The sequence below is a fragment of the Tenrec ecaudatus genome, chromosome 1, assembly GCF_050624435.1.
Source record: "Tenrec ecaudatus isolate mTenEca1 chromosome 1, mTenEca1.hap1, whole genome shotgun sequence".
In the NCBI taxonomy this organism is placed as follows: domain Eukaryota; kingdom Metazoa; phylum Chordata; class Mammalia; order Afrosoricida; family Tenrecidae; genus Tenrec; species Tenrec ecaudatus.
In genome coordinates, this window is record NC_134530.1 from 177,111,468 (window position 1) to 177,255,646 (window position 144,179).

A 144,179-nucleotide genomic window follows, 5' to 3' on the forward strand; every position below is an offset into this window, starting at 1 on the left:
GATTCATTTGAGTGAACAGCAAGATAAAGTCTGTCCTTATAGCTACAGGTCCCTGTGGCCATGCTGGTCAACAATGCACCGTCCCTCTCCCACACCCTGGGCCTCAGCCTGGTGCCGCAGTCCATGAATAAGCAGTCACCCAGTCACTGTAATGAAAGGTTTTTTAATGCATCTACAATATGATTCCGTTTCCATACTTCTTAAACTGCAAATAATTTATCCTCAGCCCTGTTGGAGCCCTAATAAGAGGGGGGAGGAGGGGGTTGTCAGGAGGCTATTGAAGTTGAGGGCATTTCCGGTGGATGGTATGACTTCAGCATAGCACAGAGGGCAGAAAGCTGTGCTGAGCAGAAAGACACGGAGCAGACCAGGAGGCTTTGCATGCCAGACTTAACATTACTCCCTATGCCAGCAATTCTCAACCTGGGGGTCGCAACCCTTTTGGGCGTCAAATGAGCCTTTCACAGGGGGTCGCCCAATTCATAGCAGTAGCAACATGACAGTTATGAAGTAGCAACTAAAATAATGCTGTGGTTGGGGGTCACCACAACATGAAGAACTGTATTAAATGGTCGCTGCATTAAAGAGGTGGAGAACCACTGCTCTAAGCAGTTGGGAACCTTTGCAAGTTCTAGATCAAAGGAGTATGAATAAGTCAGGAGTGTAGTTCAAGCTGATCAAATCTGGCACTAGTACTGCTGATGAATTTAAATGAAGAAGAAAGGAGAGATAAAAAGATAGACATGATTGCTCTAGTATAAGTGAGAAATATAGGGCTGGGACCAGAGCAAAGATGAAGGAAATTAAAATGAGGATAAATGAGAGAGAGATCTCAAAGATTGAGTAAATAGGAATCAGTGCTGTGGACTGAATTATGTCTCTCCAAAGTATGTGTTAGTGGAGTCCTGGTGGTAGTGGCTTACTTGTTGGGCTGCTAACCACAAGGTCAGCAGAAAATCTAAACCAGCAGCTGCTCCAAGGGAGAAAGATGAGGCTTTCTGCTCCTGTAAAAATATACAACCTTGGAAACCCACAGGAGCAGTTCTACTCTGTCCTATAGGGGGACTATGAATCAGAATCGACTCCTTGGCAATGGGTGCAGGGTATAAAACATGTTATCAACCAGACCCTCTGTGCCTGTGGATACAATTCTATTGGGGAGTCGGCTGTCTTTGCTGTACTCATGAGGTAGGATTGATGTCGGGTTTCTCTTGAGTATATTTCTTTTGAGATATAAATGAGATTAAACAAGTGAGCAGAATGACGATTGCCCAGGAGCATAATTCAAACGAGGCAAGGACTTTCCTTTAGATCCACCAGGGAGAAAAGGTGCCCGTTGAATTGGGATGTCCAACCTCCTAGGCGGCGAGAAGATACGTTTGTTGGGTAAGTCCTCATGTGTAGGGTTTCTGTAATTGAGGCAGAGATTTTAAGGTGTCCCAGAGTAAATGTCTAGATTTCCTTGTAGAGGCTGCTGGTAGATTTAGGAGCGTATAAGGTGGTTCACTCCGAGGGAAGTGAGGACCGAGACAGAGAGTCTCTGTCACCGTAGAGAAACCCTGTGGTGCGGGCAGCAGATTGCTGCTGGACACGTGGGTGTAGGCTGGGCTCCTGGTGAGGCTTTGACGGGGAAAGAATGAACATAGGATTGATTGGCCATCAAAAGAGGGGCAGTGCTTTCTACACAGAGGGGAAAGTGACAAACTTGTCTTAACTTGGCGCAAATGCTTGGTATTAAGAAGGTGGATCTTGTAAGTAGTGAAGCTGGACGTCTAGCTGAGAAGCTTCTTACGCAAGATCATCAAGGGACTTCATGGTTTCACCCCGGGCTTTGAAGCAAACATGAATGGACTTTTTTTTTAAAAGTGGGTTGACCCAGAAAGCTAACCAGTTGGGAAATTTTGTGGGTGAAAGTTGTGCTGGAAACGGAACATCCCTCTCAGAAAACAAAGGCACAGCAAGCACATCTCTTGGCCGGCTGAGTGGAAACAGTGACACCTAGCCCAAAGATGGTGGCCAACCGCATCCCTTCCAATACATGTCGTTCTCCACAGGCCCGGCCATAACGCAGGGTTACACAAGTCAGGCTCCTGAAAGGCCTCGCTACACCTCTCTGCAATCTCCCATTCCAGAAGCTTTTCTGGCCCAGTTAAAATTCTGGATCACTCAACATGTGAAAATCAGGGTTTGGCTTCATCAGCTGTGACTGAACAAGCTCACAGGCCTGGCTTCTCCTTGGCCCTGAGAGCAAACACGCGAGAGGGAGGACACGAGCTCAAGACTGAACTGTGTAGCATGCAAACCGAATGGAAAGATCTGGCAACTTCCACTGCATCAAACAAAGCATCCTCACCTAGGATGTGCCTTCACAGCTTTGGTTCAAGGGATCAGGCCTGTAACGAATGGATCTAACTCACTCCCACAGCAGGAAAACTCATCCACATAGGCTGAAGGAGACAGAGAAAACATGAAAAGAGAGAAGACGGCCTGCCTCTTGGAATTCTACAGGCAGGAAATGGGCCAATGCAGCTCTTTCTTCCAGTTGTCTTCCAGGAAAATAAGGACTCCTGGAGCTACTTGGACATCCACAGCACTGTTGGAAGGAACATGAGAGGCAGACCCCACCCTGTTTCAAACCACGTGGCCTTGGCCTTTGGGGTGTTTAGGGGAGGGACACAGGCTCCCAGGTTTCAAAGAGTTGGGACTTTGACATCCCCGCTTCTGAGTCTGGGTGGGGCACTCACGGTGTGCTAGGGATGGATGGCGTGGACACCCAAAGCTGAACAGGCTTGGCTGCCATGCCCAAGGTGCAGAATGACACCTGTTGGTGCTGAGGGGATGGGATTGCCATTCAGATGGACAAAGTGAATGGGGCCACCCAAAGCCCAGGGGGTGGAGTTGGCATCCCACGGGGCCTGGAAGGCAGAGCTGAGGGCTCTCTTCCCATATTCTAGGGGCCGTGGTCAAAATCCAGAGTATAGACAGCAGGGCACCATTGCCCTGATGGCCTCAAAGAACAGAGGATTATTTTTAAACCTCAAGAGCTCATGTAATTTGTTCTACAGGGTTTGGGGCTTGTTTGGTCCGTGATATCCCTTTGTCTTCTCTAATTTCTCCCATTGGAAATGAAATGGCCTACCTCAGTTTCTGTTCCACCACTGTATTTTGGAAGCAGATAACGTATAGTCTGTTGCTCACAGGTTCACAGATGAACGTGGATGGAATGTGCGTAAAATCTCACCCATATTTGATTTAGATTATTCAGAAGATGAGGTTTTGGGACTGAGTTGATTCAAGACATTTCAGACGATGTAGTTGGGGTGACTGTGTTTTGCGTCTGAGAAGGACATGAATTTGGGGATCCATCCTTGGACTCTTCAGGGTCGAATTGTTTCCCCTAAATGTGAGCTATAAATCCTCACCTTCATGCTACCATCTGAGAGGACAATCCCATTTGGGGATGAGTTATCTTTGTTATGTGAATGAGGGTCTGTCTCCAGTCAACCTCTTTTTTAATGTATGAGAGATTCAACATGGGAGCAGAAGTAGAGGTGAGAGAAGGAAGAAGCCAAGACACCTCCAGGTCACCCAGGAGCAGAAGCTAAGAGCTGAGGACCTTCTGTCAGATGTGGGAGAGCACAAGTCTCGAGCTAGCAGCCTCAGTTTGGACTTCTGGTCTCCTACACTGTGGGAGAAGGCATTTATGTCTGGAAACGCCCGCCCCTCGGGGTAGTTGGGTTACGGCAGCACTGATCCCTGTCCAGTTAGTTGGAAGCTGAGGAGAAAGGGGAACAGTGGGTCAGGAGCAGAAATCCCAAGGACGCACATGGGGATGAGGTGCCGTGAGAAGGGTAGGGCCATTTCATAATGCTTTCACATCCATTAGCTCATGGACTTCATATGCAAGTGAAGCAAGATCCGCCCTTGAACGTCTGCCTGCAGAGTGCTAGGCCCCTGCTGAGAGCAGCCAACTCCCAGCGGCCAAGGCCACACCTCTGCCTCTGGTCCTGGCAGCACCTGCAGGTAGGTGCCTGACCCAAGCCACCCTCCAGGCAGCCGGAAGGCCTTGCAAGGGCCACGCCGGGCAGCCCTGGTTCTGGGCCAGCAGCGGTGAAGAGCCCGGCAGTGCAAACCCTGGGGACTGCCATGCTCGCCAGAAACCCAGATGGGCGTGCTCCAGAGTTCAGCCAGAGTCTCCCAGAACATCTGGGCAGGGCGGGGAGGGAGGAGCCCAGCCTCGGAGCCTCTCTGGCACCTCCAGCTCCTTCCCTCTGGCCGCCGCTGGGTAGCCTTTGCCTCACTCCCAGGCACAGGCCAGGGGCTGCACCCCAGGTCTCCCCAGCTCCACCCCACCCCCATCCCGCAGCCCGGGGGCTGACAGTATTTCTCACCTCCGGACAGACAGAAGGGCGGGGAGGGGCCAGCTCAGCGCAGCCTGGCTGGACTTCTGCGGGACTGGACAGGCTGCACAGATGAGAACTGTGGGATTGGCCCCAGAGGGGGCCTCGCACAGAAACTCGAGTCGCCCTAAGCGAAATAGGGCAAGTGCGTGGCTTTGACAACTAGAGGTAAGGAGGCTGTAGAAGCCCACGTGCAGGGGAAGGCGTTCTCACCATGGGCCCCGGTCTCTGTAGCTTGTTTCCTGGGTCCTTGGAAAGAGACCCCTGGCACATCTCCTGGGACTTGCTCCGCTGCCTGTTTCTACAACTGCGATTGTTTTCAGAGGTGCCCACACTAATCCTGCCTCATTAACACAACAGAGAAAATCCATTCCCAAATGGGATCCAGCACAGGTATTTTAAAAAAGCAAACTCATGGCTACTCTGGGTCCATTCTGACTCCTGGAGACCCTCTGGGACAGGGTAAGATTAGAGCATAGAGTGGCCCCTGTGAGTTTCTCAGACTAACTCCTCAGGAGATGAAGCCTCCCCAAGCAAGCACAGGGATGGGGCCATGGCGCACCACACACATTGTTGGAGGGGCTGGGGCTAAACAGCTTCTACCTGGCTCCCTGCCTCACCTGCTCCCTTCACACCTACATGTTGGGTCTTCTGGACCCACATTCCAGGGAGCGGCCTCTTTCTCTTCATAAATCTCCTGTTCTAGCTTGGTCTCTCTGACCTCTCTTCTCCCTCCTTCCTTCTCCCACTCCGCGACATGCACACTCTCTCTACAAAAGGCCCAAGCTGTTCCAGGGAAGTTTCTGAGACATGCTGTGCTTTCAAGCAAGCTTTGTTCTGGGCCAGAGTCCCTGGGTGGTGTAGGGAGTTAGCAAACTTAGCTGCCTACCTTTCGGCTAGAGCAGCGGTTCTCAACCTGTGGGTCTTCACAGGTGTCACCTAAGACCATCACAAAACACATTTCCGGTGGTCTTAGGAACCAAGACATCACTCTATCCATCTCCAGGCTGGTCCTCCCACATGCAGATACACCCACATATGAGTACTCGACATGAAGACTTTTACCCGTGCTACACCGTGCTTCAAGACAAAATTTCATTTATTTGTCATTAGAAATAAATATTCCACAATATATAATTGCATATTGCTTTTGTGATTAATCACTATGCTTTAATGATGTTCAATTTGTAACAATTAAAATACATCTTGCATATCAGATATTTACATTATGATTCATAACAGCAAATGACAGTTATGAGGCAGCAAGGAAAATAATTTTATGGTTGGGAGTCACCACAACACAAGGAACCATATAAAAGGGTTACAGCATTAGGAAGGCTGAGAACCACTGGGTTAAAAGGTCTAGTCCATGGAGAGGTCCCTCAGAAGAAAGGCCTGGCTATCAACTTCCATAAAAAACCTCCAAAGTTCTACTCTGACATACATAGGGTCACCATGAGTCGGCATCCACTCACTAACTGTGTGTGTGTTTGTGTCTTGGTTTCCTGCCATGGGGTTCTCATCTCCTTCTCGATCCATCCATCTCTGCTGTCAGACCAGATATTCATGAGTGCTCCCACGCCCTGCACAGGCTGCTCAGTGTCTGCACCAAGGCCACTACAAGCTGGTCTTTAGATGTCTGTCCCCTTCACTAGGAAACAAACTCAGGTAAGTGTCTTGCAGAGGCTTCAGGAGGGAGGCCCTGGGACAGAGGTGGGGAAAGAAGATGAGAAAAGGCTGGCATTGATGGGGTCCCAAAGGACACAGGGAAATCTTCCCCACACCCCCCCCCCAACACCTGTCTGGCTTTAGGTTGTCACCTGAACTTCCAGAGTTCCTTGTGGATGTTGGGGGTGGGGTGGGGTGGGGGGGAGGGGGGAATAGTAACCTGGACCCTTCAGCTCCTCCTTTATAATCTTTGTAATGCACTAAAGCCGGGATTGCTTCCCACCAAGTCACTTTCCACCCCTCCATGCTCTGCAGACTCATTCTCTCTCCGTGTACATCTCCGGTGTGTGTGTTTCCATGTGCAGGGAACAAAGGAAGCCGCCACTTCATGTAAGTGACAGTGCAGGCAGCTGCCTCTGCAGAATGATTGATTTTCCTGGAAAACCAAACAAAACTTGTATTTTTGGGAAACCCAGTGCTAGTTTCCATGCGGTGAGAGAGTGGGTTGTTTAAGATCTCCAGGCAGGATCCTTCTTGTATATGTGGAGAGGCCTGCTCGGCTCCCATCAAATACTTACTCCGTTCACATGCGAACGCCTCATTCCCGTAGAGACAGCCCCACACAGCTCCAGGGGAACAGGAGAGCCGAGGGCCAGAGCTTCGCTGGCAGGGCGGCACGTGCCCTTGAGTGCAGTCCGGCCCTTTGCATCGGTGAGAGGCAGAGTCGAGCTGCCCATCGGTTTCCTGGGCTGTGGTCTTCATGGAGCAGGGCACCGGTTTCCGCCTGGGCCTGGGCTGCGGGGTTCCAACCTCTGCTCTCTCAGGGTGAAGCCAGCCAAGCACTTAGCCAAGGGACCACCAGGGCTTAGCTGCTAATGGAGCTGGGAACTGAGATGGGTTGCTCAGAGGCTCCGAATATTTGCTCCCATACTGCTTCAAACTCCCTGCCATTGGGTCTGTGCTGGCTCATAGACACCTTCTAGGACAGGGCAGAGCTGCCCGCTGTGTGTTTCTGAAACTGCACGTCTTTATGAGAGTAGACAGCCCATCTTTTTCCCCCAATGAAGCGACAGCCTAGCAAATTCTAGGGGCGGGTGGGCACTGTCCTATAGGGTTGGGATGAGTTGGCATCGCTTGAAGGACCACAGCAACAGTGTCTTTGCATAAACTGCCAACCAGGGACCCGAGAGCTCAGCAGACCCATTCCCTGCTGGGTCTGTGGGTAACAATGTGACTTCCTCATGACTAGCAGGTAGTCAGAGCCCTGGTGGCATAATGGTTACACATAGGGCTGCTAACAGCAAGATAAGCAGTTCAAGGCCACTGGCCTGCCCCACAGGGGCAGTTCTGTCCTGTGCTAGAGGGTCACGATGCGTCAGCATCCACTTACCGGCAGCGAGTTTTGAGAGAGCAAAGTAGTGTAGTGGTTGCTTCAGTCACATCAGTTCACCAGGACTTCAATTAATTCCTGGACATTCTAGCTCAGGAATCCCCAACCTACTGCCCCCTGGCCAAAGCCAGCAGTGTAGCCAACTACAGGCCCAGGAGTGGGCCGTTCAAGCTCACCCGGAAGCCTCGGAAGAAAAGTCTGGCAACCTAGTTTCATGAAGATTACAGCCCAGGACGCCCTGTGGAACACCCAGCTCGTTGCCATCGAGTTGATTCCAAGTCAGAGTGACCCTACAGGATAAGGCAGAACTGCCTCTGTAAGCCTCGTCCTTCTCATGCAGAGTGGATGGTGGTTTTGAACTGTTGAGCTTGTGGTTAGCAGCCCGATGCTAACCCACTGCGCCACCAAGGCTGTTTGTTTGCAAGCTAAGAAGGGATTTTACGTGTTTATGTGAGTAAAATGTAGATGAAAAGGGAACATTTCATGACATGTAAAACTTTTTGACATTTAAAATCCAGGGGACCATCAATAAAGTTTTATTGGCTCCCAGGCAGCCTCTGCCCCTCGCTCCATCTCTGGTTTGGTTTGGTCCGATCGTGGCGTTTGCACTGCGACAGCAGCGGGGAGTAGCCATGGTCAGAGACTGCGTGGCTCTAAGCATCAAATATGAGGGGGGTTATAAAAGTTCATGGAGAACTCTCTTATCTCCTTCTGTTTTCTACCCACTCTTCTGCAGCTCTGTCGTATTTGCTGTCTGACCATCCGTGGGGAACGTTTGTCAATCCCTGTTTCAGGGAGGTCTCCAGACCCAGTGGAAATGTCTGCGTGAGCCCATCCCTTTCAGCTACTGGCTGGCTTGTACCTGGCTGTGGGTACTGAATGACTTACCATTCGTTGCTTAGGGGGTGAATCCGGATCTCAGCCAGAAGACGTTGAGGACCCTCGAGCACCCTCACCATGAACCCGAGCAGAGGACTCCTGCAGTTGCTTCAAAGGGTCAAACTGAGCCTTCTCAGCAGGGCATTCCCGGGGCTGTGCAGAAGAAGGGAGATGAAGTCAAGACAGAGCTGTGGGATCCCCTTGCCCTCCTGTAGAACCACGTATGTCCGCAAGAGGGCGGCAGCTCTCTGATTTGCGGTAGTCCAGCTTTGGAAGGTCTGATCTGAGAAGCTTCTCGTATTTTACCAACATCCAGAAATTTCTCTCATCTGATGATCAAGAGGGGGCCCCTTTACTGTGCTCAAACCCCCATAGGCCTTATGGTTTCAGGCATCAGTCTGACATTTTAGAAGTTCCCCATCAAACCTTCATTAGTCTTGGTGTATCAGCAATAAAAATGGCAAGGAAAACAAAGATAGTGGTGATGTCCCTCTCATTTCTCCTTGCCCGCCTCCGAAACCAGTTCTGTTGTTCATGTCAAGCACACTGTGCTGGTCTTCTCTCGACTTCAAGCTGCCCTCCTATGCTCTGCCTCGGGAGCTGGGCCGGAACTCAGCAAACCGCACTGTGGCTGGGCCAGCAAGCAGCCTCACGTTGGGCTCTGTGGATGGGAAGGAACACGTTGGGCTTACCTCTTCTTGGAAGCTCATTTCTGTGGGCTCCCTTACTTCTTCCTGTTGCGCTAAGCAACGCCCACGCAATCCTTCTTCACCCCGATCGCAGGAATTCCTTCTCATCACAGCATCTGGTCCAGCTGGAGTCTTTCCCAACTCTTGTCGAACTATCTTTGTTGTGCATAGTTTAAACACTAGTGGTGGTTTAATGGTCTGCGTTGGGCTGCTACCCACAAGGTTAGCAGTTCAAAACCACCAGCCACTCTGGTAGAGAGAAAGATGAGGTTTTTCTACTCCTATAAAGAGTCACTGTCTTGGAAACCCACAAGGACATTTCTATCCTGTGCTATGGGGTCGCTGTCAGTGGGAATCGGCTCAAGGGCAGGGAGGTTGAGTGCCAACTGGCTGGTGCCCCTCCCTCAGAAGTCCACTGGGACCACCCTCTGAGCATCTAATCTGTAGACATCGCCTTGTTCCTCCAGCATACCTGGTAGTGTGGTGGTAACATGTGGCACTGCAAACAGAAAGGTCGGCAGTTCAAAACCACTGGTCACTCCACGGAAGAAAGACAGGACTTTCTATACCACTAAAGAGTGACTGTCTCAGAAACCTGCAGGGACCATGGGACCTTGTCCTGCAGGGTGGCTGTGAGTCAGTATTGACTGGAGGGCGGTGAGTTCAGTGTTCTGGTTTCCTCTCTCCCTCCCATCTCAGTGGGGAGTAGGGCTTTCTAAATGTGCTTCTTTTATAATGGAGTGTTCTCCTCTGACCATTTCCGTGATTTGATTAGCAATGTTCTGCTTCGTCCCCCACCCTTTCTAGTAAAGCCTCTCTGTTCAGGTTATCGGTGGTTTTCATCTCCTTGCTGGGCTCTGGCTGATGGATTCAGGACATTGCTCGGGTGTGCCACGGATGGGAGGCTGCAGGGTGGTCAGAGCGCCACAGAAGCCGGTCTGCAGGCCCTGCTGTGGAAGGCTCTGGCCTGGGAGATAAGCAGCAGGCACCATCGGTTGTCTCAGGCCTGTACTCACTCCTGGGGTCTCTGATCCCACCCTCAACCCTGCCTCTCTCGGGCCTGGCCCAGCCAAGCAGCTGAGGGTAAGGCTCGCAGCAGTGTGAGGAATGCAGGCTGGACTGGCCATCACCCAAGAGGGACACAAACACCCTCTGCCCCCCTTCTCAGCTCTCACCTAACCTAGCCAATCCCACCATCCAGACAAGCCAAAACCAAACTCACTGCCATGACACTGACGGGGCTCACAGCGACCCTAGAGGACAGGGTGGACCATTCCTAAGGGTCTCTGAGGCTACAACTTTTACAAGGGCAGAAAGTTCCTTCTTTCTCTTGCAGAAGCAGCTGGTGGTCTTGAACTGCTGACCTCACGGTTAGCAACTCAATGTGTAACCAGAGATCCTCATCCAGACAAAAGGACCCAGAAAAACAGAAGCGCCCAGTGGCCCATGTTGGCTTGGTGAGAGAGTCAAATTCTCACAGATCCTTCCGAAAGGGTTTCTGGGCTGTCAGACAGCCCTTAAATTTTCACACATAGTTCCTTCTGAACTGCACACGAGGGACGTGGTGTGTGTGTGTGTGTGTGTGTGTGTGTGTGTGTGTGTGTGTGTGTGAGAGAGAGAAAGAGAGAGAGAGAGAGAGAGAGAGAGAGAGAGAGAGAGAGAGACTCCTTAGGCAGAGAAAGAGGCACGATGCATACCTCCTGTTCAGCTTAAACTGGTGGTCAGGGTTGGGTGCAAGGCATCAGGGGGTCATTGCATGGAGGGCCGCTGGAGACAGACAGAGGGTGGCAGAGATGGGGCGGGGGTGGGGTGTTTAACGTAAGCTAGCCTGTTTGTAGACCTGAACGTCCAGTGCAGTCAAAATCCTCCTTCAGGAGCCACGGAAGCGACAGTAGTGCTGGCGACGGTGTTTAGAAAGCAGCATCTCCTTCCTTGCCATCACCCGGGAAGCACAGACCCAACCCAATTCCCATACTGGGATAAGGATGTCTCTTCCTTCTTCCCAGGCATGTCGCCCACCTAGGCTACCAGGGACTGGCGTTGCTGAGCTTGACCGCCCCCTCGTGGCCAGCGTTTGGAAAGGCCTGAGGTCACCTTCCCAGCCTCATGCCCACTCATGTGCACACAGCATTGGGGTCGGTTAACCTGGCCGCAACTTTTTGTTCCCTTTCCCACGCCTCTGAGGCTAAACAAAAGCCAGCATCCTTTCTGCCCTTCTGATTTTGCTAACCAGTTCTTGGTCAGGTGGCCCTTGCTCAGCCTGGCCCCATCTCACCCTCCAGTCTATGTAAGGCTGCAGACTTCCCCCAGCCAAGTCTGACTCCTGAAACACAGGCTGGGCTCTGGGCTCATTAGCGGCCATGATTCTATTTATCGGTCGAGTGAGGCGTAGAGATTGTCTCCCAGTCCTCTGATTCTGGGTTTTGGAGGCCTGGAAGCAGAGCAGCTCTGAGCTGTTCCCAGGCTACAAGGTCCCTGCACCTGAGGAGCTAACTAGTCTACCATGCACACCTCTTCTCAGGCCTGTGGCTCTGAGGAGGTGTGTGCTGGGTCAACACGCACTGTCCCCTGCAGACAGAATTCCCGAGGTCTTATCAACTCACAGTGGTGGCTTCAGGCCTCTCTAAGGCAAGTTAGAGGAGCTGCACAGCGGGCCAGTGCCTCTCTCCGTCCTCCCTCGGCCTCTCTCCTGCCTCTTTACACTGGCTCTCAGAGTAAGGTGGATGGGCTCCAGGCTTGTAGTCCCAATTCTTGTTCCAGGATCCTCCCCATGAGAAGGTCTTTTGGGAACCTGAACGTAAGCTCAAATGCCACCTTCTGAGATGACTGCTTTCCAGGAAGTGGTCCTCTCCCTTCCCCCCACCACACACACAACCTCCGAGGAAGATCTGAAGTCGCTGACTGCAGTGAGCAGATGACACGTGGGGTTCTGCTCCAGAGGAGACTCCCAAGAGCCACTGCACATCCATTGATTTCGACAAGCAAAATAAACCTTACTTACTAGCCCTGGTCTAGTTAAAGCTCTCTGCCATGGGGTCAATTCCTGGAATTCACAGTGACCCTACAGGGCAGGGTGGAACTGCCCCTGTGGATTTCTCAGCCTGTAAACATTAACCAGACTAGAGAGCCTCCCCTCTCTCCCAGGGAGCGGCCTGTGGCTTTGAACTGCTGATCTCGAGCTTAGCAGCCCAGCCCATAGCCACTATGTGACCAGGGCTTCATTGTTTTTTGTTTGTTTTAAGTTAGGATCCTCAAAACATCAATATGTGATTTAATGTCATTTGGAAAATTCACTATTGAGGCTTTCAAATTCTACCCAAGCCTCTAAATATCTTAAACTCCTCTCCCTTTTCCTTTCTTTTCCTTGAAGACCCATTAACAACCTGCGATGTGTAGGTGACACACCCTTATCTGCTGAGAGTGACAAGACGAGAACTGGAAACACTCGTTGCTGAAGATCAAAGACAACAGCCTTCAATATGGATGTAAACCTCTACATAAAGAAAACAAAAATCCTCAGCACTAGACCAATAAGCAACATCATGATCCAAGGAGAAAAGATTGAAGGGTCAAGGATTTCTCTTTACCTGGATCCACAGTCAGCCCTTAGGGAAGCGGCGCTGCCCGCTCTTACTGCCAGAACTCGCATCTCCATCCTTCATCTCCAGCTCGGTCTTCCCACCCAGAGTCTCCTTCACAGAATCTTCCACCATCTGCTCGGAGATTTAACTACTTCTGAGACACTTTCCTGGTTCCCTCTCTAATAGCGAAGGTCCAGGAGAGCAGGACCCGGCTTGCTTATCGCTGTCTACCCAATGCCATGGCCGTCTTAGCCATTGTGCTAGGCTGGGTTGTCTAGAGAAACAAATCCAGTGACAACCATAGCATAAGAAAGAATTTTATATCAAGAAATACTTATATATCACAAAGGCTGCCCAGTCTAGTCCAACACAAGTTCATAAGTGTGATGCTAGCCCCTAAGTCCCTCTTCAGAATCACGTGGCTGGAGCTGATGGTGTGGAGAGGTGATGTGGAATACAGGAAGGTTGTATGCTGGTGGGTGCAGAGTCTCATGGATCCCATGTTGGTGGGAGTACGGCAGGGCACCAACAGCCCGCGGGGGTGGGCAGCCCCCATGGGGCCACCCCTGGAGACAGACACAGAGGCCGAGTAAACTCCCAGTGAGAAGAAAGGCAACGTGGCAGAGAGAGAGAGAGGCAGTTTCCAGAGTCCCTCACTCTCATACAAAAGGCCACACCCCCAGGGAGGTGTCATCAAGCTGCCACTTGATTGACAGATGTGACTCCACCCCGCGCCAGGAGTGTCTTGTGGACATGAAGTCATCCAACACCACAGTCATCCACAGACACATGCCGGATGACTGAATAAGTGAATGGGGGGACTTTGAAAGCGGGAACGCCTTTGCCAGCTCTGAAAGGGAAGCAGCATCTTTCTAGAGAATGTAACCCATCATCCAAGCAAGATGGAGAAAGCAGACAACCTTTGGGACGAGCCTTCCCTGGACAACCGCATCGCTGATTCTGAGCAAGGTGTGTAGTCATAGTTCACTGTAAATATCAATATTTCTAGGTTCTTTCACTAACATCGGAGTCCTGGTGGCACGGTGGGTTAAGCATTGCGCTGTGAACCATACAGTCAATGGTTTGAACCCCCCAGCTGCTCCTTGGGAAAAGGATGAGGCTCAGAAACCCAGTGGAGCAGTTCTATCTGTCCAATAGGGTCGCTTTGAGTCAGAATTGACTCAATGGCAGCGCTTTTTTGTTTGGCTTTGTTTTATTTTAATTTGGGTTCTATGAAACTAAGCATCAAGATGGGCAGTGCATACCAACACAGAACATGCAAAGCTTTTAATAGAACATGCCCCCATGAACTCAGACAAAAGCCGATGACTGGGAAGTCTGGGCTATTAAAATGATTAGTTATATTTTTGCTACTTCAAATCCGGGAGCATTCCTTCTCCAGCACACAGACACCTAATCTCTCAATTCAATGTGATTCCAGGTAACTGCCAAGAAAAGCCACAACCCCAGAAATAATCAAAGAGGCCTTCAAGTAGCAGCAGCAATGAAAATAGCCAAAAATAGCCAATAGCAGGAAATTTGCTGAGGTTGGGTTGTCTTGCTCACTAAGGACACGGGAACTCTCATGGAACATCAGCGCCAATGAAGGGGCACCTCGGCCATCACCCAAGTCAAGACCAGGAGGAAACATCATACCGCAGCAGTGTCACAACTCTCACAACTGTACTACGCGGCAGGCCCACTTCCAACTGCTGCCATGCGTTGCTTCTGAAATCCACACGGCAATGAGAGATAGCAGGCTCAGACTGTTACGACCGCCAGTGTGCAGGTGACGGCACGGGGGCATGGAGTCCCCAAGAAAGAAGAACACACACCAACAACAAAACTCAACCGGGAAGCGCGGAACAGCATGGCAGACAGCTTGGAAGTTAGGATAGCAGAAGTGGAAAGGGCAGCTTAGATGGAATTAAACTGTCAATCGGAGGAAATGATGGTGGGGAACCGAAATGACCAAGAGAGAAGAGAAATCCAATTCGCCCAACATAGGAAGCTCAGGGCAGAGGCCTTCGGGGCCGGCTCACGGGGACTTCTGAGGTACGCTGTGGCCTTGATGGACAACAGTTCAGTAACGCCAGGCCTCTCTATAAAAGTGCAGAAGGGATTCCTAGGGCTAGCTCCTGTGGGTTTCCTTAAACCAATTACCCAGACATATCACATGTCTGGCCTTCTTGCTCCAGAGCTGTTCACAGCTCAAGTTATCTATCGCAGGAGCTGCTTTGAGTTTGTTGAACTGTTTGTAACACACGCACGCAGACGCATGGTACACCCGCTACCATTCAGGGTGACGCCTCATCCTGCGGTGATAGCTGATATCCAACCCACGGCGGCAACTACACACACACGTGGGTTTGCCAGTGTGCTGGGAGTGGCCATTTGGAGGTTTGGGGTGTGAAAAGTGGCCCTTTTCCACTCATACATAAAAGCTGTCAGCGCTCAGCCTGGACTTGGGAACGAGCTGAGGGAAGCTCGAGGTCGCCACGGTTCCGTCCAAGCTTTCCTCCGGAGCAGGCTCGCCCTGAACAGGCCAGCTCCTGGAGGTGTGCTGAAGAAGCCCCGCGCACCCACTTGCCCTGCCATCTGGTCTGTGGCCTGGGGAACAATTCTGCCCCAAGAAGAGATTCCTTCCTGTAGGTTTCATTGAGCAACTTCGGTGTCAGCTCCCAGTAATTATTTCAGTTTGTAAATTGGCCTCATTCCTCCCTCTCCTTGGCAGTTTGATCCCTAAATACCCTACTTAAGCCAAGCCTCTCACCTAGGACACTAGTCTCAGCAGCACTTCCAAGCTGGGGCAGACCCCAAGCCGAGTATCTCCGTGGTAAGGCCTGTCTCTACCCGCCGCTGCAGCAGCCACGCTCGGCTGCCGCTGCCTCGTGGGGAGGACCCTGTCCACCTCCTTAGGGGTTGTCCTTGCATGTTCGTGTCCAACAGAGCTAACACCATTCACTGGCATCCACAGCCTTGGCCAGCTCATCACCAGATCCAAGCTCACGGATGGCCTCTTGAGCCTCCCGTTTCCTTTTCAAGCCCCAGACCCCCCAACAAGCAGAACCTGTGGTGTTTCCACTGTCAGTGATTCCTTGCCCTGAACCCTGCTTTTCCTCTGCAGATGACCTCGCAGAGGCAGGACGACCCCTCTCACTCTCCTCTTCGGATACCCAAATGTAGCCCAAGACGAGCCCCCAAAGAGCAGCCCGGGGCTTCCTTTTGAGTCCTTACCAAGCCCCATCTCGGCTGACCTCAGCGGGGTGCTCCGCAGGCAGGGGCCTCTGCGGCCATTCTCGAGCTAGAGGGAAAGAAGGAAGGGGGATCATTCAGGTCAAAACACTCACTCCACCCACCCCGGACCCCCAACCCCTCCTTGTAACCGTCAACCTCGCCAGGCCAGCCAGCCTGTAGTCTAATGGTCACCCCAAACCTTCTGTGGTCCCAATTGTGCTGCTGTCTCCTTGCAAGGTTGCCTGGTGCCAGCCTGCCCTCAGCATCCCACAGACTTCGGGAGAGAGAAGGAAAGCTGAGCTTCTGGTCCATGCAGTGGGTGCTTTGATCCCAGGTGCAGCCAGCAGGAGCACACAGCAGGACCACTAAGTCAGGCCTACGCATGAGGCCTCGGGCCTGCGATGAGGCCTCCTTCTCAGGGGCGTGTACCTTCTAATCGTTTGCACTCTGCTCTTTTCTCAGTATCATTTGCTCGTTCTTCAATGGTCCTGGGTGTCTATTGAGTTTAGATTTACAGGCTTTGCCTAACGCAAAGAGTTCTAACTTGAGTCCTTGTGTCAACAGGCTGTGTGAGCCACTGCCACTGCTTTGCAGAGCCCCAAGTATTGCTTTAGTTTTCTGAGTGAGTGATATTTCATGGTCAATGGACAGAACATCTTAGACAGTTTAAGACACGGGAACATGCAAGACCAATATCAGACAAGCCAGCACAACACCCCACAGTCTGATGAAAAGGAAGCCACCGGTTGCCCCCCCCCCCCACATTCTCTTTGAAAACGGTGCCTGATCACACAAATGCCCAACTCCCCGCCAACGAGCAGAGTCCAACACGTCAAAACAAAACAAAAGCACAAAAAGCAAGCTCACTGTCATTGCAACTCTTCATGGGAGTAGAAAGCCCTGTCTTCCACCCCTGCTCCCCATGCTCCCCACCCCCACTGGGAGTGGCTAGTGGTGTTGAACAGCAGACCTTATGGTTAGCAGCCCAGTGCGTAACCACCACGCCAATACTACTAATCAATCGTCAATAACATTTGGCAGTCGTACTTATTCAGAGCTCTTCTGCAAGTGTTTCTGCCTTAGAGTTTCTCCAACAAGCCATTGTGTAGGATGGCTCTGTTTGCTTTGCGTTGTCTAGACGTGGTCCCCTCAGCCCACGGTGGATTGTGGCGGCTTGTTTGCTGACGGCCATCCCATCCAGGCAGCCCAGCTCTGAGAGGCTCCCGCTGAGCTCGGGGAGCCCCGGGGAGGCCCAGCCTGGCCTCTCTCAGAGGGGCTTGCTGCTCCCAGGGCGCAGCCAGCTCTTCGCACAGCCCCGCAGGAGGCCTTAGATAATCTCAGGGCCAGCCAAGACGCTTTCTCTGCCAAACCACAGGGAGGGACAGGCCGGCGTAGGGAGGGAGTCTGGGAACTGTTTATTGTTGCTTTTTCTGAATTAAAAGAAAACAGAGGACCAGAGCAAGGAAGGGAGCAAAGTTCAAGGAAGAATCTGGCAAGTCACCTTGGGCAGGCCCCTGGACCGCTTCCAGAACTCTCTCTTGGACGGGCTAAGCCTGCCTAGTGGGCGATGAGTGCTTGGTGAGTATTCATTGTTGATGATGGATGACTGGCTTGGAATCCTTCCACACCACAAATTTGTTCCTCTGTGGCAAAAAAAAGTCTGTGTGTGTGTGTGTGTGTGTGTGTGTGTAGTGGGGGGGCAGGGAACACAGCCTTAACTTCAGTTTCCGCTCAGCCCCTGGCACCCCGAACCTCCAGAGTGTTTCATCCCACCCCCATCTGATTGTCTCCATCTCTATTTCCTCTTTTGCTCCCTTGGCCTCTGGCCACTGCTGACTTGGAAGGCCAGTTCAAGTACTCTCTCCTCTCCTGTGTCCAGCTGCAGCTCCAGCCCAGCGCCACCTCCCCAAAGTAGGAATGAGCGCAGCCCTCAGCCCTCGTGCCTGTAACCCATCAGGGCAGCCTCCCTGCCTCCCTGTCTTCAGCCCCTTCCGCTCAGCTCCCGGACCCCTCGCCCTCCACCAGCAAGAGCTGCCAGAATCCCGTTTCCGGTCCGTGGTTTTGATCATGTAGCATCCTGCTTGGAAGACCCCAGTGCGTCCCACAGGCCTCATATGTCAAAGCTCCATCTCAAACCACGAGCAGGAAGACCCTCCCCACGGCCCCCCATCTTGCCTGCCCCGGTTCAGTGGCTTTTCCTCCAAAATATCCCAGCACAGACCTTCCCAGGTTTCTCCAGCCCCTCCCGTAACAGAGCGCTGTCCTGCAGTGCTGTGGGCTGCAGAGAAACTAAGGAACAAGGGACAGCCTCCTTCCAGACCTCACGGACTGAACCCTACAAAGCAAGGCGGACAGGTATAGGGAAAAGGTCGTTTTTCTTGCTCTTGTTTATAAGTGAAACATGACAGTGTGTATTTTGATTTGAGCACAACTAGAAAACAAACTGAGAAGCAGACCATGTCCAGATACATGTCGGAAAGGAGATTATGAAAATAGTTGTTATGGTGTCTGCGTGATGAATTTAAAGCAAACAGAAACACTGTCATCAGGTTTCAGTTCTGACTCATGGCTGCCCTCCAGTGCAGGACAGAACTGACCCTGTGGGTTTGTGTGACTATAACGCTTTGCGGGAGTAGAAAGCCTCATTTTCCTCCTGTGTCGTCAGGAGAAAGCCTCGTCTTTCCCCTGAGAGGTGGCTGATGGTCTTGAACTGTGGACCTCGCGATTAGCATCCCACCTCCTAACCAATCCTTTTAGGTTTAGAAGAAATAAAATTTGAATGTTCCCTTACACTCGAAGATGAGAAACTTTGTCTTGCTAAGTCTTTTATTGTGTCTAAAGAAACAGGAAAAATAATTTAAGCAAGATGCAGATGACTCAATTTTGCTTGTAGAAAAGCAAAGAGAACTTGAAACACTTACTATTGAAGCACTAAGCCTTCAGGTTGGATTGCCCTCAACATAAAGCAAAGAAGAAAATCTCACACAACTGGACCAATGAGCAACACCATGATGGATGGAGAAAAAAGACTGAAGTTGTCAAGGACTTGATTTTTTTTTTAGATCTACAATGAACACTCACGATAGCAGAGGCCCAGATATGAAATGATGGAGAAATACAGAATATCTCTTTCTTTCTTTCCCTCCCTAAACGTTTTATTGTAAATTAGACGCAGGCGCAGGGCAGATCGCAGGTTTCCAGTCACCTGTTCATACGCGTTCTCATTCACCTCACCCACTGCAACCCTTCAATGGACCGCTGCCTTCCAGCTGCCCGCTGTCGGCTTCCGTGCCTGCTTCTCTCCTCCTCTCCTGAATGTTGCCCTCGGGTCAGGGCTTCCCTTTTGATCCTAAATGGTTGGTTCTTTCAACGAAAAGGTAAGTAGAGGTTTAGACTTGAAGGGTGAGGGCCATCACTGTGGGGGGCCCATTAAGCTCTATCTAACCAATAAACCCGCTTCCTCTATGATGTTTGAGTTCTGCCCCACAGTTTTCTCCCACTCAGTCCAGGAACCTCCGACGTGATCCTCTTTAGCGCTGTTGGTGAGGGTAATAGACACGGTCTCGTTCTCTGGCCGCAGGGTCGGAGAGACTGATGTTTGTGTGACCCATGAGTCCATTGGACTCCTTGTTTCCTGATGACTTTTGCTTGTCACCATTCTTCTTTCCTCTGGATGGAAGACACGAATGGACAGCTGGGCCTTAGATGGCTTTTAACTCCAACCACCCACCCCTAGACGCCACTCACCCAAGTAGGACATCTAATATTATCTTTGTGAATTATGTTATGGGAACAGACATTGTCCGACTCTGGTCTTGCTCCCTCAGGTCCAGTGACTCATTCCTTCAAGGTATGTGGTTCTGTCTAAGAGCAGGGTCCCCCAGCAGGAAGGGGGAAGTCAGAGAGAGAAGGGAGGCTGGCAGGACCTTTCTCGCGAGAAGGCCGCACCCATAAGGAGGCACCATCAGGCCATGGCCTGACTGACAGGTTGAATCCCACCCCTACACTTTTGTCTGTCTTCAAGTAGACACGAAATGATGTAACTCCCACCACTTCTAAAGACAAAGGGATCACCGAGGTAGGGGGTGGGCTTTTGAGTTACTCGGGCCAGTATTGAAATCCTGGCTAAGTCACTAGCTTGCTGTAACTTTAGGCTAATTTACTAAAATGTTAGAACCTACAGTCTGGTGACTGCAATTTCTTCTGCATCCAGTTATTGTAAGAACACAACATTATATACAGCTTGCTTTGGTCATTTTGGAGCAGAGGGAACACAATTAATAGCAATTATTAACCCCAATTATTATTTTTGAATGAATTCCTTGAAGTAGCAATTTTAGTGCAAAAGGGATGGGCCATTTGGAAGTTTTTTGAGGCATACTGCCAGCCTGCTCTATAAACAGAGTCTATAAATGTAATTTCAGAGAAGGAGAAGGAGGAAGCAGACGTTTATAAAAAGAAAACTTTTATTGAGCCCAAACTTGTATATAAGCCTAGGTGGAGTCCCGGGTAGCATACTCTGTCAAGTGCTCAGCTATCAACTGAAAGATTGGTAGTTCAAATCCATCGAGAGGTCGCTTGGAAGAAAGCCTTGGGGCTGTGCTGCAGAAAGACCACAGCCCTTAAAAAGGCTGCAGGGCCAAGTTCTGCTCTGAAGCACCGGGGTTGCTGTGCCCGGGTCAGAGCTGCCTCTACCGCAACCGGCTTGCTTTTATTTGTTCTGGATAAGTAAACCAGACAGAGTCTGAGAGGAAGAGTTCTGAAAGCAAGCCCCCTTCACCCTCTTCCAAAAGGTTCCAATATGTTCACCTGCCTTCTTTCCACCAACGCTGGTCCTTAGCTCCCCTAACAACTACCAGCCCTCCGGACTAGTCTCAGGTGGGTCCTCTAGGGCTCAGGCCAGCAGGGAACGCCTCTTGACCACCTGCACACACTGGGAGCCTGGTAAGAACAAATCCTTCTTCCATGCCTTTCACTAATCCATTGACTTCTGAAGACCAGGGGCCAAGCTGAATTATAAAAATGAAACTCTTTTAGCCTTTAAGCTAACCCATTGCTGCTTGGGAGAATGAATGGTGGTCCCAATACAAAAGCCATGACACGTAACCGGTGAGAACACCTGGCCTCCGGTGGGCCCGGCCTTTCCCATCATGGCCCGGGAAGCTGTGAGTGCCCGGGGCCCAGAGGCCGCCGCCAGGTGCACGCTTTATTGCTCGTCTGGGCCCGGTGTTATCCACCCGCTATCTCCACGTGAAAAATCTTGCCCTCGACTCTTGCTTTCATGCAGCAGCGCTCAGCCCGCTATCTGTCCGGATCATTTCTGCATTCAGACGTCGCACTCCCACCCAGCACCACCCTCCTTGTGCTGGGGAGATGCTGTAACTGGAGCTGGCCGGCATTCTTGCACACACCCCCCAACCCACCCCCACCCCAGACATGAAAGCAGCGGGAAGCATGTGGGATGCTCCCTGAGTTTTCTTTTCACCTTACATCCCGTTCACTTTGATGTCAGTGGAATACTTGAGGCGGGCTGCTGAGTGGAGGGGAGGGAAAGGGGGCGAAAGCATCTAACCTGACCTAGCACCCCAGAAGGCCAAGCAAAACAAGCCTGGGGTGAGGGAGCATGGCGAGCAGATGGTGGGCAGGGCTGAGGTGGGCCAAGGGGCTTGTTTTCAGCTCTCCTGTCTCACAGCAGACTGATGGTCAGGTCCTTCGGCTAGAAGCTGCTCAGAGGGTCCCAGGAGGGGAGTCCCCCAGCTCTCGTAGCTTATTTCAAAGAAGGAGAGGGCACTGTCTGCTCGTCAGACCCGTCAGCTCTGTGAGCATTGTGGGCGCTGCCTGTGGAGTCACAGCCATTTTGGGGGACCCCACACATGACCCACACAACACTGCTCGACGCTGTGGCTTCCCCAGGGTTGCCTGTAGGCGGGACCACGGGGCTGACTCTCAGGGCTCGATGGTGAGGCTATCTTCCTGGTCCTTCTTGGGTCTGAAGCTCGGCTAAAAGCTGTTCACCATGCACTCTACCATCCGTGATTCGGGGACACAAGCTTCACTTTCCTTACGCTCGGAGCAGGGTTCAGTAAGCATCCCAGAAACTTCTAGAAGTGACGGGGACTCAAAGGCTCTCAGAATGGAAAGGACGGGTGTCGGGGGAGAGTAGGGTGACAGGACACTCTGCCCTCTTTCCAGACCAGCCTCAGGGGGAGGCAGTCACCTCAGGGAGGGGCTGAGGGGCATCACAGAGCTCAGTTCTGTCATGCCCACGCCCCAGAGCCTGTGAGGACCAGCTATAGCTACGGCAGAACTGCCCCTTTGCAGAGCAGAGTGAGGCTATGGCTGATGGAGGCTCCTGCGCGCTTTGAAAAGAACACGATTGTGCCATGTCAGAGTTTGATTCTTCCTTTCTGTGGTGGTAAGACCCCTCCGATGTGTCCCTTCATCCCCTCTCTCTCCTCCTCTTACCTACCAGACACTACTCACTTACCTTTTTCTGCTCCTCAAACAAGCCAAGTCATTTCCTGCTTCAAGGCCTGTGTAATTGCTAGACCTCTGTCTCAGGGGTGCTGGACTCAGCTCCCCTCACACAACGTGACGGGCCTAGGACCAGGCCTGCCTGAGGGCTAATTCACGCACAAGCAGAGGTATACGCACAAACACACATACACATGCAGCACACACACACTCATACACAGACACACAAACTCACATGCTCAGATACAGGAGGGATTTTTTTTTAAATCATGAAAATAAGGAATTCAAAGATAATGAAATTTCCCCGTAATTTGTGGAGTGTCCACATACACACACGCACACACTCACACGCATACATAAACCCAACACCAAACTCCTTGCCATCGAGTCGATGCAGACTCGTGGTTGCCCTAGAAGACAGGGTTGAGCTGTCGCCGTGGCTTCCTGAGACTGTAACTCTTTATGGGAGGAAAAGACCCCTCTTCCTCCCACGGAGAGGCTAGTTGTTTAAACTGCCGACCCTGTGGTTTGCAGCCCAACAAGCAACCTCTATGCCATTTGGGCTCCCACACACATGTACATGCATCTATGTGCACAAGAGCACACATGTACACCCTCTCACACACACACATTCACACATATACACGCACATGTCCACAGGAGCACACATGCATACTCTCTTATACGCACATTCACACCTACATGCACATATATACATATGTATGCATACACATATGTCCACAGGAGCACACATGTATACCCTCTTATACACACATACACATTCATACACATACACATATGTCCACAGGAGCACACAGGTATACTCTCTTATATACATATTCACATATGCATGCACATGTATACATATGTATGCATACACATATATCCACAAAAGCACACATGTATATCCTCTTACACACCTATTTGCATATACATGCACATATATACATACATACATTTACACACAGCACACATGCATACACACATTCACAAAACTTGCACACGTATACATATATGTATACATACACAAATATCTATGCGCATATGTGAACCCTGGAGATGCAGTGGTTGAGCATTCTGCTGCTAACAATAAAAGGTCGATCGATTGAACCTACCTGTCAGCCCCGGGAGAACATGCAGTGTGCTTCCATGGAAACCCACAGGGCGGTTCTTCCCTGCCCTGTAGGGTCACTGTGAGTCGAAATGGACTAGACAACAACAGGTATATGCATATACACGCACAAGCATGTGCACATATATACACCCACTCTAACATACATACACACACCCCATTCACATTGTGTATGATTTTGTTCTGGGTCTTAGATGCCTGATACCTGATCCCATCAGCACCTCATGATCACACAGGCTGGTATGCTTCTTCCATGTGGGCTTTATTGCTTCTGAGTTAGATGGCCCCTTGTTTATCTTCAAGCTTTTAAGACCCCAGATGCTATATCTTTTGATAGCCAGGCACCATGAGCTTTCTTCACCACATGTGCTTATGCACACATTTTGTCTTCAGTGATCGTGTCAGGAAGGTGTGCATCTCAGAAGGGGAGGAAATTCGTTTCCTCCTAGCTGGACCTCAAAGCCTAGCATGAGGCCTGGCTCACGATACGAACCAGCTATAACACATGTATAACCAGTCACTGAAAGGACTTCTAGGTATATTTTCTGCTCAAGGGGAAGCGTTTGTATGATGGGACGTCCATCAAAACGTTCCTGGGAAAAGTGAAATGAAAAGATAATGGAATTGCTCCATGAACTTTTTGCAGCCCCTTCATTTCAGCCTGGAGAGGCGGCTGCAGGTCAGCTGTGTCCTCTCTCCCTGAGTTCTTTGAAGTGAAGGAGCCAGCATTTCCGTGGGCCTGCTGCCCCAGCAGCGGCAGAGCTGGGGTTTCCTCAGAAGCCAGGGCTCACTCCTGCAAGCATCGTGAAGATACTCGGGGGAGGCTGGCCAAAGGATGAACCCTTTGCAAAGGATTCCTCAGGGACCTGGAATGTGAACACACACACACACACACACACACACACACACACACACCAATCAAAAGCATGTTGGGAAGAGTGATATATCTTTGCTGAGTCATTCTTCAAATTCCTTCTTTATGGAGGAAGTACACTTGCTGACAAGCATAAGCCATTGAGAAATATGGCAAGAGCTGTGAACCCTGAAAGAACAGTCCCTGCACAGAGGGGTGTCATTCGCTTGCTCGGATGTGTTTGCGATCCATGAGAATCTTCTTTTCTGGGTCTGACTCACAGAGGTGAATGGCTCAGAAGAGAGGAGTACGCACACAACAGGAAGCTGACCTCCAGCAGCTGCACAGTGTGGAGGCATGAGATCCTGGCCTGTGACGGGGTGTGAAGACCTGCCTGTAGGGTGCAGGCATTGACAGTGCTCCCCAAGAGTGCAGATTCTCTTCTCCTCCTGAAAACACCCTTGTGCTTTTCTTCGGTCAAAAAAAATGTGACTGAAACAACAATAATATATCATTGATCAAGAGTTCACAAGGGTGGGAAGGGGGAGGGAGGGGACAAAGTGGAGCTGATACCAAGGGCTCAAGTAGAAATAAAATGTTTTGAAAGTGTTGATGGGAACATATGTACAAGTGTGCTTAATACAATGGAATGATGGATTGTTCTGAGAATAATGATTAATTAAAGACAGAAAAGAAACTGTGACCGGAATGACAGGGGCTGTATCTGGGGAAGAACGGGTTGGAGCTGTAGTGCAGTTCTCCAAGGTTCCTTCTCTGCCCCTGGGAACCCCTCAAGCCTGAGTTTGGGATGTGTGTTAGCCCGGGTGGGCTAGAGAAACAAATCCAGAGAGACCCACACATGTGTAGGAAGGAGCTTTATATCAAGGAGTAATTATATATTAAGAAAACATCCCAGCCCAGTCCAGATCAAGTCCATAAATTTGATGTTAGCCCATAAGTCCAATAATATAGGTCCATAATTTCGATATTAGCCCATAAGTCCATGAATCCCTCTTCAGATTTATGCAGCACGTGCAATGATGCCAAATGCAGGAAGATCACAGGCCGTTGGGTGGAATGTCCTGTGGGCCCAATAGTGGTGGACACATCTCCAGGGCTCCAGTTGCCATCAGTGTGGCTCCATGTGGCTTGTCAACAGGAAGGGGGACTACAGGAAGCGTGTGTCCCACCTCCAGAGAGGAAGAGAGGAAGTCCCAGATCCTTATGAGAAGGCCAGGACCACAAGGAGAGATTACCAGTCTGTGACCTGATTGACAGGCTAGACTCCACCCCTTCATTCTTATTTGTCAAGTTGACTCAGAAGTGTGTAACTACCACAGAACACTAGGGGAGCCTTTCTCATCTTGAGTTTTGGTGTGACAATGATCAGCAAAGCCTCCCTCCCACCCCATTGAGCATGCGGTGTGGGGAGAATGCAAGTCTTGTTCTCATGCACTGAGCCCCTGGGCTTGTTTCTTACAGCAGCAAACCCAACCCATCCTGACTCAGGACACACGCGTAAGACAGCTATTCTTTCCCAAGTGTTGGTCACCACCACAGCTCTGAGTCCTGTTCTACAGCTGAGGAAACGGAAGCTCAGAAAGACCGGGATGCAGAGTGATTCCAAAGCAAATTTCCCAAGATGACTGTCTATCCTGCTCTCTCCTCCCAGGGAAGAGACCCCCTTTTACATGTCTTCAAACCCTGTGGGACTCACCACCTTTATAACTACAGCTTAGAGTTTGATTTGTTGAGGTCTACAATCTCAGAGGGATTATGATTTCATGAGAGATAGAGTCAGAAGCGTTCTTCTCAAAAGCAGGATAAGAAGTAGACACACCATGAACATGTGACCAGATAGAACATATGTGACTGAGAGAGGTCATAAGGGGCCTGGTGGATCCAGGGTATCGAGCAGGGCAGAACGGAGCCCAGGACAGCATGACAGCCGTGGGATGCGCTGGAAGATTCTACTGCAAGCCAGAAGATCAGCCAGCTGTGCTGTCATCTCTCCGAGTCAACTCTCAAATATGAACTAGGTCTCTTGGGTCTTGTGGTAGTTATATAATGGTTTGTCAATTTGAGAAATAAGAGTGTAGGGGTAGAGTCTAACCTGCCAATCCAATCATAGCCAATGAGGCCTCTGTGTAGGCGGGGCCTTCTGAGGATTCTGGGAACTCCTGGATTTCCTCCTTGGAGATGGGAGACACACTCTCTGGGTTCACTCCCTGAGAGATGCTCTACTGACAAGTCACATGACACCACACTGATATAATCTGTCACCTCTGGAGCTAGAGAAGCCACGTGGAGATCCCTGCCAGCACTGAGATGCTTAAAAAGTCCCTGGATCCACAAGACTTCCCCCACTGGTCTGTGATTGTCCTGCATTCAGCGTCATTGCATGTGTTTCGTGAATCTGAAGGGGACTGTATAGATTGGTATCGGACATATGGGCTAATATCTGATTTATGGACTTGATCTGGACTGTGCTGGGATATTTTCTCAATATTCAACTGCTCTTGTATATAAAGCTCTTTCTTATGCACATGAGTGTGTCTATGAATTGTTTCTCTAGTCTTCCCAGACTAACACAGGTCTCAAACCATCACCGCAGAGTGCTAGCCAGACAAGCATCCCCACCCTACCTCCACCCCCAACCCCCTGCTCAGGGATTCTAATTCAGCCAGAGGTCTCCATGAATTTGTATGGCTTTTGAAAAAATCATGATGCCAGATTCTGGCATCCCTGGATGAGGTCACTCCAGAGCACCTTTCTGCCCAGTAGTGCTGTGTATACCTTCAGTGTGGGTTTGGTTCTGTCCGGGAGGTGTTAACCATTTCCAGAGTCCACGTCAGACCTCATAGCCACTGGATGTCGGTGGTCCAGATGGATAGCAGGATTTCTAGGGGTGCACTCCTCGAGTGAGGCCATTATGAAGAAGGCCCATCTTTCTGAATGCGGAGAGATAGCGGGGCTGGAGAGAAGGTCCACTTTTAGCATCCAGACCAGCAAGGCTTCACAATGAAGGGGCTTATGCCTCCTCACCAAATAGGAATACTCCCTCTACCTGTGGATGCAATCTAATGTAACATAATCAATCACCTTCTATCTAGAATGCACTATAACGTAATCAGCCTCCATAATCTAATCTAAACCATCAGCCAGGATCATACCAGAGTGGGGTGGATCCTAAACCTAATCATTTCCGAGTTACACAGAGGGCACCATAGACACAGATTTACACACAGAGACAAGGAGAAAGACAGACACTATCTTATGATGACAGGGGCAGATGACTCCATAAACCTGGAATGTTAAGGATCATCGGCTGTTAGAGAATGAAATAAACATGGAAGGACTTTCTCCTTGGAGCCACACCCTGAAGCTGACGTCTTGCCTGTGGAACTGAGAGCGAGTAAATGTCTGATGTTGAGGACCCCACCGTGCGGTATTTCTGTTACAGCAGTGTTAGGGAACTGGAACAGGGTCCTGGGGCTTGTGCCTTGCACGTGACTCTGACCCTCTAATCTCACCCGCCGGTCAATGCTTTCCTGGCCTACACAGGACCAGCAGGCCTCCCCCAAGTGTCCTCAGAGCTCTCTCTAGACAGCCCCGCCACACCTTGTTTACACTGGTCCTCCTGACTCCAGGAGCTTTATTGGAGGAGAAATGCCAGCAACACCAGCTCCCCACAGCCTGTTGGCAGAAATCAGGGCAGCCCCGGCTGGTGTGCTGTGGCCAGGCTGCTGGGCACTAGCCCAGCCCGAGTGCCAGACTCCACAGCAGAGCACAAGGCATGTGCCTCCTTTGGTTGATGAACACATTCTGAATCCTCGGAGTCTAAGACAGCCCGCTGCAAATTAGCCATTCAATTAAGGCAATTGGGTGCTAGCCTCCTCGTGGTCATGAACAGATGTGGGGCTGCTAAATCGAACAGGGAAAAGGCCTCACCTGGCCCCCACAGTCTGCTCTGTTGGTCCTGAGCCACCAGGAGAATGCTGGATGGTGGCTGGAGCAGAGCTCCTCTCTCCAAGGCCTGCAGGCTCTTAGGAACCTCATTAACTGCATTTGTTCCTCCTGTTGGCATAGAACTTTCATGCAGCCTCCAGTGGCAGGGATGGCCAGATTTTACGCGTAATCCAGGCCCCACAGCCATTCCTGCATCTTGGCCTCTGCCCCTGAAGAGTGAGTTGAGGAGGATTGAGGAATCCCATGCCCATCAAGCAACCACTGTCACCTCATCTATTAGTTTCTACATCTTACCAACTCCTCCTCCTCCTCCTCAACTTTAAAGATTTGCCATAAGTGGCTGTGGTAGTTACATTATTTTATGTCAACTTGATAAATAGGTGTCAGGGTGGAGTCTAGCCTGTCAATCAAGTCACAGCCTGATGCCTCTTTTGGGCGTGGCTTTCTCATGGGGATTCTGGGAACTTCCTCTCTTTCTCCCTGGAGGCAGAACACACACTCTCTCTCTCTGCTTCACCTTCCTGTTAACAAGCCATGTGGAGCCACCCTGAGACCTGCACGAGCCATGAAGCATAGACCTGCACCAGCTCTGCGATGCTTCCACAACCACTGGATCCCAAAGACTTTCCACCCACCGACCTGTGATCTTCCTGCATTCTGTATCATTGCATATGGCTGTGGGAGTCTGAAGAGACATTTATGGACTGATATTGAGCTTATAGGCTAACATTGGACTTATGGACTTGATCTGGACTGGGCTGGGATGTTTTCTTTACTATGCAATTCCTCTTTAGTATAAAGCTGTTTCTTATCTAACGTGTCACTTGATTTGTTTCTCTAGTCAACCCCAGCCGAACACAGCACCATAATTACCCATCCAACCATCAAGAGACAAAAAGAAGGCCAAGAAGTCGCTATTGGCCAAGGGAAGATGTAAAGTTCAGGAACGAGATGAATGACTGTACCAGCAACCAAATATAAGGAGTCCCTTCAACCTAATGAAGATCCTGACTCTACATCCTGAGAGACCTTACACAGGTGAAGCTAGGAAGCAGTGCTAGCACAGAGTCCACACACACACACACACACACACACTGCCTTGGAACCCCCACGTGGCAGTTCTGTGTCTCACGGGACTGCTGCGAGAGGGAAGGGACGGGTGGGCCCGATCCACAACAGCGAGTTGTCTAGAAAAGGCAACGCATCAGGTGGCATGGGAAAGTAGACTCCCTCCATCTGGAACAATGAGAACGTTTTCTTTTAAACGTGAACGTCACCAGATGACAACATATATAGCGATACCAACCGCGATTTTACTAAAATGGCCTTGTCTGATGATGAGTCTTAAAGGAATAACAATGATATTAAACTGTCACTCTGTGGAGATATTTCTACAGGAAGCTGGAGTCATATATTTCAAGATGATAGCTTATAGCGATCTGGCTGGATGTTTATTTTATGGATACATATTTGTGGTTTCTATGGGGCCTTAGATGGTTTTTATGGGGTCCAACCAAAGATGGTCATCCGGGTTTCAGATTGTCCTAATCCCCAGGGGCTGAGGGGTTGCTAATATATAGGCACATACCTACACACACACACACACACACACACACACACACCTGCCTGATTCTCCCTGCAGCATCTGACACTCGTGCCCAGCTCCCCCTTGGGCTTCCCTGGCTGGCTAGGCCCCTCCTCCACGTCCTTCAGTGACCAACCAGTTACACTCACTCCTGTTCATGGAAATTCTGTTTGTGTCAGAGAAGAACAGGTGTTTCAATGGCTGGTTTTATATACTAACCATATATAGTTATTTTTTTAAGTAGGCCTATCATTTATGCCCTCATGACTTGAAACAGAATTTCACATCGACCAAACATCTGTGTTACATATAAAAAATACTTGCTGAGTAATAACATTGACCAGCTGGGCCAGGTCCAAAGTTCCCCTGTTTTTGTTGTTGTTGGCCATCAGGTCAAATTTCAACCCCTCCGGACTAGATGGGACCGAGTGGAGCTGTCCCACTAGGTGTCCAAGGCCATCACGTGTCTGAGCGCAGCTGGCTGCCCTTTCTCCCAGAGAGCAGGCGGAGTGGTGTGAGTCTCTCCGTCAGCAGCCACCACACCACCAGGGTTTCTCTGGGTCCCTTGCTTCCTCCAGTCATCGGTGTGTGTTTCAATACACTCCTCGATTTTTCTGTCACCAACCTGGTCTCCCTAAATTGGTACTGCCTGGAGAAGGAGAAGGCCTTTCATTAATGAAGAGATCATGATGAAGCTTTGTAAAAGCCTGCGTCTTGGGCCTGAGTGGTACAATTCATCCCCTCAAGAGAACGTTTACAGAGCTCACACCCACTTCCAGTATAACCCCAGGGATGGCAGTGGTGCCTGCCTCACAGAGATGACCTCATTTCTTCTGCCCTGGGGTGGGGCGGGGTTAAGGTGTTGGGCTGCTAACGGCAAGGTCAGTGGTTCAAAGCCACCAGTCACTCTGAGGGAGAAAGATGAGGCCGTCTGCTCTCTGAAAGATCTACAGTCACAGCAGGTTTACAAAGGGTCACTGTGGACAGTCCCAGGGCAGTGAGGGTGGGGCAGGCCTGGGCAGGAATAGAGGGGGCCATGATGTCTGAAGTTGCGGGGTTGTACTTGTGTTGTTATTGTTCGGCGCCAGCAAGTCGATTCCAACACATATGACCCTGTAGGATGGGTAGCTCTTACGGAAGCAAACCACCAGGTCTTTCCCCTGCCACGCTGCTCATGGGTTCAAACCTCTTACCTTTCTGTTAGCAGCCAAGCCCTGAACCAGAGCCATGAGGCCTCCGTGTCGTGGTCATGGAGGAGAGGAAACTTTTCCACGCCTCTACCAAGTCCAGGCCTGTGCCCTCCTGCGTGAAGCGGCCCTGTTCTCTGACACCCGCAGGTAGCCTCGCTGTGAAGCTCTCCCTCGCCCTCTGTGGCGTGTGCATGCGTGTGCTTCTCATGTGCGCCATATTACCGCACGGATTGTGCAATGGAAAGACGAAGGCACTGAGAAACCACTGAGTAAGATGCGACATGCCAAAGCAAGGAGAAGGTTTCCCTGTCTCCACAAAGCCTGTGTGTAAGTCACGCACAGAGCTGGGTCTTTTCCAGCTTTGAAAGCTCTGTGGGGGAAATGGAAATGCGTCTGATCCCATCCTGGACCAAATTTCAAACTACGCTTTTGCAGACAAACCGAACATCCTCCTGGTGCCACCTGACTCGCTGCTGACCCACACGGCCTCCTTTCAGGGACTGCAGCGGCCCAGTCCGAGGTGCGCTTTCTTGTCAGCGCTGAAAATGCTCAAGGCTCTTTCCAGCTCCCTCCTGCTGGAGGACGGAGTCATATGGGACATTTTAACAAGGAGCGCGAGCCACTCTTTCAGACGCAGGACCTTATTTATTGGTTTTCTCTCAATTTTTTAAAAAGAATATGTCTCCAACCTTATTATCTTTCCCCCTATTTTCCCCCCTCCTCTAACATGAAGTGGGTGAAGTGGTGCTTTGAGGCCCAGTGGCGGGGCTCCTGAGTCCGCATCGCTGTTTCTAATTATCGAATATCTAGAAGCGGCTCCAGACAACTGCTCAGCATTATGTTCGCGCCACCCAAACCTGAGAGACTGGACTCTTGGTTACATAATGCTGGAGTTAAGGTTAAAAGACAACTTTCATTATAACCTCCTGTTTTCACTCACTCGTAATTGTCCAAAAATTGTGCTTCTGCTCCAAAACATTCCATGCTCCGTTTCCACCCCCGGGATGAAATTGCTTGGAAACTTTGAACAAAAGTGGTTTAGCCATTTGGAATCAGGCGGGTTGAGGGGGAGAATATTCCTCTTCAGCTGAAGAACAAATAAAGTGAATCTCTGGCTGTGGACAACCGCCCCGCCCCCCCAAACCTCCCCCCCAACCCTCCCCCCCCCTTCCAGCTGTCCCTTTCCAACACCAGCCTCTCGTGTGGGTGGGCAGCTCTATTCCAAGGGAGGAAGTGTCTGTGAACAAAGTGGAAATCCAGACTTTCAAGAAAGAAGTCAGAGGCAATGGAAGTATGGATTTGTGCTTTCTGTTCTAGAGCCAAGAAAATTCTCCGGGCCGTTGTACTCCATCACCTGGAGTCACCCTGAGTCTGAGTCTACCCAAGAGCCCCGACAGCAGCAGCGTGGGAGGCCTTTCGTCCGTGAAGGAGAATTTAGCCACAGGTCCCTGGGAGCAGTGCCCGTCCGGGCAATGTCTAGTGTCTGTAATCTTCCGGGTCAGGGAGACTCCCTGTGCAGTGGCGCGTCGGGATCTGCTGCTGTTAGGTGCTGCCAAGTTAGCTCCAACTCATAACAACCTTCCAGATAACAGAATCCAATACTGCCTGGCTCTGTGCCGTCTCAGAACCCTGCTGGTGTAGTGGTAACCCATTGGGCTGCTAGTTGCAGGGTCAGTAGTTCTAACCCACCAGCCACTCCCAGGGAGAAGTCAAAGGCAGAGACCCTCGATGCCCATAAAGAGTGACAGTCTTGGGAACCCGCAGGGCTGCTAGAATGGACGGGACGGCAGCAAGCTTGAGTGATGTCAACTTGAAATCATGGGTATGTTTGAACCCCTGCTCGTGGCTCTTGTGCTGACCCTCCCATTGAGGGTGCCTTGTGTTTCCCGTCCTCTACACCCTTGACCATCCATGATGTCCCTTTCCAGAGACTGGCTTCACGTGTGTGAGTTACATTTGTGTCTTCCTCAATGTGAAGCTGGGTTCTGCTCTCTGTTAGCTATGTGACCTTGAATTAGTTACTTTTCAACTGATCTAGAGTTTCAGTTTCCTTGTCTTGAAATGGAGATAACAATAGCCATTACCCACCCCCTAAAATATATTGAGTGTAACATGAGACATATATGTGTGTGTGTAAATGTATATGTATATATATAAAACGTTTGTTACCCGGTTTTACATTTTACATAGCATGTGTGCAGTATAGGCTGGCTGATAAGAGATTTGTGGTCATCATGGAGAAAGGCAATAGGTGCTGCATGCTGAGTTGGCCAATTGTGCAGACATGATGGAAAAAACCTATTATGAACAATATTTACTGTAATATTTAATTCTTCAACATTCATCATGTTGTGTGACCATCATCACTATCAAGTTCCAGAAGTTTGTTATTGCTCCGAACAGACACACCCTTAAACTCCCCATTCACCTCTGCCGCAGACCCTGGTGACAGTTCACGAGCCTTCGTCTTTCTTCATGTGCCTGTTCTACATACTTCATCTGGGTGTCCCTTTGTGTCTGAGCGATCTCCCTTAGCACAAGGTTTCCAAGGTTCCTCTATGCCGCAGTGTGTGTGCCAGCTTCAGTTCTCCGTATGGCTGACTCATATGTCATTGGACTTGTATACCACACTGCACTTCACCTTGCATCTGCTCGGAGACACTTGGTTTGTTTCCATCTTTTGGCTACCGGGACTGGCGCTTCAATAAACATTGACGTTATTTTGTTTTTGCCTTCCTGCGTCCATCCCTACCCCGTTGGGGAACTATGTAAGTAAGCTTTCCTTTAAGGAAACGATGCCTCTGATTCACAGCTCGTGAGATTGAGACCCTGTTGTTTCTCTCCTCATCTCCGAGAATGTGTCTGGGCCCCAACTCTAGTGAATTGAGCGCAAGACCGCTCTTCAGGACTTCTGCAGAAACCCTGGTAGGAAGAAGCTCTGTCTTTCTTGTTTAGGCTTCCCAGACAAGAATGTGAGCTTAGAGTTTTGGTCATTGTCTTTGCTTGAGACCACCCACCATGGCTGTAGCAGACTGAAGAGAAGACCTCCTTGATGGCCAGAGGAGCATCCGAGAGGCATCACCCTGGGGTGCCTGGACGCTGCTGTCTTTGGAGCTTCCCCGTCCACAGGCCTTTCGGCTTGGTGGGGCGATGCATCCCCTTTCCATACACCAGTTTGAGTCGGGTCTCTGCCATTCACATTCTTGGTCTTCTTCAGAGCAGGAGCTCAAGACTAGCAGAGCCCTCATCTCCAGCATTTCAGATCATCCCAAAATGCCACACGGGTTGGAAAAATGCATACTGGCTGTCTCCAACTTGATGGAAACTTGGAAGTCCCTGTGTTCTGTTCCTGTAGCCTCAACAGTACGATAGGATGGGCTTTGGGTCTCCACTCCGCCCTTCCCCTCATTCACATTGATCAGATTTTTTGTTTTGTTTTGGGTCTTTGATGCCTGATACCTGGTCCCTTTGACACCTCAAGATCACACAGGCTGGTGTGCTGCTTCCCTGTGGGCTTTGCTGCTTCTCAGCTAGCTGGTGTCCCAATATTTTAACTAAAACTTCTCATAGGAGCTAAACCAGCATTGTACATTCTATTCATCACTAAGACTTAAGACTTAGCTTCTTGGAGAACATTGCACATAAAGTTTGAAAAATATTTAAATAAAGAGATGACAGTAATAAAGTATTAAGCTTATTGCTTTTCTACAAGAAGGCAAAATAATAATTAATTTGGGGGATATTAGGGCGTCTTTAGTACACATTAATGGCTTGAATTCCACCCCACCCCCCACCATCCCCAAATCGGTTGTAATTTCTAAACCCTATGTTGTGACTTTAATTCCTTTGGGAATGAGCTATCTTTATTATATTGTACCAGAATGGCATAGAATGTATCTTTTTATTTATTAATTTACTTTCTGTGGTGAATTGAGTACAGGTTTACAGAGCAAATCCGTTTCCCATTCAATAATTCATTCACTTTTTTATGTAACTGCAATATTCACTATGTGAAATCCCCAATCCAACCTTCTACCAGTTTTTCCTGGTCCCACTTATGCTTCTTCCCTAACCCTTCCTGCCTTCTGAACTTTGTCCTGGGGAAATACTGTCCTTTTGGCTTCAAATAGCTAATCGTTCTAAAGAGTGTGTACTTTTTGAATGTTTTCATTTATCTTATAGACCTGTCTATTGTTTGGCTGAAAATTGAGTCCTAGGCATGAGTTTAATTTCAAGATTTAAGGGTGACTAAGAGCCATAGGAATAAGGAAGACCAGAGAAGAATCAATGGATTTGAATCATGGTGCTGGAGAAGAATATTGAAAGTTACCATGGACTGCTAAAAGAACAAACCCATCGAAGGTCAGAGGGCTCCTTCGAGACAAAGATGGCAAGACTTCATCTTCCATACTTTGGGCATGTTATCCGGAGAGACCAGTCCCTGGAGGAGAACATCCGGCTTGGGAAAGTCAAGGGCAGAGAAAGAGAGGAAGATCCTCCATGAGGTGGACACAGTGGCTGCAACTCTGGGCTCAAGTACAGGGACACTTGTGAGGACAGCCCAGGACAGGGTAGTGTTTCCTTCTGTTATGCATAGCATCACTATGGGCCGTACTGACTTGTTGGCACCTAACAGTAACAACAACAAGGGCCGTACACTGGAGGTCCCACCCCCACCCCCAGTCTCTATCTGATCAGTAGGTCTGGTCTTTCACTAAGATTTGGAGTTGTATGGTGTGTCCTCAGTCCTCGTTTGAGATATAAAAAAAATTAAATATGCAGAGTTGAGGGAAGGCAGATATCATGCCACAAGAAGATTGTCCCAGAGCCATAGGGGTAGGGAGAGGCAGCCCCCTTAATTTGAATTTTTAATTTCCTGAACTCTGAGAAAATAGATTTGTTTGCTCAAACCACTCCTTCAAGATACGTGTGTTACAGCAGCAGCCGGTAAGAAAGGCAGTCCTCTAAGGAGAATCTGGAGAATGTAATCGTGGGTGCTTTAGCGCAATCTACAGAGGTCATTTGTAGGGCAAGAAGTCTGAGTGACTAATCAGAATGGGAGTGGGGACCCCACCTTTCCGGATAACTTGAGAAAGACATCACTTTACAGAATCAATCGATTTTGAATGGACAAGCAGTCAAAAGCAGAACTAAACCAGCCCAGTGGATCAGAAGCGTGTGTAGAAATGGACTCCTCATCTGCCGCAGAGCAGTGCAGAAGAATGAGTGACGGGAGCAGGTGACCAGCCCACAGTTAGGCGACTCCTATTCCTTGGCAGAGGCCCCAGGGAAAGGCCCATCCAAGGAAACAAGGAGGCTCCTGCAAGAATGCTTGCCACGACAGACCAGATGTACTGGACTGACAGGGACTCCGACACAGTCACCCTGAGACACCCTTTAAACGTGGAGCTGAACCCACACCTGGAGGCCTCCTGTCAGCTCAATGATAGCTTGCCTTATAAAATAAAACATATGACCCATGAGGGATGTACTCCCTAATCAACTATTTGAGATCAAACGTCAACATTCACCCCAAAGCAAAGTCAAGGAGGGATGGAAGGGCTAGATAAATGGAGGCAGGACGGAAATGAGCATGCGGACACCTCATGAAAATTGTCGTCAATGTCATCGAACAATTTGTGCAAAAAATGTTGGCCCCCTAGGTGTGAACAGACTATCACACCACGATCAACGGAATGAGAAATAAGACATGAAGGTAACAAATACGGGACCCTGGTGACGTAGTGGTCATGCACTAGGCTGCTAACTGTACAGTGGGTCGGCAGTTCAAAACCACCAGCCAGTCCAGAGGAGAAAGATGAGCTGTCTACTCTGGTAAAGAGTTACCATCTGGGAACCCACAGTTCTACTCTGTCCTGCAGGGTTGCCCTCAGTCAGCATCCACTCAAAGGCAGTGAGTGTGTTTTTACATTGAGCTCATGGAAGAGTCTTGCCTAGTGCAAACGGCTTCCACGCTCAACTGCCAACCGAGAAGTTAGAGGTGGAGTCCGTAAGGCAGCACCCAGGAAAAAAGACCTGCTGATCGATATCTGATAACCCCACTGAGTGCTTCTCCTGGGACACACACTGGGGGGTCTGTGGCAGCTGGAGGCAACTGCCTTGGTGTCGTTTTAAGTTCATCACAGACCTTCAATAATTTCATACATTTAAAGCAGTATATTTTTTCATCTATTCCAGCGTGTTTACTGACCATGATCCTTCCTTCCCCTCACCATTTTCTCTGGACCTTGTACAGAGAACACAGGTAGATCCCCTGCTTCCATGCGTTCACGGCAGAGATTGGGTTCTCCAGACACAGCAGGTTCACTTAGAGATCAACTACTCTGTGTCTTTGCTTCACCCAAGAGGCATCACCGGCCCTGAGAGGTGTGGCGCCTGCCCTAAGTCACACCAGTCTGCTTCTGACTGGGAGGGAACGCAGGCCTCTGACTTTCCCCCAGGGAACCTCCAGGTAGCCTTGCTACTTGGCCTTGCTTCAAAGAGTACTGAGACGTCAGCTTGCTCAGAATGCCCATTTTTGGTTCTAAAAATTGAGGACGGTCCAGCACCTTCACGCTACACTTGCTGACTGTCTCCAATTGTCCTTAATGGTTGTTCTCTCCGTTCCGTCTTTGCAGAAAAAGAACCCAGGCCCATTGAAAACGCAGATGCAGCCACTTGCAAACGTCGCCAGCTCAGCCGCTGGAATCAGGCTAGCAGTCTCGGTGGCCATGGAAAATCGATCCTTACCCGGGGTGGGAACAACTTTAAGTAGCAGTTTGTAGGGACTTTTCGTGGTTTCGCAGTCACCGGTCCGCGCCTGTTGTAGAGGCGGGCTGGCAGGTGAGAGGGAGATGTCTTCTCTCCAGCCCAGACCCTCCTTGGGTGGCGCTTTCTAAATACTCTTCATGAGTAATCCGTTCCCCCCCCGAAATTCCTCTTCCAAGCTCCTTTGCCCAGATTCTGAAGCAAACCCTCCTCTCAGTGATATGTTTCAAAAGTAATGATCTCCCCAGGCGTGCAATAAAGCCACTTATCCGCGTAGGCAGCTGCGATGCCCGGAGTTGGCAGCAGAGGGCGCCCATGACTGGCAATCTAGTAAGAGGTGGACTTCTGGGCAAGGGTTAAATGCAAGCGCCCTCCTCGCCCCACGCCCCTTCCAGCCCCCCCCCGCCCCCCACGCGCTCGCCCCGTCACCTCCCACTTCCAGCCCCACTCCCCCCCCCCACCCCGCCCCCCTACTCACAGACACACAGCTGCACAACCGCAGGGAGCCTCCCTTGGGGCGCTTGGGCTTGAGCCAGTTCCTCTGTGGTCAGAGATGGCTCTGTGCTCCAACGTGGTCACGGGGGAGACATGTCCGCGGAGTTTTCCACGAAGAGGTGAATGCTGTTCTTTCCGGTCCAGCGAGAGTCTGGGCCTGCAACTCTCCTCTTGACAGGCCAGCCAAGGCTCTTTGCCCAGACCCTCCTACCCTGCCTGCCTTAGGGGATTTTTGTGCTTTGCAGCCCGTCCCAGTTATGCCCTAAATTAACCCGGTACTAGTGGCCCAGTGCTCCCCGCGCCCCCTGTGGGGCGGCATACTTGGTGTATTGCCTGCGGCCCTGAGCTCATTTGGGGGTGGGTCCTCCAGAGTCCGAGCCTTCCCCTATGGGATTACATCAGTGGTGGCAATGGCTGTCCTGAGGGGGTACGTTGGATTTTTGGGAAACAACCAAAAGTCATCGAGAGCCAAATGTATGAAATAACGCAGGGACTATTCTATGAAAGCCCAGATTCCGGAGCCTGCGATCTCACAGGGTCTGGGTAGGGGAGAGGGATAGGCCAGTCTGGGACGTGGTTATTGTCGTCATTGTCATCTACTCCATTTTCAATCGAAGATAGGGAGCCAGTGTTTCCTCAACCCAACATCAACACATGGTGCGGGGAAGTGGGCAGATTCCAGCTCACATGCACCTCGGAGTTGGCCGGCTCACAAGATCTTCTTGGCTGTAATCCTTGTGTTTTTTGGGGTTTTTTGCTGTAATCTTTGTGGAAACAGGCTATCAGGGCTTCCTTCTCTGACATTTCTGGGTGGCTTCAATCATCCACCAACCACTAGAAAATTATTTGGTATCCCCCCCCTCACACACACACCCACACCAGCTCTAACAACAAAAATAAACCCCCAAGTCACTGCCATCTGGTCCATTCCAACTCACCGTAATGGCTCCTGTGGGTTTCCAAGGCTGTCACTCCTCACGGGAGTCAAGAGGCTCCTCTTTCTCCCTCGGAGCAGCTGGTGGCTCCCAACTGCTGACCTTGCAGTTAGCAGCCAACACTAACCCACTCCGCTGCCAGGGCTCCAGACCGACTCTAACAACACGTGTAAAAGAAATCTTCAAAGACCAGGTCATTGCACAGAAATTCCTGAAGGAACTATCAAAGCTCAGCCTAATATGTTTGTCCTACTCCTGCCTTTGCTTGGTAAAAACATCCATCCTTGCTATTTCATGCTTGTCCCTGGTGCACCCGTATGCCTCCGCCCGCAGACACTACCTGTGGCAGAATGGAAGGAGTTACCTGAGGACACTGCTTGGAGGTCTTGGGATGTAGTGAGACTTACTGTGCACCTGTAATCAGACCACTCAGGGTCCTCAGCGCCACCACTTCTCAGCCATGCGTGTCTTGGGAAAGTAATCTAATCTCCAGAATCTTAGTTCCTTTGTCCTTCCAGTGGAACTGTCTGTTTCTCTGAGGCCGGATTTGTAAACTCCAGAGTGCAAGACTGTCGTCGTTGTTCATTGAAGTCTCGTGGTAACTCCGTGTGTGAGTGGTCGAGCTGTTCCATTGGCTTCTCCAGGCCCGGGACTTCCAGAGGCTTGACTTCTGGAAAATTGACTCTCCGTGGGTTTGAACTGCCAATCTTTTGATATGCTGTGACGGTTCAGACTGTGGGTCACCTGGGCTGGGTCATGATTCTCAATGATTTTTGACAGTTACAGATATGATGTAGTCATTCCCCATCATGAAAGCTGATCTAAGGCGATCATTTTCTTGATGAACTCGGCCTCTGGGTAGACAATAGGGATGTGTGGCCTCTTTCCAATACACAAAGGGTCTTTGAAAGTCTCGCAGGAGAATCCTTTTATCTCTTCATTCCACTTTAAAATTTTGTATCTTTTAATGACATTTTGTTTGATGCTCTCCTCTATATGGACATTCCAGGGAAGCTTTCTTGCTACTTGGTTGATGTGGATCCTGCATTGGACTCGTCATGTGACCTCTAGTTCTTAGGACTTAGGCAGCACTCTTGCTTAACTGCAAGCCAGTCTAGGATTCGTGAGCCTCTGCAGCCTGACAACCCACCATCTTACCTGTTGATCTTTTATTTGTCGGGCTCCATAGCCCGTGAGGAATACAGAAGTTGGAAACAAAGAGGAAGAAACAGTAGTTGATAAATATGGCCTTGGTGATAAACAATCGGGGGTGGGGGGGGGAGAGAAAACAATGGGACTGATGGTTCTGGGAGGATACGGGAGAGGGGAAGTGGAGGAAAGGAAATGGGTGTTAACAAACCCAAGGACAAGGGAAATCGATAATCTAAAATTGATGGTGAGTTGGGCATAGAATGCCTGGTGGGGCTTGATCGAGGGTCATGTAACCAAGAGGAATTACTGAAACTTGAAGGAAGGCCGAACATGATAGTGGGACAAGAGGAAAGTAAAAGGAAATAGAGGAAAGAACTAGGAGGCAAAGGGCACTTATAGTGGTCTAAATACAGGCATGTCCATATGTAAATATACTTATATGTAACAGATATATATCTATGTCCATATACTTATATGTTAAGTATTAAGGTAGCAGACAGGCCTTGGTTCTCCACTCAAGTACTCCCTCAATGCAAGAACACTTTGTTCTACTCACCCGGCATTTCATGACGCTTAGTTTCCTGACATGATCACTGTAAATAAAATGGGTGCATAAGGAAATGTGGTGAAGAAAGCTGATGGTGCCTGGCTATCAAAAGATATAGCTGATTACAGGGATCCACATGCAACCTCCTCCCTGGGAGAGGGACGGCAGAGAAGGGGGGCAAGGGAGACTCCGGATAGAGCAAGATATGACAAAATAACGATGTATAAATTACAAAGGGCACATGAGAGAGGGGGGAGCGGGGAGGGAGGGAAAAAAAAAAGAGGACCTGATGCAAAGGGCTTAGGTGGAGAGCAAATGCTTTCAGAATGATTGGGGTGGGGAATGTATGGATGTGCTTTATACAATTGATGTATGTATATGTATGGATTGTGATAAGAGTTGTATGAGTCCCTAATAAAATGTAAAAAAAGAAAAGGGAAAAGAAAGAAAGAAAAGAAAATGATTAGGGCAAAGAATGTACAGATGTGCTTTATACAATTGATGTATGTATATATATGGACTGTGATAAGAGTTGTATGAGCCCCTAATAAAACGTTTTTAAAAATCCTAAAAAAAAAAAAAAGATATAGCATCTGGGGTCTTAAAGATTTTAAGATAAACAAAGTGGTCATCTAGCTGAGAAGAAACAAAGGCCACATAGAAGAAGCACACCAGCCTGTGTGACCATGGGGTGTCAATGGGATCAGGTATCAGGCATCAAAGACCCAAAAGAAAAAAATGTTTTAATGTGAATGAGGGGGAGGGCAGAGTGGAGACCCAATCCCAACTGTAGACAATTGAACATCCCCTTATAGAAGGGTCACAAGGAAGAAACGAGCCAGTCAGAATGCATTATAGCACCAATTAAACATATACCTTTCCCCCAGTTCTTTAAAGCTTCCGCCTCATCCACCCCCACTATTATGACCCCAATTCTACCTTACAAATCCGACTAGATGAGAGTATGTACACAGGTACATATTAGCACCGGAAACACAGGGAATCCAAGACAGATATACCCTCCAGGACCAATAATGAGAGTAGCAATACCAGGAGGGGAAGGGGAAGGTGGGGGGAGAAAGGGAGAACCAATCACAATGATCTGCATATGATCCCTTCCCAGGGAGATGCACAACAGAAAAGTGGGTAAGGGGAGACATTAATCAGTATAAGATGTGAAAACAATTTTTAAATAAATTATCAAGGGTTCATGTGGGAGGGAGGGTGGGAGAGGGAGTGGGGGGGGCGGGTGAGGAGCAGATACCAAGGGCTCAAGCAGAAAGTAAATGTTTTGAGAATGAAGATGGCAACAAATGTACAAATGTGCTTGACACAATGGATGGATGCATAAATTGTGATGAGAGCTGTATGAGCCCCCAATAAAATGATTTTTGTTAAATATATGGCTTCTGTGCTAGAGATGAAGTTGGAGATCATATGATATAATTTTGCAAGACCAACGACTTCTTCATTGCAAATACCTTTTTTTCAACAACAACAACAATAGCACACGTGCACTGGGCCATCCTCACAGGGTTGTTATATTTGAGCTCATTGTGACGACTACTGTGTCAGTCCATTTTGCTGAAGGTCTTTCTGTTTGAACTGGCTCCTACCTACTTTACCAAGCACGATGTCCTTCTCCAGTGCCTCCTGATCACAGGCCCAAAGCACATGGGGCAAGATCCCGATCCCCTTGCCTCTAAGGAGCATTCTGGCTGTGTTGTTAGGGTTCAGTGAGTCAGTGCTGAGCATTGGCGACCGCTGTTCTGTGCCATCCTCAGTGTGCTTGTGTTTGAGTCCATTGTGGGAACCACGGTATGAACCCATCTTGTCAAGGGCCTTCCTCTTTTTTGCCATCCCTCCACTTTACCAATCATGATGTCCTTCTCCAGGGACTGGTCTCTCCTGACATCATGTCCGGAGTATGTAAGATGAAGTCTTGCCATCCTTGCCTCTAACTAAAGAGCACTCTGGCCAGACTTCTTCCACGACAGGTTTGTCTCTTTAGCAGTCATGGTGCTTTCAATATTCTTCTCCAGCCCCACCGTTCAAATACATCGTTTGGTCTGTAGTCTTCCATCTTCAATGTCCACTTTCACATGCATAGGAGGCATGGAGACTACCATAGCTGGGGCGAGGTGCACTCTGAAGGACAGTTCTACTCTGCAAACATGGAGACCACATGACTCAGCACTGACCCACGGCAATGAAGCACCACAGTGTCGAATTCCTGAAAGAGGGAAGAGAGAAGTCCTCTCCCAGCATCTAGCCCAGGATCTCAGGCTTCTCCCAGTGCTCTTGGAAGGCCGCTCTTCCCTGCCATCAGCAAAAACAGGTGATAGCAGAGAAATCTATGCTATTTTGGCATGGGTACACTTCTTCCAAAATTTTTTGGTTCTTCTTCACCAACACCATCTTTCAAATGCATCCACTCTTCTGCAGTCTTTCTCTTAATTATCCCGTTTTATCCAGCATATGAGGTGATTGAAATATCCTGGTCTGTGGGTGGGTGGGGTAGAAAGTGGGAATCAATGACAAGCATCTCCATATAACCTCCTCCCTGGGGGTTGGACAGCAGAAAGGTGGGTAGAGGGAGATGCCAGGCAGTGTAAGATATGACAAAAATAATAATTTATAAATTATCAAGGGTTCATGAGGGAGAGGGGAGCAGGGAGGGCGGGGGGAAAATGAGGAGCTGATATCAAGGGCTCAAGCAGAAAGCAAACATTTTGAGAATGATGATGGCAACAAATGTACAAATGTGCTTGACACAATGGATGGATGGATGGATTGTGATAAGAGTTGTACAAGCCCCTAATAAAATGGTTTTAAAAAGAAAAGAAAATATCATGGTCTGGGCCAGGTGCACTTTAGTTCTCAAAGTGACACCTTTACTTTTGAGCACTTTAAAGATCTCTTTTGCAGCAGATTCGTGAGATGCAATTTTTGGGGAATTTTTTTTTTACATTTTATTAGGGACTCATACAACTCTTATCACAATTCATACATATACATACATCAATTACATAAAGCACATCTGTACATTCTTTGCCCTAATCATTTCCAAAGCATTTGTTCTCCACTTAAGCCCTTTGCATCAGGTCCTCTTTTTTCCCCTCCCTCCCCACTTACCCCTCCCTCATGAGCCCTTCATAATTTATAGATTGCTATTTTGTCATGTCTTTCCCTATCCGGAGTCTCCTCTCCCCCCGCCCCCCCTTCTCTGCCATCCATCTCCCAGGGAGGAGGTCACATGTGGATCCTTGCAATCAGTTCCCCCTTTCCAATCCACTCACCCTCTACTCTCCCAGTATCGCCCCTCACACCCCTGGTCCTAAAGGTATCATCCACCCTGGATTCCCTGTGCCTCGAGCTCCCATATGCACCAGTGTACAGCCTCTGCCCTATCCAGTCCTGCAAGGTAGAATTCGGATCATGGTAGTTGGGGTGGGGCAGAGGAAAGCATCCAGGCTCTGGGGGAAAGCTGTGTTCTTCATCGGTACTACATCGCACCCTGCCTGACCCATCTCCTCTCCTAAATCCCTCTGTGAGGGGATCTACAGTGGCGGAAAAATGGGCTTTGGGTCTCCATTCTGCACTTCCCCCTTCATTCACTATGGTATATATATATATATATATATATATATATATATATATATATATATATATATATATATATATATATATGTGCATGATGCCTTGTACCTGGTCCCTTTGGCACCTCGTGATCGCACAGGCTGGTGTGCTTCTTCCATGTGGACTTTATTGCTTCTGAGCTAGATGGTCGCTTGTTCACCTTCAAGCCTTTAAGACCCCAGACACTATCTCTTTTGATAGCCGGGCACCATCAGCTTTCTTTGCCACATTTGCTTATGCACCCATTTGTCTTTGGCGATCGTATCATGGAGGTGTGCAGCCAATGATATGATTTTTTGTTCTTTGATGCCTGATAACCGATCCCTTCGGGACCACGCGATCACACAGACTGGTGTGTTCTTCCATGTGGGTTTTGTTGCTTCTGAGTAAGATGGCCGATTGTTTATCTTCAAGCCTTTAAGACCCCAGACACTATCTCTTTTGATAGCCAGGCACCATCAGCTTTCTTCACCACATTTACTTGTTCACCCGCTTTGACTTCAGCAGTTGTGTCGGGAGGGTGAGCATCTTAGAGTGCCAATTTAATAGAAGAAAGTATTCATGCATTGAGGGAGTGTTTGAGTAGAGGCCCAAGGTCCTCCCGCCACCTTAATACTAAACCTATACATATAGGCACATAGATCTGCTTCCCCATCCTCATATATATATTTTGATGAGTTTTATTTTCTTTATGTTGAGGTGGAACCCATACTGGAGGCTGTAGTCTTTGATCTTTATCAGTAAAGGCTGACAGGGCCTTTCACTTCCAGCAAGCAGGGTGTATCGTCTGCGTATCTGAGGCGGTTAATGAGCCTTCATCAATCCTAATGCCACATATTATTCATGTAGTCCAGCTTCCCAGTTTATTTGCTTACTATACAGGTTAAATAAGTATGGGGCAGAGACACACGCCTAATGTGTACATTTCCTGATGTTGAACTAGCAGTAACCCCCTGCTCTGCTTCAATAACTGCTTCTTGGTCTATGTAGAGGTTCCATATGAGCCCAATTAAGTGTTCTGAAATTCCCTTTCTTTGTAATGTCATCCATAATTTGTTCTGATCCACATAGTCAAATAATTTTGCATAGTCAATAAAACACAGGTAAACATTTTTCTACAAATCTTTGCTTTCAGTCAACGGTCATTTGACATCAACAATGATATCACTCCCTCCATCTGCCCTTCTGAACACAGCTTGAATTTCTGGCAGTTCCTTGTTGATGTACTACATAGGCTTTGCTGAATGATCTTCAGTTGATTGGTCAGATAATGATCTTCCAAATTTCTTAGCACAGACAAAAGAGTTCTGCCAGAACTGCATCCATATATTGAAATTTACAAATTGGTATTTGGACAATACTCAGGGCATTGTTTTTTTGGTTTTTTTACTTATTTCTTTTTATTTTAACCATTTTATTGGGGGCTCATACAGTTCTTATCACAATCCATACATGCATCCATTGTGTCAAGCACATTTGCACATTTGTTGCCATCATCATTCTCAAAACATTTGCTTTCTACTTGAGTCTTTGGACTTTTTACTTATTTCTTATAAACTTGATGTTAGATTCTTATTTGAGTTTATTCCCTGAAATTATTTTTCACTAGCTTCTCTGTTGTTGTTTTTTTTACATTTTATTAGGGGCTCATACAACTTTTATCATAATCAATACATATACATACATCAATTGTATAAAGCACATCCGTACATTCTTTGCCCTAATCATTTTCAAAGTATTTTCTCTCCACTTAAGCCCTTTGCATCAGGTCCTCTTTTTTCCCCCTCCCTCCCCTCTTACCCCTCCCTCATGAGCCCTTCATAATTTATGGATTGCTATTTTGTCATGTCTTTCCCTATCTGGAGTCTCCCTTCACCCCCTTCTATGCCGTCCGTCTCCCAGGTAGGAGGTCACATGCGGATCCTTGTAATCAATTCCCCCTTTCTAACCCACTCACCCTCTACTCTCCCAGTATCGCCCCTCACACCCCTGGTCCGGAAGGCATCATCCACTCTGGATTCCCCGTGCCACCAGCTCCCATATGCACCAGTGCACAACCTCTGCCCCATCCAGTCCTGCAAGGTAGAATTCAGATCATGGTAGTTGGGGGGAGGAAGCATCCAGGATCTGAGGGAAAGCTGTGTTCTTCATCGGTACTAAATCGCACCCTGACTGACCCATCTCCTCTCCTAAACCCCTCTATGAGGGGATCTCCAGTGGCCGACAAATGGACTTTGGTTCTCCATTCTGCACTTCCCCCTTCATTCACTATGGAATATATATATATATTGCATGATGCCTTGTACCTGGTCCCTTTGGCACCCCGTGATCGCACAGGCTGGTGAGCTTCTTCCATGTGGACTTTATTGCTTCTGAGCTAGATGGTCGCTTGTTCACCTTCAAACCTTTAAGACCCCAGACACTACCTCTTTTGATAGCCGGGCACCATCAGCTTTCTTTGCCACATTTGCTTATGCACCCATTTGTCTTTGGCGATCGTATCATGGAGGTGTGCAGCCAATGATATGATTTTTTGTTCTTTGACAGGGCATTGTTTTTTATCGATGCCTTTAGTGTAGCTTGGATTTCTTCCTCCAGGACCAACCATCGTATACTACCTCCTGACCTTGCTGAATGCCCATCAGTTCTCTATAGTACAGTTACTCAGTGTAATCCTTCCATCTTTTTTGGATTCTTCCTGTCTTTTACAATATATTGCCCATCGGATCCTTCATTATGACAACTTGAGGCTTGACTTTTTTCTTCTGTTCTTTCAGTTTGAGAAATGCCACCTGTGTTCTTCCCTTTTGATTATCTAACTCCATATCACGTACATTTCATTACAATACTTTGTTTTCTTGAGTCGCGCTTTCAAGCCTTCTGTTCAACTCTTTTACTTCATCATGTCTTCCACTTGCTTTAGGCACACCATGTTTAAGAGCACATTTCAGAGTCTCTGACACCCACTTTGGTCTTTTCTTTCCTTCCTGTCTTTTTAATGACTGTTTTCTCTCTTCATGTATGATGTGTCTCACAACTTAGCTGGTCTTTGATCATTAGTGTTCATGTATCTAATCTGTTTTTGAAATGTTCTCTAAATTCAAGTACTCCTCTTTAAATGTGTTTAAGTGGAAGGACTAAAAGGGTAAAATTATAAAGATGGGTGAGACAGGAAAATATCATTGACACGAAGCTCGCCTATCTTAATAAGTTTCGTGTGTATGCCCCCAGCAATTCCTCTTTCACATATCAGGAGACCTCCTAGCCTCAGTGGGGTTTTTAACCAAAATCTAAAACAATAGAGGATTTCACTCAATATTCTCTTCCACTAGTTATACCAGAACTTTACACATCAGCTATATATCACTTTATTAGTCAGCCTCAGTACTATCGGAAAGGGCGCTATCTTATGCATTAGAAGTCTAGCCGTCTCCCTGCCCTCACTCTTGTGGACTTCTCCAATTACGGCAGTGGAAAGTGTCTTCAAACATTGCCAAATATTCCTTGGGTGACAAAATTGTTCCTTGATAGGAGCCACTGCTCTGCAGATAAAAGGATTCTACGAAACATTCTTCAATGAGGAAATAGCATAAAAATATTATCAAGTAGCACTTGGTTGACTTCACTGACTCATATGAGCAGGCGTGGTGAAAATCATAAGTGCATACTGTGCAAATAACCCCATATTAATAATCCTTTGTAGTGTATGAAGGATTAAAATTATAAAACATTATTATTTACTTTTATATAAGCATAAAATTATCTTACTTGACTTTCATATCAACCCTCTGAGGAAAGAAAGAATGAAAATCACACTTATACATGTCAAGTTGATTCTTAGCCATGTGGACTCTACAAGGTGAGTAGAACTGTTACATAGCTGTAAGAATCTTTATGTTACAGAGCTGTAAGAATCTTTATTGAAGAAGGCTGGCTGTGAGTTTGAGTCACTGAATTTTAAGTCAGCTGACTAGCAGCTATCCATGGTGCCACCGGATCCTCTGAGGAAGATAAAGCCAAAACAAGACCCACTGCCACCGAGAGCAATTGGAGTCATGAACCCTACAGGACAGGGTAGAACTAGGCTGTGGGTGTTTCAGACTATACAACTTCCCCAGAGTAGTTAGCCTTGTATGTGTGTGCAGGGGTGGGGTTATATCTCACTGATGATTTGTAGGTGTGGAATGTGGAGGCTATCAGGAGAGAAATTCTCAGGCTTCAGAATAAATGGAGTGAACAGGAGATGTTAGGCTTCGGGAAGGGGCTTTCCATAGGGCCTAAGGACATTCTTTTCAGAACAGAAATCCTGTGGTAAATAATTGGGATCAATTCTAGTGGGTGTGGCAGTTAAACCAAATCGTTGTTAAGAGCTCATCATATGGCAGACACAGTCCCATGTGTCTTTCATAAATCATTTCATGTAATTTCCTCAACAAGCCCTGGCAATAGGTACTATCACTATCCCAAGTTTACCAAGTAGAAACTAAGTTAAGTAATAGTTATCAGAGATGGGTTTTAATTGAGGCTGGCTGAGCTGATGGCACTTTTAATACCTGCTAAACTAGTTTCTCATCAACTAACTCCAAATACAGGCTCTGCAGCTTCAAAACTAGTCACACTTGCAAGGTCTTCACAGTTTGCACAAGGCTTTCCCATATCATGCCCACCGTCAACTCAGTTAGGTCGATGAGGGGGTTTTAAATGTCCATTTTATTAATGAAGATAGAGAATGTGGGACTTTCTGATTCCTTGTTTGTTGCTTACATCGGGTGGCCCAGACCAAGCTTCAAAATAGAATGTTCCAGACATCTGAAAAACAAAACCACAAGATTAAGTGTTAACAACCAACTAGTTCATCAGAAGAAAAGAAATCAGTTTTTTTTTCATTTTCTGTGCCAGTCAAGCCACTGTGTTAAAAAGCCCTAGGTACATTATCTCATAGAAGGGATCTTCAAACAGTTCATGGAAAATGTGAAAGAACCTATTGTGAAAGTTACTATGCATAGATTCATTTTTAACTTTCTGCTAATTAAAATCCATGCTAACTTGATATAATAAGGAGCCTGCCTTAGTGGCATTGGGCTGCGATCCACAGGGTCAGCAGTTCAAAACCATCAGCTTCTCTGCAGGAGAAAGATGAGGCTTTCTGCTCCTGTAAAGAGTTATAGTCTTATAAACCCGCAGGGGCAATTCTCACCTGTCCTACATGCTTGCTATGAATCAGCATCGGCTCGATGACAGTGAGTTTGTTCTTTTTGGTTTGTAAGAATGTGTCTGCATGGGATCTAGTGTGAAACACGAGAAGCATAAGACACCCATTTACAATGAACCCCTATCAAAGCAACATGGATTCCGCTAAAATTCAAGATGTGTGGTGAAGTTTGGGTGGAAGAGTGGTGCTTTATGGAAAGTTTATGGCTAGAAGGCCCCAAAGAAAAGCGTAGTTTACCAATGGATACTTGGCTTTGAGAAGGGAAGAGATGATGTCAAAGGCGCAGCTCACAGCAGCAGGCCCCCCATCAATTTTCAAGGACAAAGTTAATCTTGTTCACGCCTTAAGTCACAGGTTCCCAAACTTATTTGACCTCCTTCCCTCTTTTCTGAAAAAAAGAAAAGATTGCTCAGCACCCCCGGGCTATGAAAGCTTTTGTACTGTAGCCCGTAACCCAGATGAAGTGAAAGCAGCTGTTTGTGCAGCCCCCCTGGATTGTTCCATCTCCGTTCAGGGATGGATGGTGGCACCCACTTTGTGAAACACCACCCTCATCGAAGAAGATCAACTATTGACAGTCAAAACAACAGCCAATTTATAGACATCTAAGTTGGTTCCACTTACAAAGTCCTGACTGAAAAATTAAAGTTGAGCAAAATATCTGCTCAAGAGGAGCCCGCGACTGCTGCACCAAGGTCTGTTTCAGACAAGAATAGAGTTCCAATGGAATAGAGTTCCAAGATCGTCAAGTATTTCATGGAAGAATTATAACAGGAGGTGAAACATGGCTTTACCAGAATACCCCTGAAGACAAAGCACAATCAACGCCATGGCCGCCAAGAGGTGGAAGTGGCCCAGTCAAAGCAGAAGCAGGCTCCTTGAGACCTTGATGCGCCTTAGATTGAGAAATAATGTGAATATTGTTATCCTCTAATTCCATTTCCACGAACATTTTCAAGCGTCCTCGTGTCATCCTTAGAAGAATCCTGTGGGGTGAACAGTATTCTCATCCTATTTTACAGATCAAGGAACTGAGCCATAGTAAGGCTTAAGTCCATTATCAATGGTAGAGCCATCATGTACACACAGCCCCGGGCCACGCCATCTTTTTTAGCCTTATAAGGGCTCCATGAGGCCTACATTTTTATGTTTGGCAGACAAGAGAAGGAACTGAGAGTCAGTCAGAGAAGTTAAGTTACTTTCTCCCAAGTAATACTACGGAGACTCTGGCTGTGTGCCGGGTCTGTTCTGTTTTCACAGAGGAGTGGTGGGACCAAGGCAGAAGCCTCCATTTCCCCTGTGTAAGCCAGGCAAGCGGAAGAGGGGTGTGAAGCTGAGAAAATATCAGTCGGCCTTGATGGATCATCTGTCCTCTCCACAGAGAGGTTTCCCCATGAGGCGGTGCTGGGTGAGAAAGGGTCTTTTCTCAGAGATGTGGGCCTTAAAAGTGTACTGACGTGGCTCTGGAGGAGGCAAGCTCTTAGAAGGCTGGATTCTGTGTCCGTGGGGGTGGAACAGCCACTCAATCGCCTGAAGAGGAAGGGGTGAGGGGTCAGGAAGGAGGTGGCCTTTGGAACCCACTGAGTGTTGTGGGACCATTGGTGAAGAGAGGCCTACGGGCTCCTGCTGGGCTTCTTTTCAGATCAATGAAGTTCTGTAAAGCAATTACAGGCTGCACCCTGTGAAGATGGCCTGCTGGGCTTTCATTGGCCTCCAATTTTGCTCCAGGCAAGAGCCAGGGTTCAGTGTGGGAAGAAGCAAAGCCTGGGATGGGAGGTGAGGCCACTGCCAGCTTGGGAGCTAGAGATTTTCCTGAAACTCCTATCCACAGGACCCCCGGGACTTTGCCGGAGAAGGGAGCAGAGACAGGGACCCTACAGTTAACATTCCGCTGCCCCCACACCATCTTCATGACAATTCAAAATAATGTACATTAAAATCAGAAGGCGAAAAACAAACAAAACCATCCTCTTTCAGAAGGAAGGGTTTAATTCCAATGTTTAATAATCACAGCTAAGAGATCCGCCGCCGCATGTTTCCCATTGATTTTACTGGGAGCCTTGAAAGTTTGAGGGTTCAACTTCATCAGCCACTCTCCAGGGCTGCTGTGGCAGTCTGCTTCTGTGAAGATGGCTGCGGCTAAGGGCCATCCACCTGGTTCCGGCTCATAGCGACCCCCACGGGCAACAACACGAAGGGCTGCCGGGCCCTCTGCCATCCTCACAACTATCCTTCCTCTTGGTGCTGATCCACCATCAATATACAACCTTCCAAGCCCTGCGGGGGCAGGGCTACTTTGTTCTACAACTTCACTCTCACGCAGAGGCAATGGAGCTGACCTTGTTTTAAAAATGATTTTGGCTTCTTCAGAACAGTCTGAACACTGGTGCGTTTATTTGGACTTGAGTGTTATCTATGGGAAAGACACGTTGTTTGCTCATGGGGAATGAGGCACTAATCATCCAAATTCGGCTTTAGAGAATTATGTCCCGTTTGGGGACCCAATTCCACAGCACATATTACTGTGTGCCAGGCACCGTATCAGGGTCTGGTGGGGTGATGAGGGGTAAGCAGGACTCCCCTGTATAGTCGTTCAGGTTTTATACTCTATCACCCTAGGAGAAACTGGGCACACACAGCCAGCAAAGATTTGTCGGTTAAATTCTGTGTCTGCTGATGGTAGCAAAGAGTGATGTTCCCAGAGCTCTAGGTAAAGCTTGAGATCTTGTGGGGCTTTTCTCCTGAGGGACCTCTGGGTGGGCTGGAACCGACAACCTTTGGGTTAGTTGCCAAGTGCCTACTCATTGGCAACACCCATGGGGGACTCCACAGCGGTAGATAATCAAAGAGAACAAATTTGGTGTGTGCTGATCTTTTTGCTCATTAACGGTTAATCTAAAAGTCATTTATATATTGCCACCTTTCATCGATGTCCAGGGCCCATGAACGTTCTCATATCCAGAAGCCATCTTCTTGGAGTAGGGGCTTGGCTAGTGCACCTGCCACCCCTCAGGAAGGCTTTTGGAAGACTGCTGCCCAGGGGAAAAGATGCTTGGTTTGCACAAGCCAAAGAAATACCAAAGAAAAGAAGGCTGCTGTCTTTGCATAGCGGAGACCACCGGTTCCGGAGTCACTGCTACCTAAAAGACTTTCAGAGCCATCTGGGGCCGCATGCGGTGAGTTCAGGAGACTGGTGCAATGCCTACGCCCTGCTCGTGAAAAGACGGCAGAAGTTGCCAGCAGGCTTTAAAACAAGAAAGAAAAATGAAATCACGTGGTAGATACCAAGGCGGGGCTCGGTCTAAAGACTACCTTGAGACTAAAGAAAGTGAAAACTGGATAAGAAGCTACCAGGTTAGTAGTAAACGGCAGAAGGAATTTAAACCCCATGATCCTGATGCCCTCGGTGTCACCTCAGGTGCCTCCCAGCCCAGTGTCCTCACTAGTCACCAGTCAGATGATGGCTCAGACACAGAGACGGCTTCTGGCGCTCACAGAACACCAGTGCCCTCCTTCTCCGACCTCCGGGACTGGAGCAGTCAGAAAACATGGTGTGGGGCTGTAGAAAGACTGTTAGGGGCCAGCCTACTGCAGCAGTGGGAAAGCAGAGCCTCTGCCTGTCTCCACTTAGGAGCATGACTGAGGTTCTCGGAGAAGGGCAACAAAACAACAGAGTCCTCTTTCTGTTTTTAACTCAGATGTTTGCCATTCTGCCCAAAGGCAATATGTACAATGGTTTTGAATGGATATTCCCCCCACCTCACCCCCACCCCCCAGTTCCACAAACTTTCAAGCCAGTAGCTACTGAGCATGCTCTTGAAATCACGGTGTGTGTGTTTGTTTTTGTAATTCCTCCGGATGGATGACAGGGGCCAGAGATGGGATTCAGTTGCATGACCAACCATATGTAGTGTTAGTTTTTCTATCGAGGAGCAGAATTCAATTGTCTCAAGGAGCAGTGGGAAATGTTTAGGAGAAGTAATCTTACATTGGTTTCAAAGTATCACTACATGTAAGCAAGCACACTGTATTGTAAACATTAAACTCTCTGGGAAGTGAAATGTACAAGTCATCAAGGGCCATAAAATGAAGGCCAGTACTTTGGGAAGCTCGTTTCTGAGTGTGTTTTCCGGGTGTGTCCCCAGCTGACTATTGTTTGTGTTGGGTGACTGTTGGGTAACTTCCTTGAAAATCGGCATCTTTCTGCTTTAGCTCTGGATTACTCCAGTTGTGATAAAAACCTTAAGGTCTTATCTGCGTGGAACGGGTGATTGATTTGTTGCAAACTATTAGGCTTTGGTTCGGGTTCCCCTTCACTCTATATTCAAGATAAAATTCTACGAAAAGAAAAGAGGGGTAAGGTCAATGAGAGGGTTGAATTTTGGCTGCTTTTAGACAGGCTTTCTGAACGTCGGGCTTTCATCAATGCTGCATGTGGATCTTTTTATTCTAAAATTCTCATGGACAGCCTCTCACTTGAACTTCCCTCCAAAGAGATCTGTTGATCTTATACTAGAAACCAAAACACCAAACTGACCAGCAAGAACAGCCCTGGTTCCCAGTCTCTGGAGCTGCTGCTCCGTGCAGCCATGGCCAGTGGGGCTGAGGGATCTGGACTCCAGCTCTGTCCTCCACCTCCAGTATCTGAGATCACCCCCTTGCAGCACAAGAACACACCCTCTGCTCCAAGCAACGCTAGTGTCATACGTCTCACTTTATTATTTCTTTGTTTACTTTCCATAGCAAGTGAAAAAATAATTTAAACCAGTTATATGTACAGACGTGGGTTAGTTTCCCAAGAACTTCCAGAAAGACCCTCCCTATGCCCCAGGTCCCTCATATAGCAAAGAAGGGCTGCAATTCACATCTGTACAAAACTCCGTCTATAAAAGTCTCAAGTATACAAAGGTTTCCTTTATTATAAGCATCACATTTTGGGAACCGGAAGGGGGTCAGAGTGGGAGCTGGAGGGCAGAGTACACAGGAAGTGTGCAGGGTGGGGTCTCCATACACGCCTGCCCAGGGACAATGCTGGGTGGGGAGGCCGTGGCTGGTGTTGCTCAGGTAATCTGCAGCGGGGTTTCCAACATCTCCATGAGGAAGGTGTCAATGGGCGTGTCTCCTATGAGCTTGAAGAAGAAGAGGTGTTCCAGGCATTTCAGGCCGATGGAGCGCAGGGCTGGGAGGCGAAGCAGCAGCTTGGCGAACCTGTGGAGAAGCCAAGGATGCATGAGGAAGCAAGGAAGGACTTGGGACATCTACTGGCAACTTCTCAACCAACATGTGAGAGAAGAACCAGGAAGGGAGACTGAGGGAAATGGCTCAGAAATGGACCTGAAACCCATCGCTGTTGAGCAGATTCCAACTCGTGGTAGCCCCATCTTTCAGAAGAGAGTTGCACCCCATGAAATTCGTAGGGCTGTGATTCCCTTGGAGACAGACCACCAGGTGAGTCTTCCTAGGTGGATTCGAACCATCACCCTTTCGGTCAGTAGCCGAGCACTCAAGGACGTCTATAAATGGACTAGAGAGGTCGTGAATCTTCCAAGTGGAAACTGCACCCTCGGGCCTCTTCAGAATCTTGAATTCTGTGATCAGGCTCTAGAATGGCCCTTTTCAAACTTCATTCCCAGGGGTTAAGAGGAAGAGTTAGACTGTGTATGTTGATTCTTGACTCTGCCCCTTTCTAGCTGCACATTCCTGCCTCGATATCCCAAAGTGTTGTTGTGAATGTTTACAGAAGCACTTAGAACCAAGGATGGTGGCATGCCTTCCCTGAATACATGTCACTGCTGAAGAACATTCTAGAACCCCCAGTGTACCAGGCCTTATGATGGGTTCCAGGATAAAATCTAAGCCAGGAGGAGGTCATCCATACTCTCGGTCCCCATAAAACTGGGTGCTCTCTCCCATTACGGTGTGTGTAGGCAATGTGATCGATTTATCTCAGTCACCAATTTTTGTTACCAATTCTTATCACCTACTAATTAGACTGTATCTCCTTCTAGAAGGAGTTCTGGTGCTTCTGTGGTCAAGCAAGCACTTGGCTGAAAGAATGGTTGATGGTTGAACTTTTCAGAAGCTCTGTGGGAGAGATGTGGCAATGGCCTTCCTCTAAAGAGTGCAGCCTTGGAAAGCCTATGGGGCAGTTCTCCTCTGTCCGATGGGGGCCACTGTGAGTCAGGATGGACTAGACAGAAATGGATTTGAGTTTTTTCATCGCCAATTTTAAGAGAGGGAGATATAAGGGAGTAAGTCGTGTCTGAATCTGAGAAGCCTGGTGTCTCTTTGGGAGACAATGCACACACCTAGACATGCACACACCTCAAGCACATATGCACACATGCACTCTCTCTCACACATAGTCTCATACATATGTGCTTCCACACTCACATTGATCATCACATACTTGTGCACACATGCACACTCCCTCACGGTAAACTCACACACTTGTAAATGCACACAACAGCTACCAAACACATCAAAAGATGCTCGGGATGATTATTGGTCAAAAAATTGCAAATTAAAACTACAGAGTATGCAGAGATATACTACTTTACTACCTCTAGATAACTTTTTAATTAATCAATAAAAAACGCCAGAAGATATCAAATGTTGATGAGTATGAGGGGACATTGGAACCTTTATCCACTGTTGGTAGGAATGCAAAACAGTACATACAGCCTTTGTGCAAAACAATGTGGTAGGCCCTCAAAAAAGCTGAAAACAGAACTACCATCTATTTCAGTAATTCTGTTACTACTAAACTCACTGCCATCGAGTTGAATCTGACTCAAGTGACTGTATAGGACAGGGTGGAACTGCCCTGGTGGGTTTCTGAGACGGTAGCTCTTTACAGCAGTGGGAAGCCTCCTCTTTCTCCTGGGGAGCAGCTGGTAGGTTAGAGCTGCTGCTGCCCTTGTGTTTAGCAGCCCGATGCTATGGCTCAAGGGCTCAGCAACTCTACCTCTCGGTCAATTCCCCAAAGACTTGAAATCAGAGACCCCAAAGGAGTCTTGTACACTGATGCTCAGTGTAGCAGTACTCCCAATAGCCAAAGCATGGAACCAGTGGCATGTCCCTCAACCGATGAATGGATAAACGCATCGTGGTTTATCCATTTACACATACAATGAAATATCTCTCAGCCAGTGGGAGAAGTGCACTTGGGACCTGCTACAGTATAAATCATAGATGTATAAACTTATTTGCCCTACCACTTCCTATTCATAAAACAACTACTCAGCACTGCCCCCCAAACCAGGCGATTAAAATTATTTATACTATAGCACATCATCCAGGATTATAGCATAGGTATCTGCCCTTTAAGCCCCCCTGGATCACTCCATTGCCCCCCAAGGGGGTGGTAGCGCCCACTTTGGGAAAAGCTTGTATAGATAAGGCTGAAAGATATAAGCTGAGCAAAATAAGCCAACCACTAAAGAACACACATAAGCTTTCAGTTATATTAAGAAAGGGAGAGAAAACAAGAAGAAGTTTTAGAGACCAAAGTTCGTCAATGATTACCAGGAGTTGGAGGGAGCAGGAAAGGAGCTAATGGTGCTGGAGAAATTATAGTGATTAAAAGGTAGGGTTGTGGAGCTGATTACTGTAATTGTTGTCAGTAAGTGGCACACCTATTTAAAGTTGAATTGACAAAAGTTGTGTGTGAAATACATTTGCACCAAACCAAACAAAACCACAACAAGAGAGTAGCTACTGGAGTTTCTTTTGTACGCCTCCTGGGACTTGGTTTGTTGTTGTAGAGCAGTGTTTACCAAAGCGGGCAAAACTGATGCCCAGAGAGGAGTGCTAGCACTCCCTCGGGAGTCCAGAAGGAGCTGCAAAAGCAGAGACCTATACCTTATGCTGGATTGTGGGCTGTGATATAGTACAAAATAAGCAATATTGTATACAAAGTAAATCATATGGTACAAGAGGTTTATTTGTTTGTTGTTCCTGAAAGGGGGCAGCAAGGCCAAATAAGTCTGGCAACCTCTGTGGGATTTATTGATATGACCTCCTGAGACATCCCAGTTAACTGGGCTGATTGCCAGTCTGGCGCTTCTGTTTTATGGTCTAGTTTTCTGTGTAATGTCTGGGCTCTTAAAAGCTGGCAGGTAGCTCTCCAAGACACAACAATTGGTATCGACTCCCCTGGAGCAGCACAGCAAAAGGAAGGCTCAGGAATAGGAGCAGGAAATGGAACGTGTGCTAACTGCCTCCAAGGACAACGGTCTCTTTTGCCAGGAGACCAGAAGGACTGGTCATTGCTGCTCATTTTGACCAAAGATTATATAGACGCATTCTGATCAACAGGGGTCATAGCACATCACAGAATACCAAATTTTTATGGACTCAGAACTTTCTGGAGCCAAGGGGCCAAGCTGAACCTCTGAAGCTATTACCTGGAGATACTGTTTAAAACGTAACTAAAAATGATTCCCCTGTAAAGTGGCATGGCTCATTATCTCTTTTGCCATGACACAAGAAGAACTGGAGATGGCCAGCCCACCAATGCTAATCATTGGCTCCAAGATCCCATAGAAAAATGATGATCTAAAGCAGGGAAACGCAGCACAGAATTTCAATTTTTCATGGGCTCCAGGCTTTAAGGAGCCACAGAGAAGAGATGAATTCCTGCATCTCTTTCCCTGAGATAATCTTGACATATTGAGCAAAAACATGTCCCCTGAAGTCATCTTAAAACTGAACACCAGCTTAGCTTAACCAGTAAAATATATCTGCCTTGCACATTGTGCTCCCTTCGGGACGATGGACATGGGATCAGGTGAGAGTGACAGCTCAGAGTACTAGGTGGGCAGCTTAGGGGCAGCGGTGTGTGTTCAGGAGAGAGGACGGTCGCTGGAAAGGAGACTGAGGCTTTCATGACTCGAAGAACAGGATCGATGTCGCTGCCCTGTCCCTGTAGAAGGGCTTGGAGTGGTGTTTGTTTTGTGGATACAATAGATTCTCAACATCAGCAACAAAATAAGTAAACTGCAATGGCCCTTAATGGCAGCTTTGTCCTGAAATTATATAATGGATTTAGACAAAGGAGATTACTCAAAGTGAGGCTGAGACTAACTGAAAATGTTTTTGCTTCCAGTTGTTTTGTTCGGTTGTGATGGACCTGTTTGTTTTTTAAACTCCATCAAAGCGAACGTCTGATCATAGGTAAATGCTAAATATACCACGCGACTGCTCTCTCCGTGGTCTGTCCTAGATCTGGGGACTCCACAACTCGTGGAAACGGACGCTACAGCCACGGGAGCGCGCTCTTGCCTCGCTCACCTGTAGACAGCCTGAGGGGGCGGGGGCATTACTGCACCTGTAGGCACCTGCCCCGGCACATGCGCATAGCGGACTTGAGGGAGGCTGCCTTGTGGTTAGGAGTTAGGCTGATTCCGCCCGCCAGCAGTTTAAAATGAGCCACAGCTGTGCGGGAGAATGGCTGGACTTTCTACTTCCATAAAGGTTACAGTCTCGGAAACCCACAGGGGGTCGCGCTGAGTCAGCATGGAGTCCACTGCAGCGAAGTTGGAGTTTGGTTTTCTTAATTGAGGTTTGCTCTCTGGCTAGAGAAAGTGAACTTCTGCCCCTGTAACGTGCACTTCCGGAAAGCCTCCACCGAGCGGCAGCCTCTACCATCCAGAAAAGCACCATGACCAGCCGGTGCCAGCATCCCCTCCCACTACGTTCTGCACAACAGAGGGGACCAGCCTTTGCCATCACGACCCGAGGGTCGGCCAACTGATATCTCTGCACCTGCAGACTCCCCCGCAGACACGTGTCGGGGGTCATCCTCTGCAAGGCTATCCTGGGAGATTCAGGGGACAGTGGGGGCCCAGCCACTATACCATTCGAACTCCCAAGCTCTGTCTTAGCCCAGGCGGCAAAGGTGGGCGTCTTTTCCCAGGGCCTGAGGAAACCCAGACCTCTGGACGCCCCTTAGCAGGAAAGCACCTGGCTCTGATGCTTTTACTGTGGTCTCTCAAACCACGTCAGTCAATCACAGGAGCATGCCTGGGGGCACCAGGATACATCCGTGTGGTAAAATATTAGCAAACTAGTGGAAGTGGTAACTTTGTACTTTTAAACAAATTGATAAAATATCTAGAATGGCTGAGGGAGAGGAAAAATAATATACGAATCTATATAGTTTCATATTATATATTAATATACATACACACATGCTGTATATACTGGTGATGTATAGACATAACAGGAATATATATATATATATATATATATATATATATATATATATATATATATATATATATATTCACCACAACTTCTATTACATGATACACATATACACACACAAATGGGCTTCAAAATTTCATGAAAATTAAAAGACAATGGGATTAAAAGACAATGACATATTCCTGCATTTTGAAGTCCCTTGAATATGTTTATATACCACACATAAATATAATCATACAGATGATATGCATTGGTTCATGATGCCTTGTGGGAAAGAAGACGTTATATGATGTGGACACTGTGTGAACACCGTGTTCAAGCCTTGCGGGGCCACTTTTGTTTGTCCTCCTTGCTGCCACTGCAGAAGCTGATCATGGAGGCCAGAGGAATGGACGCAGGCAGCAGTGGCAGTTGAGAGGATGTGGTAGGGTAGGCATGAGCGAAACAGCTCCCGCCCAGCAGACCCCTCAATCAACTGCCCCTGAGACAAAGCTTAAAAGCCCACATGCAGAGCCATGTCCTCCCACGTGTGGTCCAGTGTTACAAGAATCTGGATTTGGGATCTTTAAAGCCATTCACTCACTCACTGCCATTGAGTCAATTCTGACTTTTAGTGACCCTATAGGACAGGGGAGAACTGCCCCTGTGAGTTCCTGAGATTCTAACTGTCGATAAGAGTAGAAAGCATTGTCTTTCTCTAGATGCAGCCAGTGGTTTCAAACTGCTGACTTTGAGGTTAGCAGCCCAGTGCATAACCACTGTGCCACTAGGAGGAAACAATAAACAGGCAGATTTCCCTTAAAAAACAAAACAATAGCTTATAGGACCACAGATATATGCAGTCAGATGCTAAGCACTGCATACTTACATGTATCTTTTACCAACGCCTGCGTTGTGTTTATAATGAGAAGGAAAGAGAATTTTTTTTAAGATAAACAACAGGACGTAGAGGCAATTCTGGGAAAAGGATGCATATGAGGCTGAAATTTCCTAATATCCTTCACACATGTTCTCTGTAAACATGTTTAAGGCTGTTTTAGAATGTGGTTTAAATATTTTGTCAAAATCAGCCAACACAGGGCTGTCTGTTACCACAACTTGTTCAGGGCTCACAGCAGCCGTCAGGAGCTGAGCTGATGATGGCAGCTAAGCTCTCACCCCTTGGGCAGGACTCTTTCACCTCTTACAGGTGTGGAAGTGATGGCCAGGTATCCCATTCTCCTCCCTCCTCCCACCCATCATTGGAACACAGCTGGATTCAATACCCAGTCTCCTTTAAGGACAGCTGGGTAATGAAGATGACATTTTAACCAATGGAAGTGAGTGAAGAGTGGCCGGCCCTTCCAGCTCTTGCCCAGGTGCACTCTGCTCTGTGATCTTCCACTTCCTGGATGAGACCACAGTGTGGATCTTGTGGAATCACCGGAAGGAAGGCTCCTGTGTCCCTGAACGATGCCATAGAAGAGAGCCACTTCCCTGATCCCATCACCCAGCCCAAGACCAATGCACCAGAAAGAAAGACACTTCTGTTATGTTCCAAGGGTGTACTGGGGGGGTTGCTGGTGGAAGCTGAATCTCCCTGACTAATACACAAGGCCTTCCCATTCATTGTTCCGACCCTCTGAAATCCACGCAGTCAGGTTTATTTATAGCCTCAGACTTATTTTAAAAACAAAACCCAAAGCGCGGCCTCTTCTGGACAATTGGAGATGTTGAGTTATGATCCAGAATAATCTGCTTCCTGGAAACTAGACTTCGCAGAGGAATCAAAACCACTTGTGAGAACAGGAGCAGGTACAATTAGTCCTGAAGCCAAAGAGGTCCATCCTCAAGACAGTTCTCTCAAGTTTCATTTTCGGTTTTCTGTATGATATTAGTCCCTTCTTTTATCTTAATAACTTGAATTAGCATAGGAAGAACTGGAAAACTTGTAATTGGTATAATTTGGGGATTTAAAACAACATCAACAACAACAAAATAACACCTCCTCTGCTCTGTGGCCTCAAACCAACGTCCTCATGTTTTTTTTGAATTGAAAAAAATAATTTTATTGGGATCTCATACAACTCTTATCACAATCCATACATTTATCAATTGTGTCAGGCACATTTGTACATTTGTTGTCCTCATCATTCTCAAAACATTTTATTTATACTTGAGCCCTTGGTATCAGCTCCTCATTTTTTCTCCTCCCTCCCCACTACTTCCCTCCCTCATGAACCCTCGATAATTTATAAATTATTATTATTTTGTCATATCTTACACTGTCTGATGTCACCCTTCACCCACTTTTCTGTTGTCCATCCCCCAGGGAAGAAGTTATATATAGATCCTTATAATCGGCTCCCCCTTTCTACCCCACCCTCCTCTCAGCGATGATCCTGAAGGGATCATCTGTCCTGGATTCCCTGTGTTTCCAGTTCCTATCTGTACCAATGTAGATCCTCTGGTCTAGCCAGACTTGCAAGGTAGAACGGGGATCATGATAGTTGGGGTGGGGGGTGGGGGAGGAAATATTAAAGAACTAGAAGAAAGTTGTATGTTTCATCGTTGCTACATTGCACCCTGACTGGCTCGTCTCCTTCCCGCGACCCTTCTGTAAGGGATGTCCAACCAACGTCCTCATTTTTAACTGAGGAATCCAGACTAAAGCCAGCGTGTGGTCGGAGGCCACACAGATGACACCAGTGGGACCAATGGTATAGGCACACGAAGGCCTATACTGCGCCCAGAAAGCACTGGAGCTATTCAGAACCCTGCCTGAGAACAGACAGACCTCAGCTCACACCCTACCTCCACCACTTACCGGCTTTCTGACCTTACCAGCAGGATACTTCACCTTTCTGAACCCTGGGTTCTTCACTAGACAGTGGAGGTAATAAATAACAGAATTCATTCATTCACTCATTCATTCATTCAACACTCCCTGCTTTAGGCTCGGGTGTTAGAGGGGAGATATGACCTCTGACCTGGTTGTGTTAACATTTGAGAGACTCTCAGCCCATGGTCAGGATCACAAAACATTTGGAAAAGTCTAGACAGTGGCCTCTGGACATCAGGTGCTCAGTGAAGGGGGTCAGAGGGGGAGTTGATATTACCATTCTTCCAGCACTGCCTCACCTGCCTGGCTGTTCCGGATACTTCTGCTTGGTGTAGGCCTCGAGCGTGGCATACACCTTCTCTCGCAGAGTCTCGACCTCAGATGGGTTGGACAGACCCTTGGCATCTGAAAAAGATGTCTGATTCAGCCTCTGGCTCCACCCTTCAGAGCTTCCCTCCCACAGAGGCTGCCCCTGGTCACTCCTCAGAGTCCTCCGAGTCACCAGAGAGACACGGGATGGGGACAGTTGGGAAAGAAACAAAATCCGTCCTGTGCACCCCTCAGTTCTCTTTCTGTGCCCAAATGACCCCCCCAAAAAACAACAACAACAGCAACTCCAGGGCAAAGATGTACAACTCCATTAACAGTCAAGTGAGCCCACCACTGGCACTGACTGTGAGAGCCTCATTTGACCCAGGACATGCTAGGAACGTCCAGGTATTTGCATGTCTGGTCTATGCTAACTGTGTCCCGAGGGGTGAGATGGAGTTCAAAAACGTGATCAGCATGTGTCCCCACTCAACGGGCTAACTGCCTAACCCAGGAGATGAGACGCATGCATCCATGCCGGCATGACTCTGAGAGCGCATTCTCCTTGACCCACAGCTGCCCTTGGCCAAGCTCCCTCCTTGATGTGCTCTTCTTCCCTGGGTCTCCAGGTCTCTCGTTGGGCTTGCTCCTCGTTGACAGAGGCCTCTTTACAAGTTTTTTGTCTCCTTGCCCTTTCAGTGCTGGAAAGGCCCAGGCTGCGGTCAGTCCTCAGCCCTCTGCCCTGCTCAGTATTTACTCACTCCTAGCTAATCCTATGCAGACACACAGCCTTACATGACAGGCATAGGCTGACAATTCTCAAATGTCTAATTCTGGTCCTGACTTCGCTCCTAGTTCCAGACTCACCCAGCAATGGCTTCCCGGGCAGATCTCCTTGTTCACCAGCTCTCCACCCCAGACTGGAATGTCCCACACAAAGCCGCTCCCTGCACACCCACCCTCAGAACTTGCTACCCCCTCGAACTGTCTTCATCGCGGGAAATGAAAACTCCCTTTCCCAACTGTTTGGGGAAACAAAACAAAACCGCCAAGACTTATACTTCACTCTTCATTGCCCATTTTCTGTCCAGCCCACCAGCAAATCCCATGGACGCTATGTGAACATACACCTAGAATATTGACCATTTTACCACCTGGAGTACCCCGAGACCACTGTTATCACTCACCCTCCCCACCTGCCCCAAATATGGCCACTCTACAGCCAATTAAAACACTTTTCAAGGTGACTCTAAGGAACACAGCTGGTCCTTTGTCCTCTGGGAATAGGCTGGCTTCGCTGCCTGCCCTGGGCTCGAGGATGAGAGATGGGAAGACATTGAAGGCTGGGGAGAAACCAGGGCACAGTTACCTGGGTTAAACAGCACGATGGCTCGCAGGCACCCCAACTCTGACTTATCCATCTGCATATCCTTCATTTTGGAAACCAGCTCCGTCAGAACTCTGTTCTCAGGAAACAAGGACCATCATGAGGCCAAGAACTGATCAAATGAATTCAGTCAATATTTAACACGCATGCCCCGCCCTCTGGGCACTACTAGGTAAGAGTGGGAGATGACGAGGATGTAGTTCCCCACGGCAAGGAGCTCACAGTTAATGAGAGACACAGACATAGAAGTTACGAGCAGTAGCACAAAGCTTCGGTAAATAAGTGCCATGAGCCACATCTGGGACAGCACCCTGAGAATGATAGAGAAGTGTGGAGAGGGCTGGAAAGGCATCCTGGGACTTGACGTTAGTAGAAACGCACCATAGGAAGCAGCGTAAGGGCCTCGCACGCAGCAAACAGGGAACAGGGAGAGATCAGTCATTTCCACGACTGAGTTCATCTCTATGGGGTGCGGAGCAGAGTGTGGGAAGGGGCATCACATTGGTGATGAGGGTAGAGAGAGGACGTGGGTCTCTGGCAGTGGGGAGAGAGGCTGTTCCCCACCCTCTCCTTCTCTCTACCCAGTTCTCCATCCCTTCGCCCCCCCATCTCACCTCAAATCATTAATCTCTATTCATTTCATTCAGCCCTTTATGTAAATAGCTTATTTTGTCTTTCACAGCTTTTAAAACACAGAATCCCAGATAGGTTGTCCCTCAGTGATCATTAGTGATTTTCGGGTGTGAAGTTCTTAGAGCTCTTGTCATAATCCGTACACATAACCATTGTGTCAAACACATCTGTACATATGTTGTCATCATCTTTTTCAAAACATTTTCTTTCTGCCTGAGCCCCTGGCATCAGGTCCTCATTTTCGGCCCCCTCCTCCCACACCTTCCCTTCCCCAGGTCCCCTTGATAATTTTTAAAGGTTTTTTTCATGTCTTACACCAACTGCTGTCTCATTTCACCCACTTTTCTGCTGATTGGTTCCCCCTTACACTCCCTACCCCCTTACCCTCCTAGTATTGCTGCTTCCCTTATTGGTCCTGAGGGGTTTATCTGCTCTGGATTTCCTGTGTTGTGAGCTTTTATCTGTACCAGTATATATATTCTGGTCCAGCCAGATTTTTAAGATAGAATTGGGGTCATGGAATTGGGGCTGGGGGGAGAAGCATTAAAGAACGAGAGGAAGGTTGTATGTTTCATCAGTGCTATACTGCACCCTGACTGGCTCTTCTCTTCATTGTGGCCCTTCTATAAGGGGGTGTCCAATTGACTACTGATGGGCTTTGGGTCTCCACTTTGCCCTCCCCCTTATTCCCATTGATGTTCTTTTTGCTTGTTTTGTTTTGGGTCTTTGATGCCTGCTACCTGATCCCATCAGCACCTCGTGATCACACAGGCTGGTGTGCTTCTTCCATGTGGGCTTTGCTGCTTCTCAGGTAGATGGCCACCTGCTTATCTTCATACCTTTAAGACCCCAGACGCTATATCTTTTGATAGCCGAGCACCATCAGCTTTCTGGTGTGAAGAGTTTTACAAGGGTATCCTGCAAATGCCCTCGGGCTGTCGCTAAGCTGGTTCTACATCTACTATGGACCTCTCCCAGGGATCCTGGGCTGAGTCTAGCCCATCTTTCTTGGCTTCCTGAAGACAGACCTGGGACCCTCTTCCCCAGTACCAGACCCTAAGATAAGCTGCTCAACTCTTTAATTTATTAGATAATATACTATGACCCAGTCTCTCCTATGAAAATCCATAGGGACCACAGGTTCTCCCATCTGCTCAGAAATTCTGCTGGTTCTTGACTATCTCTTTGCAATCGCAACCTTTCTTTTCATCGATTTCATCTTTCATTGGCTCATAGTCTCATCTGTTTAAAGGCTCTGCTTCCAGTTATGTGCAAGTTGTTTGGGCTGTCAACCCCAGGTCTCAGCATGCATGTGTACACATGCGCGCGGACACACACACACACACACACACACACACACACACACACACACACACACCCTGGAGGCAGAGAGGAGGCACCTGTCAAAGATGGAGCCGACCCCAGCACTGTGAGCGCTGCTCCGGTGGACGTGCAAGCCCGTGGCTAGAAGGATTCCATCCTGCACGGAAACCGAGCGGTGGGAGAAGGATGCGATCAGCAGCTCGTTCCACCCTGCAAGGAACAGAAGGAGCCTTGAGGGAAAACCAGCCCATACAGAGAGGGAAGTCCCAAGGGGGTGCAAACAGGTACCCCGCTGGTTGCTAAACAAAAGGTTCAAGTCTACCCCAGAGAAAAGTCCAGTGACCTACTCCCCAAAAAAGCAGCCATAAAGACCCTGCGAAGCACTGCTCAACTTTGACCAGTCACCATGAGTTCGAAGCAACTTGAGAAAAGTGAAGAAAGAAAGAATTAGAAGTCAAAGGAAGTTAAGAATCAGTTCAAAATGATGTGCCTACATAGTGAGGAATCTAAGAAGAATACTCCTAGCTTATAGTCAGCGCGCGCACACACACACACACACACACACACACACACACACACCGCCCCCTGAGTCTCTCTAATGCAATCTAGAGTGGCACCTTGCGGACAAGGACTCTCCCACCACCTCCCACTGATCAACAAGGATCCTTGGTGGTGGGGTGGATTACCCTGGGTCTTAACAACATAGCCAGCAGTTCAAATCCACCAGTTGCTCTTTGGAAGAACGATGAGCCTGTCTGCTCCCATAAAGATTTACAGGCTCAGAAACCCAAAGTGGTGGTTCTACTCTGCAAGATAAATTCACTATGAGACAGAACTGACTCCACGGCGGTATGTTCAGTTTGAGTTTTGAGAGTCACTCAACAAATGTAGATTGAACAATTCACAGACGATAGCGTGGAAGCTGGTGTGGCAATCTACTTGCAGTCTCTGGCCCCAGGACCCGACAATCGAGTTTATTTATTTGGCATCATTTGGTAGCCCTTAGCAGAGCCTGTTGCTTTCGGTGGATACTATGTTAGCTCATTGTCTAACTGGTTCCCATGCGTAGCCAATCTTCATGAGATTTCCCTGCTGGCTCGGTGACAAAGAGGAGACGTGGCATATGTCAACGGGCTGCACAGTGTTTCCGAAGTAGGAGATGAGAGAAGATAGCACATAGGGTCTTAAAATAGAAAAGGACCTTGGAATGTATCAAGTCCAAGTGTGAACAACAGGCTCTGGCTTCCCCGACCTCATCTGTGAGTTGGGAATATAGCTAATGCCAATGTCAGAACAGTTATGGGAAGAATTACTGCCACGGATTAGTTCCAATAAAAATTATTTAGCAATCGTTAAAAATTAACATTCATATTTGCGAGGAAAAGGAGCCCTGCTTCTCCATTAACAGAAAATATTTCATCAGGGACTGAAAGGTTCTTGGGAAGGCGATGCGAATTTAAGGGCCTGTAAAACATATGCCTGCATAACCTCAATAGCTAGCCTGGGTTCCATTCCAGAGCACCACGACGGAGGGACGAGTGCAATCAAGCGAGTCGCAGGAATTGCTGGTTTTCTGCTGCGTATGAAAGTCAGGTTTGCCCTAGGCTACAAGGCTATTAAGTGCTGTCGGGAAAAATGGCCCCGTTAGGCTTGCTCAAAGCACGGTTGCCAGGATCCAATCTGTAAAAAGTGCGGTCTCTGCAGAGTGTAATCACGCCATGCATAGGAAGATGAGGGGAACCTAAAAGAACATCCCCCGACCGGGTTCTCCCATCGCCAACATGATACAGAGCGTGGGTGGTTTCTAGTTTACCCAACTGCTAGGTTTAGGACCCAAGTGGTGCCAAGAATCCAGGAATTCCCAAATGCATTACCTGCCCGGAGCAGAATGACCTGGTCCTCCAAGGTGAGGTCTGAGAAGTGGGGAATGCGCTTGGCCCATTCAACGAGGGTGAAGAGCTGCTTATCGGCCGCGTGACATATGTTGGTGACAGGGTCATTTGTCTGGGAAAGAGAGAAAGTACACTGAGGGACAGGGCTTGGGACCCTAAAAAGCAGACCGCCCTTCCCCATCCCTAATCCCATGCCAGACATGAAAAGTGGTGGCCGTCGAAGACCACATACCGAGTTCTCCATGTTCATGTCACCATAGGATTCTGTCTTTGGTTCAACAGCAAGTTCGGCTTCTAGAATCCTCTCCACAGGCATGTCTTCGTGGCCGCTATGGGCAGCCTCTGCCTCACTCTCTGCGCGCTCCCGGCTCCTCTGCCTTTCTTCTTGCACCGCTGGCATGTAGCAAGACAGAGAGGGGTTACCAAGACAACCACGGGAACGTTAGTGACCTGCCCAAGCCTCACCTCCCCCATCTGTAAGATGGGGATCACCACGGGACTGAATCAGGGATGGTGCAAGGTTGCAAAATGATAAAACAGGCAGAACTAAGGGTCCACTCATCCATATTAGTTACAGTTCATGATGGAGACCGCTCTTTAAGATATTTGCACTTTATGCTTGAATAGCCTCCACTCTGGGCCTCATCCTCCCTGTGTCCTAACAAGCCAGCTTCTTAGCCTCTCGGGGCTTCCATACTCTTGCTCTGCCTGCCGCCACCAATACACTGGGAGCGTGCAATGGGTGACTAGCAAGGGCATTGCTGTAAAAACTCCTGCCGGGTCCTAGGCATCATTCAGGGCATTCACATCCCATTAGGCCTGCCCTTAGTACGCCAAACTGAACACGGCACCACCTGATTGGACTTGCCAGGGAAACCCTTTGGGGAGTCAGCTTTGGGTAAATGGGCAAGGGAAGGGTGGAGGGATGTGACCTAGATTCCATTTCAGAATCAGGAGCTGATTCAGTGGGGAAGGGGCGTGGGCGGGTATATAGGCAAAGGTGTAGGTTGGAATATTTTAGTCTTTCAACACTTAGGGCTCTAATCAAGGCATACACCAACTCTCAGGACTCTCTGAGTTTATGCATTAGGCAACCCAAACCAAACCCATTGGCCAGTGGGTTGATTCTCTCTCACAGAAACTCCGTAAAACAAAGTCGAAGTACTCCTGTGGGTTTCCAAAACTGAAAACCTAGATATATGAAGTTCCATTTATTTATTTATTTTACAGACTTATTACAATCTCTTCACCTTCTGTTATTTTCCTCAACGGTTTAATTTGCATCTAACACATATCATACAATTAATTCAATAGTTCAATTACATCAAGAAGAGTTATACAATCATCACCACAACTGGTTTTAAACATTGTCTTCATCCATGTACTCTTCATTACTAGCTCCATATTCCCTCCAGGGAATCATTAATCCATGTACTATATAGATTTACCTATCCTGGATTTTATATACAGGAAAACGTTAAAAAACAAAAACAAGAAAACGGAAACCACAACAGCAAAGTAAAATAGAGAAACCTCAATAGGAAAGAAAGCTGAAAATATGAAAAGCTAGGCAAATGTAAATGGATCATAAGAAGATCAAGTGGTAGGGTGTTAAATTTTAACCTAACTGCCTCTGCAACAATCCACTTTCTAATGCTTTCTGCATGAGAGCCAGCTGTCCCCATCCCTGGATCGTGGTCAGAGGGGCGTCACCAGAAAGTGCCATCTTGCTCCTGCAAAGTGCCAGGCCAGTGTGTTCAATGGGCTGACCTTATGGTTAGTAGCCTGACTCATAATATACCACCAGGCCTCCTGACAACATACAGAGATAAGATTACATCTATTTGTATTATCAGTTCAAATTACTACCTAATGTTGAATACTTCCTATGTTCCTTTTTTAAAAAAGATAGACTGGTAGAGTAATATATATACATATACATATTCTTAAAAGATGGAGGAAAGCGAAGTAAATGAAGTTCCTTTGTGGGTCCTCTATCGATGTCATCTGCATACCTGTAACACTCAAAGAAAACAACCTTCGAGCCTTAGGTCAGAAATTAGAATCCGATTCTGATTGTGCCATTGTGTGAGAGACCCTTTGCTGTATCTATGCCTTCTTTGTAGGTAGATCTCTCTGCCCAAGGTGATGTGTACAGATACACACATATCTGTTAGTGGAGGATATCTTCTGTGTAGCAGAGACACTCTGGACTCTCCCACTCCGTGCATCAGGGCACATTCAAGGGGCACAGGGGGGTTGAAAAGGGTACCAAACTCTTGCTTTACCATTTGAATTTATCAACTCACTCACTCTATATGTACTGTGTACTTCCTACAGTTGTCAATAGAAACGGTCAGAAATTAGGTTCATGATGTGATGTAGATTATATTTCACTTAAGACTCATAATAGCTGTCTTAGTTAGGTACCGCGAGCCACAGAGAAGTTAAGCATTCTGTGTGAGGACACACAGCAAATCACAGCGGAGCCAGTATCTGAACCCAGCTGGCTCCTGCCCAGGCTTATGTCTAACCTCTCCGCACTGCTTCTAAGATGCTAGACTAGCTACATCCACAAAGACCACATAGGGCTCAAGGATGCCAATAGATACACACAAATTTCCTCAAAGATAAAACATTTCCTGACCTTGAAAATAAACACCGGTAACCAGAAATCATGGAAACAGACTTCCTCACACTCCCCCAGAGTTGTTTGGTAGCAGGAGAAACAGAGGCCCCACTAAGCTGGTTGTGTGTAGGCACCCGTCCCTAGCCTTTGGAGCCTCTTTTTCATTATTAGGGAATGAGCGTATTATGTTGGAGACTAGCACGTTTCTGTTCCAGCTATGGCACTGTGTGAACTAAAAGGACAAACAGCTCTAACTCCGGGCCCCACGCAGGTGAATTCCGACCTATCTAATTTCATCTGTTTTGATTTATACAAATCATTGTTGTTAGGTGCTGTCAATCAGTTTCAACTCATAGTGTGGCCCCGTGCACAAAAGAACGAAGCACCATCCAGCCCTGTGCCATCCCCTCAGTTGTCCCTAGGTCTCAGCCCATTGATGTGCCACTGTGTCCATCTGTCTCACCAAGGGCTCCTCCACTTTATCAAGCATGAGGTCCTTCTCCAGGGACTGGTCACTCATTACACCATTCCCAAAGAATGTGAGATGAAGTCTTGCCAGCCTGGTTGCACTTCTTCCCAGACAGATCTGTGTGTTCTCTGGCCGTCCATGGTACTTTCATTAGTCTTTGCCAACACCGTAGTTCAAGGACACTGATTTTTCTTCAGTCCTCCTTACTCAATGCTCAACTTCCACATGAATCGGAGACTACTGAAAATACCATGGCTTGAGTCAGGTGCACCTTAGGCCTCAAAGCAACATCCTTGCCTTTCAACGCTTTAAGAGGTCTTGCACAGTGGATTTACTCAGTGCAGTGCGCCACTGGATCTCTGGACTGCTGCTTCCACGAGCACGGATCGTGGATCTGAGTAAGACAAAAGCCTGGACAGCTCTATAGGGGCCTCGCATTCCACAGTCTCTCTGAGCTATCCTTCCAAGATTGTATTATTGTTGTCTCTAACCCGGACCTCTAAGTTCTATAAATCAAGGCAAGAAAAGCTTGTCCCGTAACCTCTTGGAAGTGACCCTTCATGGATTGAAATGAGGAACTGGCTCACTTTTGTACTCTCTCTTTTCCAAGGTCAATAGTACCAACTCATTGAGAAATTCTTCTAAAACCCCCTTTCCTCCTCCCCTTTTTATTACTCAGCTTTCCATCACTCCTGCTTCTCCATGGCCTGTAAAAAAATACAGGAGTCCAAATGATCCAACTTCCTGCTCCAGAATTGTGAAAATGCCACGAGGCTTAAAAGGACTCCCCCGACTCTATAATCCACATGGCCCTTATTATTTTTATTGTTATTGTTTTCATTTTAATGAAACACCCTTGCAGCCATTTGGCTTACAGGAAACTCTGACCCTGATCGAGCTGGGGGATGGTTATTCAGGCTGAGTTTGGGGAGATGGATTTAGACTAACTTTAAAGTAGTAGAAGTGATACTTCCCCATTGGAGGGCATTCATTTTCCATCTAATGTGCTTTGGGAAAATGGTCATTTTTTTCCCCCAAGTCAACCTGAAACGTATCTATCCTGGGGGCAAATAACTGCCTTAGCTGTCATGTTCTTGTTGATGGAAGATAGACTTTGTGGTCACTAGTATATAATAGATAGATAGATAGATAGATAGATAGATAGATAGATAGATAGATAGATAGATAGATAGATAGATAGATGGATGGATATTATCACAGGGGTGGGGCGCTACAAAGAATTACAATTCTATCCTCATGGGAAGAAGGGTGTCTTCACTACCTAGATTTTCAGAACATGTATTCCCATCTGTGAGATCACTGGCCCTCTCACAGTGCCTGGGACATAAACACAAAGTAGGCATTCAACTAGTAGTACCTGGATGAAGGAGTGCATGAGTCATTTTAGAATCATCTGCATTGACAAAACTCCTGGTTCCAGCAGGACCACATTTCGTTTAAACCATTTATTCATTGAATAACTATTTCTTACATGCTTTATGTGTGCTAGGCACTGGTGATGCAGAAGTGAAATTAAAACCCGATAAGATCTCAGGCCTCACGGAGACAGGCAGATAAATTTGAGTTATGACAAACTGTATGTATGGCCATCGCCTTTTGGGTGTGCATACATTTTATTGCTAGTCAGGTATGCTACTTGCAATGTCACAGCACATAATTTGCTGGTTGTCCTGTGTCTGTAAGGGTATAAAGGAGCCCTAGTGGTATAATGGGCTATGCATTGGGCTGGTAACTACTAGTCCAAACCCCCTCTGAGGAGAAAGAAGAGGCTCTGCACTCCTGTTAAGATGTACAGCCTTGGAAACCCACCAAGGTAGGCTTATTCTGCCCTAGAGGGTCATAGTGAGTAGGAGTCAACTTGATGGCAGTGAGTTAGTTTGGTTGTGATTTATTTTTTATTTTTTGTTAGTTTATATGCCAAGTTTCCAATCTCCAAACACAAATAGATATAGCATTTATAATGATATTGCTAATAAAAGGCAGGGATAATGAATACGATACATCCACACATATGGTATTTGACTTGTGCCAGCAACAGTGCATGACCAAGTCTTTGGAATGGAACCCAATAGTAACTTGGGGACTATCTGTCTGCTGGTTGTGGGAAGTGCACTGGAAAGAAGAGTGTCAAATGTCAGGGCGGGATCGTGAAATTTTAGACATCAGAGCCCAACAAAAATGACAGTTGAATTAAGGGCTGAAGAGGTAAAGAAATAAGCCATGTACCCTAGGCAGATGGAGAGCAAGTGTAAAGGCCTTGAATCGGGAGCAGATTCGGTGTAGTTGAGGACCAGCAAAGCTACAGGAGACTCAGCAGAGAAACAACATGCAACCCGATAACGTGCAACCCTGAGTAATAATGCAGATTGGCTTCTTCCTCGGTGAAAAGGGAAGGCTCTGGAATGTTTTAGGAGGGACTCAGCCTGCCTCTGCTCTGTTACGAAGGACGAACAAAAGACAAAGACGGAAGCAGGGAGACACATTAGGCTCTCTATCTTTGCCAAAGATAAGCTGGCTATGGTCAGAGAGTATTCACCAATGGGTTAATCCATGTGGCTTAATGCTGCAAAGGAATTCTAGCCTTCCACTGTCAGCCACGGCCTTCTGCAAACCAGGTGTTCACAATTTAAGCTCTGATACCATTCCCTCCTTCAGATTTGGATTATATTCCTTGAAATCCTTGGATCGCACAGATGGTGTGCTTCTTCCATGTGGACTTAATTGACACCTGACTTAGATGGCTAGTTGTTTGAAGACAAACCTTTAAGACCCCAGACACTTTTCTTTCTGATAGGTGACACCAGCTAGTTTCTTTGACACATTTTCCTATAGTACCCATATCTTCAGTGGTCTCTTCCTGACGGTGAGGGTTATGACCATCAAGCAGGATTATGCCATAAGAACAAATTGTTCTTAGATTTGAACTAGAATTAAGTGTGAGCCCCAAACCACTCATACCAAGGGGTACCCCCCCCAAAAAAACCAGAATTGCGCTAGGCAGAGTGGAATGTTCATAGTATGCATTTTTTTCCCACTGAGCGATCATCAAGCAAGTCTTTCTGAGTTAGTACACTCAATGGAGTTGCCTGGGAAGGTTCTCTCTGCTCACAGTGAATTTGTTCATAAAAGTAGTATCCCTCAAACCTTGTTTTTTTGGGACGGCCAATTTAAGAGAACAGTGTGCGGCTGTGAAATTTTGTTTCCTGCTTGGGAAAAATGCCACAGAAACTGTTGTGATGTTGAATGCAGCTCACAAGGACAGCGCGGTGGGAAAATTCACATGTTCAAGTGGTTTTCTCATTTTAAAAAGGTAAACATGTTGATTGATGACAAACCTCTTTCTGGACATCCATCAACTTCCCTGAGGAAAATGTCGACTCATAGTGCATTTGGAGTTCATTCCACCAGGTCAGACTGTTAATCAAGCTTTCTATTTAGAGGTTCTGAAAAAGGCCTGATTTGTGGCAGCCAGGACTGGCTTTGCCACCACAACAATCTCACACAGCCATCTCAATGCGCCAGTTTTGGGGTAAAAAAAAGCATGCCTCTCTTGCCCCAGGCACTGACTCACTTAGTCCCTCTACATGCGCCTTCTTTTTGTTTCTGTGAATGCAGAGGGACATGAAAGGACAGCGATTGATGACATAGAAGAGGTGAAGAAAAAAATGAGGGAGGTGCTGTCAGTCATCCAAAAGGATGAGATTGAAAACTGTTTCTAAGAATGGAATTACAGATTTGGTTAATGTATTAAGTGTAATGGAGAGTACTTGGAAGGTTGTTTTGTTAAAAAAAGAAAAAATCAAATACATAGCTTTGAAGAAAAAAATCTGTTTTTTGGGGGGTACCCCGCCTATATCTATGGTTTAAATATGTCTCTGATTCATCTTAGAGGCATCATTGTCATTTTATATTACAGAACATTATCAACCATCTCCTTGGGACATAAGGTAATTCAACTGATAGTGTCATTTATTTAGCAAAAGTTATCAAATTTAAAACACTGCTGAGGAAAGGATATTATCCAAGTATTGGCTGGCTATGAGCCACATTGCATACATTGTTGATTTGGACAGATTAAACTTTTAAGTGAGAAATGTGAATAGCCTTGTAAACAAACTGGGAACATGATAAAGTTGATTTTGGCAGATGTGCTAAAACTCAATCTCATCGCTGTCTAGTGAATGCCGAATCATAGCGACCCCTTGTGGGTTTTCAAGATGGAAACTGTTAACTGGAGTCGGAAGCCCAGTTTTTCTTGTGAGTAGCTGCTGGTGGTTGTGAACAGCTGTGCGGGCCCCAGACCAATGCATCATCATGGCTGCTCCAGGGCTCCTGGGGCAGATATAGTTAGGTTCAAGTGTAATGTCCTGTCATCTGATCTCCCTACTGACCAGCTGTAAAGTTGTTTCAGTTAAAAACAAAAGTGAAGGAGAAATGCCCATGGATTAAGCCCCTGGTGAAACTTCTCTGACCGTGGACCAGGGACGTGAATAGCCTCGCAGAGTGAGCTGGAAAGCGAATTACTACAGATGCAGCTATGTGAAAATTGAATGCCTACCACCATATATGTGGCGCCTCAGTGTTCCCCTGACATTGATATGACAGGCTGGGGTCTGAAAGGCAAGGGTCTACCCTTGTAAGTGACGGTGCAGGGAATTTCCCCCTAGCACCAATTCCCGTGCTCAATGCAAAAAGAACTCAATCAATTCAAAAGTCAATCGGTTCAAAGCAACAGCTCGGGGACTGCAGCTCACAGTCGGACTATGTTCACACAAGCTCCTTATATAGATAGCATCTTAAACTCTATGTCATTGGATTAATTATTGATGTTATCAGTGCCATCGCCCTGTACCCTAAGGGGATGGTTGACAATGTTTTCCTTTTCTGTTTCTTTCTTTCTGGGTGTGTGTGTGGGGGGGGGGTGTATGTTTCATTTGTTTTTGTTATTGATCTTGTTGGTTTTGTTTGCATTTATTGTGTTTGTCGTAGTATGACCACCAAAGCAAATCAGAGTCATCCATGACCTGGAAAACAAGCAGAGAGAGTCTGGGCTCCCCTGTAACTCTAGCGCCAATCTAAGAACAGTTAGTTCTTGTAACCTGGCCCTGCTCCATATTCCCCTTCACAGAGGGTGCTACACCAAGGGTGGTAAAGAAATCAGATGACTCCCAGCTATCAGTTAGAATAGTGTCTGGGGTCTTAAAGGCTTCTATTTAGACAAGCAGCCATCTAAGTAAGATGTCAACTAAGTCCACATGGAAAAAGCACACCAGCCTGTGTGATCCAAAGTAGGCAATAATAAAATCCAAATATGATGAAGGGAAAAGTATCAGAGCTTAAATTGTGAACACCTAATTTTGTAGAAGGCTATGGAGGACAGTGGGAACCCAAAATCCATCTGCAGTGTCTGGTTAGATTGAGTCTCTTGCAGATCCTCTGTAGTCATGGGTGAGATTTCCTATCAGACAGAGATTACTTTAAACTTGATTATGGTGAATTGAACCATGGTATAATATGATACTGGGTCAGGCGACCTTTCTCTTGATCCTGACTTTGTTAGACTTGAATCTAAATTTGTTCTATGCTGAAATATTTCTCGATTGCTCCAAGAAAGAAATGTCCTCTCTGGCTTTTAAAATATTGCTGGTGTTTTCTTCCTTTGTTACTCTTTATCTTTATATTATTGTTGTTATTTTATTCTCTCTGTTTCATTTTCTTTCTGTTTTTTTTTTTTATTGTTTCAGTTAGATCTCCCAGTTTAGGAAACACAGAAGGGTTGGATGCAGAGACAATAACTGATGTTATGATTATTGGGAGCAGGGAGATTTGGGAGAGATTACTGGATGCAGGAGGGGGGAGGGAACACTAGAGCTGATTGTGATTTGTGTATACAACTCTTTAGAGAATCAGTTTAATTGTGGAAGTATATGATGTGTGAATATTATATCGAGAAACTACCAAAAAAAGAAAAATAAACACAAATTGATCTATGGTTACCAGAGGAGAAGGAGGAAGAGTTTTTGCTTGGGGGCATTGAGCTCATTTCAATGTGGTGGGACAATTTGGAGAGGGATAACAAGAATGGTTGCATAACATGAAGAGTCTAATCAATGGCACTGAATTATTCATGGATAAGTTGTTGAATCAGTGAATGTTTTGTTGTGTGTATTTTTTGCAAAAATGGGAGGAAATTACATGAATAGCAATGAGTATGGGAGAAAAAGAAAATTTTCTAAAATTGTGGTAAAGATTGTACAACTTTTCTCAATATGGTTGAACTATTAAATTGTATGGTAAATGGGCAAAAAACCAATAAAACTGTTTTTATAAAATTAAAAACTTATCATTTGGTCTTCCTCTGGCATCATTTTAAATTTGTCCTGGTTTTAATATTTCTTTTTGATTGAGGCTTTTCTGTTCTTGTTAGGTTTTTGTTCTGTTGTGTGCGTGTGTGTGTGTGTGTGTGTGTGTGTGTTCCTGAATATAAAATCTAGAACAGGTAGGCCTCTAGCGGCACTGAAAGGAGTAATGGCTCCTTGGGGGTGTGGCAGAAGAGATGGGGGGAAATGAGGACCTAATAACTATGGTTACAAGAAAGAAGCAATATTCTAAAATTGATTGTGGTGGTGATTGTACAAGTCTTTTTAAATATGATATAACTATTGAATTGTATGACATATTAATTAAATGCCAATAAAACTGTTGAAGTAAGGATATATCAGTAAAAAGTAGTGAGACATGGACAGATTCTGGATATATTTTGAGGAAGAAATAAAATTTCTTTACCTAATTAATGCGGCTTTTAGTCTAAGCAACTAAAAAATGGAATGGCCGTGTCCTGAGATGGGGAAAATGCTTTGACAAATCCGCTGTGGGGGGGCGGGTTACCAGGAGTTATGATTTGGGTGTGTGTCACTTTGGGGATCTCCCAGAGATACCTGGTCGTCCTGACTCTCAGAGCTCTTTCTCCATGTCGGTGGGAGAGGAGACATGAAATGAGCTTTAGGGAACGGGAACGTTCTGAGAGAGCCTCTTCTCGTTATTTACGTTTAGAACTCACTTTGCCTCTCCTAGTTTACTTCCTCTTATCCAATGTGGTTTGTTGTTCTTAGCAGCCTATGGTGACCCCATGAACGATGAACAAACTCCTGCCCACTCCTGTGCCAGCCCCCTGGTGGGTGGTGAGTTAGACCACTGTCCCCCAAAGGGTTGTCAGCAGCTGATTTTCAGTAGATCCTGAGGCCTGTCCCGCTAGTCCATCTTGGTCTGGAAGCTCCACTCACTGAAACTGACACCAGTGTAGCATCACAATTACACGAAAACCTTCTCCAACAGTCGGGTGGTGGTTATGCTTAAAGTGCACTGAGCAGGAACCACACCCAGGTCCGGCACAGGGGAGACATGACTCGCCTCACGGAACCACTTCTCCCCTATAGGAGAGTGAGTGGAGTTGATTCCATAGTCTGACGGGTCATCTCCAATCCTGACAACTGGGATTCTAGGAAGAGCAGTGGAACAAAGAACATGCCCCTCACACCGGTTCCTTCCTCACTCAGGACTGACCAAACTTCTGGTTCCTATTCGCAGAGAAAGGCAGAACGTCCTTTCTCAAAAATTGATTCATATTCGCTACTTACACCATGTACCTGCTTGCATCCACTAGTTAATTAACTGCCCGCTGAAATCTATTTGTGATGCTTGAAAGAAACACTGCTGGAAATGTCAAAAGAACAGAGACCAATTTCAAGAATACGTTTTTCCTGATTCTAGAACAATCCAGCTAACCCACACAACCGCTGAGAAGATGTAATCGTTCAAATGCACAATGAAGGTCTCTTACTGTAAGAAGGCTAGTTTGGTCAGATCTGGGTAATGGCAATCTCTCCAGAAGACCATGGATAATACACCAATCACAAAGAATTTACAGTAGACCAAGTTTCAAAGTCCTGAGAGTGAATCCAACGGACAGGTTCTCCCTGCTCGAGCCCTCTGACAAGAGAAGAGAGGTCCGCGTCACTCTGAATACCCATCTGATGGGCCACTGGTAGGACAGCTCACAAAAACACCCCCCCTCACCCCCACCCCCACCCTCCCCCCTTGGCTCTCAGACTCCCTGCCTGGCGGCTGGAAGAGCAAGGAAAAGGACCCCGTTTGGGAGATCACCATCCAGGAGACCATCGCCTGGGCTCCAGAAGAGGGCGCCTCTCACCCTCTTTGCTGTGCCCGCGGCCATGGCCAGTGGGAAACTGCTCTCCAGAGGTTCCCTGGCTGTGGCCTTCGTGAATTAGACGGCCACCTCTTTCCTCCAGAGCACTTGGGGGGTAGGCCCAACTCCAGCCTTTCAGTTAGCAGCGGTGTGCTTAGCCTTCGCACCGCCTGGGGGCTTCCTCTTTGCTGCAGGAATATGCATTTCCTAGGGTGAGGGGGACATTCCGTGGCCATACTCGGGAAATCATGCCACCCCAAATCACCCCAGCTTCCACCAGGTTTTTTGACTCAGCAGGGATTTTTTTTCTCCTACACACCAAAGTGTGGCCCAGTGCTGTTTGCATGCACACTGGACTCCCTTGAGTGGAAGGGGAGGGCTCGCTCACCTTCGCGCTTCATGCCCATAACGAGGCACTTCTGATAGCGACAGTACTGGCAGCGGTTGCGCTGGCGCTTGTCAATGAGGCAGTCCTTGTTGTCCCGGCACGTGTAGATGAGGTCTTTCCTTATCGTCCTCTTGAAGAACCCTTTGCAGCCCTCACAGCTGTACACCCCGTAGTGCTTTCCTGGCGACAAGGAAAGAGCATTTCATAGCGTCCATCGTGGTTGTCCCCCAGGCAGACGGACACCCTCCCCGGGGTGCTGGGTCCGAAAGGAAAGGTTAAGGAGCAGGAGGTGCAAGCTTGCTCACAGCAACTAACACCAGGGGCCGTCAAATATCACTTTTCCCCTGCCTTTCCCTCTAGACCTCTGGAGCGGCTGACATATCCAACCGAAGATTTCGATCATGTTTATTTTTATCAAGCCAACTTATATTGAGGGTTTTGGTTAAGCCAAATGTTCTGCCTCAGGACAATCTATTAGTGTAGACAATAAAAATAGTTTTAATCATCATGCACTTCCAAGCAGGAAAAATCCCCTACCCTAACTAACATTTCTCCATAATTGACTCCAAAGATATCAGGAAACCCACTGAAAACATTTTTCCTTTACCATAAACTATGAACACGGTCTTGCAGGACAATCTTTAAATGCAATTGGGTATTGGAGAATTAAGTTGCCGTGTGGTCTTCATAGCTTAGGATGAGATTCATTATTGAGATGCGACTCAACTATCTTACTTTGCTTTATCCAGAATCATCTGCTATATGCTCCAGTTGTCCTATTATCTGCTCTTACATTCAGTTTCCAATTATCCCAGTTAGGGATGGCTAGTTTGCTGGATCCCACATAGACTTCATGAATTGAACTCAATATTCCTTTGAAGTAGAAATCTTAATGCTACAGACCCTGCGCTGTGTTCAGTGGATTGGACTTGTGGAACTTGAGAGATACAAAGAAATGGATAGCTCAAAGCACCTGTGTCTGATTCTCGAGTATGGTGCGTGATGCCATTTGGCTACAGACCAGACCTAATTTTTGCATTGATTTATTTGGGCTGGTAGTGAAGTAAACCTGAAGCTCATGAGAACACATATATCAGTGTAAATATCTGTGACCCAGGAGCGTGCATTTCCAAGGAAGCACTCTAAAATAAGGTACGGCTATTGATAATGCCTGATAACGAGATCCCACCACCCACTACCATTGAGTCCATTCGGTCCCCTCGTGGTCTCATGAGCTACTGAGTGGAACTCTGCCCATTGGCTCTCCTTGGACCTCGTCTTCACAGAAGTTGATGGCCATTCTTCTGTTGTGCTGATGGATGGGCTCAAACAGCCAACCATTTGGTGAATAGCTGATTGCTTGCACCACCCAGGGATCTGATAGGAGCCTGGGTGGCCAAAATGGTTGCACATTGGACTGTTAATGCCAAGGTCAGCAGTTCAAAACCATCAACTGTTCTATGGGAGAAAAGTTATCATCTCAGAAATCCACAGGGGAATTTTGACCGTGTCCTATAGTCTCACTATGAGTCAGAACTGACTCTGTGGCAGTGATTTTAATTTTGACTTGGAGGGATCCAATGAAAAGATGTCAGACGGCCTAATTAATGGCCTACACTAATGAACTGAGCTCACAGCAGTCATAGGTGCAGGCTTTTATCATAAGTGAAAAGAACCTAATCCTCTGAGGACCAGTATTTTACTCTTCAAGAAACAAGGGACCAAGTTGTGTGACACAGGAATGCCCATGACTCTTCAATATTGGAATGAATACCCCACACTTTCAACTAAAACAACCCTAGCACAGAAAGCTCGTGGCTCGGAGTGGCTGACCTTCTGTTGCAAGGGTCATAGCCAACCCAGAGAAGCCAAGTCTTCAAGATTTGGAAGTAACCCTTGACAGCAAGCACGCATCAGCCATCGAGCTGAACAAGATTTATGGGCCTTTCTGTGGAAGGAAGCTGGAGTGTGGCTTTGGGGATGAGAAGATGAGGAAGTACTCAGCTGACTATGCACAAGACACTGCCCCGTTTCTCATGTGGCTGTCTCCCTCACTGCTCAGTGGAAAGTGGGGTGTGCACTGGAGAGAAGTCTGCAGGGAAATAAATGGGGTCAATGTCAAAGAGGGTCAGGGAAGATGAAGTAGGTAACACCGTATGGCTTTAGTCCAAAAGGGAGAGGATATGAAAAAAATATTTAGAAGGTTTATCTTTGCCAAGAAAGTATGGATAATTTTTTAAATCCTTTTTGTACTTTCTAGTTTCCCTCAAGTTTCCACACAAGAGGAAACATTGCTTTTATTTGCATATTTCAATCTGCCATTAGGGTTTCTTTTCAACTTTTTGTTGTGAATTAGGTGATGATGAACAGAGAGGATCATTAGTTTTACATTCAAGCGTCCGTGTACAACTTGTTTCAACTCATCCATTGCAATTCCCTCAACATACCCTCCCGTGGCTCACTGCCTCCTTGCCTTCCCAGAGCCCCCTGTGCTTTCTCTCCTCACCCTCGGAGCTTTATCCTTGGGGAATGCTGCCTTGTCATAGTAAATGGTTGATTGATCTAACATGGGGTGCGTTCCATCCCAGATCTGATGAGCAACTAAGGACATAATCTTGGGGGTGCCACCAGTCTCTATCCACCTTCATTAAGCCTGGCAAGTTTTGTTTCTTTTTTAAATTATTCTGACTTCTGGTCTGTGTTTGTCCCTACTCTGTCTAGGACCTTCTGATGTGATCTTTTTCAAAGCAGCTGGTTGTTGTCGGCACTGTCTAGTTCTCCTTGTCTCCAGGACACGGACACTGATACTTGCGTGGCCTATTACTGCACTGAACTGAGGGCTTCCATAGGAGGAATAACTTTTTAATTATACAAATAGTTTAAAACATTAGAGAAAATCTATCTTGAGAACCTTGCAGGCAAGTTCTCTAGCTTAGATTCACACACACCCTAGTGTCACCATTTCCTATAAATCCAGTCCTCAGAGACAAAATCATACTTTAAATGCATCCAAACCACAGTTACTGATGAATGCAGAGCCTGGAGTTTCGAAGCCTGGCTTGAGAGCTGTGCCATCCACAAACCACAGCCACCTAGCCCAGACAGATCCATTGCTGCTGGGTCAATCCACACTCGTGTGTTTCAGTGCTGAACTGCTCCGTAGGGTATTCTTGCCCGTGATCCTTATGGAAGCAGAATGCCAGGCCTTGCCTCCTCGGTACTGCTGGGTATTTTTGTACTGCCAACTTTTAGGTGAGCAGCTTGTTCCACCAAGGGACCTGGATCACCCTTGGGGTTGTTTTGAGTTTAATAGGCACAAAGTAGCCAGGTGGGCAGCGGAGTAAGCTCCTTTTCCTGGGAACCCCTCACAAGGGGGTACTTGAGAGGGACATCGGCGCTGACACATACCTGATGATCTGTCCCCACAGATGGCACAGATGTGTTTAACCAGAGAGCCAGGGCTGGTGGATGGGTAGTTCATGTTTCCAATCCCTGGGAGCCCCGGTAAAGGCTTGATATCCTCTGAGTTGCCGACACTGTTCACCACATTCAGCTGCAAGAGAGAAATCCAACTATGAAGCAGAGCCTGTGCAGACTCCATCCCCAAGGCCCACAGCAAAGAAAGCATACTAGAGTGGGGAAACAAAACAAAACAAAAAGCAGCTAGGTTCTATGTCAATATGTGGCTTCTAAGCCCCGAGTAGCTGAAACTGGTGATCTGGAACATGAATTTAAAGGAGGGAAAAGATACCACAAAAAGAACCAAGTCATTTGTAGACGTCAAAACCTAAACCTCACGTAACAGCCTATCTCCACGAGAGCGCCTTGCTCTGATTCTCTTGACTCCTGGGTTTTATTTGTGGTAGAAATCCATGCTGCGCTGCACACCTAGCACAATGTCAGCTGTGTTTTTAAATTTTTTATTAACTACCAACTGCCTGTTCAGCAGCGCTGAGTACTGCCATGGCCCTTGGGCGAAAGACTTCGACTCTGAGAGCCCAGCCACACTGCAAATTCGTGTAGCTCATCCATGTAGAATCAGGGATGCCCCTGCACCTGCCTCCAGGGCTTCCCAAGGTAACTAATAATGCCCGTTGAACCTGACTCAGTGGTAATGGGTCTTAAGGTGGCCACAATCCTGGCATGGAAAGATGCTGAATCAGATGCCCCATTCTTTGCAGTAGCACGGAAACGGGATGAGAGCGCCCGTGATCCTGTTATTGCGTTTGCCTGTGCCTACCAGGGGATCTTCCTTTGAAGCTCCAGATCCCAGGCAGTCAGAGACTCCATCTGTCTTGTCCTAGTGCCTGACCTGGGGCCCAGCACCTGGTGAATTTGAATTGCTATATTTGAATGGCTGAACAAATGGACCCATTGTTGTTACTCTCGCCCCTCCCTCGAAAGATGAGGCCATCTGCCCCTGTAATCTTTTACAGCCTCCGAATCCCGAATCCCCATCTAGGCTCGCTGAGTCCGACTCCACTTGATGGCTATGGGTTTGACTCCTCCCTCACCCCATGTTAGGACTTGTGGTGGCCTTGTGGTTACGACTTGGGCAGCTAACCACAAGTTAAGCAGTTCAAAGCCAGCAGTCACTCCATTGGGAAAAGACAGGACTTTCTACTTCAAGAAAGAGTTCCAGCTGCAGAAACACAGCCACAGGTCACCCCTGTCCTCCAGGGCCTCCAGGAGTCGGCGTCAACTCCATGGCAGTGAGTTTGGTGGTTTTGGTTTTCACCCATGTTAGGAGCCTTGGTAGCATGGTGGTTGTGTGTTGGGCAGCTAACCACAAGGTCGGCAGTTTGAAACCGCCAGCCATTCTGGGGAAGAAAGATAGGCCTTTCTACTACCATACAGAATTACAGTCTCAGGAATGCAAAGGGGGCAGGTCTACCCTGCTCTATAGAGTTCCTATGAGTCGGAATCAGCTCAATGACAGGGAGTTTTACCCCAGGTTAGCTCCCCACTGCCACTTCCCTGGCTCCGGATGCCGTGGAGGGATGAGAAGATGCTGCTAACTGGTTTGCATCAATCAAAGAATGCAAGTTAAGTAAATACAAGCCAGTCACTCAGTCAACAACATTTCCCGAGTGCCTGCTGTGTACAGAGCCTCGGTGTAGGTATGGTGAAGGGAGAAAGCTAAGAAACTATGCCTCCCTGGGTGGAGGGGCGCAGGGAATGGCAGCTAATAATGGTGAGTACAAAAATGAGTGGCTTACGATTGATTGTGGTGATAATTACACCATTTTAAAAATATATTCAAATAAGGAAGAAAAGGGTAGTCGGGGCATGGGGCACTAATCCACCCAAGGGGAGGGTATTGTTTATATCTCCACAGGGAAAGTGGGACCAGACTTCAACCCAGTGTCGCAAGGTGTGAATGTACTATCCCGGTGTGGAGTAGGGAACCAGTGGAGAGGTCTGGGAGGCTGGCCCCAGCACCATAAATTAAGTGGATTCCTGCCCTTCCCCCGAAAAGAATTTGTTCCAAAGGACGACATTGACTCTGCAGCTCCGGGAGATGGACATATCTGATCAGAGCACACGGGAGCAGATGAAGGGGCAGGAGGAGAGAGTGGAACACAGCCTGGCCCACCAGGCCGTGAGGATGATGGTCCTGAGTAGAGCAACCAGTCCACAGAGAGAACAACATGGCTGGCCCCACTATGAGAAATGATGCCAATCAGTGACTAAGGGCGATACAGGGGACAGCACCGGAGATACAGTGTGGGAATTGCACCTGACCTGATCCCACCACACCGAGGCAAAGCACTGGGGGAGTGAAGCAGAACAGCAAGGGAATGGAGTGGCAAGGTCCCCAGGGAATGCTGAAAGTGGACTTTGGGGCCAGGGCGTGATGCCCCAACAGACTGGACTGGAAAACTCTCCTAAGGGCCAGCAAACGATCCCTGAACTAACTACAAGCTTTTCTCTTGTGAAAACAAAATATATATATATATATATATAAATATTCAAACCATTGAATTTCATGGTACCTAAATTACATGTAAAAAATAAACCTGTTCAAATAAATCAGGGGAAAAATTTAAGGAGCTCTCTCATTCTTCAAAACTATATCATCTCATCCAGAAGTTGGAGCAGGCATAAAAAGCAATGATGATTTGCAAGCAAGTTCAGACAAAAGTGATGCTGAGTATGCACGTGTGTAAGGGTTTCTTGGGGATCCAAAAGAACCAAACACACTACCACCAAGTGGAAGGCGACCCTGTAGGACAGGGTAGAACTGCACCCAGGAGTTTCTGAGACTGTCACCCTTTACGGGAGTAGAGAGCCTGTCTTTTTCCCGAGCAGCTGGTAGTTTCCAACTGCTGACTTTACTCGTACCCACCAGGGCTCCTGTTGAGGATCAGGGACCCAGCGACTCTGAGACAGTTACGGTTTATTGTGACAACCTGGCTGATAAACACATGTGAGGTTAATTGAAGGGCAGAGAGCTAAATGGCTCGGTGAGCCTCACCTGTCTAGTTTTGGGGTCTCTTGCTCTCTGACAGTTGGACCAGAGTGCAGCTGCCTTAGCCAGCTCCCTGCTTTAGCTGGAAAGACTCACTTCCTGAGAGACATCCCTGAGGAGAAGTCACATGGACCTACCCTGAAGCAGCCCTGGGTGCTGGAGAAGCTGCATGGAAATCCCTGCCGGCGCTGAGATGCTTACATGCTTACTGATTCAGCTTTCTGCACTCAGTATCATTGCGTGTGTTTTGTGAGATGGAGGAGGACTTTGTGGATTGGTGTTGGACATATGGGTTAATGTTGGACTTATGGACTTGAGCAGCACTGGGTTGGGATGCTTTCTTAATGTACAATTAATATATATATATATATATATATATATATATATATATATATTCATTCATTCTGTGGATTTTTTTTCTAGTTTACCCAAACTAACACATTATGATACCTTGGCAATGGGGTACTAGAGAAACAAATCATAAGATGGAGAGTACATGTTTGTTTGACCCCTCCCTCATGGCAGTTTTTCTTCTTTAGCCAGAAGTCAGATAAAGCCACACTGTTTTTTCAGTTATTTTTTGGAAAGAACATGGGAAGTATGAAAATAGAAAGCTTGCAAATGTACTTTACACAATTGATGTATGTATGGATTGTGATAACAATTGTATGAGCCCCTAATAAAATGATTTTTAAAAAAGAAAGGAAAATGGAAAGCTCGTAAGCCCACTTGCCTTCAGCCATTAAAATTTGGTCTTTAGATGGGGTTAGGCCATGCCTGCAAAGAAAGCTTTGAAAAGATATGCCCCACCCAGTCCTTTGGAGTACTCAGGAACCAGTGGTCTCTGTCAGAAGCTGGAAAAAATCTGGAACCATGAAGAAAATTCTCTGGGACTTAACATTACAGGGAGCCTGTGTGAAGATTGAAATGCTTGCTAGGTGACTATCTGGATCTATTAGTTGAGTGGAAATGGGAGAAATACAGCAATAAAGAAATGAGTTGAGTATGTCCACAACCTGTGACTTGGTTTACCGGAAAAAAGAAGACAAGAGTGGATTGACTGGTCTAAAATTCATGGCCTAGCTAGGCTTGTTAAGTATTTGTGAGAGCCCATGGTCTAAAGGCAAGGCCACCAATGGGCACCCTGGGGAGGATGAGTGAGGCAGCCCACATTGAGTTGACCAGAACCTAACTAGATAGTTTTTTGAGCCTGTGAAGTGGTGCATATTGTTGCTGACTTTATGGATGGCCTGTCGGAATTTGACTTTGCTTATGGATATGAAATTCACGAGGTTCCAACTTGAATGAAGATTCTTCACGTTGAAAAATATGAGTGTGTCCTCAGAGCACTGGATTGATGTAAGTGGGCAGTATAGAAATTGGATACCCAAAATTGGAGGGATAAAGACATGAAGTGGTTGGCTTACAAACTTTCACAGGTGGGAAAATGTATTCATAAGATTATAGGATTAAGATGTAGGTGTTACTTAACTGCAATTGTTAGGCTAAAATACAGTACACAAGTGCCAAGTTAGCAGTGGGTGGATTGAGATAAAGCTTATTGTGCCAACCTGGCTGATAAACACATGTGGGGTTAATTGAAGGGGGCCAAAGAGATAGATGACTTGGTAAGCCTTGCCTTTCTAGTTCTCAGGCCTCTTGCTCTCTGATGGTCGGACCAAGGTGTGCAGCTGTCTTAACCCGTCTCCATTGTTGAATTATAGTGCCTAACTGAGGTGACTGTAATTCTCCAAGTAAACCAAATATAGACTGTTCTTCTCTATTCAAGCCCTTTGGGACAGGAGAAATGATCAATAAGACAAAATACAATACAACTTGAGTTAGGTACCTTCTAAACTGACCAACCTTTCAGTCGACTCAGCAAATATTTACTGAGTACCAGTGATGGACAGGGGCATTTGGTTGGATAGCATGAGGATGCAAAAGAGAAAAAAACAGCTTTCGATGTTTTGAAATAAAAGTCACCAGGGATTTTTAAATGAATTTGTGTAAAGGGCGAGATGCGTATGTGATGGGAGACTTCTCTTGGGGACTCTCTACCCCACATTCCCATCTCTACCTCAGCCATTTTCCTCTCATCATTTTTAACAAGGCAAAGACAAGATGTCTGGAACTTGCATCCGGTATTGTGTTTTGCTATGGTGTGGGATAGTAGCTATCATCAGCTGGATTACTAGATTACTCCCGGGGGGGTTGGAAATATCCTTGAGATTCAGACACAACGGATCCTAGGCCACGGCAGGGCATGGGCACTTTTTAGGTTCACCAGGCAATGTAAATGTCCAGTCAGGGTTAGGAGTCCCTGGTGCTACGGAAAGAACATCCCTTCACTGTCAGCTGGACCCACGTGATCCTCACCATCTGTGCCCTTATCAGCTACAAGGTTTCAAAGAAGTCATTAGCTCCCATGATGCTCAGTTTCATCATCTCTAAAACAGTGTGATACTATCTGTCTTATAGGGTTGATGGGAAGTTTACATAGGAGCCTTGGTTGGTGGCATAGTGGTTATGCATTGGGCTGTGATCCACAGGTTGGCAGTTTGAAACCACCAGCCACTCAGAAGGAGGAAGATGGGACTTTCTATTCCCATAAAGAGGTACAGTCCCAGAAACTCAAAGGAGCAATTCTACCCTGTCCTAGAGGGTCACTATGAGTCTGAATCAACTGAATGATAGTGTGTGGGGGGTAAGGGGGTGGGTTGGGAGGATCAGATGATGTAGAATGCCCATAACAGCACCTGGAGGATTGCAGGTGCTCCATCAATTGTAGCTATTATCTTTCCTACAAAATCTGGTAACTTCAGACAAGAATCTTGAGTATGTACTTTGTGTAGCTTCCTACATATGATCATGACCCCATTATCATGACCCCAGTTCTACCTTACAAGCCCAGCTAGACTGGAGCATGTGCACTGGTACAGATAAGAGCTCTTGACACATGGAATCCAGGACAGATAAACCCCTCAGGAACAATCATGGGAGTAGACATACCATGAAGATAGGACAAAGGGGGGGGAGGGGACAAAATGGGGAACTGATCATTAATCTCAATGATCAACATCTAACCGCCCCCCCCACCCCCAGGGGGGTGAACAATAGAAACATGGGTGAAGGGAGACAGCAAATGGTGTAAGATATGAAAATAATAATTTATCAAGGGTTCACAAGGATGGGAGGGGAGGGGAAGGAAGGAAAAAAGAGGAGTTGATGCCAAGGGCTCAAGAAAGAAAATGTTTTAAAAGCAATAATGGCAACATATATACAAATGCGTTTGATACAATTGATGTAAGAGCCCCCAGTACTAGGTGGGGGAAAGGAAGTGGGTGTTACCAAAGACAGGGACAAGGGAACAACAAGTTTCTAAAATCTATGGCATGGAGAGTGTAGGATACCTTGGGGAGCTTGATCAAAGGCAATGTAACCAAGAGGAATTACTGAAACCCAAATGAAGGCCAAACATGATAGTGGGACAAGAGGAAAGTCAAAGAAATTAGAAGAAAGAACTAGGAGGCAAAGGGCACATACAGAGGTCTAAATACAGGTATGTACATATGTGAATGTATTTATATATAATGATAGGGAAATAGATCTATGTATATATATTTATTTGTTAAGTATTAAGGTAACAGAATTGAGCCTCTACTCAAGTACTCCCTCAACACAAGAACATTTTGTTCTAATAACCTGACATTCTGTGATGCTCATCCTCCTGACATGATCACTGAAGACAAAATGGGTGAACATCAAATGTGAAGAAAGCTGGTGGTGGTCGGCTATCAAAAGATATGTCTGGGGTCTTAAAGGCATGAAAACAAACAAGCAGCCATCTATCTGAGATGCAACAAATTCAACATGGAAGAAGCACACCAACCTGTGTGATCATGAGATGTCAGTAGGATCAGGTTTCAGGCATCAAAGACCCAGAACAAAAATATCATATCAATGTGAATGAGGGCCAATGCAGAGTGGAGACCCAAAGCCCATCTATAAATAATTGGCTATCCCCTTATAGAAGGGTCACAAAGAAGAGACAAGCCAGTCAGGGTGCAGTATAGCACTAATGAAACATACAACTTTAATTCTTTAATATCCCCCCCCCACTATCATGACCCCAATTCTACCTTACAAATCTGGCTAGACCAGAGCATGTACACAAGTACAGCTAAGAGCTGGAAACACAAGGAATCTGGGACAAATAAACCCTCAGGACCAATAATGAGAGTAGCAATAACAATAATGTAAGGGGAAGGTGGGTGGAGAAAGGGAGAACTGATCATATATCTGGACAACAGAAAAGTGGGTAAAGACGTCAGTGTAAGACATGAAAAAGTAATTTCTAAATTATCAAGGGTTCATGACGGAGGGAGGGGAAAAAACAAGGAGCTGATACTAAAGGCTCTAGTAGAAGAAAATATTTTTGAAAATGATGATGGCAACAAATGTAAAAATGTGCTTGACACAGTGGATGTATGTATGGATTGTGATAAGAGCTATATGAGGCCCCAATAAAATTATTTTAAAAAAACACACCAAAAAAAAGAGCCTTCACTAAAATGATTGATTAAAAAAAAAAGAATTCTAGCATGAGCTGCTGATTCTGCAGTAAATGAGAACATGTTTGGCAGGGCTAACGTATTCCAAGGTTCTATAAGGAGACAGAAAATACATGATGTCATGTTAGGGTCAGGGAGATCCCCAACACTCGAACAGGACCTCAGAAAAAAACTTTGCACTAATGGGAAATATTAAAGACAGACAGTGGGGCACAGGGCGTCCTCGTTTCATGTCAGGACAGGGAGAGAATGTGTTTCCCATGGGAATATATAATGGGACTCACAGATCTTTCATAAGGTATGCACATCATACTGCTAACACACAAGGTCATAAGCAGGGAACATGATAAATAAGCAATGAGATGTGTCCTGGTCTTAACCTAGTGCTAATTGACCTCAAGACTCCGGAGAATCTCCCCAGGGGGTCACTACGTTTTATGGTGGTTTGGCCCTAGAATCTGATTGCTCTTGCCTACAGATAACCTTCAGGCAGAGTGAAGTTGCAACCATAGTGAGTAGTAGCCAGACACAGAAATGATTTATCCATATGGCAGCTCCTTTAAGACGACTCCTTAGTGGAGGGTTACTTAGGGGGTGGGGACACACATTGTTCTACCTAGAGACCATGTATTTGAAAACATTTCTATCTCAATAGAGATTTTTCTCAAAATAGGGCTAGTTTTCCATGCCCTTACTCTCTACAAAGCCGTCAGTTTACCACAAAGTCATAATACCAGCTTATGGTTATTTTAAGATATGCAATGTATGTATATGGTTATAGATTTAAGCAAACAAGTGAGAGGTCAGCGCACATTCAAGGAGGCAGCTTTTCCTAAGTGACTGAAAGGAAATAGATTAGCATTTAGATCTAGCCCTTGAAGTCAAGGACTTCTGGTTAGATAGCCCTGCAAAAGAGGAGCCCCGGTAGTATCATGGCTGCAGGTTCAGTTGCTAACCCAAAGATCAGCAGTTCAGAACCACCATCGGCCCCATGAGAGAAAGAAGAGGCTTTCTACTCCCATATGGAGTTACCGTCTTAGAAACCAGCAGTTCTATCCTACAGGGTCGCTGTGCGTCAGAATCGACTAGAAGATGGCAGTGATTTTTAACCCAGGCCCTAATCGTCAGACAGATGCGAACAGCCAAGGGAATTAGTGGAAAGCTGCCAACATGTGGGGCTTGAGATGACCTCACCCCTCTGCCCTCCCACCCCACCTCCAGCAAGAGCAGCAACAGCAATCCCGGGCAGGCACCATTCCTGAGTGCTCGCTATTATTGCTATCATCTAGAGAAGGCTTGGTCTGTGCTAATGAAATGCTTTAACCCTCATAACAAGCGTATGAGGTAGTCCTGTTTTTCAGATGAGAAAATTCAACCTTAAAGTGGATTAGTCACTCAATTATTCAGAAATTCTATGGGGAGACAAAGGAGACAACAAGATGATGCCGTTGGTGGGATTAGAAGTGGGCTGGGGCGAGGAACATCAGCCGCAGGAGACCAAAGGGCAGCTGTTCTCCCCAGACCAAACCCAGCAGGGGGACGGGGCAGGAAGACCTTCAGGTGGACAGGGCTGGGGGACCCAGAGAAGGAGTCAGGAGAGTCTTGTCACATTGAAGCAATGGCAGCTGGGATTACTAAATAAAACGTGTAAAAATCGCTGAATGGAAAATGCATTTGTTCTGGAAATGTGTATCCAAATCACATAAAAAAAAAAAAGTCCAGCGAGATAACTTAGGAAAGATCACGTGCGGTTTGGATCAGAGACGGCTCTCTGAAAAAGATGTCTGAACCGGGACTGACTAGGCCGCTTTCAAAACTGAGCAGGGCTGTGATGGGTCTGTGCTGAGAGAAAGGCTTTGCGCCGGCAGGCCTGCTGGGAAGCTCCGGTCCTGGAGGAACCACAGGAGACAAGGCTGCGAAGAGGGCTGGCTGAAGCGCAGCTGCAGGCCTGATGGCTGGCAAGCCGCATGGGTTCAGTTGAACAAGCAGCCAGAAGTCACTCGGAAGCACCCCCACTCGGGAAACCCCGCCTCAGCGAGGTGAGGCGGCAGTGGGAGGAAAGAGGAAGGAGAGAGCCTTCCAAGACCATTCATTCCAAACACTAATGGTTCTAGGCCCAAGCTGCACTTCAGCACCACCTGGTGAGCGGAAAGTACCCAAACGCCTTGTCTGAGTCTCACAGGTAGTCAGGGACCAAGCTGGAGGCAGAATGCCCCCTACCTGGATCCCATGCTTCTCATTCACTTTTTCATTTGTCTTACTTGGCAGGAAAGCCACAGTCCCTGCCCTAGAAGTTCTTGCCTCACCCCATTGGCCAGAAACCTCTGGAAGAGCCCCTCTGCAGCACACCTTGCCTTCCCAAGTCACGCTGGTAAGAGACTCTTCTCTCACCCATACTGGCTTGTGGGATGGGGTGATAAGCTCAGAACGAAGAGATCAAAGTAAACCACCAGGACACAAGCTGGTTAGCCACCTGGCTCCAAAGTCCCCCTGCCCTGGCTCATGAGTTCCATTAGAAGCAAGGCCAGCTCAGGCAGCACTTTGGCGCGGGACTCACCAGTCAGGGGGATTCACTAGGCAGCTCAATCTGCTGTTGGGTGCGGACTGGCTGCTGCCTAAGAACAGCGGAGAAGCACAGCCCTGCCCTGTCTTCTGTTTGCAGACTCAGCTTACTGTGTGTGCCTGGAGCACAGGGAACAGCAGGCCCTGCAAATGACCCCGCTGAGGGCAGGCCTGGGCTGCAGGATGCCGACACCTCCGAAATGGCAGGTCTTTGTGATGGGGAGAAGTGAGCCTGGGTTCTGCTCCAGCCCTTCCTCACTGTGTGACCTTGACCGGGATACCGTACTTGTGGTGAGACTCAGTCTCCTTGGCTAAAGACAAAATCAGTGGATTTCAAACTTAGAGTATGCCTGCGGGGGTCCTGGGGGATTGGGAGGTTGAATCAGCAGGCTTTTCAGTCTCTCGCTCCTGGTTCAAGCAGATCGGATCTGTTCCTATTTGAGATGTATTTTAGACTTCCAAATAGGCTTTCCTTTGAAGGGAACGTTTTATGGCTTAATATCTTATTAATCATCAGACAGGGTGACCTTTAAGGTCTGTTACAATGCTGGCAAGATCCCTTTTTACTATGTAAGAATTCTCTATAAAACTGCAAGCAAATTTGAAAGAATAATCCAGTTATCAATAAACAGCTAAATGGGGATTCACAGGGAGAGAATCCAGGAGGGGACAAAAGGTTGAAAGAATTCCTGAGAGTCTGACCAGCAGTGACCACACTTAACATAAACATACACCTGTGGCCAGGAAACTTAGTCTTTAAACACTAGATAATTCTTGTCCCAAATATATAGTTGATGTTTTTATAAATTGCTCACTCTACTTCAATGCTCCCCAGGGCAGAGACTGAATCTTCCCTTTTTTTTTTCTTTTCTCTTTCCAGCATCTAGTACTGCTCTTGATTGCATGTTGAAACAAAGTTTTCTAGAAACCTTCCAACAAGCAAGTGTACCTGAATCAAGGATCGCTGTAGTATATAACGTATTACCTGTGAATGGTAGTAACACCACCACCTTACTGCCATGGGACATTGTACAGATAATGGAGTGGTTACAAAATCCAAGTCTGCTCAGATATTCAGAAAAGAAGACCTGTCATCGGGCCCTGGGTTTGTTCCCCACAATACAGAAAGCAGAAACAGACGGGACTGGGTGAGTGAGGTTTGCAAAAGGTGACACACACAGCCCCTGCTTCCCTGACACCATTCAGATCTCTCTCTCCTCTTCAAGGCTGTACATGCAAAAGGAGAGGAAAAGAAAGAAGGGGGGGCAGGGGGGGAGCGCACAAAACAATGGACTGATTGAGCACAGCCAGCAGACCCTGCTCCCACAGCCAGCCCCTCCCTCCTCCCACCCGGAGCTGGACGTACTCACCCTGGGCCCAGGTCACAGAAGAAGCTTGCTTCCCGTCACAAGGCCCCCTCAGACCCACTCCTGCGCATGAAATGCAGGAGGTACAAGGGTCTTTCCAGATCATCCAGAGTCCAACTCACCGTGGCTAAGAGTGAGGGCTTTTCGTCCTGTATCATCTGGTTAATAGGGTGAGATTTTGCTGCTGAAAGACTCTGCGGCCCAAGCCCGGAGCGCTGTTGTCGGAGGCTGCTAAGCTTCACCAGCACTTGGCCCGCTTAATATAGCTCCCAAATGCCGAACTTGGCCTCTGTCTCTGCACACAGCCCAGTTGGCCAGGACCAAACTCTCAGCCTGACCTTTCAACGCCGATCCCTCTGTACAGACTTATGGTCCAGTAGCCGTGGCCCTGCCACACACACACAGTGATGAAGGTTTATTCACCAGATTTGGCTCAGTCAGACCTGAATCGGGTTACTAACAGCAGCCTTGGAGGATGGTGCCTAGCCCACCGCCCAGAGCACCCTGTTTCATTTCTTTGTGGATATTGTTATCACAATTTGAAACTATTCTACTAGTTTTTCCATCTGCCTTACCTGCTACAATGTAATGGCCATGGGGATACAGACTGGAGTCACTGTATCCAATGCTTCTCCTAACACTTAGGGCACTGCCCGGTGAAGCCTGCTGGGTCACGGTTGCTCATGGATCCTGTAGTCAACTCCGGCTCCTGGTGACCTGCATGTCTAACAGAACATGATGGTGCCTGGGCCTGGGCCACCTTCACAATCCCTGCTGGGTTAGACTCCATGGTTGTGGCTAAGGTGTCCCGCACATCGTTGAGGGGTTCCCTCCACTGTGCGAACGCACCATCTCACCAACTGTGTTGTGAGTTGTTGTTAGTGGCTGGCATTTCCAACTCCCGGCCGCTTGTGCAGAGTAGAGCCGCCCTGAAGGGTTTTCAAGACGGTGTGACCTTGCAGAAGCAGTCTCCCGGGATGTCAATCCAAGTGCCCCAGGAGAGATCCAGCTGCCAGCTTTCTGTCCAGTAGCTAAGAGCTTTATCAATCGGCTCTTAATAAATAGCCAGTTTTATTTAAATGGGGTTTCCCTCAGCAACCTTTTGCTTTTGTCTCAAAGATTGGACAAAGTATCTTTCTGTCTCTTGCACACTGGACTTGGTCTGAATAAACAAACTTCTGAATAAACAAACTAATATTCTTTTCTTCTTTTGGTCCCAGATGACCCTTATATTCCAAGGAATCCATGGTCCCGCCTTCTGCAGGTTCCGCTAATGGCAGCCGGAGAGAGGGACATACGCCTCTTCAGTGCTGCCTGGTCCCCACATCAGAGCCAGGAGACATAAGACAGGGAAGTAGATCAGGCCCAATGTGTAGCAGAAGGGGGATTAAGTGACGAGGTTTGAACTGCTCAAGCCAGGGTTTTCATTTTGATCTCTTACAGCCATCCCTCCAATACACTGTTTGGTCTGGTAGCCAATTTATTCCCATCCCTTCATTATGGAGAAATCATCAGAGTAGATCTCACAAATGTATCTTCGACTTCCACTGTCATCCATAGCCTTCTGCAAACCAGAATCTCAGAATTTAGGCCTAGGTATGATTCCCTCTTTCGGCTTCAAATTTTATAATTTAAAATCCTTGGCTCACTGCAGTTGATGTGCTTCTTTGTGTGACTTAGTGGACATCTCACTTAGAAGGCTGCTTGTTTGGAAACAAGCCTTTAAGACCCCAGGTGCTATTTCATCTGATAGCCTGGTACCATCTAATTTCGTCACCAAAGTTTTCGGTAGCACCTGTATCTTCGGTGTTCCTTTCATATGAGGGCAAATATCAAACAGGACCATGATGTAATAACTAATTGTTCTTAAATTGGAGCTAGCATTTGGCATGAGCCCCAAATCCAGTCCTGGATCTCTGCTTAAGACCCCAGTCAGTACTCATCAAAATAGGATGTACACCATTGACTCTGTGAACTATGTCATGCCATTGAACCTGCATGTCCCTTGAGACTGCAGTCGAATAACTCATTCCTTCTAGGTATTTGGTTATGTCTAAGGCGTTTTCATAACTTTGCCTTCTGTATGCTCCACCACATTCACAGATAATTCCAGCCAAGATGAATGCGCAGATCCCAATACCCTTTCAAACCTATGTATATTTGTGTTCCTTCACTCTGCCTCTCACACTTGTTCATCTATCTTGTTTCACTTGTCTAGCCAAGCATCTACTTGTAGACAAACATTATTGTGAATTGTATATAATACTAATCGCCTCTGTTGCCTTTGACTCTTGCAGACCTCCAAATGGCTTGCCCTGTCTCCAGCATGTCTTTCCTAACACCCTCTCTTATTGTACATTACCTGTCCCTGATCCTAAGTTAAGACTTGTCTACCCTCTAGCCTGTGGAATCTCCTTCCTTCCTTCCTTCCCCTCCTACTCCTGTTAACTATCAAAGGATGCTTCTTTCCTGACTTCTAACAGTGGTCTTATACAACAGGTGTCCTTTTGTGATGGACTAATTTCACTTAGCATAATATCCTCCAGGTGCATCCATATTATGAGGTCTCTCCCAGATTCATTGTGATTCTTTAATGTTGCAAAATATCCCATTGAATGTATGTATCAAAGTGTATTTTTCCATTCTTCCCATGATGGACATGCTGACTGTTGCCATCTTTTTGCTTTTGTGAACAGTGCTGGGATAAACATGGGTGTGCATCAATCCATGCCTTCACTTTTATTTCTCTGGGACATACACCATGTAGAGCAGTGGTTCTCCACCTTCCTAATGCCGCCACCCTTTCATACAGTTCCTCATGTTGTGGTGACCCCCAAACCATTGTTTCTGTTAGGAATTGGGTGACCCCTGTGAAAGGGTCATTCGACCCCCTCCCCCAAAAAAGGGTCACGACCCACAGGTTGAGAAGCGCTGATGTAGCGGGATTGCTGGGTCATGTGGTCGTTCTCTTCTCCTCTTTGAGGGAGCATGATAGCACTTTGGACGGCAGTTCTTCCATTTCAGTTCCACCAGGAGTTTAGGGGGGTTCCCGTAGCTGCATCCTCTCCAACATTTGTTTTCTGGTTTTTATATCTTTTAACTTTGCTAATAATGTTGGTGTCAGATGCTATCTCATTGTTATTTTGACTTGAATCACTTGAATGGCTAATAATCATAAACGTCCCTTTGCCTGGTTGCTGACTACTTAGTGTTTTCTTCAGCAAAGTGTCTATACATGTCCCCTACACATTTCAAAATTGGATTATTTGTCTTTTTCTGGTTGAAATGTTGAAGTTTTCTATGAATTTTAGAGATTAGTTCATTGTCCTAAATGTCATTACCAATATTTTTTTCCATTCACTTGGTTCTCTTTTTACTTTTTTTGGGGTGAAACCTTCTGATGCACATAAGTGTCTGATGTTTAGGGGGCCCCAGCCCTCTAGTTTACTCTCTACAGTTGTGAGTTTTTCACCATGTTTGATAGTGTGCTTATTGGGCTGTGTATTAAGGCTCCTAAGTGTGTCCCTATTTTTTAATCCATTATCTTTATACTTCTGGGTTTCACAGTTAGGTCTAGGATCAGTCGTGAGTTTGATTTTCTGTATGGTGTGAGTCATGGGTTAGGTATCATTCTTCTGCAGATGGATATCCAGTATTGCTAGCACCATTTGTTAAAGAGACCATCTCTTCCTCACCTAATGTCCTTTTGCCCTCTACCAAAGGTTAACTGTCCATAGACGGATAGATTTAGTTCTGGGTTCTCAGTTCTACTCCATGGATCTATGTATCTGTCACTGTGCCAGTCCCAGGCTGTTTTGACTACCATGCTGTGTACCACATTGAGATGTGAGAGGCCTCCTACTTTGTTCGTCCTGAGTGCTTGCCCTTTCCATATAAAGTCGGTGATTGGGTTATTACATCTCTTTAAAGAATAATATTGAAGTCTGGATTCGAATTGCATGATATCAGTAGATTGCCTTGGGTAGTGTTGACATTTTCACGATGTTAACTCTTCCTGTCCAAGATCATAATATATGCTTCCATTTATGGAGGTCTCTTTTGATCTCTTGTAGTTTGTATTAGTTTTCTTTGGCCACATTTTTTGTCTCTATGGTTGTATTCATTCCTAAGTATTCTATCTTTGGGGTGACTGTGAATATCCCCCCCTCTGATTTCCTTTCCAGAACTCCCATTTCCAGCATATAGAAACACAAGGGATTTTTGCGTGTTCATCTTGTACCCTTACCACTTTCCTCAATCTTTCAATAATTTCCAATCATTTTCTTGCCAAGTCTTTGGAGTTTTACACGTATAGGAGAGGCTCTGCAAATAGATTTTTACTTCTTCTTTGCCAATTTGGATGCCTTTAATTTTCCTTTCTTATAACTCTGGCTAAGACTTTCAGCACAATACTGAATAGGGGTGGTGGTAAAGGATGTCCTTGCCTCTTCACAAGGGAGATGCTTGCAGTTTCTCTCCATTGAGAGTAATGTGACTGTCCGTTTTGTATATATTCCCTTTATCATTTGGGGGAATGTCCCTTCAATTCCTATTTTGTTGAATGTTTTTATCAAGAATACATATTGGATTTTCTCAAATACCTTTTCTGTATTAATTCATATGATTATATGGTTCTTTTCATTTGCTAATTTACACAATGGATTACATGGATTGTTTTTCTAAAGTCAAACTATTCTTGCATATCTTGTATAAATCCCATTTGTTCATGATGTATTATTAAAATATATATTGTTGAGTTTTATTGGCAAGGATTTCCTTGAGAATTTTTGCATGTATGATCATGAAGGGTATTAGTATAAAATCTTCTTTTTCGTGATTTTCTGTTGAGTTTTGGCATCAAGGATAATACTTCATTAAATGATTAATTTTTCCATCGTTTCCTATTTTGTAAGAGTTTAAGTAGAAATGGCATCAGCTCTTCTTAGAATGTTTGGTTAAATTCACTTGTGAATAAAAACGAGTTCAAAAGTGGCCAATTAGGAAAATAATGTGGGGCTCATTTACTGATTGAGGGTCTATATAATTAATGTTGAGTGTTTGCCCCAATAGCAGGCTTCCCACCCACCCCGGCCCCTGTTTACCCATAAACAGAAATGTAATAGCATTCTCTAAGACAGACATCTCCTGCCACTCACAGCTCTTGACTTGGAAATCTAGGATTCACTAAACAATCTTGTTGGAGGGTCTGCTGATCTGGGGTGATGGTAGAACAAAGTTTTGTGTCAGGAACTGATCGGTCTTGTCCCTCTCACCTACTGTCCCCACCACACGAAACTCACCCAGGCCATGTGCTACAGACAACCGTGACTTTAGATTCTTGTCCTTTTGAGGTGCACAGCATCCTTCACAAGTCACATCATAGGAGCTGATTTGGAATTCCAACTAAGCAAACTGGACTTTACCTTAAACTCATCTGTACAGAGTAAAAGAACTGAAATGTTCCCTTGAGCTGAAGATTCAAATGCCTTGTGTAAGAAGCAGCAGAATATGAATAATATCTAATCACTAGGACATGTCTTCAGTTCAAAACTCTTGCTTTGAGAGTCTCCAATATATGGCAACTGAAGACTACCACGTATTCACTATTTTCCTACTCTCCTTGCTTTTTGATAACATGGTTTAGTCAAGCAGGCGTAGTTCTGCCTTCGTGAATGAGTGTTATTGAAAGTTTTGACTGATCTCTAGCCCTTAGTGTTTATGTAAATAGTGTTCAGTCACCCAAAGTAATCTGTAAAAATGAAAACCCCATGTATTTTGGTCTAAAAAACTGTCATATACATGTATATTTCTCTTTTCTCAGCATTTAAAAAAGTCTATATCATTGGCTACATTAATGGTAATATCAACAGAGTTACCACATGATCCATGGGTATGATTTATATTCTTTTCCAATAAAATAATAATGATATCTCTAAGTGAACCAGGGACATGCACGTGCAATATGTAATATGAATAGATTTTGAGCTTACACTCAATTGTAGGCCTGATCTAAGAACAGTTAGTTCTTAGGACACGGTCCTGCCCCATACTTGCCCTCAGGAAGAGACCACGGAAGAGGTGGGTGTTGTAGCAAAGTGCTGTGTGTGAATCAGATTGCGCCTGTCAGATAGAACAGCATCTAAGTTCTAGGTGTTTAAATTGCTGAAGTACAGTTCTTTATAGTATTGTATATCATTTTTATTTCCCCTGGTGCTGTTCTGACACTTATCCCATTTCCGATTTGTGCTATTTGCATTTTCTCTTCCTTTCTTAGATTTGCCAATGATTTCTCAATTTTGTTCATTCTTCCAAAGAGCCAAATTATGGTCTTGTTTATTCTTTGTCTTGTTTTTCTGTTTAATTTATTTCCACTCTAGCCTTTATTGTTGTTCTCTTCTGTTGGCTGTAGGCTTCTCTCGATGCTCTTTTCTAATTGTGTCATGAGAGTGTTGATGTTGGTTTTCCTCTGTCATGTGTGTGCTTATGGTTCTAAATAGCCCGCTTAACACAGCTTGTGCTGCATCTCAAAGGTTTTGGTTTGTAACATTTTTATTCTTGTTTGATTTAAGGAATTTAAGGTTTTAAATTTTTATTATATTCTATTACCAAGTAGTTTTTAAGCAAAGTATTATTCAATTTCCATGTGTATTTCCCCTTTTGTCTTCTAATTGTGTTCTAATTTTATAGTGTTGTGACCTGAGAAGATGCTCTATAATGTTTTTTAATTTACACCATCATGTCTATTCTGGGGACTGCTCCATGTGCACTGGAGAGGGGTGTGGAATGGGCTACGGTTTGGTGGAGAGCTCATCATATTTCTCTGAAGGCAAACTGGTTTGTGTTGTTTAGTTCTTGTGTGCCTTTGCTCATTTCTTTCCAGCTGGTCTATCCTTCATTGAATGTGGTGTATTGACATCTCCATCAGGTTAACTATTGCACTGATCGCTGCAAGGTCGGTGGGTCAAACCCACCAGTCACTCAGTGGGAGGATGAGCCATCCGACTCCTTTGAAGAGTCACGGCCTTGGAAGCCCTGTAGAGCGTTGCTGTGCAGGACCCGTAACTGACTTGAGAGCAGGGGGGTTGGTGTGCTTCGGTCGCTCTGAGTGTGGTGCTGTTTTAGAAGGCACTCAATCTCCAAGAGTTTCCTTGTCTAGTTTGACGAGGCTTGTTCATTTTCTTTACAGCAAAACTGTAATCAACCTATTACTTTCTTCTCAAATTTAAGTCTGTTCTATCTTAATATTTACTTGACTTTATCCCCACTTGAAAGTTCTGGAACCCCCCTATCCCCTAGTAGCCTTGTAACTGTCTTCTTTACAAAGTGCTCTCCGCTTCCCTATCTCCTGCTTGGTAGGCTTGTTCTACGTTGGATGCTTCTCTTGCTGGGTTGGCTTCAGCTTGGACTGTCAGCTGTGTTCATCTCAGGTTGTTTACTGCTGATGATTTTCTGTCCAACGAACTCCCCTTAGTATTTTTTCTTGTAAGTTTGACCAGGTTTTACAAATTCCTTTAAATTTTGTTCATCTAGAAATGTCCTCATGTCACTACCGTATTTGCTGGGCACGCGATGCTTGGTTTGTAAGGTGTTCAGTTTGGTTTCTCAGAGTTTTGTGCGTGTCATCCCCTGCTTGCCTGCTGCATGATTTCTGCTGAGAAATGTATTTAGTGAGTCCTCTTTGTAGACAACTGTTTGCTTTTCCAGAACTGCTGTCAGGATTCTTTCTTTGTCGTCGGTTTTGGAGTTAGTTGATCATGTTATAGCTGATTTTCTCAATTCACTGCTCTCAAATCAAGTCTGACTTGAGATATTTGTCTTTAAGCTCATGAATTCAGCCTTCCATTAATTCCATTCTACTCTTTTTGCCTTTCTTTCTTTTAAAAAATTATAAATAAATCATTTTGGGGGGCACTTGTAGCTCTTGTAACAATCCGTGCAACCGTTGCATCAAGCACATTTGTACATAAACTGCCATCATCATTAAAAAAAAATATTTCCTTTCTGTTTAGGCCCTTGGTATCATCAGCTCCTCTCTTGTTCCCTACCTCCCCTCCCATCCCATCCTCATAGGCCCCTGGGGGGTTGGGGGGGTGTTATAAGTCATTATAGTCAGTTCCCCACTTGTCCTTTTGTCTTTCCATGCATTATCTATTTCTGAATTCTTGGTATTCATATTTTGGATTTTATTTGCTGTTTATTATAAGCTTTCTAATTTTTTGAGGTTTTTTCCTCTTGTATTTTCTGAATTTTTCTAACGTTCTTTTCTGTATTTTCCTTTATTTTGCCTTTAGCTTTTTTGATCTTTCTCTGATTATATTGAAGGAGACTAAATGCCCATCCTTCAAATTCCTTATCAGGGAGATCTAGTGTTTTTTATGCTTGAGAAAGGTGTTTTGTCTCTATATATTGATCACTTGTTTTATCTACTCTGTCTTGTTTCTTCACGGGCACCGAATCTGCCTGTTGCCTCTGAGACACTGTGGTGCTGTATTTGTACTTAATTGATGAGTTTAGACTGATGAGACCTTAGCCCTTCACATCCTGCCTCCTAGAGGGTGCTGTAGAGCATGGGAGTGTGTGCACAGGTCTGAGATTCCAACAGCACAGTTAGGCTGGCATTGTTGGATACCTTCAATAAGCAGGTGGCTTAGGAGGGAGAGTGGGACACTGGTCCTAGGTGGAGCTTATTCCAGCCTCCATGTTGTCTCACGCCAGCTCAGAGAGTGGCTGAGGTCAGGGTGCTTGTCCCTTAAAGGAATTATTTTGGATGCAGAAGACAACGGGGTCACAAGTAACAGACCTGAGCCCAGCCTGCAGCCCAGCCCAGCTTACTTTCTATCTGAAAACAAAGCAACAACCAAAAAGAGCCACCCTTGCCAACATGCAGACTTTTGAGTGAGGGGACAACAGTTCATTTTCCTATCGAAGTAGTCACTGTTGCACTGGTAGTTGACCACAACGAAGGCGGAAGGCTAATGATCTCAGTAAGACGTTGCTAGAGAGAATGGGAGGGGCTGGCCATCCCACGGGCTCCGCAGAGCAGCAATTCAGTGTTGGTCATGCACACACCTCTTCTCCTCCATCGCTGCAGCAGGCACTCAGAAAAGACATGAGGTTTCCTACCCGAGTTCCCATGTTCTCTGCCTCTGTCTCAGGGACAGCATGTATGGAACACATGCTACCTTGTTCTGGAATTATCCAGTGCTTCTGCTGACCTATTTCCCATCTCTATCCTAACTCCCTAAAGTGCTCTGCCCGTGTCCTGTTCATTTCTGTAACCCCTATAATAGTTAGTAGAGTATGGGTCATCTCATTGACTAAATACATACTAATTGAATACATAATAATACATAAATACATTGAAAAGATAAAGGGGCCCATCCCACTGATGCTAGAGTGGTTATGAGTTCAGTTACTAACCACAAGGTGAGCAGTTTGAAACCACCAGCTGTTCTGAGGGAGAAAGAGGCGATTATCTACTCCCATAAAAAGTTACAGCCTCAGTCACCCACAGAGGCAATTCTACCCTGTCCTCAAGGGGCACGATGAGTCAAAATCAACTCTGTTGGCTTTGTTTTTGTTGAATTCCACTGATGATGACTTACAGCCCTGGATGATGAACTCACAACCAGGACTGAACCATTGAAGCCACAGGGCTGGCCCTCTTTGGGCTGCAGCCTCCTGCACCATGAGGAGTCTTCAGTGGACTATGGTCTACACAGCCCAGAGATGCACTTAACAAAGGCCCTGCAGGGGGGAAGTCTGCAGAGAAAACCCCTCCCTTTAACCAACAGACATCATTAAGCCCATGCCCAGTGCTGGTTCTGTTCCAGGAGCTGATAACGGAAAGGTCTTAGGAAGGGAAGCACACCTACCTGAGAACTGGGTGGGGCCACCAAGTTGATTCCTGGAGGGGCTGCCAGAGCTCCTGACGGGGGGCCCATGGCAGATGTGATGACTCTGTAAGGAGAACCCAGAGCATTGAGGGGGGGCCCCACTGCACTCAGAGTCCGTGGAGCACTCACAGGAATATCAGTGTAGCCGGGGTGGCTGTCCATTGGCTTCCCTGCAGACAAGACTGCCGACGGGCTCATGGAGGTGGAGCCACTGTGGCCGGGGGAGCCTGTGGGGAGAAGAGAATGGGTGAAGGTAATATGAGGTCGGAAGGGCACACACGTAGAGCCCCAGCCCCTCCCCTCATCTTTGTTTTGGACATTCCTCTCTTCCCTGCTGTCATACCTGCACACCGTGAGTTCCAGGTGGCCATGCTTAGCTGGTGGAATTAGGGCAAGCAGAGGACGGAGGGGAAGGGCTGTAGACCAGGCATGCTCATTGATATTCTAGTTCTCTGGTGCCCTGGCTGGAGCCCACCTAGGCTATGCCAGATGCACAGCCCACAGGTCCCTGGGCCAGGCCTACTGGGAAGGAGAGTCACCACCCCCATGCAGAAGGTACAATGAGTAGGTCCCCCGACTGCTCTAGAATTCCCCACCTGAAGCTCCTATTGTTTGGAGAACTGAGGCAGAGCTGAGCTTGCAAGTCACAAAAACTCATTCCCTCTAAACCACACACCCTATTGAGAGTCCATGCCCATCCCGAGGGATTCAGAGGGGAAGAAACCAGAGTTCGTGCCATTGGGAGTCGAGTTTGGAAATAATGAGGAGGAACTTAGAGGCTGTCCTCAAACCTTAACTCCCTGTGTTGTTGGCAGCCTGTGCCCATTAGATTCCCGCCCTGCTTAATCAGTGCTCTGGAAAGTGGATTCTGGGAAGGCTGGCCGTGGCTTTATGACTACGGTGGCACAGGAATTCAAGTGCAGGCTGGTCCACACAGACCTTTTCTGCAACTGGGGGTGGAGAGCTGCAGCCACAGTGGAAGGGATTCTGGGAGGATGTGCACAGTGACCGCACTGCCCGGTCATCTGGCAGCACTTTCTGAGATAAGGTGGGGTCTACGTTCCCTCCAGTCAGTTGTTTCATCTTTCAGGATGAAAGAGGAGGGTACCCTGTATCTCATGAGCTCAGCATAGAACGTTCTAGCCAGGAAAAAATATATTAAATAAATATTTTATATAATTATATATAGTATATATTAATATATATTTAAATATGTATATATAATCACTTCAGACTCTCCAGCAGCAAAGTGGAGACTAGAGAACACAATGAAGCAAGTCCCCCCTAAATCAGGAGGCTGACACGCAAGAAGGGACTCAGAGAAACCCTGGTGGTCCTCATGGCTAGAATGCAAGGAGATTACACGGTCAGCCAGTCAACATCCATGGAAGCAGCATTCCAAAAATTACACTGGGGAAAGCTGCAGCACAAGACCTTTCACAAAGTTGTTTTGTTGTTGTTGTTGTTTTAAAGCAAAGAGGTGGCTTTGAGGACTCAGCCGTGTCCGAACCAAGCCCTGGTCTTTCCCCAGCACCTGTTTGAATCATGGAGCGTGAGAAGGGAAGGCCGAAGAAGGGACACATGCAGCCTGTGGTGCTGACAAGGAATGTTGCCTAGACCATGGATTGTGAAAAGAATGGGCAAATTCTAGGGGGCGAGGGAGGCGGGGGGAATACAACCGGAAAGTTCCCAGGGCGAGAGGATGGCAGGCTTCAGTGGCCCAGGACTGGCAATGCTCCGTTCTGTTATGCACGAGGCCCCCACAGGTTGTCAGCACCTAACCACAAGCCCGGCATGATGGAGAAGCCACCATTCTCAAAGGCTTACTATGTGTCAGATACCATGCGGGAGGACATGATGGTGACCTGGTGAACTTAGGGGCCTGCCCTGAAGCACTTCACTGCTCATTCAGCAAACGTTCCTTGAGTGATGGTCACCCAGCAGGACATGGCCCTGGACCTTGGGCCTAGACCTGGGGAGACTGCAGTGGGCAGTGTCAGGTGAGGAGTCGGATGCTGCGGAACTCTTCTTAAACATAAATAGCCCACTGATGTGACAAGGCCAACTGCTCACCTGGAGTTTGTCACAGGGCTGCTACGGCTTGAGCCGTTAAGGTCTACTTGTTGAGAGAACCGTCACACATGCCAACCCCCCTCCCCCTTCCAAGAAATCCATGGGCACCTCTTCATCCTTCCTCTGGCTTTTGAGGTCTCTGCGGGGTGGGCACCTCTCAGACAGATCACGAGGTCCTATGTTATACACACTGCAGCTGAGGACAAACCATATGAGCTGAGTGGTTCCGGGGAGCAGGCCAGCCATTTGTGGTGCGTGTGCTGGGCAGTACCCTGTAGTTTCCATACGTCACTTCAGCGAATCCTGACAATGACCAGCCAGCATTTTCCAGATGAGAAACAATAGGCGGAATCTCCCCAATATACTGCTCCAGTTCCAGGATCCTCCTCCTCCTCCTCCTCAGTTGTGTACAAAGTTCTTGCTCATCCTTCAAGGCCTAGCTCCCAATGTTAGGTGTCCCGGGAAGCCTTCCCTGGAGACTGGGCCCTGGATTACTTTTCTCCCTTGTTTTCCAGCCACAGCCCGTGTGATTCCTGAATGTCAACACTTAGGATACTGTGCGGTCCTATTTGTTAACTTCCCACCTTCTCCACTCAACTGGGGCTGGAAGGAGTGTCCATTTCTGGTGTCCACAGGCAGCTCATGCAGCATCGGTTAAATCCATGCGTGAACACACTGCCTGGGGGGTGAGCGGCAGAGCCTAGATTCAAACTGTCAAACCGCAGCCCACGCGCTCCCTTGTGCGCACTGACAAGGATGGAAGACTTCTATATGGAGAGCGTGCTGCACCACAAAGATGACTCAATTACACCCAGTGACATAAAGGGAAAGTTCATTTGAAGGACAAAGGAGAAGGTCACGTCCAAGAACTCAAGCCATGGAAACCAAATGTCTTCTCAGGCGGCACTGATTGGAAAGAACAATTTTCACCTTTCCGGAAGTCCTGGAAGGCTGTGACATTTAAAGAGGCCAATGTAGACCTGAGTCTCTGACTAAGATAAGATGGGACAGGTGAGTCAGGGGCTAGCCTTGGCGGATGCAGAGCCATGAGCCTCTCTGGGACAGCAGCCTTCTTCTTCTGACAGAGTCTTGGGAAGGAAATCAATGCCCCACCCCCCCTGCTTTGCAGACCAGAGGGCTCAGGAACTCTCCTTTAAATCCTGCTCTAATTAGACCTCACCCCAACACAGCCTTTCCTTTCTGCATCTCGAGAGTCAAGGCTCATGTGCTGGGATGGGTAGCAGGGAACAAGAGACTGCTTCATCACCCTAAGAGCCTCCCAGATGCGGAAGCTGGACCATTGGAAGTAAGGGCAATTTTAGGTGATGCTTTAATAGATAGGGGAACTTTGAAGAGAATGCTAATAGTTTTATATTTATGCTTTCTTAAAGGAGCCCTGGTGGTGATGTTGGGTAACGGTTGGCCTGCTTGCTAATGGCAAGGTTGGTGGATCCAACCCATTCGCTGCCCCACAGAAGGGAGTCGAGACTGTGTGCATCCAAAAAGCTTTACAGCGGCGGGAACCCCCTGTGGGGTTGCTATGAGTCAACATGAAGTCAATGGCTATGGGTTTGGGGTTTGTTTTTCATGTTTACAACAGTTCACTGGGGTCCTACTTTCTTTTGTCAAAAAGTATCCTTCTAAATATAGTTCTGTGAAGTTTCATTTTTAAATGTGTTTTAGGAATTGTGTATGTACAGAGGATATGTAAAATGGTGAAAATAATTTGCAAATGAATGATGTCTAAGAAACCCTGTGCGCGCGCGTGCGCGCACACACACACACACACACACACACACACACACACACACACACACACACACATGCCAGTGTGGATTTGAGGAAGTCTCAAGTACTTCCAAGAACCAAATGATTCACTTGGTTGTGAATGTGGCTTTACATTTCAAGCACAGTCTCCTTATAACCCCAACAAAGCTAAGCAGAACATGCCCTGACTCCTCAGCGGCGGTGAACAGGGTTCATTAGTGGGACAGAAGGAAATCGGAGTTAAGGTTTCTAAGGCTGTAAAAACAAAACAAAACAAGACGGGCTTCTTTTAGCTGAGCCACCACCTAGAAGAGGCAGACTATCCCATAACCAGGGCTCTTTGCTTTTTAATGAAGTTCCGGAAGACAATGGGTGTTTCACAAATGCATTTCCCTCTTTTGTCTCTCACAACAACCCGATGGTTCTTAGAACTAGCTTTGCTCTTAGAGCGAAACAATGGCTGTCATAAAATATCAAAAGAAAGTTTCTCAGTGGGAAACCAATCCATTCTCGCTGGCAGGCCCTGCAGCATACCTGCCTGTGACATTGCTGTCAGCCTCCTCCTCACTCCTTTTGTTCACAGCTCGAGGGAAAGTGGGGTCTAAGGGTGGCAGGTGGTTAAGGCGCTGCTGCTAGCTGAAAGGCTGGGTGCCTCCAAAGAAAGGCTCCATGAGCTCACTCCCCAAATATTGAAAGCTCCGTGGAGCATCCTTCTGGGACGGGAGCTGCAATCGTCTCTATGGCAGCGGATTGGTTTAGCACAGAAACCACAGCCAGCACTGCCAGACGCACCCTCCTCTCCAGAAGTCTGCAGTTGGCTATTCCTGCTCCTGCCTCCTCCAGCCTCTGGCGGAGGGACGGACAAGGGAAGACAGTGCACAGGTTTCCTTTCCGCACCGGCTGGGGAAGGAAGGGCAGGTGCTTGGTGAAGTGTGGCTGGCATTTACCCCAAATTCAGCGCAGCACACACCTAGTCTGGCAGGGAGGTTGGGTTTTCTGTCATGCACCTTTGGGTTCCTTCAGCCCGATCCTGCTCTGTGTGATGACCTTTGCCCTCCACCTCCCTGCAGCCTTGTGCATTCCCTGGCCCTAAGTCTCTTCTTCCTCTTGAGCCCACTGCCCAGATGCCTGGGGCTGACACACATTCTGTGCATTGCAGGGTCCCTTCTCTTTGCTCAGAAAGTGATTTTAAAAAAGAACGAATCCAATGGGAAACTAATAGTGATTCTCAGGAGCTTCTCTCCTCTTTGAAAACCAACCTTAGAAAGAGTCTTTCATGTGCCTGAGCCTTCCTCCACCAATAAGGAGGCGGTTCTCAGAGGCTTCTCAGAGCCAATGTTGTATGCACATGAGACATAGGCGATGGCTCCCTGGCTTCACATAGAGAGACAGACAGACAGGCTGCTGGGATGGTGGGACTTTCTCATGATCATGTTAGGCTCTCAAGACATTTGGGATCCGACGCCCTGGTTAAGATGCTGAGAGTGAGTGCCCCCAGGAACCTGACCTGCTAAGCAGACCTACAGAGTGCAGTACACAACACGATCTCCAAAGCCACTGCTTGCTCTGCGGCCCCGCAGCTTCAAGGGCACAAGGCTATGGGAAATAGTCGAGCGCTGAAGCCAACTGCCTAAGCTGGATCTGAGGTGCCGCTATTTACTGCCTGTGCAGCCTTGACCTCTCTTGACCTTAGTTTCCCCGCACAAATACTCACTGCCATTGAGTCATTCCTGATGCATAGGGAAACCCTGCGGGTCTCTGAGATTGTAATTGTTTACAGGATTAGAAAACCCAGTTTTTCTCTTGTAGAGCTGCTGGTGGTTTTGAACTGCCAGCCATGTAGATCACAGCCCAACACATAACCACTCCACCGCCAGAATCCCTGTTCACACAAAGAAGTCTCTGTGAGGAACTAAACTGAGATAAATATCCCTACCTCCAAGGAGTCTGGGGCCAGCATATTTCTGCTACAGTGACTGGTTACAATTACAATGGTATGAGGGGAGATACTGTGTCTGGCCCAAATACCCTTAGAAGATGATAGTGTAGCGGGTTTGGCCCAAGCCAGGCCATACTAGTTATGAACACACCACCAGTCAGTTATAAAGAAGAACTGCTCCCTGAGGATAAAGAAGAACTGCTCCCTGAGGCCTCCAGGACTGTAACTTTAAAAAAAGAAATCATTTTACCGGGGGTTCCTACAGCTCTTATCGCAATCCATCCACCCATCCATTGTGTCGAGTGCATTTGTACATATGTTGCCATCATCATTTTCAAGACATTTCCTTTCTACTTGAGCCCTTGGTATCAGCTAACTCCCATCCCCACCCACCCCTGCCCCCTCCTCCAAAGACGGTCACTTCTTATGGGAGCAGGAAGTCTCGTCTTCCTCCTGAGAATCAGCTAGTAGGTTCAAACGGCTGACCTTTCGGTTAGCATTCCACTGCCTAACCCACTATGCCACCTTGGCTCCTTTCACTGGTTATTACAATACTGGATTTTCTGAATTGGTTAGTAAACAGCCAGTACTCTGAGGCCAGACTGCGCCTCCATCACCCTGGCTACTCTGACCCCTCATTGAAGAATATACCAGCTGCCCCCATCACCAGCCTGGCAGAGCAGAAGTCCTCCACGCTGACTTCCTGTCTGAATGGGTGGAGCCTGTTGGTTGTCGAGCGTTTTCAGTTTCATCCCCTTGCTGTTCATCATGATGACCCTAGTATATGGACCACGACTGCAACCGAGACAATGCTTAAACATGCGTATTGATTTAGTAGGTGTTTTCCTTCTACAGTTTCTGTATCTCACTGCCATCAAGTCAACTCCTAGTGACCCCATAGGACAGGGGAGAACTGCCCTTGTGAGTTCTGAAACTATAACTCTTTACAGGAGTAGAAAGTTTCATCTTTCTCCGGAGGAGCAGCTGATAGATTCTAACTGCTGACCTTGCAGTTAGCAGCCCAAAGCGTAACCACTACACCACCAGGGCTCTAAGTAATAGGTATAGGTATAGATATAGATATATGCACACATAAGTTTCCACAGCAGAAATTGTTTGCATTTAAAAAATGTATGTCTTTCCCTTGGGTTTCTTTTTCCTAGTAATGGAGTCTTATAAATAGTCAAAGTAATTGTTTCAGAATGAAATCTTATTGCATTAAAATATTTGTCTGCAGCATGGTTCATGACAGTCAATATTTGCAAATAATTACATGCCCATCAGCAGATGAATGGATCACCAGGATGCAGCACTGTCAATACAATGGCTCGGTGTTTGGCTCTGAAGAGAAATGGATTCTGACAAGTGCTCCACCACGGATGAACTTGGAGAACATGATGCTGAAGTCACTCAGTCCACTGAAAGACAGTTATTGTATGATCTCACTTAAATTACTTAGGAAAGGCAAACGAATAGATCAGGGTCCTCAAACTTCTTAAACAGGGCCCCAGTTCACTGTCCCTCAGAACGTCGGGGGGCCAAACTATAGTTTAAAAAAAACTATGAACAAATTCCTATGCACATTGGATGAGTCAGCTGCTAAGCAGGACAGGCAGCGGTGGCAAAAACACCCATGTGGACCACATGTTTGAGGACACCTGGAATAGATTATGAGTGGTTTCTAGGTGGAAGGAGAAAGGGGAGACAGGATGGGTGGTCTTTGAAGAATGGGCACTGAGCATCTCTTCATGGCGGTAGAATAATTGAGAAATGGGCCATGGTGATGATCACACAATATGACGAACAGAATGAATGCCATCGAATTATCCATGTATAGTGTTGAGTTGGTAAATGTTTGGTTGTATATATATATTCCAGTAAATCCATTAAAAAACTTTATGTCTTGTTTACCACAACCTTTTTCACCTGTGTGTGTGTATTGGGGTCGGGGTGGGGTGGACAGAGAGTCAGAGAGAAAGACTAAATATTGAGAAGGAAGAGACTGGATTCTTAAAACTACAGTATGCTTACCAAAGTAAGGAAGTTGCTTAGCAACCAAGTGCTCAGCCGATACAAGGGAAATGTCAAGTGCTCCGTTATTCTGACTGGCCAGACAGAGCAGGGCTTGGAGTCCTCATCTCTCTGCTGCCGGGCCAGGGTAGAATCCGTGGTCCCATTACCAACCCTTTTGAGGATGGAATGGAAACAATGAACCATTGATGACCACCAACGCCCACTCCCGGGGAGGAAGATGGAGCTAAAGATTCCTGCTCCAAGGGGCAGGACCCTCCTTTTGAGGTCAAGGAGCACCCATGAGCCTACCCCACTCTGTCTTCTCCCACCACCATCTCCTGTTCTCTAGGGAGCAATATGGTGTGCAAGCCTAAGAGCCACTGGCTACTCCGACGCCTGGCTCTGCCCTTCTTAATCTAGGGAAACACATTCACACATCCATTCCCTGCATGGTTCTTCTCAGTATATAGCCAGGCTGCCGTGCAAGGTGAACCAGGTGCTGCAGTGGGAAGGTACCTTGGTGGACAGCATCATGGCCTCTGCCGAGCAAGAGAAGTGACACGGCAATAGCTGATCTCTATTGAGTGCCGGTGGGTCTATGTTAGAATTGTCTCCATCCACGCAGATGTGATTCCCAGCCATTGCACCACATATGCAGCCACTCCCCTGTGTGTTCCTAGAGGTTTTGTGTTGTTGTGATGCTGTATGTGTTTCTACAGAGTTTGCAGACTGTGGTAGACCAGGAAGAAAGGTCTGGCGATCTAAAAACCAGCCAATGGAAAACCCTATAGATCACAATGATCAGGCCCACAACCAATCACAAGGATGGCACAGGATGCAATAGTGCTTTGGTCCATCGTACCTGGGCCACCACGTCTCAAGACCAGCTCGATGCAACTACAACAACAAAGATGACTGAGCAATTGCTAGGAGCCAAACTTCATTCTAAACACTTCTAGAACACCCACATCTCCTCTTTGAGGTTGCTTCGGTTATTCTCCCCAAAGTACAAGTGCAAAACCTGAGGCACAGAGAAAGTAAATAATGTGCCCCAAGGGAACAAAGCTAGTAAGTGGTAGATGAGGCATTTGGATACAGGAAGAAGGCGTGATTCCTTTTCGAATCAGCAGACCTGGATTTTAAGCCATCTCGCCCTCAGCTATGGCGGCTGTGCATCCTCTCAGAGCAGGCGCCCTCTGTCTTCAGGCTTCGCTGTTCCTCTGAGCCCCTGGTCTCAAAGGCTGCACAGCCACCCAGAGGACAAAGTGAAATACTTCAAGCTCCTTTCCACAGCTGTGGAGCGCTGCACCGTAACATGCGTGGAAACTGAGATATCCCAGGTCTAGTTCCCAGTCAGCGGGAGCAGAAGTAGCAGAAGCTACATATTGCAAATGTCGGCCTTCTCTGCCACCCAAGTCCCTTCTGAGTTTCTGAGCCGATTATGTATGAACTTGCTGGAGAGGTGCTGAAGGACCCTCCGGCAGCCCTCGTGGCCTAGGGCAGGAGAGCAAGATGCAAGACGTGACCTTTGGTGGACTGGCCAAGTGCATCCCGAGCATGCAAGGCAGTTCCACCTGACTTTGCGCAGTCTCCGTGCTGTGACCTAGACCTTGGGCTGCTAACAGCAGGTTTAGGTGGTTCACTCGCTCTACAGGGGGAAAGATGAAGCTGTCTGCTCTCTTGAAGATTTACTGCCTCAGACAGCCTAAAGAGCAGCTCTGCTCTGAATAGAATTGACTGGATGCTCGTGGGTTTGGCCTTTTAAAGGACTAGCAGTGTTGGAAACCCACAGGTGCAATTCTACTCTGCCCTACGGGGTCGCTGTAAGTTGGAATTGACTTGATGGCAGTGAGTGAGTGAGCGAGCGAGCGAGCTGACAAGGTAGGAGCACTAGTGTTACCTGCTGGGCTGCTAACCACAAGGGAGGCATTACAACCAGAGGCTCTGGGAGAGAGAAATGAGGCTTTCTGCTCATAGAAAGAACAATTTTTTTCAGAATATATTATAAAGTTTTTTTAAAGTCATTTTATTGGGGGGGTTCATACAACTCTTCACAATCCATCCATCCATCCATTGTGTCAAGCACATTTGTACATTCTTTGCCATCATCATTCTCAAAATATTTTCTTTCTACTTGAGCCCTGGGTATCAGCTCCTCTTTTTTCCCCTCCCTCCCCATTGATAATTTATAAATTATTATCATTTTTTCATGTCTTACACTGTCCGACGTCTCCCTTCACTGTTGCTGTGAATCAGAATGGATTGGATGGCAGTAAGTTTGGTTGATTTTGAGGTCATAGAGTACAGGGTAAGGACAGCTTCTTCTTGTCCCAGGAGGAGGGCATCCCTCCCCCTCTCCCTGCCCCCTCTACTCCCCTCCTTGTTCCTTCCATCGCGGCCCCCACGCCTGTAAAATTTGTGATGATGGAGGGAGTGAAAAGTAGAGAAAGATTGATAATCAGCCTCATTATCACCAGCATTATATATAATTATAGCAAAGCCTCCCTCATTTGGATCAATTGAAAGAAAAATCAGTCTAAATTTGTGACAAGTTGGCAGATTACTTTTAAATTACAATTTTATTACTTCTAAGTAACACACATGAAGTGCGTGTGTTCTAAGCACCACAAGCTAATGGTTACTAAGTGGGGACTTTAGAAAACCTGCTTTAAAATACTCTTTTGTAATTAACACCCGGTTAATATGCTAATGATGCTCCTAATATGCTTTTTAAATTACTTGAAAACAGATGTATCTTAAATAGGCTCAACACTTCTCCAACAATCTTATTTACTTTAGCGAAGCTTTTTTTTTTCTTCTTAATTTTCTTCATGAATGAACAAATATAAACTAGCTCATACTGTGACCAATTTAATCACCATCCCAAGTTCATGGTGTCATAGAGTGCCAAGGCCGTGTGGTTGGTTAGAAACCAGGCTCTCAGGACTGAAAAACCATTGCGTTTGCTAGGAGAGGAAGGAATCCCAGGGAAGCTGAGTGACTGGCTCCAGGAAATAGAGAGTCAGAACAAAACCCCCGTGTTTTCTGACTCCTGGTCCACATTTGTACAGCCTGACATTCGCAAAACTTCTTCATTTTATGAAGTTTTGATACCCAGATGGTGGCTCAGCAATTAAGGCTCAGTCACTCATGAAAAGGTTGGAGGTTCAAATCCAGCAGTCACTCAGTGGGAGAAAAATGTGATAGTCTCCTGTAAAGGTGAGTGCCTTGAAAACCATACGGGGCAGTTCCACTGTGTCCTAGAGGGTGTCAGACTTGATGGTGATGAATTTGGGTCTCAGGCATCTTTATGATGTGCCCTTTATTTCCTTGTTAATTATTGTTTCAGGCAGTCAATTAAAAAAAAAAAGGTTTTTGCCGAGTGCCTCCTGTGTGCCAGGCCCTGTGTGGGGCACCACAGATAGACTGGTTCCTGCTGGGGTCTATCAAACTTCAAACTCACTGGGTTATGCTCTGGACTGCTCATCGAAAGCTCTGTTTTTGAAGTCATGAGGAAGAAAGATGAGGCTTTCTACTCTCATAAAGAGGTGCAGTCTCAGAACCCCACAGGTGCAGTTCTGCCTTGTCTTAGAGGGTCGCCAAGAGTCAGAATTAGTGCGGTGGCTGAGAGACAGAGGGCTGGCTATAAAATGTTCTGGATCCAGAATCAAAGTCTAGTCTAGGTACTTTCTGGCGGCTTTTCTGCATGTTACTGATGCCACTTAGTCTGCATGCCAATTCTTCTCACCCACAGCCAAATGACCGGCTCTGCTGGTCTGGACAGATTCATGCCACCAAAACGAACTCTAAGGCACACAACAACAACAACCACAACATAGGACAGTTACCCGGCGCTCCACTAACAACAGAGTACTGCCTGTCCTTTTAGGCCCCTCCCACGGTGCACCATGGTCTTATCAATCCACAAACACAATGCCAATGAGGGTTTGAAGTACTTACTGAGGCTCCCCACGCGCAGCCCTAGTTCCCCATGTCCTTGAGCATCAATTGGCCCACATCCAGCGCTTGAATCCATGATCTTGACCTCAATTCCTTTCTCAGTCTTTCTGAACTTCTGATTCAGATATGTTCTTCCTAACCTCCAAAGATGGACTCTCTCCTCAAGGCTACAGTTAACTTAAAATACAATGAAATCTATTCCTAGTATGTACCGTAGTACTGTCAGGTAACATGATTTGTTCTGGGATTCTGAATTGCTTGGATCTGTACACTTAAACTCAGTACCCCACCATCACCACCAAGTTATGTCTAGAAATAAGTGATCCCCAAATGTCCTGGGGTCTTCTGGGTTTATCATTAGCTTATAAATTCCTTCAGGGCAGAGGATGCATCTTCCATGCTTGCCCCTCGCCCCCAATCCTTTTAGGGTGGCTGGTTAGCTAACTGTATGCTGCCTGGCTACAGCCTAGTTCAAATTAGACTATTCCATCCTTGCTTATGGTCTCTGTCCTTTGCTCACATCTCCCCTTCACTTGAGCTAAGAAAACAGAGGTGTAAGGAGTTTCACATGTGCCAAGGATCAGCTGCTACACATCACCACCAGCTGCCATAGATTCTGATGCGTGGCGCCCCCAGGCTGGTCAGAGTGGAACTGCATGTCCTAGGGCTTTTGAGGGCTATGATCTTTCAGAAGCAGATTTTCAGGCCTTATTTCCCAGGCACCCACCCCTGGGTGCATTTGAACCTCCCATATTTCAGCCACCCATCTGTAACCCCCAGAGCTCCCCACTTAACGCTAATGAAAAGGAGGCACAAAGGAACTGTTGAGTCACAGTAGCGAAACCCCGCCAACCAGCCTTGAAGACTCGTCCCAGAATATTGATGAAGTTTTTTCTTTACTGCGCCTCTGAATTCTTGTAAAGGTTTTTCTTTTCTTTTTTAAATTAAAGATCACAAGCCTTCCCTGATGCCTTTCCATTTTTGAAGTTCGGATGCTGGATTCTGAAATCCCATCGAGGGCGTGAGGCTGATCTTGAGTGTAGCAGCCCACGTGGTTGCCCCTCTGTATTAGTTACAGGATCTGATAGAAGGGAACACCAGGCTGCAGGGAGCTCAGCTTGCAGTTGACAAAACTGAGGTGGTCATGATTCAAGCAGCCCGGGGCCTGGACCGTGGCCTCCCGAAGGCAAGGGCTATGGGCTGGGCCCCAGGTCAAGGCTTCCACACTGCCTGGTCTTCTGAGCACCTGCCGGGAAATGATTAGTACCAGCATAATTTTCTGAAATCAGCGCTCCCTTGGGGGCAGGATTCACGTCTTATTTACTTCCCTTTGTCAGCACCTCTTCAGGCACAGACTAATGCGCTGAACACCCTCGGGGCGTGTCAAGAGCCAGCTATTGAGAGGACTGATATGCTGTTTAAATTGTTGAATACAAAAAAATATCATCTGAAATATAACTCCCCCCACCCAATTCACAAGTTCAAAAAAAATCAATAAACACGGTCCTTTAAGAAAAATATGTACACAGACTCTCATTGAATTTAGTACCACATTCTGCAAATTTTCAGGGAAATGAGAAAAGGGAACTAGCTTTTATAGAGTGATTTTTATTTGCTAGGCAGCCTTTGCTTTAATTCACATGGTGTGGAAGGCTCACTCTTACCCTGTGGGATTCACAATTTCATCAAATTTAGGGGGTAGGGATTCTCATAGCTCAGCCTCCCTTTACCAACCCTGCAGGGACTTCCAGGGAACCCAGTTCCAAGGGACTGCTGGAAAGCCACACTCCCGTTCCTCCTCTGGAAATTGAGCGATGGGGTCACACCATCGTCAGCCCCGCTTCCTGCTCTGAGACGGGAACCAAGGGAGCAAGCAGGCTAACAGGAGAGCAGTCATCAATGGTCCCCGGCCTCCTTCAGAATGACCCTGTAGGACTAGGCCAACAGACTGGCAGACAGCCACGTGCACGCCCACTTGTTTGCACATTGCATGGCCGCTTCACCATGTCCCAGACCATACGACCTGCCAAGACCTGCCGGTTTCTCTCTGGACGTTATCGGCAGGTTGGCTGACTCGGACCCTGGAGGATACAAGGAGACTCCGGCGTTCGCGTTCACATCAAGTGGGCTGCGTCAGTAGAAGACTGGAAACGAAACGATGGTACGTACACACGAGGCAACACTATGCATTGCTAGAAACGCTGAGAACCCATTTAACACTTGACGGCGCGGCTGGGCCGGGAGAACGTTATACTGAGCGAAATTGGTCTATCCCCAATGGAGGAATATTACATGAGACCACTGTTAAAAGGAAAACGAAACAAAACACAGTTACAGTCCAAAGGCGGGGCGGGGGAGTAGGGATGAAGCAACAGACGGGAGGGTTGACAGGCACTAACATGGGTGGAGGGGGCTGTACCCCACTCGAGGGGGCAGGGTAGGCCATGGTGTGTGTTCTCGATGCCGCGCCCCCATCGGTCAGGCCGTCAGGCATCAAGGCCCCGGTGGTTGGTGGCTAGGATTTGGCACTTTGACCACCTCGGCCGGGCCTGCTGACTGTCTCCCCTACATCACGTGAGGGGCTCCCAACCGGCAGGTCAGCAGCTGGAAACTGGCGGCTGCTCCATGGGAGAAAGTTGAGGCTTTCTACTTCCGGAAAAAGTGAGTCTTAGAGGCCCACAGCGGCAGTTCTAGCCCGTCCTACGGTCGCAATGAGTTGGAATTTACTGGACGGAAGTGAGTTTTCTTTGTCTCCTGTTTGTCTTGGAATCATTGTGTCCAATGTGTCAACTTCAGACGGGCTCTCGAGAGCTGATCGCAAAAGCCAGAGGGATCTGCACAGACCTCTCTTCACTGTGAGCCGGCTTTCATGTGCTTCAGGTCCACCTTCAACTCAAAACGGGTGGTTGGGAATGTAAGCCACCCCACCTAATTCCCAATTAACAAAATTGTTTTTAAATTTAACTATAAGGTCAAATGGGCTGGCTTGACCTGTAAAAAATTTTTTTAACCTTTTATTAGCAATTTGAGGAGCCCAGAGCCCCCCAACCTCAGTCATTTTTGTCATTCCCTGAATGTTCAAAAAAAAATTCCTGGGACCAATAAGAACATTACAAAGAGCACAGAGTAAAAGTGAGATACACGAGTGCTCACTCTCAGGATCCCCTTATTTGGAGCTGACCCGGAACTGCCGACTTTTTAAATCACAGCCAAGCACTCAACCCCGCTGCCTCCAGGGATCCCCTGCAAGCGTAGTGCGGGGATTGAGCACAGCAGCCCAGGCCCAGGCCGCCTGGGCTTGACTCCTGATTCTACTGCTTGTCAGCTAGGTGATCTGGGGCAGGTGAGGTCACTCACTCGCCCTCTGCCTGGATTTACCTGTCAGCAAAATGGGAGTGGTGATTATTCCTGACCTCTGAGGATCCTTGGGAATATTAGATGATATGATGCGTGTTAAGCTCTTATATGGGACAGAAAAACCCAAACTCAGACCCACTGCCAACTGCTCGATTCCGACTCACACATAGTGTGTCTGAGACTGTAACCCCCTTCGAGTGCCTCTTCTTTCTCCTTCAGAGTGGCCAATGCTTTAGCAACCCAATTGACCGAACCCACTACGCTATGGCAATTAGTAAGTGCCTAATAAGCATTCATATTAATCCACGCTTGTGATGGTCACTGAGCCAGAGCTTGGGCCAATCTCATGGCCAGAAGAAAATTAAAAACAAACAAACCTCACTGCCATCAAGCCAATGCCATCTCGTAGCGACTCTATAGGACAGGGCAGAACTGCCTGCTGTGTTTCTGAGGCTTTAACTCTTTTCTGAAGTTGAAAGCCCCATCTTTCTCTAGCACGGCGGTGAATAGTCTTGAACTGCTGGCCTTGTAGTTAGCATCCCAATGTGTAACCACCACTCTGCCGTCGGGGCTCCTCAATCTCCTGACAGCCATTCAAACCCAGGCATTCCAGAAACTATGCTTCATCCCACTCCTGAGGCCTCTCTGTCTTCTGCTTGCAGATGAGGGGAGAGAAACCCCAGCCTCCATTGGGACCCCTGGCACCCCAGACACCCATTGCTGGTGGCCAATCCTCTGCAGGTGGTGCGACGCTGCACAGCTGCCCCACGACAGGAAGGAGGAGATGGAGAATTGACATTGCTTGTAGCACAAGGTCTGACCCCAGTTGCTCTTCAGGTCTCTATCTCTTGGTAAGACTGCAAATGTTTCAGAAAATAGTTTATACTAAATATGTTCCTTCCTAAATCTTATAAACAGTTACTCCTTCCTTCATAAACCCCAACCACGGACACTCATGGGAGGTTCCCATTAGCCACCCACACGCCTCTGGCAGGCTGGGGTAGGGGTGAGGGTGAAGGCTATGTTACAGTGCACACCTGAGCATGCCTGCACACACGTGCACACGCACGCACCCCCTTAGATATACACCTTCTCCTCCTCATAGATTCATGCCTACTCTCTCCTCCCACATAAACACAAGCACACTCACACGCATAGACACGCCCATAAACACACACACTCCGCCCTTAGAAACACACACATCCACACACATATTCACACGTGCGCGCATGCTCGCACCTCCCACTCCTCACCTAACCCCTCCTCTACGGCTGCTCCCAGGAGAAACAGGGCAGTGTCCTGCCCGCCCCCGCAACCCCACCACACACACACTGGTCAGGGTCTGGGGAGCAGGGTTGCTGCTTACCAGTAGCCCCAGGAGAAGCCTCCAGAGGTCAGTGTAGCTCCTCCCTAACGGAAGCCAAGCCCACTGCCCTCAAGTCAATTCTGATTCATAGTAACTGTTCCTGAGGGTTTCCAAGATGCGAAATCTTTACTGGGACATGCAGCCTCCGTTTACTCTTTTGTAGAGGCTGATGGGTTTAAATCATTGACCTGTGGTTAGCAGGCCAGTGCTAAACCCATGGGGCCAACAGGGCACCTTATTATCCCCTCAGCAGCTCCTAAACTAGTTTGTGCTTCAGTTCTCACCATGAGGATGGGTTTTTTAATCTGGATAGGGCCCTTTTGGGGTGGACAGGAGCGCTGCTGCTGTGCAGAGAAAACCCGTCTCCGGTAAAACCATGAGACCCTGGAGTCAGCTGGCTTGGGTTCAAATCCTCGGTGGTGCTGTGTTCTAGCGCTGGGACCTGAAACAAGTTAGTCTGCCTGTCAGTGCCTCAGTTCTATCCTCTATAAAGGCGCTCGCTGCTGACGTAATGGTGCGGACGGTAACCGGTAACGGTAGCATTGCGATGGGGGCTGGATGAATCCGGTCCATCAAGTGCTGGCACTGGGAGCCGGCACTTGGTAAGTGTCCCAGCACGTTTGTGAGCTGAAAGGAGGGGAGTGCCCCTCTCGCTGATCTCCTTCTCACCCCGAGGATTAGTGCACAATTGGATGGGGGGATTACAGGCTTGGCTGGCCGGCTTCTTAGAGCAGCAACTGTCTCATCCCAAGAAAGCACATCTCTCTCTGAGCAGCTGGCGAAGCCTAGACTTGGCGGAGACAGAGGAGAGAATGGTTTTCTCTCCTCACCTCAGAGTGGCTGCAGGGCCCCAGGGTGGGGGCGGGCACCTGGGGGAGGGAGGAGTACTGCCACCCAGGGTTGGCCCTACCCTTTGTCCAGGGGGATGGCTCGGTAGTATGGTATCTGCGAAGATCAACCCCAGATACACAGCCCAGGTGTGATTTCCTCTTGAGAAACAAGCCAAGCAAACTCACTGCCATCGAGTTCAGGCTGACTCATGGTGACCCCAGAGGACAGGATGGAACTGCCCCTGTGGGTGTCTGGGGCGGCGACCCTTTATGGGACTAGAAAGTCTCTTCTTTCTGTCTCACAAGGAACCACTGCTGCTTTCAAGCTGCCGACTTGCAGCTGGCAGCCCAACTCGTAACCAGAGCCTCACACGAATTGCAGGGACCTTCTGGGGTTCCATTTGCTAAGGTCTAAAAGGAGAGGGGGTCCCACACCAAGCCACATAGCAAGTGCACTGGAGAAAGGCTAATGTGAAGCTGCCGGCAACCTGCCTGCCGACCTGCCTGCCGGTCCTCACGTTTCCAGGAGGCCTGCATGTAAGGCCTCATCCCCACCGCCCTCCTTCACTGCTTCCCATTCTCCAGCTCTCAGAGGGCGGCCTCGCTGCAGACTGGGGGTGGAACCCTTTGGCTGTGTTTCAGCCTCCTCTTAACTGCTGCATACAAACAAAAATGGGAAGCATCCACAGAACTAAACAAAAGCATTGGCTTCCTCTCTCGGGGATGGCAAGGACTAGTAATATCTAGGGAGCGGCTTCCACAGCCCGGATGACCCCTTCCCTCCTGTCCCAATGCTGCGTGTCTTCCTCCCTTCTCAGGCTGCACCCAAGGGCTTTCCTTCAGTCTACAGCTGCGTTCCTCCAGACACCGGGGCTCCACGATTGTGGAAAATTAAGCCAGAGTGAGCGGATTTGGCTTTATTTTCCCAGATAGTTCATTGTTCTAGTGTGAGGTCTGATTTTTCAATGAATTTACATTGATTTCTTAAAATTACTTTTAGTGTCTAAGCAAAGTAGAGTGAGTAGAAAAATTTAACTTTTATGAAATACCAAGGGAGGATCCATCCTGGTGGTGTCATGGTTACATGTTGAGCTGAGATCCTCAAGGTCAAAACTACCAGGTGCTCCAAGGAAGAAAAAGAGGACTTTGTACTCCCATGAAACGTTACAGTCTGATGGACATTGGGTCTCTAATCAATTGGTCCCTCAATGCAAGAACACTTTGTTCTATTAAAATGGCATTCCGTGATGCTCACCTTCCTGACACAATCACTGAAGAAAAAGCAGGTGCATAAGCAAATGTGGTGAAGAAAGCTGATGGTGCCCGGCTATCAAAAGATATAGGGTCTGTGGTCTTAAAGGCTTGAAGGTAAACAAGCGGCCATCTAGCTGAGAAGCAACAAAGCCCACATGGAAGAAGCACACCAGCCTCAAGGTGTCGATAGGATCAGGTATCAGGCATCAAAGAACAAAAAAATCATATCATTGTACATGACGGGGAGTGTGGAGTGGAGACCCAAAGCCCATCTGTAGGCAACTGGACATCCCCTTACAGAATGGTCGCGGGGAGGAGATGAGCCAGTCAGGGTGCAGGGTAGCAACGATGAAACATACAACTTCCCTCTACTTCTTTAATTATTATTCCCCACCTCCCTCCACTCTCATGATCCCAATGGTACCTTACAAAGCTGGCTAGACCAGAGCATGTACACTGGTACAGATCAGAGCTGGAAACTCAGGGACTCCAGGACAGACAAACCCCTCAGGATCAATAATGAGAATAGCCATACCAGGAGGGGAAGAGGAAGGTGGGGTAGAAAGGGGGAACCGATTACAATGATCTACATATAACCCCCTCCCTGGGGGATGTACAATGGAAGAGTGCATGAAGGGAGACGTCAGAGAGTGTAAGACATGAAAAAATACTAATAAGTTATAAATTATCAAGGGTTCCAGAAGGAGGGGGGTGTGGGAAAGGGAGGGGGAAAATGAAGAGCTGATACCAAGGGCTGAAGTAGAAAGCAAATGTTTTGAGAATGATGATGGCAACAAATGTATAAATGTGCTTGACACTGGATGGATGGATGGATGGATGGATGGATGGATGGATGGATGGATGGATGGATGGATGGGATAAGAGTTGCATGAACTCCCAATAAAATGATTTTTTTTAAGTTACAGTTTCTGAAACCCCCAGGGCCTGTGCTATAGGGTCGCTGTGAGTCAGCATTGACTGGACGGAGCTGAGGAGTAACTGTTTCCGGGTGCTGGTAGCTTACTCTCAGTAATACAATAGGGGCAGGATTATACATTCCATTTTAGAAATGAAACAATAAACCCAACCAAGGCTTGGCTCAGAGAAGCTCAGTATCTTGTCTAAGATCATGCAGCTGGCTCAGCTCAACCACTCAGTTCACTTGGTCCACTTTTGGCCATCTGTCTGTCTGCCTCTGTTTCTCCTTCTCTCTCTCCCCTCAAGTGCCCATTTTCACTAACACCAGATTAATATTCCAGTGGCCGCAGGGGTAAGCTTTGGGCAGCTAATCACACAGTGGGTGGTTCAAATCTACCAACTGCTCCAAGGGAGAAAGAAAACCTATCTGTTCTGCTCCTATAGAGCTTTACAACCTCAGAGACCCTATATAGGATCACTGCGAGTCAGAACAGACTCTATGGCAGTGGCTTTGGAGTTTATCATAAACCCGAGTCAGGGAACTCTCTGGAAAAGTTCAGCCACTCAACCTCCTGCCCCCCATGTCCTTGAATGAATCCCTCCTCTTCCATGAACGCTCAGTTTATAATTCTATAAAACACAGAGTTCTAAGATGCTCTTTAAGATCCCTTAGGGTGCTACCATTCCAAGATTTCAGCAGGCAGCCCCTGGAGAATTGCAGACTAAATCCTCTTTGTCCAGTTTCTGTCTTAGCAGTTTCCCTAAGTTTTTCCACCCTCCACTCTGGCTCAAAGGGTCCCCTCGGCATTTAGCAAGGCACAGACTTCGGAGGTCCTGCAAATCTGGTTGAGGACAAGCATGTTCCTCACTCAAGTGAACTCAGAGGGAAGGAGAGATGCTCGGCTTGGTGACGGGGACAGACATGGGAGTTGAGAAGACTGGTCACACCTAAAGCCCAACTATGAACTGGAGGTCAAATGTCCATGTCACAGCACGGGCCGCACTCTCCATAGGTCGGGTCACCACACTGACCCATTCTCTCTTCCAGGAACCTCCCTCCGGTAGCTCTCTCCTCACTCCTCTCACACTGCCTTGTATTAAAATGTTTTTTAACAAACCTGTGCTGGTCCACAGCAGGGAATCTATGTCCCATGCATGTGTCTCTCTAGCACTTACTGCCATGCTTGGCTCATAAAAACAACTCGATGAATGAGCAAACCACCTGCCCCAAGCCTCCGGTCAGGGACCACATGCACCTTGCAGTGTTGCCACGCTCTGCCAAGTGTTCTTCCCAGCCAAGTGGGCAGCCTGAGCCCCAAGCCCTCTGATGAATTGGCTGTCTGTCTGCTGAGGAGGTCACAGGGGAGCCGAGCCTGCAGTTCTCAAGACCTTATCAGAATTTCTGCTTTGTCCTGCCTGCCAGCGTCCACAGGGCAAAAACTGCCCTTTGGCTCCCAGGAACATGAGCTACACATGCCACCGACTGACAAGTAAGAGGCCAGGTGGTCAGCTGTTTGTCCCATTTAATCAAAGCTGGGCGATGACTTGTGTCATTCCTGTCACTGAGTGGGGAGATCTTTCAGACAGACTTGACTGGGCAATTAAGGTGGTCTAAGGACCCCATCTCTCAAACCAGAAGCTTCTCTGAAGTGTGACCGCACTGCCCTGCCTGAGTTGGCCACTTGGATCTTCTGATTGCCAGTCCTCTGCTCTAAGACCCCAGGCTCCTGCCCAGCCAGGTCCCAAGCCCAGTGTGGAAATGATGGCAGCGAGCCTGGCGCTGGAATAGGGAGAAAGAGCAGAGGAGGAATGGACAGGCTGTTAGCAATGCAACAGGGAGGAGACCCAGGCAGGAAACCTCAGGGACAAAGTAAAGGGCTCTGTTTTCTTTTTAGAAATCCAAGAATAGAGAAATGTGCTTTTAATTTTTTTTTTTGCATCATGCTCCTGTTACTAAGTATTCAGAGAAGCTTGATAAAAACAAAACCATTTTGATCTCATTTTTTGTGTGTCATTCCAAGTTGAATAAGAGATACACCCCAGTACTTTCTCTTTAACTCCTCCGCTTTGCATGCCCACTCCGGCACGCTCGGTTATAACAAAGCTCTCCGTCTATCTTTGTCCCAGACAGTCTCAGCACGTTGGCTTCGGCACTCGCCTTAGAATAGCCCCGTTGCTCTTCCCTCATCCTGCTCTGCGCACATCCTCACCTTGGGAACACACTCCCCTGCCCCAGCGCTCTCTCCTCTCGCAGACACGCAGAAGCACCGTATGCACAGGAACCTGTATGTTCTCCTTCTCACTCACTCCAGGCACCCGAGTCCCGCTCCGTCTTCCCAGACAGGTCCACACCATGCAGCCCCGTGGAGGCACTTACCGCCAAAGCCGGTGGGAAACTTCATGAAGTGAGAATAATTTCCGTACATGTTTACTGCTCAGTTCATATTTCTCTCATGTCAGTCTTCTGAAGCGTATGGCCTCTCCCAGCTTCCCCAGGCAAAGCTGGACTTGCTTCAACTTGGGCTAACAAGAGTGGTCATCGCTTCCTAGCCGCCTGGGGAGCCCCGGCTGGGCCAGCCCTCTGGGATTAGCCAAGAATCTGCCTCCAGATCCCAGAGTCCACATAGTGCGTGAGAGGGGCTGTGCGGCAGGCAGCAGCTGGTGCCTGTCAGTAATCACGCATGCTGCTGCTGCTCCTGCGCTGCCACCGCCACTGCTGCGACTCCTGCCACCGCTGCCGCTGCTGGAGATCCTGTTGCTAGTTTGATTAACTCAGGGCTGCGCTGATGCCTGCGACTCTCCCAGCTCCGGGCTTGTCCCTGGAGGTCCCTACCAGAGGCACAATCTATTATCTGAGAAGCCAATCTATAGCTAACTGCCCCAGAGGAGGTCAGGGGAGAGGGGAGGAGGTGGCAGGGGATGGAAGAGTTTCTGGGTGCCTTTTTCCTGGTCTTGCACCCACAAATATCAATGGGGGGTTGATTAAAATGTATTTTCTCACCCTGGTTCCTAGCTGCCCAAATGCCCTTGGTATTTGATCTGTGAAGGGGGTGGGGGTGGGCACCAATAGAGAACAGAGCCCTTTCAGAAGCATGAGATTACAGAAGCGTGAGACTCACTCCCCAGCTAGGGAACACTCAGTAGGACGGCCCTGGCATTGGGGGTGGGCCTCTCCTGTTTTACTGGCTGGAAAGAGCGCGCTTGCACCCTAACAATGCAGTCTGAGCAAGGGCGCTTGGGAGCCAGAGCTCACTCGTGTGGAGGCTAACAGAGAGGGAGGCGTTGGCTCGGTGTGGAGGTCTTTCTCTGATGCTTCACTGGAGGGACACGTCTGCCTTCTGCACCCAGGTTAGTGTCACCTGCTTGCAAGGCAGCGTTGGCTCCACGGACGCGGAGACTGCTTTGGGTGGCACTATCCCATAGGTCACACAGTCGAGCCACCCTGTCAATGCTGTGTCTGCTACGGCTCTGGGCTGATTCACCGCTGTTCAGCCTACTCTGGGAATGCAGAGCCCACTATTAAACCACTCCAGCTCTGGGTTGCTGGTGCCAGGAGAACTTTGGATAAATGGAGCTGAAATCGGCCATTTTCTCTCTAAACCTTCTATTCACTGTATGCTCCCCTGAAAATGCCCGGAAACATCTGTTGGCCAACAGAGCTACAATCATTCTCTGTCTCACAATATTTGAGTCCCTTCGCAGCCGATCATTCCCTAAGAATGCACACCAACTGACCTGACTGTTTCCATGGTGGGGTTGGGGATGGAACACGAATCCTCGCCCGGCAGTGTATGGGTCAGTAGGGTGATGAGGGGGCTGTCAGTACACCGACCAAGGGTCAGTGTCCCGAGCTGAGCCCCGGGGCTGCAGCAGGATGAGAGGATTCCTTGTGAAGCCACATGGGGCAGAGAGAGCCAGAGAGGTGAGTCAAACTGACCCTATAGGAAAGGGCAAAGTTCCACACAAGGCAAACTCCAGGCAGAAACCAAGGGGAAAGGGACGAAAGCAGAAGGAAAGTCGGGATGGCAAAGGTGGAGGGGGTTGATGTGGTTGCCAAAGCAAGAGCAGGTCGAGGCAAAAGAAGAAAGTGCGAGCCCATGCTTGTGGAAAAGCTTGAAGGGAAAACAACAAACGTAGCAGCGGAAGCGAAGAGATTAGAACGCTTAGCCCATATATCCAATACCAATCTATAGAGTCCTCTTCAGACTCAGGAAACACATGCAATGACGCTGAATGCAGGAAGATCTCAGGCCAGTGGGTGGGAAGTCTTGTGGATCCAGTGGCGGTGTAAGCATCTCCTTGCTGGTGTGGGTCTCCACGTGGCTCCTCCAGTTCCAGAGATCTGGCTCCATCAGCTTCTCTCCATGTATCCTCTCCACAGGGAGGCCTCGAAGGGAGTGAGAAGAGAGTGTGTCACCCACCTCCAAGGAGGAAATCCAGGAATTCCCAGAATCCTCATGGGAAGGCCATGCCCACAGAGAGGCCTTATCAGCTATACAATGATTGACAGGCTAGACTCCACCCTTCACTTGTAATCCTCAAATTGACACCAGATTATGTACCTACCACATTCACACATTGCTAAAACAAAACAAAAACCCTCATGACATAGATTTTATGTGGAAAGAAGCTGGTCAATCACAAAAGACAAATATTGTATGAAATCAATACTATAAGGCTAAAAATCAAGACAAAGAAGTGCACCCTGAGAGGGTGACAGAATCAGGTATCAGGCTTCAGAAGACCCCAAACAAACAATCATATCAATGCAAACGAGGGAGCCAGAGTGGAGACCCAAAGTCCATCTGTAGACAATAGGGCATCCCCTCACAGAAGAGTCACGAGACAGTGACGAGTCAGCCAGGATACAGTATAGCACTGACAAGACACACAACATTCCTCTAGTTCAGTGGTTCTCAACCTTCCTCATGCCGCAACCCTTTCATACAGTTCCTCATGTTGTGATGACCCCCCAAACCATAAAATTATTTTCGTTGCTACTTCATCACTGTCATTTTGCTACTGTTATGAATCAGGTGACCCCTGTGAAAGGGTTGTTCAACCCTCAAAGGGGTTGCAACTCACAGGTTGAGAACCACTGCTCTAGTTCCTTAATGCTTCCTCCCTACCACTACTATGACCCCAGTCCTACTTTAAAAATGTGGCTAGATCGGTAGATGATGTATGTATACTGGTACATATAAGAGCTCTTGACACACAGAATCCAGGACAGATAACCCCTCAGGAACTATAATGGAAGTAGCGATACCATGAGGGTAGGGGAAGTCGGGGGAAGAAAGAGGGAACTGATCACAATGATCGACATATAAACCGCCCCTCCCCCACCCCTAGGGAAACAGGCAACAAAAATATGGGTGAAGGGGGACAGAGGACAGTGTAAGATATGCAAATAATAATAACTTGTAATTTATCAAGGGTGAGAGGGTGGAGGTGGAGGAGGGAAAAAAGAAGAGCTAATACCAAGGGCTCAAGCAGAAGGAAAATGTCGTGGAAATGATGGCCACATGTGTACCAATGTGCTTGATACAGTGGATGTATGGATTGTTGTAAGAGCTGTAAGCGCCCTCAATAAAATTATTGATTAAAAAAGGTGAACCAAAGGGAATAGATTTCAGAGGTTCCCAATGGAGGGAGGGCAAGGGTGGGCAGATGAACCATCAGACTAGAAGATTGGCAGGTGTTTGTTTGGGTGAAAGGGAAGATAGAGCTCCATTCGGGGAGAAGAGAGAAATCAGTGGAGAGGAATGGGATAGAACACTCCTGTGTGTGTGAGGGAGCGGGGGGGCAGGATTGTTTAGGATGGGTGATGATTAGGTTTGAACCATTGGGTGCAGAGTTGATGGTCTCCAAGGTAAACCCCAACTAATCCCAATTAAAAAAAATCATTTGCAAAAAAAGCGGAACCCTGGAGGGTGCGGGCTCACTTGGTGCTTGAGTTCTTAGTGCATCCGTGGTGAGACCGAGAAGGAGGGACCCAGGCAGCAGGCAGGAGAGCCATTAGCTCCCTTCCATTAGCTTTGGGGCAACCTCACATGTAGACGATTCATGTGGGACTAACCTGACCACTGTCTCTGTATTTGTGTTTGGGGGCCGCCCTGCAATATCTTCTTATATTCCTCTGAAATGAAAGCGTTTCAATCCATTCATCATCCCAGTTCCTTGGAGATTGTGTGTGGGCCATCCAGGCTATGTCTTCTTCTTCCCCACTTTTCATGATTTCTGCAAAACGGAGGAGCTGCCGCCCGTAGCTGATCCAACTTACTAACTAACGATTGAGAAGGAAATAGCAAGAGTCCTGACAGCATGTCACCAGGAAGTCTATGCATCGTGCCGTTGGCACTTTCTCTGCCACGGATTCATTCTATGTCCCAGAGAGGCGATGCCTGGCAAAAAGAGCCAACTCAGGAGCCAGCTCCACTGGGGACACATCCCAGTGCCATTGCTTCCTGCTTTGTCATGTGGGCAAGTTATTGCTTCTCCCAGAACCTCAGGCGACTTCTTAGTTTATTGTGAGGATTAAATGAATGAACACATCTCAATGCCTTGAAATTGGTCAGTTGGATGGCTCATGCTATTTGTGTAAACCCATATACACGCGAGTATAAGCCAAGGCTTTCAGCACATTTTGTATGCGGTTTTTGTGCCAAAATTGGGTGCCTCGGCAGATATTTGGGTCGGCTTATCCTTGAGTATATATGGTGTTTCAATGATGATGATCTTGAGCATCACTCTACCTCAGTTTCCCTTTTCTCGTCTGTAAAGTAAAGGAGCAGAGGCAGATGAGCTTTAACATCTTCTTTAACTTTAACATTTAATGAAAGCAAAGCTACTACCCATTCCATCATTTTCCATATTCTCCCCAGAGACATGTGAAGGCAGTGCCTTGCTGATGTATGACTACGTGTTTCTATGCGTCTGGTACATCGTGAGAGAAGGAGCGGCGTTATTTCAGCACCACTGGTGTCCAGTGAGCTCATGGTGCTAAGGGTTCTTCCAAGTATTCAAAAACCATCCTTGACAAAGCCCATCTGTTTATGAAGCACAGAAGGAGTGGATGCCTAGAGACAATAAAGAATGCAATGGTTTATCAGGGACAGCGGGAGGGCATGGGAAACTGAGGAGCAAATAATCAAGGCAGGAGTGCAGAGGGTACACTAGAGCTGATTATGATTATGTATATACATTATTTTTTTAAATGGCCTGACTATGGAAGCGTATGATATGTGAATTTTATATCAATAAAGCTTTTCTTTTTGTTTTTAAGCTATCCTGGAGTTCTGTCCAAGGTCAATAATTAGATGCTGGTGGTTGTAGGTGGTGCCAGACTCTGCCTTCATCCCCTTTTGCTCAGTTAAGAACAGTAACTACTCTTTGTGTTCGTGACTCATAAGCAATACGAGTGGGACTTTTTTTTACTCGCTGAAACACAAAGACAAGGAATTCATGGCCGCTTGTTCTTTCCATCTTCTTTCGATGGCCCCCGCTGGCCGGGCGATTTCAGTCAGTGTGAGAACATAGGATGCGCATTCCAACTTCGGCTTCGCTCTTCATGCCTGTCCACCGTCTCCCACCTGTCAAATTCTTACCCGCTGCTCGAATCCCAGTTCAGATCATGCCACCGTGGCCACACTGACCCACACACATCGCATCCTAGCCTCGCTAGGACCTCTTTCATTGCCTGGTGTGGCCGGGTGACCCGTAACATGTGTGCCCTCTGGCGTCCCCTGGCCAATGAGCAGAGCTGTTAGGCATTGTCCCTTGAGTATGGATTGTCTTCAAAGCACGATTGCTAACGTGTCAAAGACAATGGTCATGTATTATATGCTTTCTTTCCCACACACGGTGTGAACATAAAGTGGGTGCTTTATAAACATTGTAACATTTTTAAATGATGGATTAGCTTATAACATACCAAGACACCCCAGGCTACTTTCCCTGTGATAGCGTCTCATCTGGTTTAAGAGCCCATTAACAAAGCACAAACGCATCCTAAATTTCAAGAGCTATGAATGTGCCTCTTTGTTTTAATCCACGTTTCCTGCCTCGTTTTGCTTGGCACCACTGTGTCTTGTCTGGGACCGTTATTGATGTAATAATGTTCTCCAAACCAGCTGGTCTTCCTCATGTAAGCTCTTCACAGACAGTCCCGCCGACTTCAGTTACCCCAGGGTCGCTACACCTGTCACTGAGTTCTCACTTCCACGTCAAATGAAAGACCAAAGGCTCACTGTCCATAGCTGGAATTAGCTAATTCATTCAGAAGGATTCTGGGCTCACTTCTTGTCAAGGCTAATTATCTACTCCTCTTAATTGACATGTTCTGATTCTACTAGAGCCAGCAGTGCTTTTAAGTAAATAAAAAGGGGATGACTTTCACTAGCCCTTTTAATGGACTCAGCCAATATCTTATCTTCACCCTGGAAATCAAACAGGGTGGCTTTGCTGCTGGCCTAATTTTTTTTTTTTACCAAACACCATAACAAGTAATTATCCTTTGTAATAGATATAAAAGAACTTTTGTAAACCAACACACTCATTTCACAACTGCCAATAACCATTATCCATAAAATATACATGCAAATATTTCTGCATCGCTACTGTGGATTAATGTCATATGTCCTACTTTACCTATGTAACGGTACATTTAATTTCAGTGTACTTTCCCCAATATTAGAGTTAGGTAGGGAAGGTTTTACCATACCAATTTTATTAGTGAGGAACTAGAACCCAAGGCTGTGAAATCAGGAAAGGGAAAACAGTTATTGTAACAGGCTGTGTTTGCAATATGGCCTCATTAATAGATAGTGAGAGAAATTGATATAAAACTCAGGCCCTTGACTCTGCGGCCCAACCATTATGCCTTTTACCACATTGTAATCCTTCTCTCATTAATGCTATGTTCCGTGTGTGTGTGTTCTTTGTTTTGTTCTCTTTGCTGTCATTCATTTATTCATTCATCATTATATCAACACTTACCGAGAGCTAATGATTGTCCAATTAATGGAGATAACCAACAAAGCAAGCTGGACACAGCCCCTGGCCTCATTCAAACAGGTCTGATCTCATGCTGGAGCAGTGGTTCTCAACCTTCCTCATGCTGTGACCCTTTCAGACAGTTCCTCGTGCTGGGGTCACCTCCCAACCATAAGTTTATTTTCATTGCTACTTCATAACTGTAATTTTGCTACTGTTATGAATCAGGCCACCCCTGTGAAAGGGCCATTCGATCCCCACAGGGGTCGCAACCCACAGGTTGAGAGCCGCTGTGTTGGAGAGAATAATTTCCCAGAGTTCCATTGCCTCACCTGTTATACTGTATTCTACCTGTCATGTCATCCTTGGACTCTGCCCCACTGGAAACTCCCCTTTCTGAAAGAGTCTCTCCTTTACATAATGTTAAAATCCAAATGGCTCTCTAGGAATCTGACTTCATGTGTCTTCATTCCTGATTCGAATACACAGACACCTATTCAGCAAACCGTTCTCTTCTGCTCTCTACTGAACACTGCCTACATCGCAAGGCTCTTTTCCTGGGACCTTTTAGGCAGACCTGTGGTTGGGCTACGCTTTCCCTCCCGGGACTCCCACAGTCTGTGGTTGGGAGCACTGTGTCGCTCAACACGCTCCTCCTTGTGTTATTATGATGAAAGCATTTGAGGAAGAAAAAAGAGAAAACTCTCTCACGAGGCAACACTAGCCCTAAATGGCTCCCAACTGAAGATAGGTCGTTTATAGTGGCATAGGTATGTGTCGGGTTGTTCTGTGGAGTAAAGATGAAACTTCCCATACCCGCAAACCTTTACGGTCTTGAAAGCACACAGAGGCAGTTCTGCTCTGTTCTATAAGGTCACTATGAGTCAGAATGCACTAGGTGGTTAGTGGCTTTGACAACCTCTATAATAGAGCCTAGAAAGCAGTGGCCACATAATGATTGAGTTAATAAAAGTGTGCTGACTGTCCTGAGAGTCTGTGAAGTCAGCCCAGGGCATCAGACACGAGGCTGCGAGTGCGCCCCTCCGTGGGCTCCAGCAGCTTTGGGAAACCGCCTTTCCAGGGCTCCCTTTCCTGGTACAACAGACTCCCCTAGGGACAGTCTTGTCGGTGGCATTAATGCAGCACTCCTGGGCACCGAGGTCCTCTGCAAACGGAAAGGAGGTGCCTCAATCAGAAAGCGTGCTTCAATTAGAATGGCCTTCAGAAGACCTACTGGTGGTGCTGGTAAAGAACATGGAAAGTACCACGGACTGCCCAAAGGACAAACAGATCTATCTTGGAAGAAGTACAGCAGAGTGCTCTTTGGACGGAAAGATGGTGAGATTTCATCCCACATACTTTGGGCATGTTGTCAGGAGAGATTGGTCTCTGCAGGAGGACATCATGCTTGGTGAAGTAGAGGGACAGTGGGGGAGGGGGCGGGAAGCCTCTGAAGTACTGATATGGTTTGACACAGTGGCTGCAACAATTGGGCTCAAGCATAGGAATAATTATGAGGATGGCAAAGGACTGGGCCGTGTTTCATTCTGTTGTGCATAGGGTTGCTATGGGGCAGAATCGATGCATTGGCACCTAGCAACCATAACAGCTATCTTTAGAAAAACAAAAACCACAATGGAGAAACATTCTATCTGACACACGTGGGGTTGCCATAGTTGGAATCAATGTGACAGAACCAGAACTAGTTACTGGTATCATCAAAAGCCAGTACATTTACATAATACCCAGTTCAAAGGTACCAGTTACATCCATGGTTTAGCAGCAAACTCTGTATACAGGCTCATCACTCCACTTACTGGTTAGATCACCTGTCTGAGTTAGTTAGGCTGGGCTTGAAACAGTGGGTAGAAACTTGTCTTCACAATGGACTCACCTAGGATGCTGAAAACTTTGCCAAGGCCTATGTTAACCTCCAGAGAATGCAGCATGTACCTAGGTTTGAGGTCCAAATTTAGGGATTGTTGGTGATTCAAATACACAGACAATTTTGGAAACCATTGATTTAGGAGAAGAGAGTCTTCTTCTACGAAGAAGAAGCTAAGAGAGCTGTATCAGCGGAAAAGGAGAAAGAGTTTCCCGGAATAATTCCAAGATCAACTCTGTTCATCTGCTAGTTACACACTGGGACTTATAAATCCAAAAAGCTCCTGGTAGTGAACATGATGGCTAAGGCCATGTACTCCAGGGACTTAGCATCTACTGGCTTGAGATGTGCTTGTGTTCTGTCTCAGTGAGGTGCACTCAAGGCCCATCCCCTGTGCTATCAAAATGTTACTCATTACAGATCCTACTTAAAGATATTTTTCCTATGTCAAGTCTTTCCTTATAGTTAATACCTCCACTGCTCCCCTCAAAAAATTGCTAAAATAGTCAGTGTAGCACTAGATTAGATCTCCTTTGTATGATCGCTAATAGCTAAATCAGATGTTTCTTGAGACAATCTCTTATTCATCTTTACAATACCAAAGCATCTAGGACTTTATTTTGTACTCAAAGAGTGTCCAATAAATGCTTGTTGAACTGATGAAGCTATCTTTCATTTCTCTATCCAGCCGAGCTAGACACGGAGATTACGATTATGAGCGAGGCAGATTGTACCCCTGTGTTCATGGAGCTAGAAGCTATGGATTTAAGGGAACTTCCTCTACCGTTAAGCCTAAACAATGTCATGAAATTTTCAAGGTAGAAGGAACACTTGCACAGACACCTCCATCTCTTGGCTCCCAGCCAAATGTGTTTTCCACATCATGAAGCTGTTCATAAAACTCTGCCTGTCGCAATCAACTCAACCGCAGCTGCAAAGCATGTGGGAGCTCTCAGGATACACAACAACTGCGCTCACGTTGAGAGAAGAATTGGGCTGAGACCAGGGGAAAACATCTGGTCCCTTCTAGGGGGGACCAGCCATGCAAATATGGGACATGCTGATTCAGACTGGGTCCAGATCCAAAGACCCTCTTTCAAAGAGGTGGGTGTCAGCGATGCCCCATTCCCACGCAGAAAAGCATTTTCAAATTCCTGAGAGAATGAAAGAAAAGCTATTGTGGAACTCAGGCCCTAGGAGCAAGCCATTGTCACAGGGATTCTACTAGATGGATGGATGGATGGATGGATGGATGGATGGATGGATGGATGGATGGATGGATAGATGATAGATAGATTGCTGGACCACTGTGTGCTAACTACTGGGTACATGTATTTAGGTGGTGATTTGGAAGCTGCAATCCGATCGCCCACAGGCAAGTTGTCTATTTTCAGGTCCCACTTCCTCTTGGGGAAGCGACTCTAAATATACTGTCCAGTGGCTGCAGGAAGTAGATGATCTTTGCTGGCAGCTGAGCAGGGGAGGGTGGACCTGGACGTCACAGACCTCACTATTAACCTCAGCACTACCCAAAGGCCCATCTCTTGCAGAGCTATATTTACATAAGGCAAGTGTACACTATATTTGTCTGGTTTTTGTCTATGAGCTCCTGGGGTTGGGTTTTGTATGGTAGTAAAAATCACTGCACTAGATCTTCCAAAGATCCCCAGGGCAAAAGATGTACAATGTCCCGGAGGGTGGCTTGGGCAAAACTGACCTCAAACTGGGGCATTTATGTCATAAGAAAGTCTTGCCACAGCCATAGTACTGAAGTCTTCTAAGTGTACAACACCTGAGAGTCCACAACACGTTTTACCACTCACTCGTAAATGGGTAGGATATAATGTTAAAAGATGAATTCAAGGGAGTTGCCCCAGGAAGCTTACTAGGCCCTTCTGTCAGTGAATCCTTTACCCCAGCTCATCCGCCAGGCCAGAAAACCGATAGTTACCGAAGGAACTGAAGGAAAATAAACATGTCCTCAACACGATTATTCCAACATTTGAGGAACATTTTTCAGCAACGTAAATGAAAATAAATAGTTATAGGTGGACTAATAGTTGATTTGGTGGTGGTGGGAGTAGGGAAGCTCTCACTAGGAGCCCTGGTGGTGCCGTGTGTTATCTATTGACCTACTCCCACAAGATCAGCAGTTCAAAACCAATAGCCAAAGATGAGATTTTCTACTCCTATAAAGAGATACGCTGAAAGAAACCCATAGGAGCAGTTCTACCCTGCCCTACCCACAGGGTTGTTATGACTCAGAGTCAATTCAATGGCAGTGAAGTCTCGTTTGGTTTGAGGAGAGCTCTCAGAGTCATGCTGGTTAGTGATACCAGAGTGTGTTAGTCTGGGTACTTTAGAGAAACAAATCCACAGAAACTCGTATATAAGAGAGAGTTTTATATAAAGGTTAAGTGCGCATCAAGAAAACATCCCAACCCAGTGCTGCCCAAGCTCACAAGTCCAACATTAATCCACATGTCCAACACCAGTCCACAAAATCCTCCTCCATCTCACAAAACAGACACAATGATGCTGACTGCAGGAGGAAAGCCGAGCCAGTGAATGTGTAAGCTTCTCAGCACTGGCAGGGGTCTCCACATGGGTGACATGGGTGCTCCAGCACCCAGAGCTGCTTTGGGGTAGGTTCATGTGGCTTCTCCTCAGGAATGTCTTGCAGGAAGTGAGCCTTGCCAGCTAAAGCAGGGAACCAGCTAAGGCAGCTGCATCCTGGTCTGACCATCACAAAGCATTAGACCAAGAACTAGAAAGGTGAGGCTCGCTGAGCCATTTATCCCTCTGCCCTTCAATTCACCCCACATGTGTTTATTGGCCAGATTGGCACAATAAACTAACTGCCTCACAGAGTTTGAGAAATCTCTATCTTTAGTGGATTATGTTTACCTGAAAAGAGGGACTAAGCACTCTTTGGCAGGCATTAATCCCAGGACAATTGGAAAATCAGTGGAATCATGGGAAGGAGAGAAAGACATCTGAGATGTTTCCTTTCCCGTGGGGTGTTGGAAGGCTTCAGGCATCACCTGCATCAGACCTGCCGGGGAGGCTCATTCAACACACAGAGTCCTGGGCCCCACTCCACCCTATGAATCAGAATCTCTGGGGTTAGGTGGTACCAGCATCTGCATAATCCACAGTTGGTTCCTCTGAGCAGGGATTTGAGGATTTGAAAATCACAGCCTTAGAGAATAGTATCTGAACAGGGATGTTGACTGACTCATCCTGGTCATTCCATAAAGTCAACATGAACACATCTCACTACCTAACTGACTTCCAAAAGTTACAGCGATTGAGGTGTAGAATCAAGATTAGGAACCAATTCTTTTGACCCTCACGTCTATGCTCTTTAAACTGCACTTCCTTTTCCCAGGAGAGGCAGGGCTTGAACTGTCCAACTCTTGGTCCCCAGACAGCAGGAAAACAAGACGTCGGTCAGATGGGGGTCCTGGAAAACGGGCTGTGGGGGCGAGAGGTGGAAGTGTTTTGGTAAAGACCTGAAGACACCCATCTTGGAAAGACTTTGCTGGGCGAAAGCGGCCTCAACGATAAGAACGAGAGCGAAGCACTTAGTGGCCAGGTGAGGAGGCATGGGCCAGCAAGACCAGTGCCAGGAGAGGTCCATTTCCAGGTAAAAGACAGACCCGGAGGATCTGGGGGTTGGCACTCGGGCAGTGGGGAGGGAGGAGATCTGGAAACAACTCCTGGGCAAAGGCATGGAGAGGAGGGTTTTCCTGGCTGCAGTGACTTCACTTGTGAGCAGCTGCTCGGGATTTTATGCTGTTTCTGAAACTGCCCAAACATTGGTGACGCTCATGATGAAATTTCAGACACATCAACAGATGTGGAGCAATATCTGGGCGGAGATATTTAAAGACTGGAAACTTTTCATACCAAATGAAAGCCTAGGGATGAGGTTGGTGTGGCCTTTCCCAGCCCCAAAGGCCTCTTTTCCTGTACTGATGTGTCTGCTCTAGATTCTCTGCAGGTCCCACCCAGCAAAGACAGAAGCAGAGACAGAGATGACCAAGGTGACAGGCACACCTTCCCCTTGATACCCTCTCAGAGGACATGAGCTGACCAAAAGCAAAAAGAGGAGAAAATGCCATGAGAAGCCAACAAGAAATTCTTGAACTCCCGTTCCCAACTGTTTGAGGACAGGGATATCCCCTTGCAGACTTCCATGGGATCAACCAGGCCCTGTAATTAAGAACAAAGTAGGATGGTTAGAAATAGATATTAATTAACCAGCCTTTTTCCCTCAGTAGGAGCATTGATGGCACTGTCAGGTAAGCATTGGGTGACTGCTAACCATAGGTAAGTGGTTTAACCCACCAGTCATTCCAAGGGGGGGAAAATGAGCCTGTACAGAGGTCCCTATGTGCCTGAATTGACTGTGGGTTTCCATCAGTGGGTGGGCAGAGGAGACTCCTGTAAACTTCTATTTGTTGACCGGGTTGCTGATAGCAGAGGCCAGACCAGGAAGGCGAAGTGCAGGAAGTTTCCTCTGTACCCTCCTTCCCTCTCACCCCTCCCACTCTCATCCATCCTGCACACACCTGACAGGTTAATTCTCCTAATGCACAGCTCTGACGAGGCTCCTCAGACGAAACACTTTTAATGGCTCCTTCTAGCTCACAGAGGTTCTGCTCGGGGCCTCAGCCCGCTTCTCCAAGCCCTTTACCCCTTGATGTTTGTGAGCATATTCCAGTCTCCTCGATGTAGCAGCTTCTCAAATGTGCCTTGCACAATCATTCCTTGCTCCCTGTGATTTTCTTCAAACTGCTTCCCCCCTTGAAACATTGCCTTCCCTACCACTCCTCCCCATTAGCTGAATCCTAGCACAACCTTCTCCGAGCAGCCTGGATACCCCTCTTCTTGAGCCTCCTCACCGAGGTGACCTCTGTGGCTCTGTGTAGTTCTACCCCAAGTTCCATTTATCTAGTTCTCTCTGTGTACCTGTTGGTCTGTCTCTCTCCCGAAATCCCCACCCAAGCATTGTGTGACTCTCTGGTTCTTTATCTATAGCTAGCTTAGCTCTGGGGCCTGGGTTTTCAATACCTGAAACATATCCACAGAGAAACGCCATTTAACCTGCTGCTGCTGCTAAAATCTTACCCTTCGTGTCCTTGTTTTCAGTTTTTTAACCCATACTGTGGCTCCAGCTTGCTCCAAGAGTTTGGCCCAGTGGTGATGAGGATGGAGCTCAGTTTCCTTCTAGGGTGAGGAATGGGTCACCCAACCTCTTTGGATCAAAATCTGTTCCTTACAATGGTTTCCCTGCCCCAATCTCACCTAACCCTAACCCCAGCCAAGGCAAAAACGTCCGTGTCTACACTCTTATTGCACATCTATTCTTCCTCTCCAGGATGAATTATAATTAAATACATTTTTGTATAGCCTTTACTTTAAAGTCTCTTTCTTCACAGATAGAAAGCTTAATGAAGGTAAGGCTTAGATCTCTTTTACTCGTCAGTGAATCCCCCGTGCCTGGTTCACAGCTGGTAGACAAGCAGTAGCTGATGAATGGCTAGCTACAGAATAGACAGGTATTAAGTTGAGTGAAGAGAAAGGAAATATATACTAGCATTACATATTTTGGAAATTGGAGGAGCAGAGAAAAAGAAGAGAAGGTTCCAGGAGATGGATCGACCAGGTGGCTGTCACAATACGCTCCAATCTAACAATTGTGAGGATGGCTAAGGACTGGGCAGTGCTTTGTTCGGTTGAGTCATAACTCTGAGTCAGAGCTGTCTCAATGGCACCTAACACAATAACATTAGTCCCCAGCCCGGCACTCAGAGTCGTCTAAGAGTGGATACACAGGTGAATAGTTAAGGTGAACAAGGATGGGAAAACAAAGGAGGCCACATCTACAAAGATAGGCAGGTTTGAGGCTATTTCTAAATATATCCATGAGTATGGTAGACAAATCAGCATGCAAAGTTTTGAAAATGGGTTAGCCAGTACCAAGCATCTTGGGGGTAGTGAGTCTTTGGGCTTGGGGGCTATTCTATTAACTGGGGTCTTAAAATCGTGTGAGCAGCCATCTAGAGCAGGGGAGAGCGAAGAAAACAAAAGACTGAAGGAAACCGTCCAAACATGATGGCACCTCCTGAACCCCAGCTTCCATGACCTTGAACCAGAAAAGCTCAACAGCATCCAGCTACAACTGCTGAATGATCTGAAGTGCAGCACAATAGGAAGTGGGAAAACCATACCGAAACAAACTAAAACACAAAACAAACAGGATTATTGGCCTGATAAAGACTGACGGGAGGCTTGCGCCTATAGCCCTTAGATACCCATCAGGCCTGGAAGTGAACTCACCCCATGACTCAACTTTCAACAGAGCAATAGACAGGCCTATACGGCAGGGAGGCTTGATCTCCTTAGGACAGTGGTTCTCCACCTCCCTAATGTCGCAACCCTTTCAGACAGTTCATCGTGTTGTGGTCACCACTAACCATAAACTTAGTTTCGTTGCTACTTCATGACTATAATTTTGCTACTGTCATGAATCATAATGCAAATATCTGATATGCAGGAAGTATTTTCATTGTTACAAATTGAACATCTTAAAGCATAGCGATGAATCACAAAAACAATATGTAATTATAGATTGTGAAATATTTATTTCTAATGACAAATAAATGAAATTTTGTCTAGAAGCATGGTGTAGCGTGGATAACAGTCTTCACGCAGGGTACTTGCATGTGGGCGTATCTGCACGGGGGCGGACCCGCTTGGAGACGGATAGAGGAGCGGTGTCTCGGTTCCTAAGACCCTTGGAAATATGTGTTTTCGGATAATCTTAGGCAACCTCTGTGAAAGGGTCATCCGACCCCCAAAGGGGTCATGACCCACAAGTTGAGAACCGTTGCCTTAGAAGACTCCACCATAAAAGACCAAGCGTGCAGCATTTGTCCAGGGACAAAGCTCCAGTAGCAGAAAGGGACAGTGCTAAAATAGGATGGGAAACTCACTGCCATTGAGTCCATGCTGGCTCACAGCGACACTACAGGCCTGGGTAGAGCTGTCCTTGTGAGTTTCCCAGACTCTTTCTGGTCACTGGGGTAGAAAGTCCCAAGCCCCATCTTTCACCCACAGAGGGGCCGATGGGTTCAAACCGCTGACTTTGCGATTCGCAGCCGAGGGACTAATGGAAAGAGAAAACACAGGAAAGAAATGGGAAGCGTGCGGTTACATGGTGAAGACGGCAGCCATGTGTTGAAACATAAGGGAAAACTGTTGAACGGAAAGCCAATTTGCTCACAAAGTTTTGTCCAAACCACAAGAAAGAATAAAAAACAAAACGATGGTAACTGAACAGTGGGCATTTGCCACACTTTAGTTTGGATGACAGGCGTGCATCTGGACATCAGACAGAGATGCATACTAAATGACCTTCACCTCCCCTGCCTTAGGGAAGGGGACTTCAGGCCCCAGGTGTGGGCCCCGTGGGACTCCTTTGTGTATTACCTAACACAACAGTCCAAGACAAAAAAGAAGGAAAAGTTGTTGCATTGCTTCCTCTATTGGGAAAGCAATTCTAAGGCCACTGGTGTGTTAATGACACCACATTTGAGTCAAAAATGCACTTAGTTCAATTATCAATATATAATTGCTGAATTTTGCAATAATTCTGCTAAAAGACACAGACTTGTTGCTCTTCCCACCTTCTGTCTCTGACAAGCGCTGCTGCAGTAGAGACCACGGGCGTCTGCCTTTGCCCCTTGAGTGTCCGCAAGTCACAGTTCTTGGAACGTCAGTTACCACTATTCCTGTTGTCTTTCAAAATGTACGCAGAATTATTAGTTCACAGGGATGTTGGAGGATTGAGGCGGGGGGGTTATATTTGAAAGCCTTTTGTAAAAAGTGCGGTGAGAGAATATGAATAATTACTGAGTGCATGCTGAAAAGGCAAGGTGACAAGAGAGTGAAATATGGGTGTGAGAGAATGCATCCATTCCCTCTCAGCAGGGAGGGCCAGCCCAGGAGCGAGGCAGGGTGTCTGTCCATGCTTCCAGGGCCTGTCTGCCCTGACCCCTGACACATCATCACTAAGCCTCTGAGACACAGCTTCATCTGCCTGCTAAATGGGCTCTGAGGAGCTTGGCTTCCTGGGAGGAGCTGGCTTACTAATAAAGAGGTTGTCTTAATAATGTGAAGTGCCTGGGTGCTATGGTAACAGGCATTACATGATCAGGAGAACAGGAGCTGCTTTTGATAAGAATAGGGAGCCTGCAGATGGGAGGAGGGTGGGGCATGCATCCAGAGAAGGGGGAGGGAAAGGCAACTGCTGATAGACAGAGTAAGCAGTGCAGGGCTCGGACATACGACCAGGCTGGTTCCTATCTTGCCCCCTGGCTACAGGGTCTCTTGAACATGCCTAGATTTTCTGCTTCTATTTCAATATTGAATCCCCTTGTATACTTACAATGCCAATCCCATTGAAAGAAGCACATGCAAAATCTGGATAAACCAGGATGTGATTTTAATCCTGCCCCCCCCCCCCCCCGAAGAGAAGCACAAGAATCTTTATAATCACAGACAGGAGACTTAAGCAAGGCCTCTTAGTACTCTGGCACAGCCAAGGATGTCCTCCATGCTTCCTGCTAATGTGGAGAACTCAAAGTCCACTGGAGGTAAATGGAAGATCAATGTCCATACTTTCTAACTTCAGTACCCTGTTAAAAACACTCTAGTCCTAAATGCTTCCTCCCTCTCACTATCATGACCCCAATTCTACTGAGATTGGCAATACCATACCGGGAGGGTGGAAAGAGGGTGGAGTAGAGAGGGCGAACTGATTACAGGGATTTACATGTGACCTTCACCCCGGAGGACGG

At 47.3% G+C, this 144,179-nt stretch overlaps 1 protein-coding gene and 1 pseudogene across 1 annotated transcript; one reads left to right on the forward strand and one right to left on the reverse strand.

Moving 5' to 3' along the window:
* Nucleotides 1–52,843: 52,843 nt before the first annotated feature.
* On the forward strand, nt 52,844–53,434 carry LOC142438843 (SIN3-HDAC complex-associated factor pseudogene; annotated as a pseudogene).
* A 1,307-nt stretch (nt 53,435–54,741) lies between these two features.
* RXRG (retinoid X receptor gamma) lies at nt 54,742–105,153 on the reverse strand. The gene is made up of 9 exons (XM_075540458.1): nt 104,933–105,153; nt 83,491–83,635; nt 80,083–80,262; nt 68,602–68,762; nt 68,352–68,481; nt 66,555–66,687; nt 64,504–64,595; nt 63,125–63,230; nt 54,742–55,003 (listed from the first exon to the last, which is right to left on the reverse strand). Exons 1-9 carry the CDS (start codon nt 105,149–105,151, stop codon nt 54,856–54,858), a joined length of 1,314 nt encoding a protein of 437 aa, XP_075396573.1. The 5' UTR covers nt 105,152–105,153; the 3' UTR covers nt 54,742–54,855.
* Nucleotides 105,154–144,179: the final 39,026 nt, after the last annotated feature.

What these genes read in the sequence shown, in the direction of transcription:
- RXRG (XM_075540458.1), bottom strand. Translation starts at nt 105,151, where the DNA reads ATGAGCCCGTCGGCAGTCTTGTCTGCAGGGAAGCCAATGGACAGCCAC. An exon ending in GGTCATTCTGCTCCGGGCAG is followed by an intron (nt 66,688 to 68,351) that starts GTAATGCATTTG and finishes TGTTCCTTGCAG; the next exon opens with GGTGGAACGAGCTGCTGATC. An exon ending in CATCGTGCTGTTTAACCCAG is followed by an intron (nt 63,231 to 64,503) that starts GTAACTGTGCCC and finishes CATCTTTTTCAG; the next exon opens with ATGCCAAGGGTCTGTCCAAC.